This window comes from Chiloscyllium plagiosum, unplaced genomic scaffold, assembly GCF_037043375.1.
Source record: "Chiloscyllium plagiosum isolate Xiang-an unplaced genomic scaffold, Cpla_swu_hap1 HiC_scaffold_19, whole genome shotgun sequence".
Taxonomy (NCBI): Eukaryota; Metazoa; Chordata; class Chondrichthyes; order Orectolobiformes; family Hemiscylliidae; genus Chiloscyllium; species Chiloscyllium plagiosum.
The window spans coordinates 59,547,497-59,691,675 of record NW_028270157.1 but is presented as its reverse complement, the minus strand read 5'-3'; the positions used below and the strand labels follow the sequence as shown (position 1 = coordinate 59,691,675).

The 144,179-nt window shown below is 41.1% G+C and overlaps 3 protein-coding genes across 6 annotated transcripts in view; 2 read left to right on the top strand and 1 right to left on the bottom strand.

Annotated features, from left to right (window-relative positions):
* The window catches only part of LOC122559515 (lactosylceramide 4-alpha-galactosyltransferase-like), a 16,019-nt gene extending 2,991 nt beyond the window's left edge, over positions 1 to 13,028 (top strand). For all 4 annotated transcript variants that reach the window (XM_087997437.1, XM_087997436.1, XM_087997438.1 and 1 more), the window contains one exon: positions 9,081 to 13,028. In XM_087997437.1, coding sequence (XP_087853563.1) covers positions 9,117 to 10,238 — 1,122 coding nt within the window. In that variant the 5' untranslated portion in view covers positions 9,081 to 9,116 and the 3' untranslated portion in view covers positions 10,239 to 13,028. The remainder of the gene's footprint in view (positions 1 to 9,080) is intronic.
* A 20,340-nt stretch (positions 13,029 to 33,368) lies between these two features.
* cdpf1 (cysteine rich DPF motif domain containing 1) lies at positions 33,369 to 58,232 on the bottom strand. Its single transcript, XM_043709106.2, has 4 exons — positions 57,776 to 58,232; positions 42,578 to 42,690; positions 36,076 to 36,187; positions 33,369 to 34,348 (listed from the first exon to the last, which is right to left on the bottom strand). Exons 2-4 carry the CDS (start codon positions 42,688 to 42,690, stop codon positions 34,241 to 34,243), a joined length of 333 nt encoding a protein of 110 aa, XP_043565041.2. The 5' UTR covers positions 57,776 to 58,232; the 3' UTR covers positions 33,369 to 34,240.
* Positions 58,145 to 90,210, top strand: nampt1 (nicotinamide phosphoribosyltransferase 1). Its single transcript, XM_043709108.2, has 11 exons — positions 58,145 to 58,344; positions 64,076 to 64,232; positions 66,030 to 66,133; positions 74,356 to 74,484; positions 74,666 to 74,824; positions 75,312 to 75,448; positions 76,545 to 76,770; positions 82,594 to 82,713; positions 84,038 to 84,178; positions 85,262 to 85,396; positions 87,437 to 90,210. The coding sequence occupies exons 1-11, from the start codon at positions 58,291 to 58,293 to the stop codon at positions 87,545 to 87,547; spliced, it is 1,473 nt and encodes a 490-aa protein (XP_043565043.2). The 5' UTR covers positions 58,145 to 58,290; the 3' UTR covers positions 87,548 to 90,210.
* Positions 90,211 to 144,179: the final 53,969 nt, after the last annotated feature.

The following is a 144,179-nucleotide window of genomic DNA, read 5'->3' as shown; positions in this document are numbered from 1 at the left end:
GCCTTCCCTCCTCTTTCTCCCCCCCCCCCCCGTGGTCTCCCTGTCTGCCTTATTCCCATTGTCCAGCCCCTGTGATTTCCCCCCTTTCTCTTCCCCTTTGGAGAAAATGTAGCACCTTTATAGTTCTCGGGTTATTCTCTGCAAAGTGGATGATAAAAATTAGCAAGAACTTTATTCATTCTTGAAATGTTGGTATTGCTGGTAAGGACAGCATTTGTTGCCTATCTCTGATTGCACTTGTGACAGTGGTAGTGAACTGCTGGCCAGAACCACTGCTGACGATGGGCAGAGAGTAGCTTTTGGAGAGAGCACCAGGATTTTGACTGAGGAACAGCTATATAGCTACAAGTCAGGATGAGCATGACTTGGAGGGGAACTTGAAGGCTTCAGGCATTAGCTGCTTTTCTACCTGTAGATGGTAGAGATCATGGGTTTGGAAGATGCTGTTGAAGGACACTTGATGAATTGCTGCAGCACCTCCTACATATTGTACACATTGTCAAAATGTTGAGGGTACGAGGAATGAATGATTAAAGCTGGTCTATGGGCCAAGTGGGCTGTTTTGTCTTAGATGGTGTTGAACTCTTTGAGCAAAGAGGATATTTCTTCTTCCAGACAGGTGAAGGAGTTTTATTCAAGTGGAGTGAATTCCACCACTTGTGCCTCGTGGAGGGTAGATAGGCTTTTGGGAAGACGGGTTGTTAATTGCCACAGCATTCCTAGCCTCTGACCTGCTCTTGCAATTACATTATTTATATGCTGCTTTAGCCTCTGATCAATGGTAACACTGGGAAGGTATTTATGCTGAGCGATGGATGGCAAATGATTAGACTGTCCTGTTGTAGAGGATAATTTTAATGCCAGACAAGTGACAGAGAATAACTTGTCACTTAACCATCCAGTTGTGCTGCATGCAAGCACAGGATGCTTCATTATCAGTGGAGTTATGAATGTTGCTGATCCATTGTGCAATCATCAATGAAGATCCCCACTTCTGAACTTGAGAAGGAAGGAAGGTCATTGAATCTGAAGTTGGTTGAGCCTGGGCTTCTGCCCCCAAAGACTTCCTGTATGGCATCCTAGAGCTGAGATGATGGAACTCCCAACAACTGTCGTCATTTACCTTCATGGCAATGACTCCGTTAGATTTCCATTGACTTCAGCTTTGCTGGTGATCTCTGACACCGTACAGTCAATTGGTGCCTTGATATTGAGAGAAGTCATTGTCAGCCCATGGCAATGTTTTGTCCATGTTTAGATCAACATTGAAATGAGGCTTGGAGTTCAGTCACCTGGTGAAACTCGAACTGAGCAGGTTATTGCAGAGGTAAGCCCTGTCTGTTGGAGATAGTTGAGGAACTTTTGCATTACACCTCTTCCTTTTAAAGCATTTTCTTAAGTGCCTTGCCGTCCTTCGAGTTGTGAAATTTCATTACTTCTCTCAAGACTGTGTAATCTACAATAATATTTCTAGACAGTCACTGAGTTTCATTCAATCTTCTTGACTCCACTTTCAAGAAAGTCCCAGCTAGACAAAGGTGGTGACGAAGCATTTGGTACATTGCCTTTATTGGTCAATACATTGAAGATAGGAGTTGGAAGGTCATGCTGCAGTTGCATAGGACATTGGAGGTCACTTTTGGATTATAACATTTAATTCTGGTCTCCCTGCAATAGGAAAGCTGTCAATCAACTTGGAAGGGTTCAGAAAAGTTGCCAGGGTTGAAGGGTTTGAACTAAGAGGCTGAATAGGCTGGGCTATTTTCCCTGCAGCATTGGAGGCTAAGGGGTGACTTTGATTTATAAAATCTTGAAGAACATGGGAAAACTCCTTGTCTATTTACCTAGGCTAGGAGAATCCAGGCCCGAGGGCATATGTTAAGGTGGGGGGTGGGAAGTGGAGGGTGGAAAGATTTAAAAGGGAACAGAGGCAAGACTAGATTAATTTAGGATATCTGGCTGGCATGGAGTTGGTTTGAAGGGTGTGTTTCCATGCTCTTGATAGTATTTACTACCTTTTTAAAAATCATTTTAGTGGTAAAAGATGAAATATCTAAAGACTGGTAGCAGGTGCCTCCAATGATTTGGGTCTTCTGTTAAGCATTTCTGGTCGAAAATAATTGTAAATGCTTCACTATTGGTCTTTTGTACTAGGACTTAACGTCATAGTCCTACAGCACAGAAACATTTGGTCTAACCAATCCAGGCCAAACATAATTCCCAACTAAACGGTCCCACCAGCCTACTCCTGGCCCATATTTTTCTAAACCTTTCCCATTCATTTATCTAAGTGTCTTTTAAACTTTGATTATACCCACGTCCACCACTTCCTCAAAGTTCATTCCACACGTGAATCACCCTCTGTGTAAACAATTCGCCTCATTCATTTTTAAAAAAATAAATCTCTCTCTCCTCTTTTTTTAAAACAAAAAATTTCCCCCTAGCCTTAATCTCCCATCAAAGGGGAAAGACACCTACCGTTTACCCTATCTATATTCATGGTTTTATCAACCTTTCATAAGGTCACCTCTGAACCCCCTATACTCCAGTGGAAAAAAAAATCCCAGCTTTTTTAACTCAAATTTTCAATATCTGGCAGCAACATGGTAGATCTCTTCTGAACCCCCTCCAGCTTAATATTCTTCCTAGAACTGGGTGACCAAAACTGGACACAACAATCTAGAGGTCTCACTAATGACATGTACAATCTCAACATGACTTTTCAACTCCAGTTTCTGGATTAGTGGTGCTGGAAAAGCACAGCAGTTCAGGCAGCATCTGAGGAGCAGTAAAATCGACATTTCAGGCAAAAGCCCTTCATCAGGAATACAGCTTTTTACCTTTCTAATTCCTGTACTCCAAGAATTGAGCAATGAAGGCAAGCATGCTTAAAAAGAGCCAATTTAACCAGTCACATTCTTGAAATAACTTAAGGTTTTATAAAAAATTTGACACTTCACAAACTGCTGGTTTGGAAACAGAACAAGTTTGACCTTTTTAACCAGCCTATGTGACAGAAACTTCAAAGAATTATGTACCTGAAACCCTGGGTCCCTCTGCTCTCCAACACTACCCAAGGGCCTATCATTAATTATAAAAGTCCTGCCCTTGTACCAATGAGGGGGGTGGTGAGGAAGATCAAGATTCCCATTCTGTCAAACAGAATATTCCATTTATTCATCAATCTTGTTCAGACATCCTCTTTTTTTAATTTGCTATTTACTTGAACATGGATAATTGCTATGGGTGAAGCCCAGGAATAAAATTGCAAGCCTCCTTCCCCCATCTGTTTGGGATGTAAGGTCCAGCCTGGGATCAGGTTTGCACCTGGACTTGTGACTAGACCTTGTTACCATCTTAATACAGACAATGGAACACAGATGCATGAGCAAAGTATTGGGATGGAGAGTAATATTAAAAATAAGCCTAAATGTGTATAAGGAGAGCTATTCTTCCAATCATCAATGCACCATCAGCCCCGATCCAGTCAGTGGTATGGGTGGGGACTTTATTCCAAAGTAGTTAGTGTTTTTAAGTAATGCAATAATGTTAAATCTCATGTTGCACACTTTGAGGCAAACTCACAAAGATAGAGATTAGTACATGAATCATGTGTTGATTTTGTTTTCAAGCATTGCATTACCTGAAGAGATGATAGAGAAAAGAAAGCATACCTCTTTTTAACCTTCCTGTCAAAAACCGAGTGGTATAGGAATTAATGATCACACTTTCTTTCCAGGAAGAAGTGAGTAATCAATCTGTGGCAATACTTAATGGCCAAGCTGTGGCAATCTTTAATGTTTCTTTACAGTGTTTTAATTGAACAATTCCCTGAGTTCAGTAATGCAGTGGAGATTACGGTCAACTGGAAAAACATAAGTCAACGGAACTGAAAAACCTGCTGCATGCCAAATATGGTTTTCTTCACAAGTAACTTCTTCTGGCGACTGATTGTTCTGTCAAATAATAGTTGTTTGTATCTTTTTTTTTTCCTAAGTAAGCTTGTAAACTTTTATGTCCCACATCTAAAATATTGAATAAAACCTACTTAAATGTTTAAATCTTTATCACTTTTATGAGAAGATAATGGACAGCTCATTCTTGTGGCTGACATACAGCTGCTTGGGAAATATGGCTGGTTCTTTTGCATGGTTATGTACAAATTTTAGAACAACCAAATTCCTGAGATTTGGATGTCCCACTGTAACTTTACAACTTTGAAAGTGAAGAAACTATGTTTCTTAATTCCTGAGAGCATTCATATTTTGAGTACATTTATTTTTAACAACTTGATTTGTATCCAGGAATGAAAACCATAAACCATAAACATTAGGTGGGGTTCATGACCAATTCAACATTGCAAGTGCATATTAAAAGACTTCATTGCCAGTCATCCATCAACAGAGTATACACTGAAGATTGGTCAATAACAGGAACAGTGATAAATATCATACTATTCAACAAAGTAATGCAATCATATTCCAGCCAAATTCACAAATTTTAGTTTCAGTTGGAACACACACAATTGCTAAACTTCCAGATGAGATGGGATTAACTGAATCACTTTGTTCATCCAGGCCCTGGTCACAACATGCTTAATTTAAAACTGACCTCTTCTCTTGATGCCTGATCTGAATTAACTTCCTTTTAAAAAGAGCCAATTTAACCAGTCACATTCCTGAAATAACTTAAGGTTTTATAAAAAATGTGACACTTCTTAAACTGCTAGTTTGGAAACAGAACAAGTTTGACTCCAGATTAGAATACATACAGACTCTAACCACACACCTTTTAATGCACTGTCTGAGCTGACATGTTACTTTTTTTATAAAACTAGAAGTTATCTTGGGAATGTGACTTGAAAGTAGTTCTAGGATTTACATACTAATGATTTGAAACCTACAACCCATTCTAAAAGATGAAAGACTTAACAGCAATCTAGGTTTGTTCAATATATTGTATCAGTTGCATGGCACTGTGCTGTAAATTGTGTCATATGATCCTGCCAGACGAGCTACCTGATGAAGGGAGCAGTGCTCTGAAAGCTTGTACTTCCAAATAAACCTGTTGGACTATAGCCTGGTACTGCCTGATTTTTAACTTTGTCCATCTCAGTCCAACACCAGTACCTCCTAATCACAGTTTTTGAACCAATTAGTCGAGTATTAGGTTATGTAGGAACTTGTCTAAAAACAAAATCAGGCTATCAGTATGTCCTTACGATCGTAGAGTCAACCTGATGAGAATACTTTGTCCCAAGTGTAAAATATTGGTGTGAGTTAAATGTTTCGGAAATCCTAAGATTGAATTGGGGAAAGCAGGCTGAATATGTGCAAGGAGAAAGTGAGGGCTGCATATGCGGAGATCAGAGCTGAAAATGTGTTGCTGGAAAAACGCAGCAGGTCAGGCAGCATCCAAGGAACAGGAGAATCGACGTTTCGGGCAGAAGCCCTTCTTCAGGAATATGTGCAAGCCTTGTGATGTTTTATAATTCATATTTTGTGATATTTTTGAAATGGTGTGTTTTCTTAGGGTGAAGGAATGTAAATATCATAGTTTTTCATTTTTGCATATTTTTGATTGTAAACTGAAATGGGGAAAAAAAGACTTTCAAAAACCTTGGATTGTAGATGGCATTGCTGAACTTTTTAAAAGCATGTGACCAGCACTTGCAATAACTATTTTAAACTGGTGTTTATTCAACCAGTGGTTGAGGTTTAGTTACAAATGAACTGGCCTCAAGGGGGGAGTGTGTACAAAAAAATGAGATTTGGTCAGTACAGATGAGAAAGACCTTCTGCCTGCCACCAACCGTATAGTTGGCTTCCAGGTGGGAAGCAGCTTGTGGGTGTGAATGAGATGGTCTTAAGTTTTTCCTGACCTGTGGAAAGAAAGATGTTGTCTCTATCATTGCAGTAAAAAAGCATCCAAAGCCTGAAGAAAGCCAGTTAATGAGGGACTGACTGAATTGGGGCGTCAGTACATCGGAGTATCACTGAGACCTGGTCCAAAATTCACCATCATACTCTTCAATGACCGTTCTCGTGATGTAAGTGGCTGCATTAGACCAGCCCAACTGGCTGACCATTTCCATGAAGACCAGAAAATGTAGTTAATTCCACTGGAAATGGGGAAAGTCCTCCTTTCTTATGACAGCTTTTAAAGAAGATTAAACTTCCAGGATTAACCAATTGTTCTCAAATTGCCTTTAGGGTCTTGATCTGCTTTTGTTTTTGACCCAGATTAATATCTTTATGAAAGAAAACTTAATGGACAAGGTTATGTACAGGTTGGGACCAGAAGTTGTCAAAAGTGGTACGTTTACAAAGCATGGTATCTGCCATTGAATACTAACATTATTTGGTGGCACATATCTAACACTGAGCTTCTCTTGTAATGTTTTCACTGAACAAAGTGGTGTCCATGGCGCTCTCTAATTTGTAGCATTCTGTTGATATTATTCACTGTTCTTTCCATTTGAATATGATCTAAAGATCTTCAGGGGATGGGTCCAGAGCTGATATTTGCTTCAGAATCTTTTTCAAGGCAGTGAAGATTTTAGTAGGAAAATGTTGCACACTTTGTTACTAAACTTGATTCTTTCCCTTGCTCCTCCAGAATTGGTGAAAGCTGCAAGTATTTATCCAATAGATTTGAACTGTGAGGTGACAGCTTGATACACTGAATCATTGCATACGATGCATGCAGGTGGTACACGGATAAGCTTTGAATTGGGCTGAGTCTGGATAAAGTCCTACTTGGATATTAGCAGCTCCGCCTTTCTGTTAAAGCTGAAGGAAACTCAGTGATGGTTAGATGTTAAGGATGAGGATCTGACCATGAGAGTCACCAGTCTTCATTTCACTGAAGCTCTAAAGTGAGATCCCTTGATTAAGCCTTTATTCTCTGTCCACTTGTAATTAATCAGCTAATAACAGTTAGTAGAATTTGGGACTTTATTCCAAGTTGAGCAAGCTCCACTGGTAGGTAGTCTGCTCGGTTTCAGTGCATGGAACCAGGCTGCTCTTGGATTTGTCAAAATTCACACAAGACGTCTCCCAAGAATAGCAAAGAACTGAGAGTTCTGTGGCTGTCAATTCAACTTGCCATTGATACAAGTTTATAATTAAAGTATATAGACAGTCCGAAAAGATCCTGACAAGTTCCAGACCATTTTGGGTGTGAGGGATTTTTACATGTTTCATAAAATTTATGAAGTTTACCATGAATGATAATGAACAATGCAGTGGATTTAGTCAGTCAACAGCAAGGCACTAGCTGATGACTTGAAGCTCATTGGGCATTTCTTTTGGATTTGTGTGCCTGCTAAGTATTGCTGCTTATTAACCTTACTGTGCGCTTCAGCTGTGCTTGATCAGTGGCATCTCTGAAAGCTAGAGAGGGTTCAGAACAAATTCATCACTGGAGTGTAGAAGGTTGAGAGGTGACCTTGCAGAGGTTTATAAAATCACGAGGGGTATTGATAGGGTTAATGATAGGTGTCTTTTCCCAAGGACGGGGGATTTCAAGATTAGGGAGCATATTTTTAAGGTGAGAGAAAAGCAATTTTAAAAAAGACATGAGGGGTAATTTTTTTGGTACAGTGTAGCTCATATGTGGAGTGAACTTGCTGAGGAAGTTATGGATGTTGGCTAAGTTAGAACTATTTAAAAGACACTTGGATAAGTACATAATTAGGAAAGGTTTGGAGAGATATGGGCCAGGAGCAGGAAGATCTGGAATTATGTTCAGCATGGACTGGTTGGACTGAAGAGACTGTTTCTGTGTGGTATGACTTTATGAACAACAGCTGAGCAGTCTTGGATTTGCAAGGTGGTATATTTTTGGTTTAAGAATCCTGGTCATCTTACTGATATCCTTTCCTCTTTATCATCTAACTGGCTTCTGCGATGTCAGTCATTTGTATGAGCTTAGTTTATCAGTTAAGAAATGAGCTACAAAAATGAGTTTACTAAGATAATAGGATAGCACAAGCTGAACTTTTGTCTATTTATTTTTAATTGGTGCATTGAAGCATCTTAGAGTTCCAGAACCTAAATGTCGTAAAGAGCGATTATTAATGGCTATTTGTTACGATAGCCTTGTGTGAATCAGTTCAATGAATAACCACCATCGTAACCAACCTACAAAAATAAAACTCTTGATCAATCCTGCCACATTTCACTCGGGGTTGTCCAATATTGCTATCAACTGAGATCATAACAACTTGGCTAAATCTTCACCAAGACTTTGAAAATGAGATTCCACCCGTGCAATCTTCCATACAATGGCAGTCCTCTTTCCAGAATGTTCTGAACTCTGAGATTCTGAACTCTCAGAACTGACATTTCATATGGTTGAATTCTGGGCATTTGATCAGTTAGGAGTGAATCATTTGGGGATAGCTGTGCTAAACATATTCGACTGCTCAGGAATTCAACTCTCTGATTCAGCTGGCCTACTGCCTTCTCTCTTAAGCTCCTGTCTTGCCTTTTGCTTGTCAGAACATAGCTTTTATACTTGAACTTGCTTCCTGTTGATACTGCTTCCCTGATCCAGTGTTGCTGTAGTAAGTACACCAACCAGTATATCTTTTTCAAAAATGATGATTGATCCCTTCACAATTAAACACATTCAAAGTTACTTTCAGAAGCTTTAAAACACACATTCCTCAAACATCTTTACAGTAATCAACAATTTCTTTACTGTTACTGCTTCTGGGTCAAAAAATGTCATTAAAGTACTCCTAATCCCATTCACACTTCAATCTGATCCTATTTATAGGACCCCAAGTGATTCTCTGGTTAATGCCCACCAACTGTATCAAAGGAAATATAATCAGTATACAGTTAGCAATGTGTTCTTGTGATATTCTTTTAAATGTTGTTCTGTTTGAATATATAGGATGGATTATGTAATTTTAATTTCACTTTGTTTTCCCTCAATAGCATAATTGTCGGTTTGGGCAAATTCTCAATCATTGAATTTGCTTTTGTTGTTAATTTGATTTATTTTATTGATTAAAATATACGTGGTAATAACTTGGAAAAGCAAAGATAGTATTTGTCTTTTGTTTGCAGAAGAATCTAAGTTGAAAATTTGAATATCGCTTCGCAATGGTTAGAAAAATGAGCCATTTTCATTCAAAGTTGTCTGATGAAGAACAGCAGCAGCAGCAAAATTTCATTAAGAGGTATTTAGTACTGAAGAATAAAGCAAAGAATAATTTCTGGTGTAAATTATGGATATGTAGTTTGATATTACTAAAGTTGATATCATTGACATTAATGCTGTACTACAGAGGTGGTGCTCAAAGTCTAATTGTGAAATACAGGTTATCCAATAACATCAAATGTCCATCCATTGACTTCAATTATGATAGCGATGGTGACTCCCAAACTCATGATAATACAACTATTTTCTTTGTGGAGGTCTCTGACCGAACTAACCCCACATTTTTGTCCTTGTGTTCCGTGGAATCTGCAGCAAGATCTCATCCCCGGGCCAAGATTGTCTTTTACATGAAAGGTCTTTCAGCTACAAAAGTTAAAACCTTTGGGATTTCCTTGTTGAACTGTTTTCCTAATGTTGAGATCAGGCCATTAGATCTGAAAAATCTTTTTGTGGACACTCCATTGTCTTCATGGTATTCCAGCCTGCATCAATGGTGGCAACCTTATCTAATACCAACTATTGCCGATGCCTGCAGACTTGTCCTTCTGTGGAAATACGGTGGGATTTACTTAGACACTGACATTATTGTTCTCAAAAATCTGCTCAATCTCACCAACAGCCTTGGCAGAGAAGAACAGTATTTACTGAATACAGCCTTTTTGTCCTTTGATCGGGGCCATGATTTCATTGGAAACTGCTTAAAGGATTTTGTTGAACACTTCAATGGATGGATCTGGGGCCACCAAGGACCCCAGTTAGTAACCCGTGTTCTTAAAAAGTGGTGTCAAAAGAAGAGCATAGCCAAGATTCAACAGTGCAAAGGTGTGAGGATGTTACCTCCTGAAGCATTCTATCCAGTTCGTTGGCAAGACTGGAAAAAATACTTTGAGGTAATGAGCAAGTCTGAAGCTCAGAAGTTACTGAAGAATTCTTACGCCGTACACATATGGAATAAAATGAGTCATGGAACCTCATTTCCGATGGGGTCGAAAGTGATGATTGACCAACTGAGCTCAGTTTACTGTCCTATCTCGTATAAAATAATGAGCTGGCAGGAAACATAGACCACTGAAATTTCAAGCAATGATTACAACATGACTTTAAAGATGGCAATCATTAAACCAAATTGAAATCAAACCTTATCCGATGTAAAATTTGGCTTTAAAGAAATGCGGTTTAAAGTTGAGCCACACTTTACAATGACCGTTTGTGTTTGATAATAATGTTGAGGATGGTCAGCTGTTAGTATTAGGTAAATAATTGTAAAACTGTCATTTTGAAAAACAAATCAATATTGAGTCAACAGGAAAAGCTTTAAGACTTTATAAGTTTTGATGACAAATAGATGTTTCATATTTGTAATATATTTCCCAGGATTGAATGGACAACCTCCTCAGAAGGAGTGGGCCATTTAGTTGTTCGAGCCTGTTTCACCATTCACCTGAATTCCAGTTGAACTCATCCCAATGCCATTTTTCTCCATATTCTTTAGTATGTAAAAATCCTTTGATCTTGGCCTTCAGTCTTCTCACTGAGCATTCATAGTCCTCTGGGATCCAAGAACCTTGAAACGAGATTCTGTTTTTGAACACAGTAACTCTTAATCAGGAAGTGGTAACATTTTTTTATTGAGATTTTTTTTCTTTTATTTTGAGGAACATAACCCAGTCTCTCATCATAGCACAATACCTCCCTTCCAACAATCAGTCTAATGCACCCTTTTTTTTCCAAATATTTACTGACGGATGGGGATGGAGGTGGGTAAGCCAATACTATTGTCTGTCACTAAGTTCAGTCGAGCAGGCGGAGGTGAGCTGCCTCCTTAACATCCTGAACTCTATGGGAGTTCGGTATAGTCAGTGTTTTTCGGAGATACGCTCATTCCAAGATTACCAGATACCTTCTTTTGCTAAGGAAATCAAAATTGTACACAATTTTCCAAGTCTTGCGTAATTGTAGTAAGAATTCTTCACTCCAATTTTTTTTGGGGAATAAAAGGCCAATATAACATTTGCTTTCCTAATTGTTTGCTTTTTTTTATGTTCGCTGATTCATGGATGAAAGTAATCCAGTCCGTTTGAATAGTAATGGTTTATAGAGTCACAGACCACAGAAAGAGGCCCTTTTGGCCCATTGCATTTGCACTGGTCATCTATTATCCATATACTCTAGTCCCATTTTCCACCACTTGGCTTGTAGCCTTTAATGTTCTGCTGTTTCAAGTGTTCGCTGAAATGCTTTTTAAAGGGTTCTTGAGGGTTTCTGCCTCTGCCACCCTTTCGGGTAGAGAGTTTCAAATACCAACCACACTCTGGGTGGGGGAAAAGATCAATCCTCCTTTTAATCCACTCTTGACCTCCTGCCCCTTACCCGAAATCAATGCCCCCGGTTATTGAATCCCGCACTAAGGGGAATATTTTCTTCCTATCTATCCTAATAATGCCCTTCATAATTTTGCATACCTCGATCAAGTCCTCCCTCAGTCTTCTCTATTCCAGGAAACATCCTGAGCTGATCTAGTCTCGTGCTATCACTAAAACACTCCAGCCTGGGTAACATTGTGGCAAATCTTCTCTGCACTCCCTCTAATGCAATCACATCCTATAGTATAGCAACACAGTAATATAATGCACACAGTACTCCAGCTGTAACCTAACTGCCACCTTTATATGGCTCCATGATAACCTTCTCGCTCTCATATTCAATGCCTCTTAAAAGCAAGTGCCTCATATCTCCTCTTAATGTCCTTTTTTTCTATCTGCCTTGTTGCCTTCAAGGATCATTGTACATGCACACCAGGGTCCTTCTGATCCTCCATACTTTCTAGAGTCCTACCACTCATTGATGACTAGGAAAGGAGTCTACACATTCTTCAGCATACATTTGTTGGAGTTATTTATAGGTCACACAATAGTCATCTTAGTATGGGGCATGGTATTAATCAGGATGCAGGGTGCATTTTTGGAGTGTGTGAGGGATTTTCTTTGAGAGCAGTATATTGATCTAATTAGAGGATGTGCTATTTTAGGTCTCGTATTATGTAACAAATAAAGGCTAACTAATAATATATAAGCTTAAGTCAATTCTCAGGGGAAAAAAAAATTTAAAACTCTGGAGACTTGAACAATAAGTTCCATTAAAATAGATTGTAAATAACTGAGGCCCAAGCACTGCCACTTGCCAAACTAATACTGACCAAAATAGTTCCCAGCAGTTGCATTCATGATGTCATACTGCCATTGGTCTCAGGACAGGAAGATCTCTTGATCTGGGTTTTATTTTCTCTCTCTCTCTCTCTCTCTCTCTCTCTCTCTCTCTCTCTCTCTCTCTCTCACTCAACTGTGACTTCTTTTCTCCTCCGTGCTAGTTTAAAAGTTTGTTTTTCAAAATTACTGGGGCTGAACCAGTCCTTAACAGCTATTGCTCAACAAGCCATTAACTGTAACTGTGATGTCACTTTTTTCATATTCAATTGAGCAATTCTGGTTAATGCTCCCACACAGTTCTGAATCCTCTTATCTCAGAAGGAAAGTGATTTATTGGTGGAGGTGAATTGTTCAATTGGAGACACAGTCCCAGATTTTACTCAAAATTAACTTTTTATAATTTGGAGCTTTCTCTTCTCCTTTTTCCCAAACTCCACGTTTACTGTGTGGACCAGAGCAGACCCTCTCAAAATATACTAAGAAGATCGCCTAGGACTTAACTCTTCCTTATGTTAAAGGCAAGTGCATGGTGTTTCATTCCAGATCCAATTGGTCAAACTACTGGATTTAAAGCTAAACACACTTTTTATTCATCCACTATTGTTAACATACAACAAAAGAAAGAAGAAATTTGAATACTTCACACTATTGCAAAACCTAGCAGAATAATAGATTATTAACTAATGTTCCAGTATAGTAAAAAGCAAACTCAGAAAACAGATTCTCTTCCTGCTGTTGGAGTTGCATGTGAGACAACCACCAGCTTTTAGCTGAAACCTAGAGAGGGAAAAATGGCTTCCACTTCTTCAAGACCCCAGCAGCAAATTGCTGAAAGCTAAAACTAAACATTCCAGTTCAGTGGGAGCTTGACCACACCCATTCAGGCTGCTTCTATTATTATAACTTTCAAAAAGAACCCCAAGGCCCCTCAAACTGTTTAATTTTAGAGTTTTCAATAGACAGCTCCACACCTCTGCCTTAAAACCTCTCTTCAAAAAAAAAAGCAGGACTAAATATACCTCTTAAAGCCATAGTATCAACATATAACACTGCAGCAGCGTACTCCTTGACTGCCTGTCTAGGGTCCTCGCCTTATACAACCTTAAGTCTATCGCCATCTACTTTCTTTCCAAAGCATACATCTTGACACTTTCCTGTAAAATGTTACATATGCCATGCCTTGCCCACTCACTCAACCTCCTTTTGCATTTCCATGCACCTCTACACAGCTTATTTTGACACCTTGTATTGGCAGAAACCTTTTGCAATTACACCTGGTCTCTTCACACACTAAGATGGATTATAAGTAACTGAAGCCCAAGCTTGTACTACATCACTTACCTAACCAAAGCTGAACCATTTATTCCTACTCACTGTTTCAGATTTTATTGTCACATGTACTCATGTACAGGGTACAGGGGTAGAGTGAAAAGTATACAATATCACCAAACAATGTCATCTTAGGTACAAAATCTTAGTTACAGAAAAAGAGAAAGAAAGAAATGTTTAAAAGGTTCAGTGGCATGGTGGTTCAGTGGTTAGAACTGCTACCTCACAGCACTAGGGTCTAAGGTTCGATTCCAGCCTCTGATGACTGTCTGTGTGGAGTTTGCACATTCTCCCTGTGTCTGTGTGGATTTCCTCTGGGTGCTCTAGTTTCCTCCCACAGTCCCAAGGTGTGCAGGTCAGGTGAATTGGCCATGCTAAATTGCCCATATTGTTAGGTGCATTTGTCAGAGGGAAATGAGTCTGAGTGGGTTACTCTTCGGAGGGTTGGTGTGGACTTGTTGGGCTGAAGGGCCTGTTTCCACACTGTAGAGAATCTAATCTAATTGCAATCCCAGTTTGATTCAAGAGATCTAGTTTTCTGTCATAACTTTGAAGTATTTTTGAGAATCTAAGTATCATATCCACTAACTCCTAATAGATTTGTCAAACACAATTTCTCTTACTTAAATTCATTTTGACTTTGCCTAAGCAAATTATGATATTTTAAGTACTCTGTCACAGTACCATTAACAATAGATTTGAGCACTTTCCTAATATTGATGTGAGATAACTGGTCTGTTCTTCTATTTTCTCTCTTCCTCCATTAGAGTCATAGAGATGTACAGTATGGAAACAGACCCTTCAGTCCAACCCATCCATGCCGACCAGATATCCCAACCCAATCTAGTCCCAGCTGCCAGCACCCGGCCCATATCCCTCCAAACCCTTCCTATTCGTATACCCATCCAGATGCCTTTTAAATGTTGCAATTGTACCAGCCTCCACCACATCCTCTGGCAGCTCATTCTATACGTGTACCACCCTCTGTGTGAAAATGTTGCCCCTTAGGTCTCTCTTATATCTTTCCCCTCTCACCCTAAACCTATGCCCTCTAGTTCTGGACTCCCTAACCCCAGGGAAAAGACTTTGTCTATTTATCCTATCCATGCCCCTCATAATTTTGTAAACCTCTTTAAGGTCACCCCTCAACCTCCTCTCCAGGGAAAACAGCCCCAACCTGTTCAGCCTCTCCCTGTAGCTCAGATCCTCCAACCCTGGCAACATCCTTGTAAATCTTTTCTGAACCCTTTCAAGTTTCACAACATCTTTCCGATAGGAAGGAGACCAGAATTGCACGCAATATTCTAACAGTGGCCTAACCAATGTCCTGTACAGCCGCAACATGACCTCCCAACTCCTGTACTCAATACTCTGACCAATAAAGGAAAGCATACCAAACGGCGCCTTCACTATCCTATCTACCTGCGACTCCACTTTCAAGGAGCTATGAACCTGCACTCCAAGGTATCTTTGTTCAGCAACACTCCCTAGGACCTTACCATTAAGTGTATAAGTCCTGCTAAGATTTGCTTTCCCAAAATACAGCACCTCGCATTTATCTGAATTAAACTCCATCTGCCACTTCTCAGCCCATTGGCCCATCTGGTCAAGATTCTGTTGTAATCTGAGGTAACCGTCTTCACTGTCCACTACACTTCCAATTTTGGTGTCATCTGCAAGCTTACTAACTGTACCTCTTATGCTCGCATCCAAATCATTTATGTAAATGACAAAAAGTAGAGGGCCCAGCACTGATCCTTGTGGCATTCCACTGGTCACAGGCCTCCAGTCTGAAAAACAACCCTCCACCACCACCCTCTTTCTTCTACCTTTTGAGCCAGTTCTGTATCCAACAGGCTAGTTCTCCCTGTCTTCCATGAGATCTAACCTTGCTAATCAGTCTCCCATGGGGAACCTTGTCGAACACCTTACTGAAGTCCATAGAGATCACATCTACTGCTCTGCCCTCATCAATCTTCTTTGTTACTTCATCAAAAAACTCAATCGAGTTTGTGAGACATGATTTCCCATGCACAAAGCCATGTTGACTATCCCTAATGAGTCCTTGCCTTTCCAAATACATGTACATTCTGTCCCTCAGGATTCCCTCCAACAACTTGCCCACCACCGAGGTCAGGCTCACTGGTCTATAGTTCCCTGGCTTGTCCTTACCACCCTTCCTAAACAGTGGCACCACATTTGCCAACCTCCAGTCTTCCGGCCCCTCACCTGTGACTATCGATGATACAAATATCTCACGACCCTCCGAAGAGTAAGCCACTCAGACTCATGCACCTAACAATATGGGCAATTTAGCATGGCCAATTCACCTGACCTGCACATCTTTGGACTGTGGAAGGAAACCAGAGCACCCAGAGTAAACCCACACAGACACAGGGAGAACCTTAGACCTTGGTGCTGTGAGGTAGCAGTTCTAACCACTGTGCCACTGAACCTCTTAAACATTTCTTTCTCTATTTCTGTAACTAAGATTTTTGTACCTAGGTACATTGTATCTAAGATGACATTGTGTGGTGATATTCTTGAATTTGTCTGCATTCCAATCCATATGGACTGTTCCAGAAGGTAAGGAATTATGGGAAACCAAGGCATCCATTATATGCATCTTCTAAAGCCCTGGTTTTGAACTTAACTGATTCACAAGTAAATATATCATAGTGTTTTAACTATTTCCCTGCAGGTTCTTTTACTGTTATTGATTAACACACTCTCATTGCATGTTGCTGGGGGTAAAATATCTTATTGCTTACTTAGTTCCTCAACATGTTAACAAAGAAAACTACATTGAATATATTCAATGAACACCTTCCTCCATGCTATTACTACAAAATTGGTCATCCAAGACTTGGGAATACTGAATTGTGCAGTTTGCCACATTGGCTACTTCCATTCACCAAATTTGGAAAAAGTGGATTTCTTCTTCCATTTTGAAATAATATGTCTTTCTTCACTGCTGTTGTCTCTGTCTAAATCAGCCGAGCTTCATGAAATTATATTTTTGCATTGGCACTTTTTTAAAATATATTTTAATTGAAAAAATAATTGTTTTAATATTACTACAACTACAAATACAAAACAATACAATGCAAAACAGTACAAAAAAAGTTTTTTAAAAAAAACTCAACCCACCCTCATGTACAAATGTATAAACATATATAGAAAAATATAGAATTTAAAAAAAAACAAACTGGCCATTTAACTAAATAAATAAATAGCAACCAACAACAAACTAATAAATAGTAATAACTCAGCTCAGCCAAACAAGACACTCATACATTCACAGTTCCTCCTCTCTGGATAACGGACTCGTAAAATGCAAACGTTACAGCTATATAAAAGCACTTGTTAGTGTGGTAGATAAATCTGTGTCCAGGTGTTCCCATAAGGGCTGCCATTGTCTTATAAAAGTTCTCAGTTTTGTGGTGTACCATATTTGTGAGAAAATCCAAGGGGATGTGCTCCATAACAACTTTCCTCGAACCTGACAGGCCTGCCGGGGTTTTGGATACCCAACCTAGCAAGGTATTCTTTCTTATGCAGAAAGTGAGGATATTGAAAAGTTCTTTCTTACGCGCATCTGCAGGGAACACACTGGACAGGCCCAGAAGAAATCAGGTCCTTCTCCACCCTTGCACCCAAAAACCTCTCCATTGCATCTGCCACAGCACTCCAGTATATTTGGAGCCTACCACAAGACCAGAGACAATGGGTAAGAATGCCCGTACAGACCTTGCACTTGGGACATGTTGAAGATACCCCTGATTTAAATTTTGACAAATGGTCCAGAGCCAAGTAGATCTGTGGAGAATCTTCAACTGTAAAGCATGAGTCCTATTACAAATTGATATCTTTCTTGCATTTTCCCCAAATATCTTCCCATGCCTCTGAGAAAACTTCAACACCCAGCTCTCTCTCCCACACCCTGTGGAGTCGATCAAACTCATCTGATGTGGAAACACCCCAATTGATATAAAGTACTGACAGAAAGTGTATTCTTAGCACATTTCCCCACCCCCCCCCCCCCCCCCCCGCCCCATGTCAGATTTGTAGGGATCAGTCAAAAGTGTAGTCTTTTTATTGAATAAAATCCCTAACTTAAAAAAATGAAAGAGGTCCATATTAGATAGCTTGTATTTCCATGCTAACTGATTGAAGGACATCATTACGTCTCCCTCAAATAAATCGCCCATGCAAGACACACCCCTAGCTGCCCAAAGCTTAAAGCCGGATCTATCATCCTCAGTTGAAAACCTGGCATACCCACTAGAGGTATGAAAGATTTGCCAACATTGCCTTCCCTCTGCCGAATTGCCTTCCATGCTTTAACAGTATTGATGACTATTGGGTTACGGCAATATTCCCCAACCGTCCTCATTTTGTCCAGAAACAGCAAACTGGTAAGGGCGCACCTTGCCTGGGAGGTTTTGATATCTAACCATATTGAAAGAGGATCCCCACAAGCCCAATCACTCTGGAAGATCCACTCCCCCAAAGCTGTGAGGCAGTTGCAGTTTAGCTAATTTAATGAGGGGCTACTTACAATGCCAAATAAAGGCGCTAAGCCAGACATTCAGTCTTCTGAATATTTGCTTTTTGAAAATCTGGGGGAGCATCCATATATGGTATATATTCATCTTAATAAGCTCTATCCGACCCAGCCATGAAACTGGAAATGCCTCCCATCTTTGAAGGTCTTGTTTAATTTTGTCAAATAATTGATCCAGAACTGGAGTAATGAATGTGCCCAAATACACAAAACACACCTGTGACCACCTGAATGGGAATCGATGTTGGCCCTCAAGTCCTAGCTCCTTCATAAGACATCCATAAGTATAGCCTCTGATTTCGCAAAATTAATCTTGTTCCCTGAAAAAAATGCCAAACATGGAGCTGCATTGTATCAGGCGAGGCACTGAAATGGCTGGATTTGACAACAGAATTATGACATACAATGAAATCTTATGTAATTTTGATCCCACTTCTGGAGCTGAAAAATTGGGATCTGCCAATGGTCCAATGTAAAAAGCAGTGGTGAAAGGGGACAGCCCTCCTGGCTGCCCCTGAAAATGTTAAAATTGTTTGATCGTACCTCTTTGGTGATGACCGCCAAGAGAGGGCCACTATAAAGAACCTTTACCCATTTTATAAAAACTTCACCCAAACCAAACCGCTCCAGAGTATAGAAAAGGTACGGTTACTCAACTCGGTCAAATGCCTTCTCTGCATCTAGAGAAATCACCAATCCCTGTATTGACTGTTGTTGACATGCTTGAATTACATTAAGCAGCCTCCTAACATTATTGGAGGAACTGCGGCCATTTATGAAGCCTGTCTGATCCACTTTAACAATAGAAGGTAATACAGACTCCAGCCTTGCATTGGCCCTTTAAGTAGTCAAGGTGAGATTATATCCTATGGGTATGCATCATGCAACCGCTGTATGCGATGCCAGAAGGAAATGCTAATTAGGAAATTCATTTTGCTGTTGTGCATTGCTACCTGAAATTTTCTTCTGATTTCATGCAAGTGATACATCACTCCATCCTGCCCCATTCCAAATCTACTTTTACATTAAGATTAGAGCCTACATTTATAACATATTCCATCAAATGCTGGAATCCAATACAATTGCTGGTTTGGGTTTTGCTAATATATTCAGTTATGTATAATTTTACATTTCAGCTTTTTATAACTTTTGAGTTAGCTATTTTCAATCTCAATGGATTTTCAACAGGTTTCAACAGCAAATTATGTTACCTCTGAACTGGAAGCTGTATTTTTCCTTGTGTCTGCTGTTTTACACTGTTGGGTGCTGAGAATAAACCATTTCTAAAACTTATTGGATTTGTCTAAATTTTGTATCACAAATTGGTGAAATATTAAATATAAAAATTTTCTTTTACTGTCCAAATTAACTGAAAATATCTTAAAAAGATGCAAATGGACAATATAACTTGGCAAATGTTGTTAAATATGTATGTAGAATTGAAAATCTCCAATATGTTTTTAGTCATTATCCAGAACTTACATCATGTGCCATTGTGTGTTACTTTGGGTTTATTTGTTGATATTTAACATTGAAAATGTCTATTTAATCAACAATGTTTAGATGTTCTTATGTAAACGGTTGCTAGTGAAATTTAATTGACACAGTGACATCTCCTGCTGTATCCTACAACGTGCAAAAAAGTAACGCTCTGATTTTGAGAGAAGGTTGTGTAAAATTACTTTACGTTAACAAATTTGATCTCCAGCTTACTTTGGTATTTCTGTGGATTTGAAGAATTGATTTTCTATTTGGTTGGGTTGAAAATGTAGATTATGCAGTGCTGCTTTTGGAAAAAACTGGTCAGCCAGTCAAATATTCCATGTTTTGTGGAAGAGTCATATTGACTTGAAACATTAGGTCTATTTCTCTGTCCACAGAAGCTGCCAGATCAGTTGTGTTTCTCCAGCATTCTCCGTGTTTGTCTAATACTGAATGAGATGTCCATACCTGATATGATTTGAGCAGCCTGCTATCCTCCAGGGAAGATGACTGAAACAGGCACTAGGTCCACTGCTTACGCACATGAGAATTTTGATCCCAACTGAGTGCGACAGGCTACATGCATTATTTTTATATCTCCGTAAAATAATCCAAGGATTAGGTCTGGGACAGTTTGGTGATCTTAGTCCTCCAGTAGCAAACAATTTGTCGTTCTCAGGCCAGTTGACCATTCTTGTGAAACTAACTTCTATGCAGCAGCAACACAGAATTCAAATCATGTTCAAATTATGAATGCTGTTTGATTTCCCAACCTTTGTTTGTTTATCAGATAGGATGGCCTGAAGGGGAACTTTCACATGTGCCTGGACAAAAAGCCACTCTCCAACTCTGGACTGCAAGCTCTATACATCTTTAGGTTGAGTTAGCATGTTTTGTCATACCTGTAGAAGCCTATATTTTGGACCATTGGATGTAATATCATTGACTAAGAAGGGCCCAGATAGTAATCAAGGGGGTTGGGTGAGCACTTACCAGAACAGTTGTATATGAGGGAGCATTTTGATTCTTCTTTGGCTCGACTGAAGGAAATAAATTAAAAATTGTTTTTAATTGGAGACTGTGAATGCAATTGAGGGATCTAGATGGGACTCCATGTTTTAAAAATATAGTGTGACTTCTGAATTGCAGTAACACTTGATTGATTGGGGATGTGTTTCTTTCCGGGGAAATGCAACTGAAGAGGCCCATTAATGGCACGTGTTAAGTTAGTTTGCACATCCAAGATTGGAGAAATAATCTGGGTTGCTGCTACTCTAGGATCTCCATTTCTCACAGTCATAACTTCACCTGAAGGAGCAGCGCTCTGAAAACTTCCAATTTCAAATAAACCCGTTGGACTAAAACCTGGTGTCATCTGACTTCTGACCAAGAATTCTTTTACTCCAAGATGACAAATTCTGTGTTCTATTTAACCCATCTCTGAAATATTCTTCCTGGCAATATTATTTCTGATGTTCTATCTTCCTAATGTGATTAGTTATTTTCCATGCTTAAAAAGATCTTTGCAGATATAGCAGAGCTGCGGTACTAACAGGTTTCCCATATTTTGTGGCTAAAATGGAAGATTATGCCCTGCAGCTTCACTAGATGGCACCATTTTAAAAAATAAATTCTTTGCTCATCAAGGATTTTAATTCCATTTTGAAGCCTCCTGTTCCATTTATTCTCTGGCTGAAACATGACTCGAGACTGCTCCCACACTGTGCATTCTCTTTCTGTTTTGGAGTAATTAATTTTCCTTTAAGGCAGCTCTGAACTCTCCTCTCCTCTCCTGCCTCTTACCAGGTCTTTACCATTGCCCAAATTCCTTCCCAATCAAGCTTTGCCATGGAGATTTGTTCAGTAGAGTTCTTTAAGGTGCAGCTCTTTCCTGGTGTTGGTTCCAGGAGGAGGTGACTTAAAGCAAAGTCTGAAGATACTGGAAAATTTGTACACACCCACAGCTGTTAGTGTGTGGTATGAGGCAGCTAAATGGGAACTATACACTGCTCACCATGTTAAATAAAGCAAATCTGCACCTCACTATGTGATAGGTTTGCTGCCACCTTCCTCTTTTCTGCATAGAAATCTACAAAGTCTGTTTGGTAGCGGACACTATTTATTGGTCTCCCTGGAAGATGCTTTTATATTGAATAAGTAGTTTATTGCATGTTTGTAACTAGTTCCATGTTACATTGATATGATAGACATCATTACAGAGACCAAGGAGGACCTGAATTTTTCGGTCTCATTTTTCTGTGACTTTAAGATATTCTGCACTCAAGTAAAATGCCACTATCCTAATGGGTAGTGCTTAAAAGACTCCTCAGTATTAACTCTTTCAAACCTTTACACCCTTGTACCCAACCAACTGTATTGTGTTCTTGAGGCTGTTATACTGCTGCCAGTTATTTTGTACTGCAATGAGAGGCAAAGGGATAGGTGACATTACAATTGATATTACCACAATCCATATGAAAGGTGTGCATCATGAACTTGAGCACCGTAACATGGTTAATCTTTGCACACACACTGCCAGCTGTAGAATGTGTGTGAGTGGTCACTTGACATGTTGTTTCGAGTTAGTACTGCAAGTTCAAGATCTGAATAAATATTTCAAATGGCACTACTGTGGGATCACCCCTGACATTGGACAATCAACCTGATCACAAAGAAACAGTTTGCTTCAATACAGTTCTCCCACATTCTGTGGTTGCATTATTTGAATTCCTCCTTATCTATGTTTGTGCAAACATTATATTGCCCAGTGACATTGAACAGTATATTGTGAGTTTACCCATCACTATGGGATATGAATGGCTGAAATCCACTTGTTTCCAGGTCTTGCTTATAGCTAAATATTGAATTTCCTGTTTTCAGGGTCAAAAATCAGTCAACATTTTATGACATAATTGAAGTCTTTATCTGTTTTGTTTTAACAATAGCTTTTACTTCTCTTCTGCAGATATTTTCTCTTACCATAAGGAAACATTAGTTTGATCTGACTACATATTTCTTCCAGAACACATACAATATATTTCTGGCACAGAACAAATGGTCTCTATTTATCTGTGATTGAACACAGAACATTTGTCATTATGGCTAACAACTTCCCAGTCAAAGTCTGGGTAAGTGCAAATCTCCTGCAGTAATTGGTCACGAACTATGTAAAATAATGGTGATTCCCCAATTGGCAAATGTAGGTGTAGAAGTCGGCAATTTAACACCTCAGACTGGTCCCACCATTCACTGAGTTCAAGGTTAATCTGTGTACCAAATGTCTGTTACTATCTTTTGATTAACAAAAAAAACATTAATGTCCCATTTGAAGTTAACTATCCTTCTTATTTGACACCTTTACAAAATTTTGTAAAATATGTTTGATGACCACTCTACCAGATCTGAAAATGAAACTAACTTCTGTCCTTTTTTTCTGTAACATCTTGAAGATATTTGGAAGTTTTTAAACTTTCACCAAATTAGCAGTCAGCCTGAAGCTGTCACATTGGAAGCTGATCAAAAGGCTCTGGTAACAAATTGCCATATATGACAAGGACAAAAGGTCCATTTCAAATTGAGTTTCAGCACAGGAAATGCACCCATGATATTATAAAGTAGAAAAATAAATCTCCACCTGTACATAACTTTTTCTGCTGTGCAATAATTCTGGTAAATACTTCCATCGGTGCCAGTTTTGGTTGTATTTATCTCCTGGAATAAGGAACAAACAACAAGTACAATGGAACAGGATAAACAAGGGTTCTCTATTTGATTGAGGTTTCCTGTGTTCAGGTACATGCAGGACAGGTTAAGGCATGCTCAGAGGGTGAATTTATGTCATGGTATAAGGGCTTGACTGTGATCAAGAACTGACATGATTCTAACACACTTAATTTCTTGCTTGTTGTGGTATCAGTCTATTAAAACTGTTACCTAAATGAAACTTTCTGGTGAATATTTACCTAATATCAACAGAGCAAATTACCTAGGTTTGTCATATTGCTATTGGTAGGCAACTACTGTGTGCAAATCAACCACCATCTCTACTTCCTTTTCAACAATTGCAGTTCAAAAAGTACCTCATTAGCTTAAAGCACTTTGGGACAATATGGGATAATGAGGATGGTGTATAAATATAACCACTTCTAAGGGTACTGCTTGTCACTGGCCACTCAGGTGTTTTTTCTTACAAAAAAATAACTACTTTGATGTACAGGTTGCACTGCAGTGCACGGATTTACATTGATACTTAGAATTACCCTGATAATTATCAGGGATATTGGAACATTTAAGTTGTCGCAATTCTCAATCAAAATTTAGTCTTAGTCATGGATTCCATTGATTCTATTCTTCAGCAGAGTCAATGGCTTATCCAATATTCAAATTTTTAACATTTAAACTCTGATAAAATTATGAGAGATCAAAAGGATGTATGTTACAAATATACTTGGATCAGTTACTAATTATGAAAAGCAGTAGAAAAAAAGCTAGTTTACTTTATAATAATGCATTAAACTGTTTCCATTTCTTCAAGAATTCAAGGAAGCTGACCTTCATATTAGGTAAGTCAGTTTTCTTTATTCATTGAGTGCACTTGGACATTGCCAACTAGGCCAGCATTTATTCCCCATCCCTAATTGAACGAGTGGAAATGGTGGTGAACCCTGTTGTCAGTACACCCACAGATTCCCCTCTCCAGTGATAACCCCCAACCCTAACAGATCCTGCAGGTTTTTGCTGCCGGACCATTTTTCAATATCACTGTTGTTTTGTGCACTTATGCAGTGCACATATTGCACATGATGCAACAGCATGGGGTTGTCAGAACTGTGCTTGGTTCCAAAAAAGCACAAGGGCACTGTTGCCCTGCAGTTTCGTATTTGGAAAACAGTCTTATTTACTGAGTAATAGTTTCAAAAACACAGGTTGAATTTTGATCACGGAGACATAAAATAGAACCAAGTTTGGTCACAAAAGCCTTGCCTCTGTAGGCTCTGATTAAAGTTAAAACGTTCATAGGGTGTGTTCCTAATTGGGGTGGAGATGGGTTTCTTATCTACTTAAGAGGCAGATGGGTCAGATGAGATGCAGGACTCATTTTGATTCTTCACTGCAGTCATCCCTAAGGCTGCTGGTTGGCTGGAGGGAGAGAGCTATGGCTTGTGTCAAGGTCACCCACCACACCAGATCAAAGCACAGTGGCACATTCTCCTCGTGTCTGCGTGGGTTTCCTCCGGGTGCTCCGGTTTCCTCTCACAGTCCAAAAATGTGCAGGTTAGGTGAATTGGCCATGCTGAATTGCCTGTAGTGTTAGGTGAATGGGGTAAATGTAGGGGAATGGGTCTGGGTGGGTTGCGCTTCGGTGGGTTAGTGAGGACGTTGGGCCGAAAGGCCTGTTTCCACACTGTAAGTAATCTAATTGCAGGAGAACCAGCAGCTGGGCATGCGAGGCAGAACTGCTCGTTCATTGATGTTGACCTGCATCTAATGTCAGAAAATGTGTGTATATGTGAGTGAGTGTGGGTGAGCGAGAGAGAGAGAGATTCACCTCTGTGCTTCCAACTCCATGTCCTCTTACTTCATGGTCCTCCTACTCAGATCTTTCCGCACCTTTTCAGGATCAGATTGAAAATCTGAAGCAGTCTGGATGGCAGAGGGAGTTATAGCAGCTGGTAGGAAAGTGACATGTATGGAGAATACTCTTGCACATGGAGATTGCATGAGTATCAGTTCTTCCTGCTACTGGATCTCATTAGCCAGTTATTGTTGTGTTGATGGCACGTGTGTGCAATTGATAATGCCCAGTATGCAGGATGGCACAGTGGTTAGTACAGCTGCCTCACAGTAGCAGGGATCCAGGTTTGATTCCTTAGATGATTGTCTGAGTGGAGCTTGCACATTCTCCCATATCTGCTTGGGGTTTCTCTGGGTGGTCTGGCTTCCGTCACAGTTCAAAGATGTGCAGATTAGGTGCACCGGCTATGCTAAAAATTGCCCATAGTGTTGAGGGATGCGCAGGCTAGGTGGATTAGCCATGGTAAAACACAGGGTTACACAGATAGGGGATGGGTCTAGGTCAGATGTTGTTCAGAGGGCTAGTGTGGACTTAGTGGGCAAATGGCCTCCTTCCACCCTGTAGAAATTCTACGATTTCTACCTCAGAATCCAGTAATGGAGGTGATCCCCAATGGCTAGCGTCCCTGCAAAAGCTGTCTCTTCCATTAAATGAATCTACTGGACAGCTCTGGCAAAGAAGACAGCAGTGACCAGAATGCAGTGACATGCAGCCATTTGTAAGGTGACACTAATGTTCACATTTGATTTTTGAAAGGTGTCAAGTGAAAAGGTTCAAGGCCAAAGTGATTTTGACAGGATCCATACAGCATAGCAACCATCCTATAAGATGCAAGGTCTTTGGTAGTGAGTTAACAGATGTTCTGATAATTTGCTTGATGAGCTGCAAACTCCTGCATCACTGCTTCCTGTTCATTGACAGGAAGATCTATCTTTGGTGACTAATCTTGTATTGCATATGTGTCCTACTCTTCTCTCTGATGTCCTCCTGATGTTCTTCTTAGTTTCCTCTTAAATCCAAAATCTGTCAGTTGCGCCTTCATTGCAAGCTAAAGCTTTCCTTTTGAACATGTGGCTTTCTAGCCCCTCAAATGTATGCATCCAATAATGCTAGCAATATACTGACTTGGTTTGAAATGTGGGTTCTGAATGCCCATTTTACTTGCCACCTTTGCAGCACCAAGGAGATCTCCTTAGCAAAATGCTGAGTTCCTTCAGACTCTACTGGAATGTAGGTGATATCCTGAGGCAGCCATAATTGTCTTGCCATTGCGTAGCCACCTTCCCTCAGCTGCTCAAACTCTAAATTTTCTGAACTGGTGTGCTTTTTTAAAAATTCAATTTTATCCCTTCAATAAACTCTGAGGTAAGCTTTAATACCAGTTTTAGTAAGTTCATTGGAGATTACAGGATTCCTACCCTGCCCTTTTTTGATGATTACTGCCGGCCCAGGAAATTGCGCCTTGAATTGAAATGTCACTTTCACCAGCATTTTTGGAGAATCCCTCCACTCTGCTTCTATCTTCAAGTCTGTGACTTGTTATCAGAATGGAGGAAAGATAGAAAATAATAGGCAAGTAAAAGGTGGGGGGGGGGGGGGAATGGCATTACAGTGGAGTAAAGCAAAAGGTAAATCTATGATAGAGTGGAAGACAGGAGAGCATGAATAACAAAGGCTTTCATGGTAAGATAAAAGCCAAATGAAATAGCACAGGGTAAAGTAACCAAAAATTTGTCTAGATGAAGTGTGAAATGCTGGATAGCAGCTGTTAGTGTAGATTGAAAGAAATTAAAGCAACAAAAAGGAAAAAAAAACAACAAAATGGAGGTAGAAGTTATGATCTAAAATTGTTGAACTCAAATGGCAAAAGCTGTAGAATTCCAAGTCAAAAGAAGAAGTGCTATTTCTTTATCTTGTGTTGAACTTCACTGGAACACTGAGACAGACCAAGGACAGAAAACTCAGAACACGGGGCAAGGTGGAGAATAAAAATAATTAATAACAGAAGGTGCAGAGTCATGCTTGCAGACTGAACAAAGACGATCAGCAAAAAAGGTACCTGGTTTGCTTTTGGTCTTGAGTAAACACAAACAAGCAGATGTTTATTTTGTGCAATAATGTAAAAGGGGTGATAATAATTCCACCTTGTTTTACATTATGCCTGATTTATACTTCCACTGAAATCAAACTCAGGTGAACTGTATCATCAACTTTGACTCATGATATCTCCTTTTTCACTTTTGCACAGTCATGATCGACCTCAAACCTCTAGATCCTATGGCAACAGAAGAGGCATGTTAGTTTTGATTGATTATACAGGGAAGAAGTAGTGAATTTAATATTCAATAGCTAATCCTGCTATTATAGTTCTGACTTGTGTCACTGAATGGCAACTTGCAATGAATCGATGTGATTGATCACCTCGTTTGATGACAAAAATAATCCCCCCATAAGTGGAACTTGGTTCATTATTTAAAAGTTAAAGCATACTTTGTCTACTCAAAAGCAGAACTTTATTTTAGAATTTCTTTTAGTAATGTTGGAAAACTCACATTGAATAACTTTACGGGCATGTCATATTAGCAGATGGTTGGGAGTAAATAGTGAAAGATTTAGTGCTTAACAGAATTTGTAAAGTCCATTACATCTGTTAGATGACAGTGTTTAAAAACTGTATCATTGCTAAAACAGCATTTCAATAATACAGGTAGACTTACACATACCAGATTAGGTAAAGATGAGAAGCTGGCTAAAGCAGCAGATAAAAATTTATGTTTACAATGTACTAGTAGCCCAAGAGGAAGCACCAAAAGTAGCAAAACTGCTCAATGTTCAAAGGCCAAATAAAGAAAAGGGCCTTTTTGTCTTGTATTAATAGAGGAACAGTGTAAGTACTGGAAATGTATCAACCTCACACTGAAAGCAAACCAGTAAACAACCTTTCCTAACAGCATATAATCTTTCAAGGCACAAAACTATTACATTGCTGTTAAACAAAACCCTGCTAATTCTCTGGAACCTGATGAAGGGCTTATACCTGAAACGTCGATTCTCCTGCTCCTTGGATGCTGCTTGACCTGTTGTGCTTTTCCAGCACCACACTCTTGACTCGTACTCTGGAACATGTAAACTATGTCTTTGTCAATGAAAATTTCAACATTATTTGTTCATGCACTCTTTAAAGCTTCACTTTGGAATGTTATTAATTATAGTTAAAATTTTAATTGGAATATGATTCACTGATGCATTGTACTTTATCTTTGAGTTTTGGCTACAAGAAAGGAAATGCAATTTGTTAAGTCATATATAATCCCTGTACTGACTCATTTGGTTTGATAGCTATCAATATAGACTTGAGATATGCAAGATATTCCGAAGTGAAGTTATGTAACGCATCCTGGAGCCATTGAGTCATAGAGATGTACAGCACGGAAACAGACCCTTCAGTCCAACCCGTCCATGCCAATCAGATATCTCAACCCAATCTAGTCCCACCTGCCAGCACCCGGCCCGTATCCCTCCAAATCCTTCCTATTCATATACCCATCCAGATGCCTTTTAAATGTTGCAATTGTACCAGCCTCCACCACTTCCTCTGGAAGTTCATTCCATACACGTACCACCCTCTGCATGAAAATGTTGCCTCTTAGGTCTCTTTTATATCTTTCCCCTCTCACCCTAAACCTATGCCCTCTAGTTCTGGACTCCCTAACCCCAGGGAAAAGACCTCGTCTATTTCTCTTATCCATGCCCCGCATGATTTATAAACCTCCATAAGATCACCCCTCAGCCTCCAATGCTTCAGGGAAAACATTGTGGGTCTGAGTGGGATGCTGTTCGGAGGGTTGGTGTGGACTTAGTGGGCATAATGGCCTGCTTACACCCTGTAGAGATTCTATGATTTCTACCTCAGAATCCAGTAATGGCCCCAGCCTATTCAACCTCTCCCTATAGCTCAAATCCTCCAACCCTGGCAACATCCTTGTAAATCTTTTCTGAACCCTTTCAAATTTCACAACATCCTTCCAATACGAAGGAGACCAGAATTGCACGCAATATTCCAAAAGTGACCTAAACAATGTCCTGTATATTCGCAACATGACGTACCAACTCCCACACTCAATATTCTGACCAATAAAAACAAGCATACCAAACACCTTCTTCACTATCCTATCTGCCTGCGACTCTACTTTCAAAGAGCTATGAACCTGCACTCCAAGGTCCCTGCTCAGCAACACTCCCTGGGACCTTACCATTATGTGTGTAAGTCCTGCTAAGATTTGCTTTCCCAAAATGCAGCACCTCGCATTTATCTAAATGAAACTCCAAGTACCACTTCTCAGCCCATTGGCCCATCTGGTCAAGATCCCGTTGTAATCGGCGGTAACCTTCTTCGCTGTCCACTACATCTCCAATTTTGGTGTCATCTGTAAATTTACTAACTGCACCTCTTGTGCTCACATCCAAATCATTTATATAAATGATGAGAAGTTGTGGACCCAGAACCGATCCTTGTGGCACTCCACTGGTCACAGCCCTCCAGTCTGAAAATGCAACCCTCCACCACCATACTCTGTCTTCTACCTTTCAGCCAGTTATGTATCCAAATGGCTAGTTGTCCCTGTATTCCATGAGATCTAACCTTGCTAACCAGTCTCCCATGGAGAACCTTGTCGAACGCCTTACTGAAGTCCATATAGATCACATCTATGGCTCTTCCCTCATCAATCCTCTTTGTTACTTCTTCAAAAAACTCAGTCCAGTTTGTGAGACATGATTTCTCACACACAAAGCCATGTTGACAATCCATAATAGTCCTTGCCTTTCCAAATACATGTCCATCCAGTCCCTCAGAATTTCCTCCAACAATTTGCCCACCACCGAAGTCAGGCTCACTGGTCTATAGTTCCCTGGCTTGCCCTTAGCACCTTCCTTAAACAGGGACACCACATTAGCCAACCTCCAGTCTTCCGGCACCTCACCTGTGACTATCGATGATACAAGTATCTCAGCAAGGGCCCCAACAATCACTTCCCTAGTTTCCCACAGAGTTCTCGGGTACACCTGATCAGGTCCTGGGGATTTATCCACTTTTATGGGTTTCAAAACATCCAGCACTTCCTCCTCTGTAATATGGACATTTTTCAAGGAGTCATTATCTCTTTTCGCACATTCTATATCTTCCATTTCCTTCTCCATCGTAAACTGATGCAACATACTCATTTAATATCTCCCCCATCTCCTGTGGTTCCACGAGTGGGATGGCTTGCTGATCTTTGAGGGGCCCTATTCTCTCCCTCGTTACCCTTTTGTCCTTAATGTATTTGTAAAAACCCTTTGGATTCTCCTTAACTCTTATTTGCCAAAGCTATCTCAGGTCTCCTTTTTGCCCTCCTGATTTCCCTCTTGAGTATACTCCTACTGCTTTTACACTCTTCCAAGTACAGGTATTCACTCGATCTATCCTGTCTATACCTGGCATATGCCTCCTTCTTTTTCTTAACTAAACTCTGGATATCTTTAGTCATCTAGCATTCCCTACAACTACCAGCCTTTCCTTTCACCCTAACAGGAATATACTGTCTCTGGACTCTTATTATCTCATTTTTGAAGGCTTCCCATTTTCTGGCTGTCGCTTTACCTGCATGTTCTTCCATTTTTACCCTTGAGTGACCCAAATGAGACATTTTTACTGATAGCTCCATAATCATTTTCCTGCTGGACTTTTTCCAGGCCAAATTATTTCTAGTGGACCAAATTCTGTATCCTGGGAAGTCAGGGAAATAAAAAAAGAGCTGTTAAAAGCATTTTATCTGTGGACCCACAACCAGTCGTGGGAGCAGTGCATTTGTCAAAGAACATTTTCGAGGAATTCTAACCATTGGACTGAACGTTACACCAGTATTGAGAACATTGCACGTTATTAAGTGTGTTCCTGAGAAACGGAGGAGGAGGATTGAACTTACCAACGTGAACCAAACTTTGCAGAGACAGGAAATTTCTCAGGATTGAAGAGGTTGATGGAAGTCAACAATTATCAGATTGTTTCATTAAAATAACAGCTGGTATGGGGAGATTACTGGAGATCCCAGAAGGGAGGGCGTAGACGTTGAACAGAAGAAAATTACAAATGGAAAAGTTACAGCCCAATTCTCTGATTGTGCACATGGGGGGGGGGGGGGGCAAGATTTATCTGATACCTATACAGCTCAATTGGGATTCTGTATGCTAAATTTTAATTAAACTTATGGATTTATTATTTGATCAGTTTTATCCATTGGACATTCATGGTGCCCATGATATGGGTGCCATTCTTAAGCTACAATCATCCTTTAATACATATGGAATGAAAACAAAATGTTGGAGAAGCTCATTAGGTTTCTGTGAAGAGAGAAACAAAGTTAATGTTTCAAGTCTGAGATGGCTCTTCTCATATTATTAATTTCTGATGGCACTGAATTACAGAAGTTAGAGAAGAATGTGAAGAGGAGAGCACCCATTAACCCTTTTGTTCTTTTGAGGTATCATATTGACTATTCCACTTTCTTAACTAATTCCTTGGGATTGCTATAGGCTTTTGTAGTTCTCTTAGTAGACTTCTCGATTGATCAATAGTCCTTCCTTTAATTGCCTCTGGTATCACTGCTTCTCACTTGCTAATTATTAATTCTGGAAACCAATACTGGACTTTGCACCTGTCTTAGCTTCATTGAATAGATATATAGAACTTGCCTCACTTCCTGCATTCTACCAGTATTCTACCATATGAAGCAACTGATTGCTTCAATGTAGCACCAACTCAAGCCAATACAAATGGAAAGTAGCAAATCTGGACAATCAAACAACATTACCAAAGCCCAGTTCTGAACAGTCATAAAAATGAACCCTCTCCACAGATGCTGGCAGACCTGCAAAGTTTCTCTGTCACTCGGTTTTTGTTTCAAATTTTTGACAACGTTTTTCTTTTATTACCGGAGCTCCATTATAATTAGCTCCACTTATATCTTATGATTGACAGGAAATTTTAACTTGCTGAAATAAATAGCAGGATCTGAAATGTTTCAGCTAAGCCATGCTAAAAAGTAAATGTCTCGCTAATAGCAGATAGTTAACAAGCTGTTTGAAGAATTGTCAGTGAAAAAGGAATTGAACTATTTACAATTAAGACTTGAATCACAATCTCTGGAATAATGTAAACCAAAGAACGATGGTTTAAACTGAGTTGCTTTTGACCATACTTCAACTTGCAGCTATGAAACAATTCATATTAGTCGAACTATTACCTAAATAAAAAGCTATGTTAAACCTGAAGTTGTTCAATATCAAGCCGAAAATGCTCAGCAGAAGGTGCATTTCCTGAAATGTTAAAGCAATTACAAGTTACTGCTAAAGCAAAGTAATTTATGGAGCAGTTTAAATGCTGGATAAATCTGGCCATAAACAGAGGAATTTGTAAATATATAAAACTTCTGAACTGGCTAAACCTTTAAGAGGTTTGATTATTGCATCCATTCTTGTGTTAAATATATTTTCACTTCTAAAAGTGATGAATCTTCAAATGATGGAGGTGGGGAAGATATGGTGCAATGGGAGGTGTGGAAAGAAATAAAGAGTAGTGAATGCAGAATTCAAGAAAATGAAAACCAAGATTTAGAAATAAGTAAGTATTTTAGACAAGTTAACTCAAAAAGAAACCAAGCAAGAGGAAGTTAATTAATTATCAACAGAAAACTTGAAATTTTTCACAGCTTTAGTGTCTGACTTGAGGACATTAATCCATCCATCAGAATATTCGCCCATTTTCACCCTTGAAATATCAGAGCATCTTAAGGTGAAGAAAGGGGATGTGACTTCACTTAGGGCCTTGCTTCAAATAACCTCCCTAAACTCCTGTCCCTCTATCTCATGTTCCTCAAAACATTTTAAAACTCTTTATCCAAGCTGTTGTTACCTTATTTCCTATGTCAGTGAATAGTTCTGTGAAGTGAGTGCAAAGGAACTTCTACTACCTTAAATTTGTTTCACAAAATGCAAGTTGTTCTTGTTGTAGTATACCCTTTTATTTGAACCCCAAAAGGAGCTCAGAAACGATGGAGAGAATAAGACCTGTAAATAGCATGAGGTCAAGCACTGCTCATAGCTTCAAAGCTTCAGATACCACATTTTCAGATACCAACACCTGATTATTATCAAACAGATATATGATTTTCAGTGTTGCAAGCTTTATCAATTTTCCCACTAGCTCAGATGTTGCAAATATGCGATGTACTTATCTAAAGAGGCTTTGGTAATATCATTTCTCCAACATGCTTTTGCCATAGCATTGTCAATAGTACTCACAAAGACATTACTATACATAGAGTCCCTAATAAGAGCAGTGCAGTCAAGAAGATAAATAATAAAAGCAATGGGTATTCTGTCAAAATAAAGATGGAAATTAGTGAATGGGGTGTTTCTAATTCTCATCTGGTGATGAGTAGTGTAGGGAAGAGACAACGAGCAGAAGAGTTTTTGATATTGTGAAATATTTCAAAGATTGACAAAATTTTCCCATTCCTCTGATAAGGTGACTGAGGAACACAATCATCTTTTCTCCTCTTGTAGATCAATATGTCAGTCAGTAATCATTACAGGGCTATTAGCCCGCCAACTCAGACACGTAAAACATTATTTCTGCAGATGATGCCAATATATTGTTTCTTAAATGGAGTACGTTGCTGGGCTTTCTCCTGGTATAGCAAGTGTTTACAAAAGAAGTGGCAGACAGTTCAATTATGAATAAACTTCTGCTCTTCACTTATAGAAAGAAAACCTCTTTCAAGTGTCCAGGTTGCTGTGAATATTTAACCTCCATATTTTCTTCTTAAAGCTGCCTCTTTGCTGTGTTCACGTAAGGCTTGAGGTTTGTTACTGCTTTTTCTTCTGCAGGTCCAGCTGAATCTCTTCAGGAAACTCATCTATATGCTTCTTCACACAGGGAATGCAGAATCGCTTCGTATAAAAAAGACTGCATTCCTAAGATGATTATTAAACAAAAAAGGGAAGAAAAACATTAGTGAAAAGATGTTTTTGAAATGTATAGGTATGTTTGTCATCCGAAGCTCCACTCCAACACCGTTTCCATCAAAAGTCTATTTCCTTTCAAGGAATTTAGTTTTCTCTATATTACTCTGCAAATTTCCTCAACTATTGTTCCTTGATGCCATATGCCAACCATTCTTCTCAATGCTCCAAATTGCAACTCATACTTTACAATGTATCAGAAAGAATTAAAGGAGTTAAAGTTAAGATTTTGAGAACAAGAGGTATTTAAAAGGGTGCAGGGGTATGCTGATTCAATGTCAGGTCTCGAGGAGAAATGGACAAAGGAGGAGGGCTGCGAGTCCGAACCAAATCAAGGTAAGATGAGAGAGGGAAGGTCCAGTGTTGACAGCAACCAAAGAAAGATAATGGAGGGTAATAACAAGTAAGATCACAGAAATACAGAATAGAGTCAGCAATTAGGAGAAAAACGGTGAGCAATGCATCAACAAGAGATAGCATGGCAAAACTGTATAAGTGTAAAGGTGGGGGGGGGGGGGGGGGGGGGGGGGGGGGAAGAAAGCAGAACAGTGGCTCAGTGGTTAGCACTGCTGCCTCACAGCACCAGGGACCCGAGTTTGATTCCAGCCTCGTGTTAGGTTCCCTTCTTGAGATGCTTACATGCATGGTGCAATTGCAATATGCCAACATCTGTGAACGGCCACGATTTATTTCAGCAAGTACAAGTTTTTGGAGGATCACCTAACACACTCTATGATGCTTGCACAGCATGTCAAGCGAGGCTCTCTGAACAAAGGAACTATCCTCCCTTTATACAGGGTTTTATGTCATAGTCAGTCATGCATGCAAGACACAACCCCTTGCTTCTTCCACATAGTCACATGCCACCCAAAAAAAGTAAAGTGATTAGATTATTTCCAGAAACAATATGAGATTAGGTTATTCCTTAAAACAGTATTTACAGAGTATGATTAGGTTGTCACATCCTGCATACAAGACAGAAAAACACACCCCTAGGACATCCAATTTCTTACATGTCAGCAGAACAAATTAACCCTTTAACAACTCATTCGGGGTGACTGTGTGTACATTCTCTTCGTGTCTGTGTGGGTTTCCTCCAGGTGCCCTGGTCTCCTCCCACAATCCAAAGATATGCAGGTTAAGTGAATTGGCCATGCTAAATTGTCCATAGTGTTAGGGAAGTGGAGGTTAGGTGCATTAATTAGGGGTAAATGTAGAGTAATAGGTTTGGGGAATGAGTTTGGGTGGGTTACTCTTTACAGGATCGGAGTAGACCTGTTGGACCGTAGCGCCTGTTTCCACACTGTAGGGATTCTATCATGATTCTATGAAGTCTCAGTGCAAGGGTCTGGAAGGCAAAGTATGGCAAAGAATAAGTCAAAGCAAAGCGTGGGGGAGAGAGAGAGAGAGAGTCACAATGAACGCAACTTAGGGATTCTAAAGCAAAGTTATGGAGTGGCAGCAGGGCAAGTTGTGAGTGGCTCTTTGGCACACCTGAGCAAGGTTGTACAGAACAGGGAAAGGAGGAAATGGGAAGGAATGATTTCAGTTTGACCAGCCTTAGCATCAGAACCAAGAGTAAGTGAGATACAGGGCTAACTGTGGCCTACTTTGTTTGTGATCGAAGTTCTTTCTCCCCCAAAAGTACTGATATATGAACAATTATGTGGTACACATACCTGACCAACACACAAAACAGTGTTGCACAGACAACAGTGGGAGCCAAGAATCAGAAATGTGTCCCTTTGAGGGGTGAATGGATCATTCATGGTATAGCATTCTTCTAAGAGTCTGTGAAAAGAAAGTTTACTAAACAAATAGCATGGAATGGATAGGTAAACGCCAGCCTCCATTCTCACAAAGTCATAATTTCTTATTCATTTCAAAGTTGATCTCCAATAGCAGTTCTGCTTTTATATATTTAGCTAGTGCTAACACCAGACTCTTCATATTTGTTACATTCAATAGTTTGGAAATCATAACATTTAATTGGCTTAATCTGCTAACATTATCTTGAATAGAGGTAATTGCAACAATACTCTAAAAAGAAACAAAAAATTACAAACCGCGTGTTTGTATTTGATCCAGGTTGACATCGTATATATACGTTGTCCATGGACTAAGTGTCCCTTGCACAGAAACACTTTCCAGTTTCTTCAACAGTAATAATTTATTTTTAATTTAGCGGGCTCTAGGCTTTCAAGATAGGGAACATGATAATGAAGAGTGTATTTTCTATCAAGGGTGCAGGAATAGGGGTTTCAACCATTTTTGAGACCCTAATAAAATCAAAATGGAGCAGTGCAAGATTAGTTTTTCATGCAATGAATGCTGAGTTAACTGAATAAAATTGGAAGACTCAGGGCCATAGGAGTGTACAAAAGCAGCCTTGAAGTAAAACATCTGTCAATCAGATATAACTGAAGCATTGATGATAAAATTAAGTAAAGGCAAATATCTGAAGGACTATATCTGCCTAAAACTAACTAATATGTTGACTATCCTTCTGTAAAATCAATGAGATCACTTAGATCCCACATGTTAAGTACAAAGATACTTATAATCCTTGAAAGGACCTTTTCTTAAATGTGATAAGTCTGTCAGATTGCTTTTCCCCCCAAAAAAAGTGTTTTATCACTCCATATAAATTATCAACTTATTTATTTGCCATCATAACACACCAAGAAAGCAGGGCAAATTAAATATTCCGAGATTTCTGTCAATTCCATTACAGAGCCAACTAACTACTAGAAGTGGCATGAACTTTTCCTGGCAGTCTGATGTAATATCTTTGGATTGAGAGTGATCCAGGGAATTTTGTAGAAACATTATCAGAAATGGAACAATGTTCTTTTATCTCTACATTTATGATTCAATAGAGAAACAGTAGGCCATTTAGCCCTTTGAGCTTGGTTCATCATTCACTAAATTTACAGTGGATCGATAACCTAACTCAATTGCCTCATATGCCTCAATACCTTTGGCTAACAAAAATCTACCTACTGCAGATTAAAATTAACAATTGGTTTAGCATCAATTACTATTTGTGGAACAATGTTCAAACCTCTCTCAACTTTTCCATCTAAAAGTGTACACTTGATTCACTCCTAAAAAACCGTGACATTAATCTTTAATCTAGTCCAAGACTCCTAAAAACATAGGAAATATAGAGAAACTTGTCAGTTTCCCATATGTCATTAAAAAAAAAAGGTTGCTGGAAAAGCTCAGCAGGTCTACCAGCACCCACGAAGAGAGATCAAAGTTAACGTTTTGGGTCTGGTGACCCTTCCTCAAGAAATAGAGAAGGGTCACCGGACACAAAATGTTAACTTTGACTTCTCTTCACAGATGCTGCCAGACTTGCTGAGCTTTTCCAGCAACCTGTTTTCGTCCCTTAATATATTAAATGTTTTGATCATATTACCCCTATTTTCAAAATTGCAGGAAATATAATCCTTCCCCGTGAAATCTTTCTCTGTAATTTAATCCTTGGTGACTAGATATCATTCTAGTTTAAGGTCTGAAGCTTCCTCCTGAACTACAAACACCCAAGTCAGCCCTGAAAATGTACATAATTTCTCCCTCAGTTTTCCCCTGTTAAGATACACCAAATCATCCTGCCCAATATCATTAGAATAGTGTAGAATTTAAAATTAATATAAAGCTAATCCATTGAGGGGCTTCTGTGAAAAAAAATCAAGGTCACAATTAAAAGACCTGAAATTAACTTTGTTTATTGATTCACCTAAACGTGGTGAGACCCCACTGAACAAGTGCAGTTAAGATACTCCCATTTAAGAGTTGGGGATATGCCCAATTTGGTGGGTGAAGATTGTGATCAAACAGAGGGTTTGATGGATAGACATAAACGATCAAGACAACTCGGGGCTTATTCTAATTATATGGGTTACCTGCATACGCCCAAACTTTCATAAACTTTTAGACCACCAACTGAAATAACTCAAGAGAGTCTGTTATCCTATCACTCTTTATTTACCTGTAGAGAGTCCTTGACACTAAACAGAACCAGCTCTCAGAGTGAACAGAACCTCTGACACTTTTAAAAAATATATATTTTATTAACCAGTACAAAATACAAACAAAAATATAACATTAACAGCCGTATACAAGAAACAGCAATTTACAGGGGAAAGAGGCAGCAAACCAGACTCTAAACCCCACTGTACAATCAGTTCACAGGGAAAGAAGGACAAACCTCAAATCCCACCTTACATCAATCAAAAAGGAAATAGTAAACATAATCACATACAGATAGCCTGATAAACCGATATAATTTTCTAATCAATCTGTTCAGGAGATGTTATGATACGCATCTGGAGCAGGTGGGACTTGAACCCAGGCCTCCTGGCTTAGGGGTAGGGACACTACCACTGTACCACAAGTGGGCCCCAACAACACCTTTTCTTTTCTTTATTTTTTTTTGTGACTGTTCTGGTTTGCTGGAATTTCCATCGCTGTTCAGTGAGAGGTGATTTATTTTGGTGTAGTTCTTGCCATATATCCAGGGTGAACAGTCCCAGTCTCAGACCAGTGAGCTGTGTCCAGCCACCATGTTGTTAAACTGCCAGTGACCAAGTTTCTTTTTCTTTTCTTTCTCCCCCACACTACCACCTAACAGTGGTATCTATCAGCTGAGGCTCCCTGATTGGACTAGATTAACAACCCCAATCAGGGAACCCATTTTGTGTGAGGGTCCACCTGGCTGACCTTGTTACAATCACCACATCCCTTCCAAGAACATAGGATAGTTCTTTTCTCGCATCTCCTCTTGGTGTTTTATAACACCAGGTCAGGTTCCTCCAACTCTGCCTCTGATACAGATGGTGTGTAACGCACAGGAGCTTGCATCTTGCGACCAGAGCGTGTCAGAAGAAATTGTCTTTTTCAGGCGGCGAAGGCATTAAGGCAGCAACATCTGCTGTATACATTCCAGATTCCGAGGTATCTCCAACAGTTGATGGAAAGGCAGAACCCACAGAACAGTCAGAGAGGCTGTTGAGGAGACAGGCACATTTTCTCCCACACTGTTTGCAAGTTTGCAGCTTTCATATGGTCCACATGCAGGTTCAGAACTGTCACACCTACCTGAACTTCATAACTCACTGGACCTCACCTGGCATCAACCATGCCTCTTACCCATGCAGGGCTACTTCCATGGTTCTGGCACCAAGCTTCATTCCCTGAAGTAAACTGTCTCGCTCACTTAGAGGAGGCAAGTGTTCGGCGCTGGCATTCCTGATGACGTTTCACCCTCCCCTAAGTCTGGGAGGTCAGATTTAACCAGGTGCAGAGTATTCTCCCCATTAGCAACTCTGCTGGAGCTATCCCACTTACATGAGGGGTAATCCTATAATTAAATAGGAACTGGGACATCTGGTGAAGCTGTTTCTTTAAAACTGCCTTCAAAGTTTGAACTACTCTTTCTGTCAGACCACTGGATGATGGATGGTAGGAGGCGGTCCTTATCTGTCAAATACCATTCAACTCTAGGAAATACTCAAATTCCCTGCTGAAAACAATGACCCTTTATCTGTGACCAATGATCCTGAGAGTGTGTGTTGCAAAAGATGCACGCAGTTTTTCTATCATTGTCCCTCTATGCACATCCAGCCACTTTGAGTGGTGTGTGTGTGTGTGTGTGTGTGTCCACAATGCCTAAGAACATTGACCCCTGGATAGTTGATATGTAACAGAGACCAGAGTTTATCCAGCAATTGTCACAACTGTGGGAGAGCTGCCAGCAGTAATTTTTATTCTTATTTGCACTCTGGGCACTGCCCTACCAACACAGCTGCATCTAATCCTGGCCACTAGGCATAACTTCTAACATCTTCATTTTGGAAACCCCTGCATGAACCTGGTGGGGCGCAGCCAATGTCTGGCAGCAACCTTTACTCAGGACAATCACTCCTGCTCCCCTATATAATATGCCATCCTCTACTGTGATATGGACTCTCTGGATCCAAAATGATTTCAGTTCTGCTTGTGATAGCCCTTTGGTTACCCCATCACGGCCAACTGTTTTAGTTTTGCTACAACTAGATTTTTCTACCACTCAAGTCTAATATTGTCAGCGGACTGGATGCGTCCAGAAAATCTAAAACCGTTAGACTCTTCCAATGGCAGTACCACCGGTGATGTATCTGCCAGTAGGAGGCGCCTCAGTGCATCTGCATTTGCTACTTCGCCTCCTGGACAGTGTTCCAAGTTGTAATTTTATACACTTAGTATTAGAACCCATTGCTGAATTCAACTTGAAACTATGGGCTGCACATCCTTGTTGTCTTCAAGTAGATCTAGCAAGGGTTTGTGGTCCATTCATTATTACAAATTTATGCCTGTAAAGGTATCAGTGGAATTTCCTGACTTGAAATAGATTGGACCACCTCCAGCCCTGTGTCCACAAAGACCCAAAACCAACAGCTGCTGAAGCAAGAAGTATAGGAACAGCTACACACAGAGAATAAAATAGCTGGATGGGAAAAACCCCGACACTCCTGTCCCAAAGCGTAGAGGTGCCATCAGCGACCCGCTAACCTTCATTAGAAACTCCGTGGTGGCTTACAGCAGTCGGATCTGGGCGACAAAGTGTGTCCCAAACCTAAAAGCTCACAGAGTCCCTCACAGATGCTCGTGATCCACTCTGTTGAATGTCTTTTCCTGATCAAGGGAGAGAAAGGCGCTCAAGACCAGTACTCTGGCAATAATGGATCACGTCTTGGACTAGGTGAATATTGTTGTGGATCCAAATATATTGTTACAAACCAAATGCAGGTAGACTTTCCAAGATGTGCACTCTCCTGGATACCGGCCTTTGAGTTCTCTTACTCAATTTAGGTCTTATGGGACCCTTTTGCTGTCTTGAGTTCTGCTAGTGGGAGTAATGACACGGCTTGTTGGCCCAGATCCTGAAGAAAATTTTAAACATATGGCTAAGATTTGGCTTTGTTTTGGTGTTTTGCCGAGGGCTGACCAAGAGTCCCTCGGTTCAGAATGTATCCTGAGTGAGGTTATACAATTGCCATTACTCAAGTGGTGTTCCCCAAGCTCAGTCGGACTGGTGTGGGTGTCCACTTCCATCAGAATACTCTGTAACTCATATGCTCCACTTGCCACATTTTTCAATGATAAAGCCAGTTGTAGTGCCTGTTTGAAGACTAGTTGGGCTTCAGCCAGTAGTTGTTTTTGTATGGTTACATCAGTAATCCCACATACCAAACAGTCTCTCAGAAATTCATTAAGGGTTAAGTCAAAGTCACATGCCTCTGCCAGTCATCTTAACCTAGTCAGATATCCCAATATGGATTCCCCTGGTTCTCGAATTGTCGAGAAACTGATTGCTTCTCAAAATTAGAGTCTTGGGGTCACAATATTCCTTAACTAAATCTGTCAACTCTTGAAAAGTTTTAATATCTGGTGTCTCTGGGCAAGTTAGTTCCTAATAAATGAAAAAGCAGTCAGAAGAATTCTCATTGTTCCCCATCTGCCCCGATCATTTGCCTGGGAAAAATAACATTTTTTTTCCCACATACTGGACCCAGACTTCGATGGCAGGATCAAACAAGTCAAGCTTCCCAATTAACAGCATGATTCAAGAAATGTTTACCATCACCCCACCCCACCCCCTCAAAGACGACTGTTGTGAGATTCTTCAGGAGGGTGCTTTTCTCTGGTCGCCACTGAAATAACACTACAGAAACCAATATCTCAATCACCTTTTATTTACACGTGGAGAGCACTTGATACTGATCCAACTCCCTCAAAGCCAGCTCTTAGAGTTAACAGGATGGCTGACACTCTACTCTTTTATGCCAGCTAGGGCACCCTGATTGGACTAAATTAACAGTCCTAATTAGGGAACTCATATTCTAGGAGGTCAACCTGACTGACCTTGTTATAAACACTACATCTACGTAAATTGTAACCAGATTACAAGTACATCTGGGTGTAAATGCAGAGGAAATCTCAGACCATAAAGTTGAAATAGTCAGAATATACTTTAAATATAGACATTGGAATTAAGCGTGACTGCTCCTTTAAAAAGTGAGCAAATGAACCATGTGGTCACCAAGTTTCAGAGATTCTATAAATAGTACGGATTCCCAAGTACCTATCTGCTGATGGAAATCATGTTGTTACAAACATCAAAATTTTACTAACACAAGAGATCTTGCATTTGGTGGTTTCTGTCCATAGTAGCTGTATGGAGCTTTAAGCCTGCACAAACTGCATTCAAACATTCCTTTTGGCTCTGGATCTTCAACAGATTGCATCTGAAACAAAGGCATAAAAATAACTTCAACTTCAATGTAGTTGATATGTGACAAAAACAAGTTTCCTATTGTTGTGTACTCTCTACTACAAAAGGCTGTGGAGTCCAAATCATTGAATAGACTCAAGAAAGAGATTGATAATCTTTTTTAGATGTTAAAGGCATCAAGAAATGTGGGGAGAAAATAGGAGTATGGCATTGAGGAATAGCTATCATACAGCGCATCCCCGTATCATGAAATCATTTTCTTCAGTTTCAGTTACCCGTGGCCCAAACATATAAAAGGGAACGTTCCAGACCAGGGACCAGGGAAGGTACGTTTCCCATTTAAATGAATGGGTTCGCTCCTATCCGCGGTTTTGGCCTTCCATGGTTGGTCCTGGAACGTATCCCCCGCAGGTACGAGGGGACTACTGTATTGAATAGTGGAGTCGACTCAAAGGACCAAATGACCCACTCCTGCTCCTAGACAAATTGGCAAATTGGCTCAATGACCGTAACTGATGCAGAGGTAGAGAGTCAAGAATCGCCTATAGATTTGCACTGAGTATCTGTGGGGAAAATAATTGACCTTAGCAACCCCAACAATATCAGGGAGAATTGATCAGTGAGATCTCCTGTTTTCAATTATGAACCTGCTCAACACACATTTAAGTGAAAAGACAAGATTTGATTTGAGTTACGCTCAGTCATATAACACAGAAAGAGACCCTTTGGTCCAACCAGTCCTTGCCAAACATAATCCCAAACTAAACCCGTCCCACCTGCCAGATCCTCGCCCATATCCCTCAAAACCTTTCCTATTCATGTACTTATTCAAATGTCTTTTAAACATTGTAACCCATATCCACTGCTTCCTCAGCAAGTTCATTCCACTTGCAAACCACCCTCTGCGGAAAAAAATTGCCCCCATATCTTTTTTAAACCTCTCTACGCTCACCTTAGAATTGTGCCCCCTAGTCTTGAAATTCCCCAATTGAAGGGAAAAGACACCTACCATTAACCCCATCTATACCCCTCATGATTTTAAAACTGCTATGAGATCACCTGACAACCTCCTGAAGACTTCTCTCATGCTGATTCACTTTGCTGTGCTTGAGAGAATGTCAGCTTGGATTCTCCTGGCTTGTCACCTCAGTCCTGCTGCTGCCTCCTCTGCATTGAAAATTACTGCTCAGCTCCCCTGAACAGTTGCTTTTCTTTGAATAGTTTTCTGTGTTTTCTCTGGTGCTATCGTTCAATGTTTTGTAATTTGAGATTGTTGGTTCTGTTACATATAAAGAACTTTTAAAAGAAGAGTAAAAGATATAGGACCGGTATCAATAAATCCAGTGAGTTTAAACAATTTTTTTTAGTTGTTGAGTGTTACTATCAGGGGTTGCTTTGGAATGATGTACACAATTCTGTCAATATCACCATATCTGCCATATATGATAGCTTCCGAATCTCTACTTGCTGCTGCCCAAGACGACACAGAAACAAGAGTACATGCTGTCCACTGCATGTGATTTTCTATATCCTAATATAAACATCATTGCAAACTCCAATAAACCTGTCAGTGCTTACCACAACACTCAAGAGTAAACAAGTTGGTCTTGGCTGTTTTTTTTTAATGTCATGGGATGTGGATGAGACTTTGCCCATTCCAAATACCCCTGATCAGAGTGGACCACTTTAGAGACCAGTTTAGAGTTGTTATGCGATTGGTTCAGAACAAGTAAGATAACAGATTTTCTTTCCTAAAGGCCATTGGTGAACTAGATAGTCTTTCTACGATAAAATACAATAATTTCATTGTTTACTGAGACTAGCTTTCAAGTACAGATTTTATTAATGTCTACCACAGAAGTATGGGCCTCCAAATTATCAGTTAGTAGTATTATAACCATGACACTATCATCTTCCCATGTGTCTGACTGAAAGCCAATTACACTGACATAGCATCAAGTAAAACGGGCGATCAAAACAGAAAGTATTACCGAGTACTTTAACATTCACGGTGACAGATCTGAATCATTGAATGTTTGTGACATTTATGATGTTATTTGAAATTTTTGAGTCATTTAAGAATCCATCATTTCTGTATTTCTGCATTTATTCATCAGTTACAGACAATATCCACTTTTCTGTGACTGCTCACCACTTCTTCTTGGAAGGCACAGATGCTTGTCAGAGTGCAGCTCCAAACTTCCTATGCCAAGACTCATTTGCTTTTCTTTGCATGTGACTGCACACATGCATTCTAGCTAGTAGCACAGGTTGTAATAATATGCCCTCTATTTTTTTTTTCTGGTGCGTGTACCTCCAAGTAGAAGGAGCAGGAGGCCATTCAGCTCAAGTCTGCTCCACCATTCAATAAAATCACAACTAATCTGACTTATAATCCTCAACTTCATTTTCCTGCCTTTTCCACATAACTCTTAACGGCTTTACTGATGAAAAGTCTGTCTATCTCAGCCTTAACAACCCAACCTCATTAGCCTACTGTGGTAAAGAATTCCATAAATTCACTAACCTCTAAGAGAAAAAAAATTCCTTTAACCTCTGTTTTAAAAGGGTGATCCTGTTAAAGTACAGATTTGAGACGGCCCAGGGAATCCCTTATGGACTCAGGCCTGTAAGCCTCTCTCTCGGTTTGTCCCAGAGATGGTACTCTTTGGAAGTTTGGAATAAAAAACCTCTTACAGACAGATTAGCTTATTTTTAGTCATCCCCTTTATTTACCAATAGCATCACTGTTACAACATAACACTGATACATATAAGTCAAACTAACTAGGTTCTAATAACCTAGGAGAGTAGGGTACCAGCTCTTTAAGTGCCTCAGCAGGCTATTCTGATGTACTGATACAAAGTGGCTTCCTTTATACAAAAGTTTACAAAACATTGCATGTTCTTAATTAGACTGACAACAGTGAAAGACAATAATTCGTAAGGAAGAAAAGTTAATTGACAGGTCTGTGTAAGCTTGACTAATCACTCCTACATGCCCCCTAACCGTTCTTCAGGTGGGAAAAACATACCCGGCTGAGTTAGGCGCCTGCTAGCGAGATAAACTATCATAATGACTCACCAGCCTGAGCTAATAGGAGAGTTCATAAGGTAACCGTGCATAGCTCACATGTCAGACGCAATTGTTTTACAAAATGGCTTCAAGAAGGGTAAACTGTTGACCATGAAATGGCTTCCCAACACATTGTGCCAGAATCTCTTCAATGATAGGCCGAGAATAATTTCTAAGCTAGAAGGAGACTCCTACTTTTTCAACACTGAATCATTCTGTACCTGAGGCTGAGATGTTACTGTAAGGTTACATTTAATCTGATTCATTAGTCTTCGAACTAAACATGCTTTCTTTTCAGGGCTGTGATTCAAATTCAAATAAGACGTGAATCTAATTTGTTAAAATTGACAGTGGGACAGTCCGTCAGGTCTGTAGAGTGGTCTGCAAGAACAGCAAGTAAGTTAAAACTTCATCATATTATCTTTTACAGAATTTGTATTTAATACCCGGTAATGGCTACTCAGTATCATCATAAACTCTCAAAATGCAATTAAGTTCATAGTGCTTACCTGCTAAGAGTTAATTTTATACTGGCCTGCAGCCTCAGCACTATAGTGGTCTCTCTCTCTCTAATGTCCTTTTGAACTCTCAAGTCAGGGTCTTGTAACAGCAAAGATGTTTTTCTCTCTGTGTCTACCCTGCTTGCAAGGGGTAATAAGAATCCATTATAAATGACAGGATTTGACCGTCAATTACAAGGCTTTTGGTAGTACTGAGTTTCGTTTCAGGGTCAGAATCAAACACTGTCATTAATTTCACAAGGGATTGGACGTGAATGTTATCACTTAGTGTCCTGTTCACAGGGATTCGCTGATGCTAAGGACTTGTCTTTAAAATCCTTTAATCTTGAGATTATGCCTTTTGGATCTAGACTTTCACACAAGGGGAAACAACTTTCCTTCACATACCCTCTCAAGTCCCTTAAGAATCTTATATCCCTCAACAAGATTGCCATTATTCTTTGAAATTCCAATGAATAAAGGCCCAACCCATTCAATGTCTCCTCATAAGACAGTCCCTTAAAACCGAGGATCAGCCTAATGAACCTTCTCCGGACTGCCTCCAATATTAGTAAATCTTTCTTTACATAAGGGACCCAAACCTGTTTACCAGTATTCCAGCTGTGATCTGACTACAGCCTTGTGTAGTTTTAACAAGACTTCCTATTTTTATACTCCACGCCCTCTGAGATCAAGGCCAACATTCTATTTGCTTTCCCTTTTATCTAATTAAATAATAAAAATCTCATATACAAGTTATGCATGAGGAATCCCAAATCACTGTCCTGCAGCTTTCTGCAGTTTTTCTCCATTTAAGTTACATTCACTCCTCTGTTCTTCATTCCAAGTGCATATTTTCCCACATTATATTCCAACTGCCATGTTTTTGTTCATTTGTTTCAACTGTCTATATCCCTCTGCAGATGTTTTATGTCACCCTTACTCTGTACCTTCCCTAATATTTTGGTCTCATCTGTTAAACCTGGCTTTAACACCTTCAAATTTCCTCTTCCAAATCATTTATATTGTAAATAATTATGACCTAGCTTTGATCCTTGCAGTACTCGACCAGTTACAGGTTGCATCCTGAAAATTGCCCCTTATTTCAACTCTGTCATTTGTTAACCAGTTCTAGGTCCATATTCATATATTACCTCCAACATCATGGGATCTTATTTCATTAAGTCACCTTGGGACCCACCAACTACACGGGATCAATGTGGATTTCACCAGTTTCCTCATTCCCCCCCACCACCCCTCCATCTTATCCCAGATCCAACCTTCCAACGCGGCACCACACTCTTGAACTGTCCTACCTGTCCATCTTCCTTCCCCGCTATCCGTTCCACCTTCCTCTCCAACCTATCACTTTCACCCCCATCTTCATCTACCTATCACATTCCCAGCTATCTTCCCCCAAGCCCCACCTCCCTCCTATTTATCTCTCAGCCCCCTTGGGCTACCCCCTTATTCCTGATGAAGAGCTTAGGCTTGAAACATCGACTCTCCTGCTCAGATGCTGCCTGACCAGCTATGCTTTTCCAGCACCACACTTTTTGACTGCCATGTATTCCAGCAATTTCTGTTTTTATTTCACAACTTCAACTCCTCCTGAATGAATACCAAATTTTCAGGTCAATTTCCCAGTCCAGTTTGCAGAGCCAGGAATTGTCCTGACTATGCATTCCCAAAGTGAGAGCAAAGCTGCAGACCAACTATCATTTGGACTCTGTTCAAATCAGATCTTACCTTTAAATTATGCATTATGGATTCCCCACAATAGGGCACTTTTACATTTGATTTCCCAACTATGACATGAGGGTAATCATGCTTAGTCATTCAGTTGAGACAAATGGTCTTGCAGACTTTGAGGCACTGCAGGGTACAGAGGCAAAAACTGGTATCCATTATACCATGATTTAATGATACATAATTATGTCATTATACTCTGCATTGTCATTGTTTGTTTTGATTATAGAGACAGTCATAAATAAGTCAACTCCTAATGTGATTTACGAGATGATGACTGATCTGTGATCTTACTCCAAATACCGCACCTGTCCATTAACCTGTACCTCCTAGGAGAAAAATCTGTCTTGAAAATTCTGAAGGACAGGATTAATCAATTTTTGTAAAGGGAGGGATTAATCAGTGATGATCAGCATGGATTATTGGAGGGAGATCCTGGCTAAATTAATTGACTAAATACATTGATGCAGGTAGTGCAACTGATGTGGCTTACATGGTCTTTAGTAAAGCATCTGGCAAAGTACCACATGCAAGGCCAGTCCAAAAGGTAAGAGACTATGGAATCCAAGGCAAGTTGGCAAAATAGATCCAAACTTGGAGTACAATCAGGAGGCAAAAGGTGATGGTGAAGGGTTAGTTTTTCAATTGGAAGCCTGTGATCAGTGGTATACCACAAAGATCACTGTTGGGACCCTCGCTGTTTGTTATGCACATTAATGACATGAATATGAATGTAGAAGGTATAATTAGTATATTTGCAGATGACAGAAAAATTGTTGGTGTTGATGATCTTGAGGAGGATGGTCTCATGCTACAGTCTGGTATTCAACAGCTGGAAAACTGAGTAGAACAATGCACTAATAAGTGCATTTTGAATGGTATTGGACTTTTTAAAAAATAATTGCTCTGAATTTAGTGTTTGTCATTTTACCATTGGGTTTTGCTTCCACTTTATGGCAATGGCTTGTGTCCCTCTGAACTAAATCATTTATTACAAAATGTCAATATTTTTTAAATGATAGTTTGCTTTTTGTTAAGGCCAATATCTTTATGGTTCTATAATTCTGATTGTGGACTGAAATGGAAAAAAGGACTATTTTAAAAAGCAAGGACTGTGGAAGGAATTGTTGCACTGATTAAAAACAAGATACAAACACTTATTTTATGTGGTGTTTGTTTAGCTAGTGGAAGAAGGTTAGTCGCAGATGAATTGGCACCAGATGTGTATACAAAGGGAGGTACAAAGGAAGGATAAACACAATGAATAGTAGACACCAAGGGTGTACTGAGGAATGAAAGGGCTTTGTTGTACAAGGCCATAGGTCCCATAGGTGTCAGCATAGGAAGACAAGGTAATAAAGGCAGCTTACGGGACACTTCCCTTCATTCACCAAACGTAGAATATAGAAGCAAGGAAGTCTTGTTACAGCTTTATTAAACATTGGTTGGACCACAGATGCAATACTGTGTACAGTTCTGATCACCAAACTATCAGAAGGATGTACTTGCACTTGAAGATTCCCCAGGATGTTGCCTAGGATGAAAAGTCTCAGTTATGAAAAGAGTTTGGATAAGCTCGGTTTTCTTTTACTTTCGAGCTGAGGAAGGATCTGATTGAGATGCATAGTCAAGTTAGATTGTGAAAGTCTCTTCCCCATGGCAGACTTGTCTAAGAACTGGGGACTTAAATTTAAAGTGAAGAGTAAGTGGTTTAAGAGGAGATCCAAGAAACTTTTTTTTTCTCTCTAACCTGAGGACGGTAGAAATAGGGAAGGCACTGCCTGAGAGGGTGGTGGAAGCAAGTACACTTGCAACATTTAAGGAGTATCTGGGTGCCTATTTAAAATGCCAGGTCTGCAGGAAAGGTCACTAGACCTGAAATGTTGACCCTCCTTTCTCTGCACAGAAGCTGCCAGATCTGTTAAGATTCTTTAGAATTTTTTTGTTTTTGTTTCTGATTTCCAGCATCTGCAGATCTTTGTGTTTTTTTCCATGAAAACAGGTGGTTGCTCATTAGTGTAACTCATTAGAGTTATCAACCTGCCAAATGCCTCCCCCCTTCATCCCCGGTGTCATTCTTGTAAACCTCTTCTGGATCTCCTCCAATGCCAGGACATCTGTCCTTAGATACAGGGCCCAAAAATGCTCACAATATTCCAAGTGCTGTCTGATCAGCGCCTTATACAACCTCAGCAGCACATTCCTGATCTTGTATTTTAGCCTTTGAGTGTTAACATTGCATTTGCCTGCCTAACTGCCAAGTGAAACTGTTTTTTAACCTTAAGAGAATTCTGAACGAGAACTCCCAAAAAGTCCCTTTGTGCTCAAGACACCACCCACCACGTATGCAGCAGGTACTCATGTGACTCAGCCAATGTTGTCTATCTCATACGCTGCAGGCAAGGATGTCCCAAGGCATGGTATATTGGTGAGACCAAGCAGATGCTACGACAACAGGTGAATGGATATCGCGCAACAATCGCTAGAAAGGAATGTTCTCTCCCAGTTGAAGAACACTTCACAGCAGTCAGGAACATTCGGCCTCGGATCTTCGGGTGACCGTCCTCCAAGGCAGACTTTGGGGTACACAACAATAGAGTGGCTGAGCAGATGCTGATAGCTAAGTTCGATACGCGTGTGGATGGCCTTAACCGGGACGTTAGGTTCATGTCATACTACAGGTGATCTCACTACACTATCCACTAATACAATTTAAAATTCTGTTTTGCCAACGATCCCCAAGCAGCAGGAATCGTAGAAAGAGCTAATGGTACCTTAAAAGGTCAGCTAAGCAAGTTGGTAGAAGAAATGGCCTTAATTGGCTGCAAGTACTCCCAACTTCCCTTTTTAATACGAGAACAATGACATAGAAAAAGACAGGATTCTTGGCAGCTGAACTGATATATGGAAAGCCCCTGAGGACTCAGCGGTCTGCACCATTAACTACCCAACACCCTGTTAATGAGCACGTCATGGCAGAAGAAATGCACAGATACTAAGCTAAGCAAAGTCTTATCATTAACAGGTCAAAGAAGCCTATCGAATACGAGGGAAGGAAGAAGAGCGAGCTCCAACATTTAAAGACCCTGGTGACTACATACTATTGAAAGACTTTAAGTGTGGTCCTTTATCAAGTTCTTCTGACAACTGAAACTGCAGTAAAGGTAGAAGGACATTGCAAGCTTGTATCCCCTTCACAATCCTAGAGTTAGTACTGATGCAGGCATCCGACAAAAACCCAACCAAAGTACGTGCGCCCGGACATAACCAACCCAGTTGTGATATCTCAGACGAGCTAAAACTCCAATGTAACTGTATAAATGAAATCTTTATTAATACCATTGTAAGTTATGAATGCAGCTGCCCAGCTGAACCTCATTTAAGCTACTCACATTGTCTATCCAAACGTCGCTCTTAACTTTATTGTCACCCTTGCAACACTTCTATGCCAGTCATCATGAGATGGCACAATTCAATAACCTGATCCTCTCCGTCAACCGAAAGCTGTTACTTTGAAATGTTTGTCTGTTCCCCTCAAAACGAACTGTACAGATTGCAGTATTGAGCACATAGTACTGAAATGACCAAATCTTAAGGCACCTACTGGCATGAGACTGACCACCTATACCTTCATGATGGAATCCTCTCCTATCCGACTGACAGAAATACCTTTACACGTATCCTGTATTCAGTAGCTGCTGTAATTAACAAAACAATCTGGAAAGATGAAGACCAAAAATACTACGCACTTCCAATTCTCCTTCTGTTCCTAATGGGTTTCTTTATTCAAACTAAACCCCCTGATCCATGTGTTATCTGCTCACTCTTCCATCATTCTGATGTAGAGTGTATAAATAGGACTCACCCAGTTATGCAATCCCTCATTTGTGGTGGAAAAACCCATTTGGTAGAAGTAGCGCGTCACTGTGTGAAGTGCGCCAGCAAACTGGAAGGATTCAATGTTAACGTTGTTCCACTGTTAGAATGGTGCAGTGAAAGTACCCACGACATGTGCAAGTAAAGCAAAAACTGTGCAAAAATATTATCAAAGACACTGGTAGTACTCCTGCACTCCATCCATTAATACACTTGGACAACCAAACGTTTGATAGCACCCACTGTTTACAAGATTCAGCTCTCACTCTGAGTGGACTCGTCATTCACTCACAGAAGTGCACCCTTGGAACTCCTTTTAGCCTTCATTGGCTATGCGAAAACAAAGCCTACCCATATTTACCCAATAATGGTATGGATGTTGTGCCCTAGTACACACCTTACCACTTTTCACCCACCACCATGAAGTACCTGAAGTAGATGATGAATGGAACCCCACCAACATGTGAATCAGTACAAAACAAAAAGTAGAGGAAAAACAAAACGGCACTTCCACAACTTCTTCCATTAACAAACCTGGTGGTCCAGGTTGCTGGGAGGCCTTATTCCTGGCTGGGGTGTTGAGATGGCCTGAGATCAGATAGAAATTTAAAAGTCCCACAACATCACGGTATAGTCCAACAGGTTTATTTGGAAGCACTAGCTTTCAGAGCGCTGCTCCTTCATCAGGTGGTTGTGGGCTGATGAAGGAGCAGCGGTCCAAAAGATAGTGCTTCTAAATAAACCTGATGGACTATAACCTGATATGTGATTTTTATCTGTATACACCCCAGTCCAACACCGGCGTCTCCAAATCTAGATCAGATAAGTGACCTTGCGTATGACATCAAAAACTTGCCAACTCGACTGCCCATGCTTTGAAGCTGGAGACCCGGATGATGACGCTTCAGAAGCAGCTTGTGCTAGGTTTCCTCCTTGCTAAAGAAGGAGGCGCTTGTTCAATCATTGGCCTGCAGTGTTGCACCTACATTGATGATTTCTCAAAAGACATTTTGGACGACACAGATATTATCAACAAAACGGGTCAAGATGCAGGGAAGATACCTGCCCCACCGTCATCCAATTCATGTGGATGGAGTGTTACTTGCTGGCTATAGGCGCTGTGTGGATGGACTGTGTGGGACGTAGTGATAATCCTTGGTCTCATCCTAGAAATATACACTGTCGTTCGCTTAAGCTTAAAATGGACTTTTCACCTAAGCCAAAGAGGAATTCTAGTTAATTGACCCTTGTCTACCCCTGTACCCCCATGCCCGAACTACCATGCAGAAATCCAGTATCTTTCAGACTCTGCTCCTCCGGACAATGACTCGCCTGAGGAGGCACCTATTGAGATTACAAATCAACAGAATGGACTAATTATACTTATATAAGCTATGTAGTGGTCATGAAATGACAAAAGGAGGGAATGAGAAAGTCTATAGCCTTAAAACTTGTCCTTAAGCATTTAGACTAAAATGTGATGTCAGAAATGAGATAACAAGAATCCAGAGAAAGTATATTCCTGTCAAGGTGAAAGGGAAGGCTGGTAGGTATAGGGAATGCTGGATGACTAAAGAAATTGAGGGTTTAGTTAAGAAAAAGAAGGAAGCATATGTCAAGTATAGACAGGATAGATCGAGTGAATCCTTAGAAGAGTATAAAGGAAGTAGGAGTATACTTAAGAAGGAAATCAGGAGGGCAAAACGGGGTCATGAAATAGCGTTGGCAAATAGAATTAAGGAAATTTTCAAAGGGTTTTTACAAATATATTAAGGACAAAAAGGTAACTAGGGAGAGAATAGGACCCCTCAAAGATCAGCAAGGTGGCCTTTGTGTGGAGCCACAGAAAATGGGGGAGATACGCTGCACATCTCTATGACTCTATGACATTTTCTGCACACTAGAAAACAGACAGGCAGGGAGGGTCAGGCTACAAAAAAAAAGGGAACTCAAGTTATGCAGAAGGCAAAGACATCTGATCTCACCAAGTGATTAACAGGATGCTTTTAGACAATTAAGAACATTTGCCTTAACATCAGTGAATCTATGTAAACAGGACACAGAGTGATAAAATTCATGGCCATTCCCAGGCTCGAAGGGCAGAATGGCCTACTCCTACACCTACTGTCTATTGTCTAAACTAATGACAGTGTTTGATTCCGACCTCAAAACGAAACTCGGTATGATCAAAAGCCTTGTAATTGACAGTCAGGTCCTATCAATTATAATGGATTGTTAATACCCCATGCAAGCTAGGCAGATACAGAAAGAAAAACATTTTTTCTGTTACAAGTCTCTAACTTGAGAGTTCAAAAAGAACACAAGAGAGACAGAGAAAGAGAAACAGAGACCATTTTAGTGCTAAGACTGTCGAAGCCAGTAGAAAATTAACTTTGTGCTTACTTGCTATGGATTGAATTTAATTGCATTTTGAGATTTTATGATGATTTTGACTAGCCATTACTGGTTATGAAATGCAAACTCTATAAAAGGTAATATTGATGAAGCTTTAACTTTCTTGCTGTTTCTACAGACCTTACAGACTGCCCACTGTCAATTCTAACCAATCAGATCTTATGTCTTATTTGAATTTGGATCACAACCCTGCAAAGAAAGCATGTTTACTTTGAGACTAATGAATCAGTTTAAATGCAACCTTATGGTAACATTTCAGCCTCAGGTACAGAATGACTCTGTGCTTAAGATAAAAAGCAGGAGTCTGCTCCGAGTTTAAAATTATTCTAAACCTAACATCGAAGAGGATCTGACATAATCTGTCATTGTGAAAAAAGATCTGCCACCCTGCCAAACCATTATAGGCCCACAAAAGCAAAATTGGCTAAACTGTGCCAAAAACCACCCAGATTTCCTAAGCAGGCTCACAAGCCAAATCAGATAGCCCACGCAGACAAGGGAGTACACTTCATGCTCGCTAACAATGACAGAGTACCCCAGATAATTCAAAGCCCCAAGGGCAGTTTCACAACCTAGCAATACCAAATCCACACAAAGAGCAGGTCAGATAGAGAGGCACCAGCAAGGACATGCTCAGAGAACAAGAAAATGGAAGCATCTCACCACTTCAGAGAAGACATTAACACCTACCTGTGAAGAGGAAAGGAACCATCGATACTCTCAGTTAAAAATCACACAACACCAGGTTATAGTCCAACAGGTTTAATTGGAAGCACACTAGCTTTCAGAGCGACGCTCCTTCATCAGGTGATAATTTCAGTTACATCACACTGCAAAGTTTTGCTATAAATTCTGTATTATGATCGAGCTCTCCACAATCACCTGATGAAGGAGCGTCGCTCGAAAGCTAGTGTGCTTCCAATTAAACCTGTTGGACTATAACCTGGTGTTGTGTGATTTTTAACTTTGTACACCCCAGTCCAACACCGGCATCTCCGAATCATCGATACTCTCAGGATGTTGCAATGTGTGAAGGAACAGGACATTCATCCGATAACTGTTTTCCAATTAGCATCCTTCTAACTAGATTACTCCATTTCCAGATACACTGTAGTTACCCCATTTCTTAATCAACCTTATTGTGCAGCAGTATAATAAAACTGGTCTCATCCTCAGCTCTGGGAAGAGAAATTCTGATCTACCTGTACAGATTGGCAGTTCTGTGTCAGTCTAGTGAGTTTCTCTTCCAGCAATATCGCTTGCAATAAACTGTTTGTCAATTTCACTTCAAGCTGTGCTTTGTGATCTCTTACCTACCTGGGCAAATTTCTCAGATAGTCGGGAAGCCATTTTATGGTTAAAAGTTTGCCCTCCTTGCTAATAAACCATTTCGTAAAACAATGGTATCAGACATGCGAGCTGTGCAAAGTTACCTTATGACATCTCCCACTTAATTTAGACTGTATTTCTTTATAGGAACTTATCTCACCAGCAGATGCCTAACTTGGTGGATTTGGTTTTCCCACCTGATGGGTAGCTCAAGGCTCGTAGGAGTGATCAGTCAAGCCCATACAGATCTGTCAATTAACTTCTCTTCCTTACGAATTATTGTTTTTCACTGTTATCTGTTTAATTAAGAACATGCAGTGTTTTTTGTAATCATTTTGTATAGAGGAAGCCTGTTTGTGACAGTAAGACAGAGTAGCCCGTGAGGGCTCTTAACGAAAGAGCGATATCCTACTCTCCTGGGTTTTTAGAACCTAGTTAGTTTAGCTTATAGGTATTAGTGTTATGTTGTAACAGGAATGCTATTGGTAAATAAAGGGGATGACTAAAATTAAACTAAAAATCACACAACACCAGGTTATAGTCCAACAGGTTTAATTGGAAGCACACTAGCTTTTGGAGCGATGCTCCTTCATCAGGTGATTGTGGAGGGCTCGATCATAACACAGAATTTATAGCAAAAATTTGCAGTGTGATGTAATTGAAATTATACATTGAAGAATTGATTGTCTGTTAAGCCTTTCATCTGTTAGAATACAGTGATAGTTTCACTTCTTTCATGTGTAAATCACAAAACCCTTTTTTTAAAAGTTGCATTCTCGGGTTAGCTGTTAACAATGGTGATAGCTAGACAATATGTTGAAGTGTGAAGGTGTTAGCCCCCTGTGTTCTCTGTCTCTGACCTGATGTTTAGATTGATTCCAATCTAAAAAGTGAAATAACAGAGTTTTACATAAATTCATGCAGTTTTTGAGCTCAGAGTTCGACATGAATCGATGTGGTTTTTGAGCAAAGTGCAATGTAACTCTGAAAATACCAAAAAAATTCACCACACACAATATATATGTGTGCATGTGGGTCTTTGTCTGTCTATGTGTGTGTCTGTCTGGGGTGGGGGTTGAGAGTGTGAGAAAGTGTGTGTGTGTGTGTAGTGAGTGCAGAGTGTCTTAAGTCTGTGAGGGGGTGCAAACTTAAACTAAGCTGTCTGCTAGAGGTCTTTTATTCCAGATTACCAAAGAGTACGATCTCCGATACGAACCAAGAGAGTCTTACAGGTTGAGTCCACAAGGGATTCCCTGGGCCATCTCAAATCTGTATTTTAACACCATTACACCATACACACATACTCAGACACAAGTACACATACACACACACTCACGCAGATCCTCTCAAAGGCATATACTCCGTCACATTCATGCACACACTCTATTGTGCACATACACACTCTCCCTGCCTCACATGCATGCATAGACACAAGTCTATGGGAAGAATTGCATTTGTTCAAAAAGCACACAATTTGTTGGCAGTCAATTCATGTCACATTTTATAAATTCCTACTTTGGAAACTGAACCAGTCTGACTCAAGACTGGAACACAGAGACTCCAACCTCACACCTTTAATGCTGAGCTGAGACGTCACATTTTTAAAATAACGCCTTAAGTTATCTCGGGAAGAAGTTCTGGGTTTACATACTAATGATTTGAAACCTGCAACCCATTCTAAAAGATGAAAGTCTTAACAGTAATCTAGGTTTGTTCAATATGTCACATCAGTTGTGTGACATGATGAGCTTGTGCTACACATTCTGTATCCTACGATCCTGCCCCACTAGCTACCTGCCAAAGGAGCAGCACTCCAAAAGCTAGTGCTTCCAAATAAACCTGTTGGAGTAGAACATTTACAGCGCAGTACAGGCTCTCAGTGTTGCACCGACCTGTGAAACCAATCTGAAGCCCATCCAACCTACACTGTTCCAGTACCATCCATATGTTTATCCAATGACCATTTAAACGCCCTTTAAGTCGGCGAGTCTAGTGTTGTGATTTTTAACTTTGTCCACCCCAATCCAACATCAGCACCTCCACGACGCCTTTAGATAATAGTCTTCGCCTCCATTCTTCCTACCTCATTCTGTATTTCATCTGCTACTACTTTGCCCTCTCTTCTGGCAAATGGGGAGTAAATTTCGGAAGTACCTGAAAGATGCCGGCGCTGAGACAGTCGTTATTTGCATTCGCAACCAGATGCAAGGCTTTGCTGCCTCTCTACGGTCACATTCGCATTAACAGTGCTGCGGCGCAGTGGTAATATCACGACCGCTAGATCAGGAGGACAGGGTTCCAGTCCCACTCCAGAAATTCGACGGCCGCCGCCACAAAAAGCCCCAAAGAAACGAAATCCTGCTCCACGCGCGGGGCACCTCCACATCACGTGATCCTACGGCGCGTCATCACGGCTCCAGTGTGACGGGTGCCGGGGGTCGCGCGGACGCTAACCCCGCCTCCCTTGTCTCGCGAGACTTACTCGTGCTGCCGCGCTGCCCCGGGCGCCAGGGAAAAAGGGGCACGCGCGCCGCTAGTGGGCCATTCGGCAGCAGCGGCGGTGGGAGGCTGCGACGACGAGGTGGAGTCGGATCGCTGTTCGGGCTCCTGGTGAACCGCGCCCGCCCGACCGACCACCTCGGGAAAGAGGGAATCGTTAGTGACATACGATGGACAGTCGCAACGGCGATTTCAATATCCTGCTGGGCACTGATTCTTACAAGGTAAGGCGGCCGCTATCCCCCACCCTCCCCGCCGCCGTCACCGTCAACTCCCGGTGATCGCCTCCACAGCGCGGTGCTCATTCAACTCTCGCCGTAGGCCGCGGTCCTGGTAAAGGTTAAACGGCCACCAGGCGCTATTTATACACGGGTGCAGGCCAGACTGCCCCGCCCCCCGGCAGAGGCGCTGGGCTCCCCCCGCACCCCCTGCACTGCTGGCCCCCACAGCCCGGGTGAGTGAGTGAGTGAGTCCTCACGCCTGAGCTTCTCAGTGATATAGACCAGAGAGGGAGCGGTGAGGGGGATGTGGGAGGGCCGCTGTCCGAGGTGGTGGTGGAGGAAATCCCGGCTCTTGTCATTCCGTTCTCACCGACCCTTTCAGCGATTCCTATTTTGGACATGGCAGTGAGTGGAGGCAATGTATTCCCCCCCCCCCCCCCCAGCAGAGCCTGAGAGTCAGTTTTTCCACCTGTAAAACGCACCTGTAATCACCGTCTCCCTCTTTCCCCCCCACCCCTCCGTTTTCCGTCTACCCTCCCCCAGAGAGTTGTCCATCCCGAGGTTTAACCATTTCGCTTCAGCTCAGACGAAATCGAAAGCATTTCTACTGTACAGCCTTTTCGATTCCCCTCGCTTTTTGGTCAAGGAGTGGAAATGAAACTGAAGCCTAGGAGGGTGGTTGATGGGGATTTTCTCTGGATACTTTTCAATGATGCGGCTCCAGTTTCTCACCACTTGCACACTTGACGTTTCTTTTGAAAGATTTTTTTTCAGAAAAAAAGAGAGGTCTTTTTGTTCCAAATGTCAAGGCTGCATAATATTTGAAAATGAATGTGATGTTATTTGGGTTAGTTTGAATAGGCGTATGAGTATTTTCTGCTCTGACTTTCTAATGACACAGCGTGACTTCTGGTTATCTTTGGCTGCTGCTATTCATAATTGGGCAACTTTCCATTTCTACACCTATCGAAGCTCACGGCTTATTAAACCTAAGTCCGGGTTAGATGCAATTGGCGAATTGAAATGTAATAACTCGATAGTGTTCTTTATTTTTTCCCGGTGACTGGATTTTCCTCTCGTTTTATCAACCTGTTTTGAGTGCTAGCTAGCATTGCTCGGGTTTTAAATTCTTTCTGTTTCAGTTCTAACCGAAATTCCGTCTCATTCAACCGACAGGAGGCAGTGTCTGACTGGGAATGCCTCATATTTCATCCACAGAGGAAATTGATTGACACTCCATCCGTTATAATAAGACAGGGCGAGGTGAAGCAGTCAGACAAAAAAAGTGCAAATTATATTTACTGAAGTTTTGTATTATGTTTAACGAAATCAGAAATGACTGGAAAAACCCTGCAGGTCTGGGAGCATCTAGCTGATATTGAAATTCCTTGCTTTTATCCTTTACTTGCACCCAAAACTGGAGGAAAAAAAAACATTTAAATTACTCACCAATTATGTGTCCAAGATTCCCTGTAACCAGAACTGTTTTATCATTCACAGAACTTATGGGATTGACTTTCATTTTGTCATGAGCGCCTTAACTGTTTGTCTATTCAAATAACAACTAACCTAAATAAAATTGTTCTTTTAAAATTAATGCAACCTTAACATCTGTGTGGTTAAAAGAGAACTGAACGACTTTTATACCTGTTCCTAATTTTCACTCTGTTTCTTAGAATGAGGTCATGCATGTCACTTCAAACACAAGATCGGTTGAATCTGATCGCCATGTTCTTCAAGTTAGCCACTTCAAAAGTATATAAATAGTTTCTAGCAGAGCAAGAGGGGGGTAACTGCAGAGAATTCAGCATCTGTTGATAGAGTAAGGGAGTTGGAGTTCTCAGGTTATCAATGAGTTTTGAGTAGAGAACATGAGAAATTTGTCCAAAACCAAAGCTTTATTCCTGGAGGTTTCATTAAAGGCTAAAATCCTTGAGCATCAGTAGAGAATATGACTTCTCCCTGAGATATTAGACATACACTTTCCTGGGAGTGTTAACTTTGAGACAAAAGCAAATACTGCTGCAAAATTGAAACTGAAACGAAGAAATTGGGAACATCCATTAGACCTGGTAGCCTGATTCATGGAGACAGAAACAGCTGTCATTTCAGGGTTATTTTTGTCAAATATTTGCTCAGGGACCTTTGAAATGATCCCTGTATTTTTCTTTCCACAGATGCTGCCAGATTTGCTGAGTATTTCCAACAGTTTCATTTCTACTGTCTGTTTGAAATCCTTGTCAGGTATTTTATAAATACTGTGGTGGCAACATTTCAATTTCAGCCTTCAGGTTGATTTGACAAATGGATATGGATTCTTGCTAATGGACATTAGGTACCAGGACTCCTTTGATTGGCATGGTGAGCAGCACACCAGAATTATGGAAAATCATTGTCCTGTATTTGGATTCTTCAAATTTGTTGTAATTTCCACAGTTTGTGTGAAACTTGCAGTTTATGTTGTTCTTCCCACTTGAGAAATAAATCCACCTTTTTGAGAACAGACTTATAACTTATCTTCTGATAATACTTTTCATCGGTTCTCCCGAATTGCCTTCCCACCACCATTGGATAGATGTATGCATTTACAAATGCTGGAATTGAGAATCTTCTGTTAGTCACCTTGGTATTCTAGGTGTCTGATTCCAAAGTCTGGAATCAAACCCGTGTGATACTGACTGTTTAGGCTAGCTCTCCAGTTGGAAATTTTGGCAAAGAAAACTGCCTGATAAGATTGTCGCTCTGTCCAAAGGACATAGTTCCAGCTTAAGACAAACTGTCACTGCTTTTTATCTTCAAATGTGATCCTCATTTCTCTTTTGTCACTTATGCATCTTGTAGGATTATCCCTGCGAATGGATTCGGCTAGACAGAGTCAAATATTTGTATCTGTGAACTTTATTCAAGGAGGAAAATCATTTTGACAAGTGAACGCATAATAATTTTAACTGTTATTAATATAAATTCTTGCTAGTTTTTCTTAGATATTCTAAAAGGATTGCACAAACCAAGTTGCCATTTGCCAGGAGCACTGTTTTAGTCCCATTTGAATCAAAAGTTGGGGCACACTTGATTGTATCTTGCAATTAATAACTTATGAGAACTTGATTGTTGGTTTGCTACAAATTTTCACAAAAACCTTTTGAGATCTTCTCTTGTGCAGAAGTTTTGCATTTACATAGTGCTTTAAATGCTATTTTAAAATCCCAGGTGCCTCTCAGAAGGTTTAGTACCAAATATTGTTAAGAGATAGGCAAGTAGTCAGCACTTAATTTTTTTTAATGTAAGGCCTGTGTTGAATGAGGTTGGAGATGCTGGACCTTGGTGAGTAAAGGTGCACGCATTGGTGCAGTTGTTTTCATTTCTTGCTGGTGCAAAATAGTGAGTAAAACAAAGAAGCTTGCATGTTTGTTTGACATTCCCTTCACCACAATCTACAATCACTTTGTTCTTTGGACAGAGTGTCAGTCTTAGTAATTGCAGCAACCTTCCAAGGCTCTTTCAGCCATATCTTGTAAACCTGTGACCTTTACTAATAATAATTGTAATGGCAGCAAATACATGGGGATCACTGTCAGCAAGTTCTCCTCCAAGTCTCACAGCATACTGACTTAGAACTATTTTGGTTTTCCATCACTGTTGCTAGTCCAAAGTCATGAAACCCCCTACCTAATAGTACTCTGCAGTTTATTTGGTATAAATAACTATACCCAATATTTCAAGAAGAACCAACTTGCGAACTATTGGAGATGAGCAATGAATGCTGGCTTAGCCATTAAAGCCCCATATCATGTAGGGGGAGAAAATGTAATGGTGCACCTCTTTTAAAATGTAACACTGCAATTCTTTTTCAAGATGTCAGATGTGACCACTGAAGTCAGTATTAGTTAGCAGGGTCAATGTTTGTCTCTGTCTGTCGATAGATTTAGTGAGACCACCACTGAATGTGTGATCATATAAATTAGGAGCACACATCTGCCTTGCTCCATCACTTGCTCTGATCATAGCTGAATAGATTGTGGCCTCCACTGTCCACTTTTCTGCTAAACTCTCCTCCCTCCCCAAGTATTCTGAGATTCTTGATGAACAAGGAGTCAGTGTACTTTAAAAGTCTTCAATAATCTTGTCTATAGCACTCTCTGGGAAAGAGGCACACAGATTCAGTTTTTTCTTGGTACGAAAGATGTCAAAGATTTACCTTGCATTCCCACATATCTAGCTTCTTCATGAGCTGCTAGGTCAAAAGACTGAAAATTAGTGAAGCACTTTTTTAAAAAAAAATGTTTAATCTTAAGCTTGGAACTCTGCAATCTTGTATAAAATCAGAAACTGTACTAAGTGTTTGTTATAAGTGAAAAATGCTCTGCTTTTTATAATTACTTGTACCTCAAGCATCCAATGCTAGGTTAAAACATGATTTTATTGGTTGTTTTCTGTCCTGCTGGAAGAAAGTATTGTTTGTATAAACCGAATCCCCTATTCACTGTTTTTCCCAACATCATGATTCTCTTTCTCAACCTGCTCACAATTAGCTTTTTGGACTTTGTAGGATGACAGATATGTATAACCTTCACAAGAGTCTGTTAAATTGCTTTTTTAATCTTTGGAACTGAGATCATCCATTTATCTCGCCCTACGTACATAATGCCTATTGGATTTGGTGATAACTATCTGTAGCCCCTTTATCAAAATTGTTTGTGAGGTTACTTCTTAGTAATGTGTATTAGCCCAAAAGGACTCTTACAACTGTTGATAAATTGGTCAAAGGAAAAGTTCATCGTAACCAAGATGTGACTATATCAAAAAATGTGCTTGATTTATTGCTATTGATTTGTGAAATCTCATACTTTTAAAATTGTATTTTATCAAATGGATGCTCTTAAAGTGCAGCAAATAGTGGAAGTTCTTGATGTCCCAAGCATATTAAAAAAAATGCAAAGAGCATGGTTATCAGTATGTGCCAACCATGTTTAAATATTTTGTTTTGCTATGGTTTGAGCTCAGCAGGTGATGGTCCCCATGTAGACACTCGTTTCTTATGACAGTTTCTATTCAGAACTAAATATTTCAATCATAACCCTGCTGTTATTCACTATCCCAGTTTTAAGTTACTGTTTCACAAGCCATGTGTTGTTAAATAAAGACAACTCTTTAAAAATAAGTCCTTAATCTGGTAATGGTACATGGTTATTTTACCTCGAAGCCAGGTAGCTCATTGAGCTGGGTAGCTGGCTTGTGGTGCAGAGTGATGCCAAAAATTCCCACACTGGCTAAGGTTACTGTAAAGGACTGTCCTCGGCCTTGCCCCTTAAACAAGGTCTGGTGGCCATCAGGTTAAATTCTGCACCAGTTAACTCAGAGCAGCCCAATAGTCCTTCAGGTCTATAGCAACATTACCTTTGCATACAATTTTGATCTGATTAATACTCTCCTCAAGACTGGTGATTTCAGACTTGTTTTTGTCCTTTTTATGAAACCTCAGTGATGCTTGCAGAGTGGGAAATTGCTTACTGAGTTTTGTGTCCTCTGTCTGGAGGATGTACGTTGTATTGAACTGAAATACTGTTTTCTGCCAGCAATTTTTGATGTTTTATTGACCTGACTGGACCGAAGGGTCTGTTTCCATGCTGTTCATCTCTGACTGCATTTAATTGTGTACCTCAATGTATTTTAAAATTGATTTTCAATTAATCCTTTTACTGTATTTACTGTTGCACTTTCTCTATTTACGAAGGTAACTCACTACCTGCAGTATCCACCTAATACAAGCAAGGTATATTCTTATTTTGAATGTCGTGAGAAGAGGAAAGAAGATATCAAATCCAGGAAGGTGCAATATGATGAGACTGTGTTCTATGGTTTACAGTACATACTCAAGAAATATTTAGCAGGTGACTTTTTGAACATTTTCTGGTGTGCATATGAATCAAATTTTAAAAGCTGGTGTTTGGATCACTCATTATATCTCTACTGCAAAATATATTTAAGATTTTTTAATGCTCATTCTAAGGTGTAATCTAGCTCATTCTTTTTTTATTAGTGTGAACTATAGTATGTAGATGTATATAGTAATGTGGGTTCATTCAGACATTAAAGAACATTTATATAAATGTTTTCAATGCAAATTTCAACTGTATATCCAGTATCAGAGGATTTTGTTTCTTGGACATTTAGGAAAGATATGTGTATGAAGCAGCTTGTATTAATTAATACAATAACTTTTTTTTCATGCAATTTGCCCCAGAATTTGTTGTCAGTATCAAAGAAATAGTGGTTGCTGCATATCCTTCTGGCAGCTTTCCAATCAAAAATTACAGTAGTAACTTGCTCTAGTTGGGTGTGACGCAGCCCTGATGGGGCATCTATATACCTGATGAGAGAGAAATTTTCCTGGCACCCCTGTAGACTAATGCTGAGTACATACCACAAATCTCTCAATTGCATTGATTTCAATGGCACGTTGGTCAGTGATAACTTACAATGCATCCCATAGAGCAGGGTGTTTTTGACAACATCAATGTAATTTATGCTTTTTAGTGATGCATTTTTGGATGTTGGGAGCAGTTATCTGTTTTACTCTGTTACAATAATGAACAGTAATAGCCTCTCCATTGTGCTCAGTGAAAATAGGTGTCACTGTTCTTGTCATTCTCTTATTGACATCCATCATAAATTTTATGTTTTAAATTATATACTTGATAAATGAAAGTTCTGCTTTGGTTTTTCTATCCCGTTAAAAATTTGAGGATAAATAGCTTGTCCAGTACCTGTTGCCTCTGACACTGGAATGCAACTAAGTTGACGACTCTGTATCACGTCAATTGCCCAAATGTTCCATGAATATTACATTGGCCAGAATTATACAGTGTGTGAACTCATTTGATTGAACTTTACTATAAATTCTTTCTTGCCCTTAGAATACAAATGCTTCCTGTTAGTCTGGAACACCGTCACTTGGTTGATCATTGTTAAATGTTCAGGTCCAATGTGCGGTCTTTCACATCTTGGCTACTACCTCTGAATCTTCTAGCTTAATGTCATCTGGAAACGTTCATCTCACTACCCAAGCAGTGATATTAGATTGAATTTAAATGTTGTTTTGTTCTGACCTGGACAAATTATTGTCTTCATTTGGATGAAGAGAATTATTTGGTTACCTCTTCATTTCCAGAAGTTTGGGGATCTGATGATCATGATATGCCTCTAAAGTGGAAAATTGGTATGATAAAATTCCTTGACAATTAGAAATGGTAGAGAGAAAGTGAGGGCTGCAGATGCTGGAGATCAGAGCTGAAAATGTGTTGCTGGAAAAGCGCAGCAGGTCAGGCAGCATCCAAGGAACAGGAGAATCGACGTTTCGGGCATAAGCCCTTCTTCCTCATTCCTGAAGAAGGGCTTATGCCTGAAACGTCGATTCTCCTGTTCCTTGGATGCTGCCTGACCTGCTGCGCTTTTCCAGCAACACATTTTCAGCTCAATTAGAAATGGTAAACTAGGTTCTGAATAAGCTTTTACAAAATAGTCTTTTAGGAAGTAAGTGCAATTGCTATTCTTCTTTTGTATAAATAACAATATTTATAATGGTTAGCTCTGAATAGATTTGCCACAAGAACTTGATGGAAAAACGCAAACTTGGATTAATTGTTTAATCTCTGAATGAAAATTGCTTCCTCTTAAATTTTAAACAGGCAAAGTTGTAACAAAGGAGAAAATTCAAGAGGCCAAAGAGGTCTACAGAGAACATTTTCAACATGATGTATTTAATGAGAGTGGTTGGAATTATATTCTTGAGGTAGGAAATTTAAGATTTTGCCTTCTCCAGGATTTGGAAGTATCAATTTTATTCCCCTGAACTAGCCATTTTGGCTTTACTTCCCAAGCCTCCGACATAGTATGTAATTACTCCTAGGATATGGTTTCAGTTGTCTTAATGTATGAGCCTTGATGCATGTAGTGGGCTTTTTGACCACGATATTTCACATTCCAACAAATTAGTTTTTCCTATTGTACTTGTATTTCTGAATATGGTTTCTGGGTAGCTGGGTTCTGGCTAATTTTCTTTTTTGATGCCACATCTTCATACCTCCATGTCCCTTTTAAGCAATTTGTTGTACAGTGATAAGGTTTATAAGCTTGCCTTCCCATAATTGTATTGTTGAGTGCAAAAACAAAATGCATTTTGGTCGATTCTTTAACCAAATGTAATGAACATTGTGCACATCGAAATGTTTTATGTTCACAAGATGATTGGCATTCCCCCAGTTGAACACCAGTCAGTCAGAGAATATATGGGAGACTTGGGAATTTAAATGAAATATTTGAATTAATGTGCCCATTCAGAATATAATTTACAGTGGCAAATAATTTATCTTTTTTAAAAATATCTGAGGGGGAAAACCTGAGCAGTTGTTCGGTTTATGTGTGAGAAATTGATTAATAGCACCTCATTCACCATTTTGGGACAAGTTAGATTTCTTTGTTGTCATAATAACTATAGCCATGTTGTGGTTGATGGAAACTCAAATCCACTGAGTCTTGAGTTCAGGAGTATTGTCAGCTCAACTGCCAAGTTCAAGCACACATGTTTCTCTGCTCAGCTAACTTATTTTACCTCCGAGTTGGTGCAGGCATTTAGTAAAATTCAGTTGCTAAAGTAGAGTTGCTGTGTATTTATTATGAGTTTAGCACAAAATGCCCATATGAAAAGAATTTGAACAATGAACTTATGTATATTGCTTAATACAAAGACATCTTGCATATATGTCATGCCTTTTAAGATTTGAAAATATTCAAATCAGCCAGGTATTTAAAAAGATGTTGAATCAAAAGAGACATTTGGAAAGATAATCATAAGATTTGGTTAAAGAGGTAACTTTTAAGGAGAGTCTTGAAGGTGCAGCAATATTTTAAGGACAATTAGAAATGGAGCTTGAAAATGGTGCAGCAATTTGTAAATATTGAAGGGCTGGAAATGTTCATTTTCTGAAGGGGAGCTGAATTTAGTAGTTGTGGAGATTTGAATGATACATGTCAGTTTCTGCAGGGGCTGAGAAGGGAACTTGATTTGTTAGAATGGATTGACAAGCATATCCCATGTATTGGTTAAGTCTAAAAGGACGTCAGATGGGAGAGAAACAAGAGATGGAAGTTCAGAGCAGAATGGAGGTAGTTTTTGTTTGTGAAAGGGTAAGATGAAGAGCTGAATGGATGCTCCCTAACTTGGTGACAGAAATCCATGAATTCTTTACGTTTGTTAAAAAGGCAGAGAGAGTGAAAGGGACTTAAAGATACAAGTGATGGAGGAAAAACGCTGGCTTATCTTTGCTCTCTGGGAATATTAACATTTGACAATTTTAGAATTGGGCCCAGTAGAGCGCTTTGAATACAGTCAGACTTGATGGATGGCTAAGTTGGTTACAGTTTACTAACAATTATTCAAGTTAATTTGTTCGGAAAGACTGAACTTTAAGGTATTGGTGACTGAAGTTCAAACAAAAATAATTACAACATTGAAAGCACTTTGAATGCTTTGGACATTCAGATGAAGTAACAGCATAAATTAAAATAGTTTTTTGATCCAATCACCACGTATGGATGTGGCTACATTTGTAATGAGGGATACATAGCATTGTGAAAAGACAGGTGAGTGGAAAAGGAGGAGAGTGGTCCATGTTAAAGGACAACACGGACATTAGTGAGAAAGGATCTTGGCTCAGGAAATCAAACAGGTAGGGGGGGATTAGTGAAAAGGTCAGAAAACATTGGAAATTGTTTTTGGGCCCTTAAGCAACCGTCACCCCATTGGACAAAGCCTTCAGCAAAAGTAATCCAAGTTTCTAACAGAAGTAATGCAGTTATTGTTGGGGGAGGAGGCTGGCAGAGGGCTATAATCTTTAGTCTGGACAAAGATTTGGCAAGGATAGTTTGGAGGTTGAGTCTGAAATGCTTTTACAATATTTTCTAGAATTATGCATTATGATTCAACTTGGGATAAAGCTGTTTTAGACCTAGTATTGTACAATGAAGCAGGGTTGATCAGTAATCTAATATGACCAACTTTTCCATTGATCTGCTGTCTTGAACAAGAATCTCCAACTCAAAGCCGGTTGTATAGGTATGAGGATGGAGCTGGTTGAAGTTGGTTGGGTAAATTGATTAAAAGGGATGGAGGTAAATGAGCAGTGGAAAATATTTAAAGAAACTATTCTGGACTTCAACCACATGATCTTGAACATCTATGGGAGGAGACACTCACTAGGCACTGACTTTCTGGATTTAGTCAGAAAAACTCTGAATTATTCTTAATCATTTTTTTTCCAGTTTTATAAGAGTGTCTCTGTGTATGAATAATGCTAGAGCTAGTTTGTTGTGAGTCATTGGATAATTGACTTTCAACGAGGATTTAGGGCAATACATGACAGCCTGTTTCAAAATGGAAAAGAAACAAGAAAAAATACTCTTACAGACAGAACAAGAGACAAATAAAGTGGTTCAATTTACCTCCCTGCCTCCTATCTGTAACACAACTTGGGGTCTTGAGTTTAGGATTAATCCACTAAAATAAGTCAAATTTGACCAGAGTCCAAGTTTAAAAAAGAACCTAAATCTGGTACGTAAACATTGGAAGCCAAGAAGGAAAATCGGTGGCTGAAATTTTTAAAGTGAACAAATGAAATTCTTAATCACTATTAGAATTTAAATATGTGCAAGGATGTGTGTAGGAAAGGAAAACTTCATTGCTGAAACACTGGCCTTTCTGAATATTGGACTGTTATGATTTTAGCTAAGAGAATACAGATGGAAGTACCAAGTGAGGCAAAAAAATGAAATGCTTCTCATTAGAAGAGATATTGGCCAAGTTTTGGAATAGCTAAAAGTGAGGACCTAAAAGTTATTGGGGGACTCATCCCCTCACACTAAACAAAACACTGATTAAGCTGGAAAAGAGGACTGTATGGCTAAACTTTCAAGGAAGAGTAAGCTCTACAACAAAAGATGCAGGACAGATTTAACTGTTTTTCTGGGAAATGGTTTGGTAAGCCTCAGTCACTACTCAGCTGCAGAAGGAGACTGCAAAAACAGAGGGGATCCTGAAAGGTGTCATGACATACAGGCTTCAGAACCGAAAGAATGAGTGAGAAATCAAACGGCAGATATTGCTGAATTTAGGACTAGCTCAATTTAAGTGTAGATCAACTGGTGAGAAAAGCCTCACACTGTCCGTGACATGGCAAGACAGTAGAAGCTGGCCTGTTCAGTGTGATCCAAGCTATCCCAAAGGCCCATGAGATAAAATGGGGATCAGTCCACCCCCCCCCCCCCCCAGTAGTTGAATTGGGAAAATCATTATCCTGTAAGTAAGACAGCACTTGCAACCACCCAAAAGCAGTCAAGTGCTGGCCATAACTCCCAGACATGCCAAATTACATGCAGTAATTATTTGTGGGGCCAGATGGAAGCAAAGTGCCAAAATGAGTAGCAGAAATAGAAAGAGCTGCTTCCTCCTTCCTAGGAATAGATAGCAGCACAGAAAAGGTGCCCAGGCAGACTGGGAAATGAGAAAGAAAGGGAGCCTGCTAACTAAGCAGGGTATCTGGTTAACTGAAACATTCTTTTCAGTCTTAGGAGCAGACAAAGGAAGTTCTGAAATGATAGTTATTTAGAAAAATAACTGTCCCAGACTTAAAGAAAAAGGAACTTGTACCTGCGCTAGATGAGCAGGAGGTCTGGCTATCTAACGCCCACTTTCCTGCTTTCGGAAATGGGAGAACGAGAAAATTCCAATTTAGACATGGTGATGCTGAGCTAACAGGGCAGAGAAGAGTGGCAGGGCAGTACAGCAAGAGCTGGTCAGTGATCTGAGGGCAATAATATCCTTGGAGGGGGCAAGTTGGAGACCGAACTGTTTGCAATGTAACAGAACAAGGAAGTTTAGTAACCCTGAAATTATGAAGCAGTTTTTGTGACTGCTGCGTGGGGTTCAGATGCAGATAAAATAAAATGAAGTACAACACTGTCAACGAGTAAAATGCTTTCCAGAGGGTGGACACCTGAGGGTAGCCAGGAGGAATCGACTGCTAAAGAGTATGTGAAGGTTTCCTCAGATTAACCCAGGACTGACAGAATCTGGAATTTTGGACATGAATGCCCATTTAGCACTCTGGCCAAAGGACATGTGACCATCCTGCTCATGATGTAAATGTGGGAGAATCGTCACCAGTAAATCAAAGCTGGACCACAAAATAGTTGAGCCTAGCCACAGCAGCTGGAGCACCCATTGCATTGACTCTAAGCTGGACAGATCAAAACATCTCCCCAATACTACTGGCATGGAAGTGTAGTGACCAGGAAGGACTCTGATGCAGTCTCTCTCACAGGATTATTTAGACTAGTGGGGCAGTCAGGTGTTCTTGGATGATTAATAGTTTGCCTAATTATGAAGAAATCACCGCTGATATGGACAGATAGGGTACAAAATTATAAGGCATTCTGCTATGCAGATGTCAACCTTTAGAAGTTCTGAGAAAATTGCACAGCAACAATTCCAGATTGTCATGCTTGAGTTTGCCTCTACAGCCTTTAAATCTCTCGAAAATATTGCACTCATTGCAGGAAAGAACAACATCCTCACCATTGCCTTGACTCAAGTACAGCAAGGATCTGATACTAGTGTGGTTGATTTTCAAGAGTGAATGAGTGGAGACCTCTTTTTGTCTCTTACTTGGAAAAAATGTAGAGGATTCTTTTTATTTCTGCATGACAGAGGAATCCTATCTTCACAAGGTGTGAAGGATCATAACTTGTTTTAAAACTATACTTGTTTAAATTTAAAACTAACTTTGGACCAAAACATGGTTGGTACCAATTGTATCTTTCAAATTGTCCACAATTCCTATAAGGATTCTAATCATCACTTACCAGGACAGAACTCATCCGCCTGGAACGCTTAGACCTTCCAGTCCACAAAAACAAAATGATTAGCAGATGAGATGCATCGCCTAATTAGTTCTGAACAAAGGGGAGGTAATGAAACTCGTTAACAAGAGGTGGTACTAATGGCTCACCATTGATCTCCTAAAAACAAATAATGTTCTTGACCAGAAGAGCAATCAGTTATTGCATAGAAAGTACCTTATTGACTTGAATGATGCAACTAGGAATCCTGTTATATGACCAAAATGATTCGGAGATGCCGATGTTGGACTGGAGTATACAAAGTTAAAAATCACACAACACCAGGTTATAGTCCAACAGGTTTAATTGGAAGCACACTAGCTTTCAGAGCGACGCTCCTTCATCAGGTGATTGTCACCTGATGTAGGAGCGTCGCTCCGAAAGCTAGTGTGCTTCCAATTTAACCTGTTGGACTATAACCTGGTGTTGTGATTTTTAACTTTGTATGACCAAAATGTTAGCCTTTTTACAATAGACCCGAACCCTACTGCAACTTCTGAACCACCCTGCTCCAGTCTGATAAGAAACAAACTGCTGTTAACATGGAGTCAATCTACTAAGAAACTAACTAGTGACATCGTAGCAGACCAGAATTCTTTTTTGGTAAGCTTGCCTGTAAGCAAAATTCCTTTCTAACTATATTTTTCTTCTTCCTTACAAACTTGAGTGTCTGTATATATGGCAAGAATTACCCCTGCGGTTTGAATACATGAATAAACTATTTTTCTGTTTATTGTGGCTCATCCAAAAATTGGACTTCACTAACAAAGGATATGAGGGAAATGCACCACAGCTTATTTTAAAAGGAACAAGGAATAAGAAAAAAGGAAAAGAACCATCTTTATGAATAGAAGAGGAGAAAAATTTTAAAAATTAGATTTCTCCCTGGCCCTTGACTGTAGCGCTTGGGACAAATATTTTGTCTTCATAATGAAAGAGAAGAAATTAAATATAGAAATCCAGAAATATAGGTTTACCAACGGCTAAAAAGACTTAGGAACTTGAGATAATAAAAAGAGTGATAACAGCAGCAAAACGTTATTCGAGGAACTTGAGGGACTCTAACTAAAATCCCACCGATTCCTAGGGCCTGATAGCCTACGTCCAAGGACTTGGTAAAATGGTAACTTGGCAAATATGATAGCTAGTCAAGCTCTGAACTACAGGGCAGATATCAGGTAATTATTGGAATCTTAAAATCTTAACACTGTACTTAGAACATCATTCTAAGGTCAATCAAAGTTAATATCGTTTTCTGTTTTGCAATTTATAAAAATGTCTTTGAGGACATGTTTCGTAGGGCAAGATCAAGGTAAGCAGGTAAATGTAGTATTCTTGGATATTCAAAAGGCATTTGATGAAGTGCTACCCAAAAGGCAGGCATGCAAAATGGAGTTTGTGAAGTTGTGTAATAGATTAACATGAATAAGGAATTTAGGAGTGTGGTGCTAGCAAGATCCCAGTGTTGATCTTATCTATATCAATCATGTAGACATATTACTATCTATCTGTCTGTGTTTACTTACCAATGCTGACTTGTAAGCTATAAGGAGGTCAGCCTGATGCTTGAGAGAGATGGAGTTAGGTTAAGTGAATAGTTAACAAAGGTGCCTGTTGGAGCCTACTGTTGGGGAAATGTAATGTTATTCAATTTGATAGGGTTAGAAAAGCATCTTTTAAATGATGTAATACTTTTGGATGTTGAGAGACTTAAGTGTACTTGTACAAGGAACACAACTTGAGCATAAAGGTATAGCGTACAACAGGGGAAGAAAATGCATGCACTCCAATCCCCTTGCAATAAAGGACCAGATAAAGAAAGGCATGATTGTATTGTACAAAGTTTTGGTAAGACCACATTTGGAGGTTTGGTTTCCATATTTAAGGAAGAGTGTAACCATATTGTTGGTGGTACAACAACAGTTCCTTCGCTTTGGGCTCTAGATTGACAAGGTTGCCTTATTAAGGAAGGCTGAGTAAATTGGACAGCTATTCATTGGAGTTTAGAATGAGAGGAAATCTAATTGAAATATACAAGGTTGTGAAGGCGCGGTAAAGTGTAGGCTGCGAATCTAGAACACCTGGCCACAGACTAAGAGGTCAATCATTTTAAGAGTTGTATTGATCAGTAAATGCTCCAAAGTTAACTGCATCTATCAGCTCCCCTTGAGATGAGTTTGTGAAAAGTTCAAAGAAAATATACCCATGAAGAAAGTGTACAAAACCTTTTTTCTGATATTTAAAAAAAGTAGAACTTTTTTTATGTTGCAATCTTGTTTTTCAATATAAAATTCCACAGAGACCTACCATAAAGTGAAGTGGGCAGCTATCATTCGAAAACCACTTTCTAAACCCACCAACCCCTCCCATCTCCACCTCCACCCGAGCTTGGTTACCTTGCATTCCTTTCCCTTTCAAAGAGATGCTGAAGATTAATGTGCTCTTTTTAAATAGCAAGGTTGTAATATTCATAATTTGAAAATGCCATATCTGACAAAGATTGGGCCAGCTTCTTTTGGGACTCTGGCCAAAATAACAATGGTGAGATCCAGCCAAAAAAAACATTATTTTATTGTGCACATGTTTGATGTGAATATCCTCTTGTCTTAGAATCTTTGCCTTCTGCACAGTGTGATATTTTGCATAATGTTAATACTTAAATAAAATGATTTTGCTTTGCTTTCTTTCTACTCTCCTGCTCCTTTTTAAAAATACACAGATGTCTTGATGATATAGGCCAGTTAATTTTTTTTTACATTGCTGCAAGATCTATTAATATCATTTCTTCTGACTAGGACTGAAGGCTTGTATCAGAAGTTTTTTTTTACCCTGTCCTTTGAATGTTGTGAAATTTTGAATATTTAACTATAAAGATTTGTTACTTGCCTTCCCTAGATCAGCAAATGGGTTGGAGGCCTTGATATAGTAAAGCAGATGTGGATAGTGGGAGAATTTGGATAGTTTCTATTTTTCATATGAAAAACTCAAATATGTTAATGTCCTGTTTCTTAAGTCAGCATTTTTTAATTACAATTTTTGAACTTTGATTCTCCACTCTAGCAACATGATGGTCACCTTCCAATAGAAATAAAGGCTGTTCCTGAAGGAAGTGTCATTCCTCGGGGAAATGTTCTCTTTACAGTTGAAAATACAGATCCAGAGTGCTATTGGCTAACCAACTGGGTTGAGGTATGTGTATACTTTTGTCTGTATGGAGTGTAGGTAAATATTTGCAGAATATTCTAGCTCATCACATTTTATGCAATCTCCCCAAACACATCCTGCGCTTTTGACATATGCATGTTGTAGTAATGTGGGGTGGAAACAATCACACTGGAATTACTTTTTTTTTTCTTATATTGCTTTCCAGACCAGCCTTGTTCAGACTTGGTATCCAATCTCTGTGGCCACAAATTCCAGAGAGCAAAAGAAAATTTTAGCTAAGTACCTGATGGAGACTGCTGGTAATTTAAATGGTCTGGAATACAAGCTTCATGACTTTGGTTACAGAGGGGTCTCATCGCAAGAGGTAAGGACTGTGTGCAGTTACAATCATGTGTTTTTACCAGTTGACGTTTAACTGGAGAAAACACAATGACTTGGCTAAGTTGTAAGCCATATTAGCAAATAGAGGTATTAAGTTCAAGAAAATTTATTTCTTGTCTCCAAGAAAGTGGATTGGTGAAGTGGACGCAGTCTTGTTTGCACATTGCTTTCAATCCCAGATTATGTCTGGTATATTGGCATAAGAAGGTGCATGGTTGAGATCAAAAGTCTTTTCCCGGAAGAAATTATAATTTCCTACCTTACTACTGTTGGAAAGATTGCATGACCAAGACGTGCACTTTGGGGATAAGGGTTAACTTTACTGAATTAAGTATAATAATTAGGTTCCTATAATATGTTAAACTATGATGCAATAATCTATTTTTGTAAATAGATAAATATAACAAAACTGACAATTTTATTCAGCTCAATTTAATCAACTGCATGTCATAATTTAAGATCTCCTTTAGACGGCAGGAATAGGGGCATCTTCCCATCTAGTAAACTTCAAAGGAACAGACACAGTTGCAGGAATCACAGTCATCAAGAAATATTATGGAACGAAGGATCCTGTGCCAGGATTTTCAGTACCAGCAGCAGAACACAGGTAAATGCTTTCCTAGTTTAACTTCAGAGTTTTGAAATGTAGGTTCCTAATTGTAAAGCTGCAAAGTTCAGCCAAATGGTCTGAGGAACATCCTAAAGTAAGAGGAATGCTAAGATATTGCCCTCCACTTAATTTGATGCATAAATCAAGTATTGTGATCACTTGTGGACACCTTACCTTATCAATTGAATCTTTAAATGTCACTCACCTATTAAGTCTCCTTTTTACTTAATGTTTATTTTTAGTTTAAAGAGTGGTTTAAAGATTAAAGACTCCTGTTCTTGGTTCTCATTTTACATTCTGATAGAAAAAGGTTTGTTTTACTTCTCTGCAAAATAAAATATGATTTTAACTCTGCCTTTTGTTTTGGAACGCATGTTTCTGAGGATATTGAACATTGGCATTGTAGCACTTTGTGCATTTCTCACAATCTAGTCAATGCATTCGCTGCTCACAATGTCATCTCTACAATTGGCAATCTGCTCTGCTTCTGGACTCAATATTAAATTCAATAATTTTAGGGCCTGAACTCCTCCATGTCATAATCCCTGACCCCACACTCTCACCAGACCTTGTTACCTGACAGTCTGCCCTTACACCTTACCTATTGTTAGCCGCTAACAGTCTCCATTAACAGCTAGTTGTTCTCCCCCTCCCCCAGCCACATTGTTATCGACTACTTTGCCTGTCCAACTGTTCTTCTCTCTGTTTGTTTGGGCTCTATCCTCACCTATCATTTATTCCTTACCCCCCTCCTCCACCCTACCCTCCTAAACCAACATTTTCCTAGCTATTATCATCTCTGAGGAAGGGTCTCCAGATCCAAAATGTTTAATTTATTTCTCTTCACAGATGCTGCCAGACCTGCTGAGCTTTTCCAACAACTTATATTTTTCTTTCTGATTTACAGCATCTGCTGTTCTTTTGGTTCTTATTTTGTTTTCCTTATAGTTTTGACAAGCTTTGTTGACTTAATTCTGGTAGTTTTGAACTTAGAACGTTTGTACAATTATAGCAGTTTGCAATTTTATTTTGACTTGTCATTTGAATTACTACTTGAATAGTTTCTTAATTTCATCATTTTTTTTTTGAGCAGTACAATTACAGCTTGGGGAAAAGACTGTGAAAAAGATGCCTTTGAACACATTATGAAGAAGTTTTCCACTGTGCCGGTATCAATCGTCAGTGATAGTTACGACATTTATAATGCTTGTGAAAAAATCTGGGGTGAGGACTTGAGACATTTGATAGAGTTACGGAGTCCTGAAGCTCCACTTATTATACGACCAGATTCAGGAAATCCACTTGATACAGTTTTACAGGTAAACTGTTTGTTCTTTAAAAGTATAGAGCACCATTTATCGTCTCCCCTGACAACAGAGCTGTTGTGCATTTCCAAGTTTAATACATTTGGACTGGTGAAAGAAAGTGTTATGTATACTTAATTCTAATTCATAGCTTATATTTGGTGCTTACTGTCAAAGAATTAAATCAAGTTTTCAGTAGCTCAGATGACCTGATCCTTCCAACTGTGTAGTTAGTTCCAATTGCAACTGATTTTGAAAGCTAAACGTTCTAAACTAAATACCTCCCACTGAAGTCAGGCTGATAGTCTACTAGTTATCTTCCATGCTTGTCCTGATCTTGCCTACATAGTGAAACGTAATAACATTATTTGCAAAGCTTTACTAGACTAACTTAGAAGGACACATTTACGAACTCCATGTGAGGTTTGAATGGAAAATATCAAAAAGATAGGAAAGGAGGAGGAGTGGTGACTGTCATTAAGGAGAACATTGCAGTGCTGGAGAAAGAGGATGATTGTTGAGTTCAAGGACAGAATCAATTTTGGATCAAGTTTGCAGACAAGAATGCAGTTACTTTGCTTTGCATGTACCACGTACCACCAACTCTTAGCAAGTGTTCAGAAGCAAACCTGCAAAATAATTGAAGGGGGGGGGGGGGGGGTGCGTGGAGAGAGAGAGAGAGGGAAGAAAAAATCTCTAAAATAGAGGAATTCCGGAGTTTTCTGTCGGCAGGTAAAGTGAACCGGTGGTTAAAAGGAAAAGTTGGGATCAGAGTTTTACTGAAGAATGTAGAAGGCACGGCTAAGGTAAGATCATGAGAAATAGGAATAGAAGTAGGCCATTTGACTCTCAAGCTTGTTGTCCCATTCAATGGGATCCTGGCTGATTGGACATTCCTCGCATCCACGCTCCTGCATTTCCCATAACCTTGATTCCCCTACTGATCAAGAATCAATCTATCTCCATATACACAAGGACTCTGCTTCTGCAGCTCTGATGCAGAGTGCTCCAAAGAAAGACTACTCTCTGAGAGAAGAAATGTATTCCTATCTCCATCTTAAATTGGTGGTTTTTAATTCTGAGACTATGCCCGAGAGTCTGCAATGAGAGGAAACATCCTCTGAAAAATTTATCCTATGTTTCAATGAGACCACCTATCATTCTTCTAAATTCACAACCTGTTTAACCTTTGCTCATCAGACAATCCCTCCTTACTGGCGGATATCCCAGTAAACCACCTCTCGGCTAAATGAGTATCTTGTATCTGTCTTTACCAAAAATGCAGATTTTACCAAGGCTATGGGACAGTAGAAAACAAAGTACTCAGTTCAAAATTCATGAGAAAGTATTGGATAAGCTATTGCTGGTTAGAGTTTATTGAAGAAAGTAAGATTGGAAATTGCAGAGATACTGGCAATGATCCTCGTCTTCCTGAGACATGGGGCTGGTGTCAGAGAGGTGCAGAATTGCAAACATTGCATTCTTTTTAAAGACAAGCCCAGTAATTAATGTGGAACCCTGCAAAGGTTCTAAAAATAGTAATTTGGGATAAAAGTAATGGCCATTTGGATAAATTTTGAAATAATTGAGAAGAGACTGCTTTGGTTTTTAATGAGAGTAAATCATGTGTAACTAATATGTTGAAGTTCTTTTGAGCAAACTTAAAAAGATGTAGGTGGGGTGGCACAGTGGCACTGCTGTCTCACAGCATCAGGGACTCCGGTTTGATTCCAGCCTTGGGCAACTGTCTGTGGAATCTGAGTCAGTGGAGACTGTATGGGCTGAATGAGGGATTCTGAACAGTGGTTTGCTGAAGGTGATTATTCAAAGTTTGTGAGAAGATTTGTAGCTCGGGTGCTCGTTGTTGTTGAGGTTCTGTTCGCCGAGCTGGGAATTTGTGTTGCAGATGTTTTGTTCCCTGTCTAGGTGACATCCTCGGTGCTACAGGAAAACCACACACACACAGACCAAGTCCTGAACTATGAAAGCAACCACCCCAACACACACACAAGAAGTTGCATCAAGACACTGTTCAAAAGGGCCACAACACACTGCAGCACACCAGAACTGCAAAAAGAGGAAGAAGAACACCTCTACAATGTATTCGCCAAAAACGGATACCCCGCAAATTCATCAACAGATGCCTAAGGGAAAGACAACGGAATGAGGAGATGTCACAACCCAAAGGACTAGCCACGTTACCATACGTCAAGAACATTTCTGAACTGACAGCCAGACTACTACGACCACTAGCACTCCTAACAGCACACAAACCAACAGCCACTCTCAGACAACATCTCACCAGGGCGAAGGACCCGATACCCAGCATGAGCAAAACCAACGTGGTATACCAAATCCCATGCAAGGACTGCACAAAACATTACATAGGACAAACAGGAAGACAGCTAATGATCTGTATCCATGAACACCAACTCACCACGAAACGACACAACCAGCTATCCTTAGTAGCCACGCATGCGGATGACAAGCAACATGAGTTCGACTGGGACAACACTACTAATATAGGATAAATCGAACAGAACAGCCAGGGAATTCCTAGAGGCATGGCACTCATCCACAGATTCTATCAACAAACAAATCGACCTGGACCCAATATACCAGCCACTGCAGCAGACAGCTGGAACTGACAACCGAAAGCGGCAGAGATGAACCACTATAAATGCTGAAGGAAACATCACACCGAAGCGCTTCACGGGAGGCTCCCAAGCACTGAGGATGTCACCTAGACAGTGGATGAAACGTCTGCAACACACTCCCAGCTCGGCGAACAAAACCACAACAATGAAGGTAATTATAGCTTAGCTTAGAATAGAAGGGGCAGTAACACAAAATTGAATGGTAGTCTCAAATGTAATGGTTCATGAATCTTCACCTGGCTGAAGGCTTGTGCTGGAGATTTGCAGAAGCCAGTTGGTAGCTTTGTTTTTATTTTATTCACTTGTGGGATGTGAGTGTCACTGGCTCTCCAGCAGTTGTTGCCTATCTCTAAGATCTTTGCAGAAATTCACCAATGCACCTTGTAACCTTTGTAGATAGTAGCAGCAGTGTGTACTGAGTATTGTTGGTGGAGGAAGTGGATGTTTCTAGATGGTGACATGATGTCCCCCCCCCGAACTTTGTCAGTGCACAATTAAAAGTTGAGGGCCTGTGCTTAAATCATCTATTATGGGTGAAGGTCATAGCCTAGTGGTGCAAATGTTATTGGCCACTTGTCAGCCCAAGCCTGGATATTATCCAAATCTTGTTGCATTTGAACATGGACTGTTTCAGTGTCTGAGGAGTCAGGAATGGTATTGAACGTTGTGCAATCATTGGCAAGCATCCCCACTTCTGACTTTATGGCAGGAAGGTCATTGAAGTAGCTGAGGATGGTTGGGCCTTAGACGCTAACCGGAGGAACTCCTGCAGAGATGTCTTGGAGCTGAGATGACTGACCTCCATCATCTTATGTGCCAAATATGACTCCAACCAGTGGACAACATTCCAGCAATATTCCTGACTATTTGTTTCAAAGATTGCCATTTGCCTCAAATATGAATTTGTTCCGGTTTTGCTTGGGCTCCATCAAATGCAGCCTTGATGTTGAGGGCTGTCACTTTCTCCTTGTCTCTGGAATTCATCTTTTTGTCTATGGTTGAACGAAGGCTGTAAGGAGATAAGTGGCTCTGGCAGAATCAAACTGATTACCAATGAGCAGGTTAATAATGAGTGGTGCTGTTTGACAGCACTTATGACGTCTTCCAACACTTTACTGACTGACGAGCTGGTAATTGGATTTGACCTGCTCTGTGTACAGAACATACCAGTCCAATTTTTCATGTGGGTAGATGCCAGTATTATAACTGTACTGGAACCGCAAGCTCAAACAAATTGTCAGTAGTGTTGCCAGAAGGTTGTCAGGGCTCATAGTTGCACATAATACTGCAAAGGCTAACCACTACTTGATATCACATGGAGTGAATCAAATTTTCTGGAGACTGATATCTGTGATACTGGGAGCCATTGGAGGAGGCCAAGATGAATACTTCAGCTTTAACTTCTGCTGTTCTCACATCTTGACCACTTAATGTAAACTGCTAACATCATTTCACCATCAGCTCCCTACACCCCCCACTCCCCCCAAAATAAAACTTCATTTTATCTCTGATGAAGAGTCATCTAGATTCTGTTATCTTGCTGTCTCTCCATGGATGCTGCTTGACCTCCTGTGATCTCCAACATTTGTTGTTTTCAGTTAAAGTTTGCACTGATGTGTTGAACTCCCCCATCATTGAAGATGCAGATATTTGTGTAGCTGCTTCCTCCTGCTGTTCACTAGGAGATATGGCAGGACTGCAGAACTTGAATTTGATCCATTAGCTGTGAGATCACTTAGTTCAGTTTATCAGTTGCTGCTTATGTTGTTTGCCTTAGGTTAGTCTGTATGGTAGCTTTGCCAAGTTGACACCTCATTTTTAGGTGTGCTTGGTGATGCTCCTGCATGCCATTCTACACTCTCCATTAAACCAGGGTTGATGCCCTGGCTTGATGGTAATGATTGAGTGGGAGATGTGCCAAGCATTGTGGTTGCAGGTTGTGTTGGAGTATCATTCTGTTGATGGCACACAGTCTTGAGTTGCTAGATCTGTTTGAAACCTTGTCCCATTTAGCATGGTGATAGTACCACGCAACACTATAAAGAATATATTCTCAATGTGAAGGTGGGGCTAGGAAACTTTTTTCAAACTGTAAGAAGGACAGTGGAGTTCAAAATTACTTGGCAAGTTGATAGACTGGGCAGGTAGATGGCAAGTGAAGTTCTTTGTGAAGAAGTGACATGATACATGAACAGTCAATACAACATAAAGGGTAGGATTCTTCAAGAGATGCTGGAGCAGAGTAATCTGGGTATATATGTGCATATGCACATAAAAGTGGCTGGATAGATGGAGAGAGCAGGCAACAAACCATGCAGTATTCTGGACTTTCTCAACTCCTGTATTCTATGCTATGATAAGTTTTGCTGAACTTGTATGAGACACTAGTGGACCTCCGCTGGAGTGTCATGCACAATTAGTCATGCAGCCCAGAAACAGAACATTCCAATCAACTCATTCATGCCGACCCGCTTCCCTACATCTGGCCCATATCCCTCTAAACCTTTTTTTGTGAATGCATTGGGGAGAGTGCAGAAGCAATATACAAGAATGGTTCCAGGAATGAGACACTTCAGTTCTGACTCAATTCTAGCCGAGGAAAAAGCTGAGTGTAGACTTGATAGAGCTGCTCAAAACCATGTGGAGTAACGTTAAACTAGATCGGGAGGACAAAATTAGAAGTGAACAAGTGATTCAGGTCTGGAATCTACTGCCTAGAAATGAGTCAAGAGGGCTTTCAATTATAAATTGACATCATTTGCAGTATTACAGGGAAAGCATGAGAGAATGGCCCTAATGCATGATGCTCATTTGGAGAGTTCATGTAGACATGATCAGCCAAATGGTCTCCTTTTCGCACTGTGATTTTTCAAAAACAATTCTGCCACAGGATATGTACCCTTCATGAGAATTGTTTATGCTGAGACTAGGGATGAATGTTGTCAGGTGCTGGCGTCATGGTAGCTAGCTTGCCAACTCTGATCTGGATTGAGGTGTGTCAGACAGTGTAAGCAGACTAGGAGAGCTTTTTGAATGTCATTATTCTTTGCTGGATTCTATCTCGGATGCAAATTTTCTCTCTGATCTGTTTGCACACTGCCTTGTTCAAGCTGGATTGGGGAGAAGTAAGCCTTGACTTTGTGTTGCAGAATTATTAAAATGTCCATGCTCTGATGAACAGGTTCTTGAAATCCTGGGAAAGAAATTTCCACCAACGGAGAACCCGAAAGGTTATAAGGTGCTTCCTCCTTTCTTGAGAATTATTCAGGGAGATGGTGTGGATATAAACACTCTGCAAGAGGTAAGAGTCCATAGTCTAGCAAAATAATTGCTAGCACTAGATTTTTTTTTTTCTCAAAACGCCTTGATAACTGACTGTTCTGAGCTAAACTGCTTGAAGATCACCATTTAAAGCTAAGTGAACTACAACAGCATGTCTTTTTCACAAATCAATGTTAGAAGGGATGACCAAAAAGCTGGAATGGTTTTAAGGAGAACCTTGAGACGAAACTGGAGAGAATTTATGGCTAGCATTGTGGAAGGCATCTGAGTTAGTAGAACAGAATTTGTTGCAGTTAAGTTCAGGTAGTTATAATAACACTTGAGTGAAACCATTGAACAACTTTAAACACTCCTCTTAAACCGGAGGGTAGGAGCCAGTATAAGCTGGCAAGTAATGATCGGTGCATTGAACTTTGTGGATGTTTTTAAACTCCTTTTCAACACCTTATTGTATTTATCTATCAATTTAGGCATTCTCTGTCACAGGAATTGGTTGAGACCAAGGTATTGATTGGGTTTTCATGAGTGGATTAGATACAGTTGTTGGGACCAAAGGAGTCGAATAGTATTGGGAGAAAAGCGGGAGCAAGGTACTGAGTTGGATGATCAGCCATGATCCTATTGAATGGCAGGCCAGGCTCAAAAGCTGACGGACCCACCCCTGCTCTATTTCTGTTCAATTTCTGTGTTCTATCCACTATTTTTGTACAATTTAAATAAAATTATTTCCTGGACAAGAAAATTGTGACATGCCAGTGGCTGTACATATTCAAAGCAGAGACTCTAAATCAAAATAAACATAGATTAAACTATGCAGGGAATTGGTCTGGATATGCCTTGAATACCATGCCCAGTTTTGGTGGTTGTAGTGGGTAGATATTAAAGTGCTGGCATTGTGGCTGTTATAGATATGAATTGCATATAGTACTGAAATAATAGTAAATCCAGAGTTAAACCATAGAAATGAGATACTCTGACACGAGTTCAAACGGTAAAGGTATTTTGAAGAATGTCTGTCTTAAATCGGAGTGTTTTTGATTAAATTGGAAAGGAAGTCTGCTTAGTTGTAAAAAAAAAACAGATGCATCCAGATATCTGTAATCAACCTGTTCAGATATTATGGCATAAATCTGGAGTAGGTGGGATTTCAATTTGTGCCTCTTGGCCCAGAGGTAGGAACACTACCACTGCAACACAGATTCAGTCAAGGACAGAGATTTTATCTATGGAGTCAGTAGAGGATTGTTACTGAAAAATGAACTAAGACATGCAGATTTCATCAGTAGCTATATTTATGGGGCTATCCGTGAGCAATTCAAGAAGTAGTGTATGTTGTTTTTCAGATCGTACAGGGAATGAAAGCACATAAGTGGAGCATTGAGAACATTACCTTTGGATCTGGTGGTGCTTTGTTGCAGAAAATGACCAGAGATCTCCTGAACTGTTCGTTCAAATGTAGTTATGTCGTAACCAATGGACTTGGGGTATGTAATGCTTTTGTTGAATTGTACATGAAATCATTCTAGATTTGGGTAGAGAAATGATTTTAGGTTTGATATTGAATGTTATGTCTCAGTATCCAATATGTAAATGATTAACTAAGGGCATGAATGTATAAACTTGTTTGAGCTGAATTCCAGAATAATTTTAAGTAGGCCAATACGTTTAATGCTCATTTTGGCCTCCAAATCCTTTTGAGTTCTCAGCTCAGATCACATACTTCAATCCTGTACAGGTAGACAACCCTTTATCCGAAATCCAAAAAGCTCAAGTACGAAGGTTTTTGTGAAGTTTTTCTTTCTCATTAACAAGGTTGTTTGGCATGTAAACAATTAACCCAGTCACACCCACTCGGTGCGTGTCACTTGGATACGACGTGAGGGGCATGGCCCAGCACCGGCAGGCCTTGATGCTGTTTCGAGGCCCTGTTTTACTCAGTAACTCTAACTCTAATCCTTAAGATTTTTTTTTAAAAATTTCACAATCAAACTCACTTATTTGGAAATTCGAAAAATTCTGAATTCTGAAAACCAGTTGGTCCCAAGCCTTTCTGATAAAGGATTGTGCATCTGTAGTATGAAACTTTAGACTTTACACACTTCTTTTGACAAGCAACAGTATAACTAGATACGTCTTGTGTAACCATACATAGTCATTTCTGCCAGTTTTATCTTATCTGTGACTCCTAATATAAGCTAACCGTTCCCCACTTTACAAGTCCTTTTTAATATTCCCCTTTTGAAGTAACTTTCTAATTCTTTTTATGGATTCACTGCTGTACTCCACAGCTAATGCTTGCATATTATGATTAAAATGGCATCAGTACATTGCCTTTCTTCAATATGAGAACAGATACTGAGTGCTGGCAAACTGTTATTCATCAATGCGCTTTCCACTGGTAATCACCGGTTAGCAGTTATGAACCTGGAACCTTGCTAATCCTAGTGTGACTTGACATCATGAATTTATCTCTATTTGTGTGGGTGCTTTCATAATAACAGATGCTTTTTCGTTCATGTTAAGAATTGTAATTTGTACATATATAGATTGACCTTTCTCATTTTCAGGTAAATGTTTTCAAAGATCCAGTCATGGATCCAAACAAGCGATCCAAGAAAGGACGTCTATCTTTGCATTGTACTCCTGCAGGGCATTATGTCACACTTGAAGAGGGTAAAGGAGAACTGGAAGAAAATGGTCCTGTAAGTAAACTTTGAATTTAATTTTTCTATTATCACAAAAACATGGAAAGTTGAACATAATAGTGCTGAGGTAAATTCATTTGATTAGAACAAAGTGTTAACATTTGTGGAATTTTACTCTTTCTCCCCAGTTCAGTATTATAACGAAAGTTTTAATCCACAAGAAAAGCAATCCAGTACTGTACCCTGGGTTCTTGTTTTAAAGCATATGTCTGAACCTTGAACTGTATCAAAGTTCTTCTATCAAACAGCATAGACTTTCCTCCAGCAGAATATGTCAACAAAATAGTATAAATAAAAATAATATTTCTCGAGCACTGTGCACGTAAAGGTTATGTTACGTGCATACAAGTGTGAATATGCAGTCAGCATTGTGAGGAACATATGACTTGTTACAAATGATGCAGCAGAGAATGTGGTTAGAAAAAACAGGGAGTGATGCAAAGAGCAGGTTTAAAAGAACATGTGATATTTACATTGGCTGTGTTACTTTGTTAACTTTCAGTATAGGCACAGGGTTGGCTTTACAGGCATTTGCTGGCATTATTAAGTGGGCGGGGGGATGGAGGTGGAAAAAGGCAGAAATAGCTAGCTCTTGCTGTACTAAGGATCTATATTATTTAACAGATTCCCAAATAGTAAAGGGGAACAATGTCTCAGTCAGCTTGCAAAAAAGCAGCAAGAGGGGCTTTGTGAATTGCTGTGCTAATGCTTTTTTTCAGGGAAAAGATGAGGAAAGTGTGAAATAAGAAGGTTGAACTGTATTGGGGTAGGGGAGAGACGGATATTGAGCAGATAGGCAGAGCTGGGGGGGTGTTGGGGAGAGAGAGCGCGCAAGCAACAATTGGAGTCTGCTGGGAAGAAAGAAAAGCTGTTAATGGGAACCTTAAGTAGATGAAAATGTTTACTTAAACTATTTGCAGTCCCCACTAATTTAGTTTTTTTTTCTTTTTTGGCAGACTATCATCCATCCCTTTTCTCACCCTAACTGTCGTATTCTCTCTCTGTCTTTGCCTCTGCTTTTGTCCAACTATAATATGAAATATTCCGTATTTAAATAAGATCTTTTTAAATATGCAATTACTGACAACCTCAAGCTTTTAGTTGTAACTGAGAACACACATCAGAGGCAAAAGTTAAAATACAACCTACCTCTAATGTGATTTGAGTCAAGCCACATTATTGAAAAGCAGGACTGAGTGAGTGAATCTGCTGTCTATCTAGACTGGCTGTTCTAATCATTAATGCTTTTCTTTTTTTTAAAAAAATCAGTGTTATGCTATCCATTTGATATGAAAGCCTTGTACTTTATGCAATCTAGTTCCTGTTCTCTTGCTATCTTTTTGCTAACGTCTGTTTTGAGTTACTGTACTCTAATGAAGGAAAAGGGACTGATTGGAAGTGCCAGAGCATTTTCAGGCAATAAAATGCTTTAAAGTGCAATCTCTGTTACAGTATAAGAAATGTAGCAGCCAGCAGGAGCAATGAAGGTTCCCACATTCGGATTTTTAAAAAATTAATTTGTAGGATATGAATGTTGCTGGCTGGCCAGCATTTATTGTCCATTCTTAGTTGCCCTTGAAGGTGGTGGTGAGCTGCCACCTTGAACCCCTACAGTCCACCTGCCCTTAAGGAGGAATTCTAGGATTTTTACCCAGGAACTGATATATTTCCAAGTCAGTGTGTGGTTTGGAGGTGAACTTGTAGGTGGTGGTGTCCCATGTATCTGGTCCCCTTCTGCTTCTAGATGGAAGTGATCGTGGATTTGGAAGGTGCTGTCTGAGGATCTTTGAATTTTTGCAGTGCGTCTTGTTGATGTACAATAACTAGATGATTTGTCTTCCAGATGTTATTTGAGGGATAAGAATTGGCTGGAGTTGCTCTTTGAAATACCGTTGTCATGCGATCTTTTCCGTTCACCTGAGAAGGAAGGCAGGGTGCAGTTCATTGTCTTGTCCAATAAATGGCGCCATGTCAGCTTTTTGTCTTGACATTAAATCTGTTGCAGTTGTATTTAAATTTTACATTTTTTTTTTACAGGATCTTCTGCATACAGTTTTCAAGAATGGCAAAGTTATAAAGGCTTATACTTTTGATGAAGTGAGGGAAAATGCTCAGCTGAAGATGAGTAAATGTGGAGAACTTCAATAAATTCAAATTCATGTCAAATATATATATATGTACACAATGGAGTCAAGTCTGTCGCGGGTTCAATGCACAGATGTATATATCATGATTTTAAAATTTGCCTATGAAGTTGAAAAAATTTATAATGGTCACATATAAAACAGCAAATGAAGTCCACCCATACCCTGATCATCCAAGTGCAGTTTGCATTTTTAACTGACGCCTGCTGTACACAAATTTTAACATTGTGTTGCTTTGAACAGCTGCTGCTTGTGTTGTAATATGTAAATTGTGGGGTATAATAGTGGTAACAAGAAATTATGAAGACGTGCAAATGTTGGTCATGTGTTTGAACTGGATAATCTACTTCACAGAGAAAATTGTTGGCCAATGTTGGAACTAATTTAAATATATATTTTTAGTGTACATATTCCAAACTCCTTTTCAATCTTCCTATTAAGTTTTTTTTTCTTTTAATGAATGGGGTTTCAATTTTATAGTTCCAGACTTTGTTCTGGCTTGGAAGTAGGGACAGTTTTGCTGAATAGGAATGAACAGTAATGGCAGTAGTACAACCATTTGGTATTATGATGAACAAAGCCTTCTCTGCACACGAGTGTGTTTAGAATTTGGGGGGGGTGGAGGCGAGGTAGTTAATAGTGCACTTTTTTATAGAACTAGTTGTGTGCTGAAAGATGTCGGCTTTTATAGAACATTAAACACTGAGGAAAGAGGTGTCTAATCGCACAACTAACTTTGAGGTTTAATGGAACAATCAAAAATGAACTTATTCTTAAGACTGTGGTTTGTCAAGAATATTAATTAATTTTGATGCACTTATAGAGCTAAGCCTTCTATTTCACATTTCCAAATTTGATAAGAATATTTTCCTTGAGATACCAAGTTTATTCTACCTTTTTCTTTAGCATGATTTTAAATTTGAGAAAGTTTTTCCAAAAGAAAATGTTTCCACGCCAATGTAACGGTGAAATTTGGAAATTGGAAATGGAAGGGAAAATTAGACACATTGTTATCCCAGTAGAATGAAATGAACCTAACATCTCTTCCTATGAGGGGAGAAGGTTATAAAAGTATAAATTTTATAATAGAAGAAAGATTAGGCCTTTAAATTCTATATTACACCATGTTGTAGTTTTCAGTAGAAAATTAATTTCCTGGGACTGCTGTTTACAACAGATGAAATGTATGTTTCCTGTGCTCTATCATTGTTTCATGTCCCCAAATTTCAATGACACTGTGTTTCTTGATACTCCTCACTACAGCAATATACCTAAACAGTAAAACAGATTGTTAGACTATGCAATAGGAATTTTTTTTTTTTTTGAACATGAAAAGTGAACATATTGGTTCATATACCTATGCTGAAATGGCTTGAAGACTTTTTTTAAGGACAAGGTTATGAAAATAAGCCATTTCCAGATATCATGAATTTTGTTTTTGTCCCACTGTGGGAAGTGTGAAACAGGAAGAACATTAATGTTACTATGATATAAATTACAGACATAATGATTTAATTTTAAATGCTTTGTTAAATTTGAATGTGTTAATATTTTCTCTTTGAAATATCAACAAAGTAAGTCTGGGATCATCATTTAATCAGGGGGCGGACTTCCCAGATGTTCGAGAGCAGTGGGGGCAGGGAGCATTAAATGTTGGAGAAAGCAAAATGACAGGTATTCAGTGGAACAGTTTTTTAAAAAAAAAAAAGTAAGTTTGTTTAATACTCAACCTACTATTTAATGTTTTCATGACTTATGTGGCCAGTTTCTGTTTCCAAACTGGGCTGCTTTTCATTTCTAAGACACAAGCATGGAATACACCAAATTGAAAGAAATTCTTTTGCTCTCTAGATACAAATAATTAATGTATAAATTAACATGTGAAGTGAATTTTTAGAGTCGATACTTGAAGATAAATTATTGCCATTAAGTAACTTTGAAGAATGACTTCAATGTGCCAATAATTTCAAAGTTATATCATGGATTTTAGAAAGTTGTGCAAATATTCATGATTCAACTAAATCCAAGAACTGAATAACTATTGGGCGAAGCTGTCTAGGAATTGAAGTGAATGTCAGTTATAGTCATGAATAAAACATCCAGCATAGCAGCCAAATATTTAATTAATGTCTCATTTCAGACACTTCCGTGGGCCCAACATGCCTCAAGAGTTGTAGCACTATTAATACAAGCCTTGTTATCTTTAATTGCATTAACTAGCAGATGCTGATCACAATTTGAGTTAGTTAACAAAGTAACATACTATCACCTGACTGAGGAACATCTCTCACTGGGAGTGGTTTACGTTGGTAGTTTAGTATTGGTTGAATGAACCTTTCAAAGCTTTCAAATGGAATGTTACAAAATACTTCCTTGCTTATCCTTCAGCAATTCTTGTAGGCTTCTGTGAACACCTGTTTTCCATAGTTTTAAATTTTGGTTGGGATATTGGTTGCAACATTAGAATCCTGTTGAGCATTTCCCCTTCCACTAGTGTATAACAACTGCTGTACAATTCCATAGTGTCTTACTCCATACCTATATTTGGAGTTGTCAATTTGTCCTGTATAGCTCCTTTTGAAAGAGAGCTCTTTGATTTCCTACGATTTCCATGGTGTATATTATGTCTGAGGAATTTCAAATAAATTTCTACGGTTTTGTGTAAAAGCCATGTATGCTCTCTGCTTTTAGATAAGAAAACAATGTTACTACGTCTGTAATTTGTCTGCAGTTGTGTATTGCTGAAGAACCTGAAGATTTTTTGATGAAGCTTATAAATTTTGTTTGTCCCTTTAAAGTCTATCTAGACAATCTTATTGTTTAAAAACGCTGACTTTTTGCTGTTAGTACCACCCCAACTTGCATTTGATTTGGTGTGGGCAGTATGTTCTGTAAATATCTGAAATCATCCATCTTAATTCAGGTAAAATTTAATAGAAAAAATATATTTTTGATAGCAGAAACATTAAATGTATTTTAATCAAGCTTAATGATTTGGATTGTCCAGGTTGCACTTGCCGTTCACAACACTTGCAAACTTTACAGGCTGTTGTGGTTCTGTTCGCCGAGCTGGGAATTTGTGTTGCAGACGTTTCGTCCCCTGTCTAGGTGACATCCTCAGTGCTTGGGAGCCTCCTGTGAAGCGCTTCTGTGATCTTTCCTCCGAAACGTCTGCAACACAAATTCCCAGCTCAGCGAACAGAACCACAACAACGAGCACCCGAGCTACAAATCTTCTCACAAACTTTGAACTTTACAAGCTGTTATTTGGCATCTCATTCAATGGAGCTTGACTTAGAGGATGTGGTATATGATCAAGGTAAGCATTGACATGTCTTAACAGAATATTCAACATATAATGTATTCATGGAAAGTAAGATCAACTGGAGAAATGAGACCAAAAATAAAATTGAAGCAATTTCCAATCATTGTTATAAAGTCATTGAGATGTACAACATGGAAACAGACCCTTCAGTCCAATTTGTCCATGTTGACCAGATATTCCAATTTAATCTAGTCCCACTTGCCAACACCCAGCCTATATCCCTCCAAACCCTTCCTCTTAATTTACCTATCCAGATGCCTTTTAAATGTAGCAATTGTACTAGAGTCCAGCACTTCCTCTGGCAGCTCATTCCATACACATACGACCCTTTCCGTTGCCCGTTGGGTCCCTTTTCTATCTCCCCCCTCCCTGTGCTAAACCTATGCCTTCTAGTTCTGGCCTCCCTCCACCCCAGAAAAAAGACCTTGTCTGTTTTCTCCATCCATGCCCTTCATGATTTTATAAACCTCAGCCTCCGCTCCAGGGAAAACAGTCCCAGCCTGTTCAACCTCTCCCTATAACTCAAATCCTCCAACCCAGGCAACATGCGTGTAAATCTCTGCTGAGCCCTTTCAAGTTTCGCAACATTTTTCTGATAGGAAGGACACAGTTGCGCGCAATATTCCAAAAGTGACCTTACCAATGTCCCGTACATCTGCAACATGGCCAACTCCTGCACTCAATACTCTAACCAAAAAAGCGAAGCATACAAAATGCTGCTTTCACTATCCTGTCGACCTGCGACTCTACTTTCAAGGAGTTATGAACCTGCACTCCAAGGTCTTTGTTCAGCAACACTCCCAGGACCTTACCATTAAGTATATAAGTCCCTGCTAAGATTTGCTTTCCAACGATGCAGCACCTCACATTTATTTAAATTAAACTCCATCTGCCAGTCCTCAGCCCATTGGCCAATGTGATCAAGATCCCGTTGTAATCTGAGGTAACGTTCTTTGCTGTCCACTACACCTCAAATTTTGGTGTCACCTGCAAACTTACTAACTATACACCTCTTTTATGCTCCCATCCAAATCATTTATATAAATGATGAAAAGTAGTGGACCCAGCACCGATCCTTGTGGCACTCCACTGATCACAGGCCTCCTGTCTGAAAAGCAACCCTACACCATTGCCCCCGGTCTTCTACCTTCGAGCCAGTTCTGTATCCAAATGGCTCGTTCTCCCCGTGTTCCATGAGATCTAACCTTGCTAACCAGTCTCCCATGTGGAATCTTGTCGGATGCCTTACTGAAGTCCATATAAGTTAATGCCCGCTGCTCTGCCCTCATCAATCCTTATTGTTACTTCAAGAACTCAATTTTGTGAGGCACGATTTCCCCTGCACAAAGCCATGTTGACTATCCCTGATCAGTCTTTGCCTTTCCTCGTACATGTAAATCCTGTCCCTCCAACAACTTGCCCATCACTAACATCAAGCTCATGGGTCTATATTTCCCTGGCTTGTCCTTACCACCCTTCCTAAGTAGTGGTACCATGTTAGCCAATCTCCAGTCTTCCAGCACCTCACCTGTGACTATAGATGATACAAATAACTCAGCAAGAGGCCCAGCAATCATTTCCCTAGCTTCTCAGATTTCTAGTATACACCTGATTAGGTCCTGATCTGAATATGTAGTACAGAGGAACCTCAATTATCCGAAGGACACTGGCAAAGAGTATTTTGTTCAGAAAATCGAATGCTGAATAACACTGTTTAGCCAAGCATCGCAATCTTGTTCGGGTAATCTGAAATTTGCATAATTGAATGCCGGGTCATTGAGATTTCTCTGTCTTTCGCACTTGTAAAATTAAATTTTTCAATAGCAGAGATTTGGGCAGTAAGTAATGCACCAGCAACCAACTTTTTCTAGTGTTAAATGGATAGACATCAAGTACTTGCCTCATTGCTAACAGAATCAGCAATGAAATCCAATGCAAGTGTGGCAAAGCCTAAGACCATAAGATTTAGTTGCAGAAGCAGGCCATTTAGCTTATTGAGTCTGCTCTGCCATTCAGCAAGATCATGGCTGATCTAATAATCCTCAACTCAACTTTCATTCCCTTTTCCCCATGTCCTGATTTGACAACTGGTTGTCTTGAATATATCTCATGACCCAGCCTTGATCGACCTTGGTCATGAGGAATGCACAGACTAACAGCAGTCTAAGAAAATGGATAAACCCTTACTGAGTTTATGTCCTCTGAATCTAGACTCTTTCAATGGGGAAATAACTTCTCTGCAACCACCCTGTAAAACCTCCTATAAATCTTGCTTCAGTAAGAATGCCTTACTCATTTGAATTTACAAGAATGCAAGATCAGCCTACTCAACCTCTTCTCATAAAATCCCTACATAACTGGGATCAACCCAGTGAACCTCTCTGGACTGTCTCTAATGTCAATAAATCTTGATCTTTAGATAAGGGGATCAAAACTGTTCACAGCTGAAATACCATGGTATCACTAGTGCCTTTATAGTTTTGGCAAGATTTCCCTATTTTTATGTTCCATTGCCTTTGAAATGAATTAAATTTTATTGTCTTCCCTTTATGATTCATGCATGAGGATCCCAAAATCCTTTGTACTGTATTTTTCTGCAATATTTCCCCTGCTCTTTTATTTTACTTACAATATGCATAATTTCCCACAATATATTCCATCTACCAAGTTGTTTGCCCACTTATTTAACCTATCTCCCTCAGGGGAAACTCCCTACTTATCTGTTTTTTTTTGTCCTCTCACAATATTAATGATTTGAGTAATTGTGGCTGCAGCACTCATACCTGTGGCACACCGCTTGTGACAGATTATCATTCTGAAAATGCTTTCCCATAACTCCATTCTCTAATAGTTAGCTGATTCTCTGTCCATACTAACATTACCCCCCAATATTATTAACTCATATGTTAAATTTTCTTATTCAACACTGTCACACATTTAGAAATCCAATTATGTTATCCAGTTGTTCCCCTTTATCCTACTTATTATCCCTTTCAAAGAACTGTAACAAATTTTGTCAGGTCTGATTTCCCCCCCCCCCCCCCTTTCTGATACTGTGCTGACTGCTAGGTTGTATTATCTATCTGTAAATTCTCTGGTATTGCATTCTTTTAAATAGGCCCTTCTCTTTTCCCAAATACATGTTTAGCTAAAAGGTCTAAAAAGTTACCCTTATTAAATAAAATAAGTATGACATTGGCATTTTTCTAGAATCTTAAGATTTCTTAGTTATATCAGTGCATCTACTATCTCTAGCTACTTTCTTTAAAATCCTAGAATGTAACCCATCAGGACCAGGGTTTATTGACCTTTAGCCATATAAATTTCCTTAGTACCTTTTTTCTCCGGTGTGTTTATTTACTCCCCTGCCTCCCCAATCTAATTTTGCCCCTTGTTAGTCTTCCTGTGAACAAGGATGAGCGTCTTTGACAACTGTAACATCAGTCCTGTTACCAAGATCCTTGAGGGTAAGGCTGTATCCTTCTGACTCTTTTAAATGCCATCAATGTTCTCCACATTAGGTGTGCTAACGCCAGTGTCCTTGAAGTGGCTAATCGTACCAGCATTGGGGCTGCAATCATCCAAAGTCAACTTTGCTGGATCAGCCACGTGCTTAGGCTGCCAAAGAAAATCATCATCGCCCAGCTCAAGGAACACACTCAATTGGCAGAAGGACAAAGGAAGCTTTTCAAAGACTCCCTGAAGGCTTCTGTCAAGAAAAGCAATGTATATGTCAATGCATGGGCGACCCTCATTCAGAACAAATCAGCTTTGAAGAAACTCCTGTGTGAAAGGATATAATTAGTTGAGAACATCCATCAGTAAGAATAAGTATAGAAAAGGAACTGGAGAAAACTGAGGACCAATTCCACCTCCTGGAAATTCTTGCCACATGCGTGGTTAGAGATTTGGCTCATATCACACAAGGACCACAGAACACATGACCAATCTGACTTACTAATAGCTGATTGGCGATTTGATGACAATAATCCTTAAATTCCTCAGTTAACTGTAGTTATGCTAGTATCCTCCTTCTTCACTTACTGTCAGTCATGAGCTATTTTCTTAAGCCCCTTTTTGTTTCTCATTTTTTCTGCTAAAACTCCTTTTCCAATCCATATGACAACTCTGCCCTCATCCCTATGTAATTGCCTTTACTTAAATTTAGCACAGTTGTTTCTGACCCATGTTGCTCAGTCTCAAACTGAATGCTAAATACTACCATGTTGTGGCCACTGTTGCCCTGGGAGTCTTGTATTCTGAGAACATTTATTAAATCTGCCTCCCGTATGCAATACCAGATTCAAATAACCTGATCCCTCCCCATTTGGAGACACCAGTGTTGGACTGGGGTATACAAAGTTTTAAAAAATCACACAACACCAGGTTATAGTCCAACAAGTTTAATTGGAAGCACTGGCTTTTGGAGCACTGCTCCTTCATGTGGTTTTCGACCAGTGCTCCGAAAGCTAGTACTTCCAAATAAACCTGTGTTGTGTGATTTTTAACTTTGATCCCTCACTATTAAGCATATCATTACAGGAAACTGTCCCAAATGCACTCTTCCTTATGGATATCTACTAATTTGATTTACCCAACCTATATGAAGATTAAAGTCACCTGTGATTAATGTATTTTTGATATCCCCTTGCTATCTTCTAGTTTATTCTCAGAAAAGCTCCTGTTATGGATCTATAGACTACCCCCATTAGTTTTGTTGTCTTGTTATTTCTTACCTCTGTCCATATGATTCTACATCTTCCAATCCAAATTATTTCTTGTTATTACACTTTTATTTTCTTGTACTAACAAAGCTACTCCACATCCCTGTCTGTCTGCTGTCCTTTACTCCTGAACATTTTAATTCCCAGCTTTGATGATCTCCCTGTAACCATGTCTCCATAATGGCTATAGGGTCATACCCATTAATACATTTACCATGTTCCAAATGTTTAGCATATTTAAGTAAAGAGCTTTAATTCCCCCACCCACCCACCATTCCTTCGACTCGATGCTGCTGTTTGTAAGTGCTATTCCTTCCTGTTCCACTCTGGCTATCATTATCAAATTGTTGCTGCAATGTCACCATATCCTTTTGCTTTGTAAGTTTATGTATCACCCTCAAAATTTCCTCTCCCTCTTCCTGAGAACTCTATCTTTAAACCCCTTTGGGCAACTTGGTAATATAACCTTCTAAATTTAACTGTATATGCGCGTGGTCTCGAAGTTGCTGCCATAACGCCAGTGCTATGTAATCCTCAGTTATTAACGTGAATACTGAGCCAATGCATCATAAAACATCTGACTATCATTTTCTTAAAGTTGTTCACACTTGAAATACAATCAGTTTTCTCAACTGTTATGATCTAGCTAGGAATTCAAATGTAAGATTCAGAAAAGTTGGAGAATGAAGTCCCAAGATAACATGGTTTTGAAAAAGCAATAACCTTTAATGTACATTAGACCATAATATATGTACAATTATTCTAACAACCTGAATTACATGTGGTTCATGTGGGGAACAGACTGATCAGTACCACACTCACTAATATAATTAAGACATCCTCCAACAATTTCTGACATGATGGGTCAACAAACCTGCAAGGTATCACAATTCCTTATTACTTGTTATGCTTTGATCAGTGGCTGCACCTTTTCTTTTCTGGGGCTAAATTCCCCTGGATTCTGAAACAGCACTTTGATACACAAGGATAACGTCAGCTGTTCATTGATTAGCAAACTTCACTGACCGTCTTTTCTGCCTGGGTTTTCTCCAACTCCAAACTTATTTGCGTCATGGAAATGTTGATTGAGTTTTAAGCCAATTCTGGTGGTCAGATAGTGAAATAAATTGTTAATGATGGTATTAAATGATTTTAACTTTCTGGTTGCTGTGCGTAATTCAAAGTGATTCACATTGTACCTACTTACTGAGATGACTACTGCTGCTGTGTAGTACTTTTCTCAAGAGTAACATCTAATTATAAGTCAGTAATTGAATAATCATTTTTATAAAAGTAGAATTGCAAATGCCAGAAGACAGATAATTTAGAATCACAACAGGACAAGAGGTCCTTCGGCCCATCAACACAAGTCTTGCTTTCCAATGCTAGGCCTGTAGACTTGAGTGTGATGACATTAAGTACTCTCAGGTACCTTTTATTTTTGTAAATACTTTTTTTCTCAATAATTGTCTGTGTGCAGTTTGTATGTTCTCCTCGTGTCTACGTGGGTTTCCTCCAGTTTCCTCCCACAGTCCAAAAATGTGCAGGTTTGGTGAATTGGCCATGTTAATTGCCCATAGTATTAGGTGAAGGGGCAAATGTAGGCGTATTATTCAAGGGTGAAGGTAGGGGAATGGGTCTGGATGGGTTGCTCTTCGGAGGGTCGGTGTGGACTTGTTGGGTCGACAGGCCTGTTTCCATACTGTAGGGAATCTAATCAACTTTATAATATAATGACAATAACAGAAAACAAACTACTATTCTACTCCTCCAACCACTGAGGAAAATAACCTACAATTCAATAAATAACTAAGAAAAAAATATTAAACCAAGGTAACAAGTCATATTCACATAAGTTACTACACTCCCTGCCACGGGGAGTATTAGTAAGCAAACCCGTATTTGTTCAGGATTCTTTCCCTACTGGAGCACTAGACATAACCCTCATGTCTACACAAAGGCCCTGACCAATATAGCTGATAATTCTTCATCTATATAATTCAGAAAGGGCTGCCATGTTCTATAAAACAGTTCCGTTTTTCTGGTGCACCATACTTGTAAGGAAGTGCAAGCGGATGTGCTCCATTACTAATCTGTGCCAATCCGAACATTCCAGGGGATTCTCCAATACCCAGCTCGTTAGAATGTTCTTCTTCATTCAGAATGAAAGAATATTAAACAATTTCTTCCCATGCAAGTCCAAAGAGGGGAGATTTGGAAGACCCAAGAGGAGGGACACCGAATCCAACTTAACCTCAGTTCCCAAAATCTCTTCCAAAACATTTGCTATGGCACCCCAATACCCATGAAGCTTGTGGCATGACCACAAGCAATGAGTAAGAGTACCAACATCTGTTTTACATTGGGGACACTCCTGTCTTAAACTTTGCAAGCTACTCTGGTGCTAGATGAGCCCTGTGGAGTATCTTCAGTTGCATAGCCTGCGTCCTGTTACAGATCAAAATCTTCCTTATTCTCTCCCAAATATCCTCCCATACCTCTGACAAGATGTCCACCTCCAATTCTGGAGTCTAGGTTCTCCATAGCCGATCATTGATCTTCAAAACATTATTTCTTAACAAGTGAAAAAGGGTATGACCGGGAGAGACCCTGTAGACTGGAGTACTCTCCATATCCAACTTATAGGGACTAATCAACAATGTAGTCTCTCTTCTTATAAAGTCCCTAACCTGAAAATAAAGAAAGAGGTCCTTCCTAGATAGCTCATATTTCTGGTTCAGATGCTTAAAAGACATCATGACCTCCCCGTCAAATAATTTTCCCAGATAGGAGATTCCTTTAGACTCCCAGAGCTTAAAGCCAGAGTCCATCAACCCCGGCCAGAATCATAACATTCCCACTATGGGTGTGAAAGGGGAAATTTTTTGTAAGTTGCCCTCACCTTGCTGCATCATTCTCCATGCTTAAACTGTGTTAAGGACAATCAGGTTTCTGCAATGGTCCATAACAGTCCTCATCTTGTCCATAAACAACAAATTGATGAGGGGGCATTTTGCCTGGGAGGCCTCAATGTCCAACCAAGTTGATCACAGGTTCTGGCAGGCCCAGTCAGCCACACAGGATAGTAAGGAACTCAATTGATACTTTTTAAAGTCCGGGAAATCCAAGCCTCCCATCCCCTGCGGAAGGTGCAATTTGACAAGCTTAATAAGAGGCCGCCTATGATGCCAGATAAAAGATCCGAGTCAACTGTAAAGCCTCCATAGTTTTTGCCTTGGCAGCATCAAAGGGAGCGTTCACATGGGATATAATAAGCGAGGAAGAACATTCATTTTAACCAGAGCTATTCTACCCAACCAGGATATTGGAAGATCCTCCCAGCGCCGAAGGTCCTGCCTTATTTTCTGTAGCAACTGTACAAAATTAGCCTTATATAATTGATCAAAGGCCGGGGTGATTAAAATGCCTAAATACAAGAAACCTCTCTGTGAGCACCTGAAAGGGAAACGGGTTCCATGTCCAAAATCGAATATTCTAGTAAGGCCCCCCCACAGGCATGGCCTTATAATTTTCATAAAGTTAATTTTATACCCTGAGAACAAACTAAATAAATTAATCACTTGTATGAAATGGGGCAGAGATGTCATTGGATCAGTTAAAAAGGACATAAAAGAGGTATGGCCACTCCACCCAGTCAAACGCTTTCTCTGCATCTAGGGAGACCACCAAGCCCAAAATCAACCCTTGCTGGCATACCTGGACCATATTTAATACTCTTCTAATATTATTGGTAGACCTACGACCCTTGATAAAACCTGTCTGGTCCTCCTTTAAAATGAAAGGTAGAACCCTCTCCAAACTTAACACCAGCATTTTCGACAAAATTTTAAAATCCATGTTCAGTAACGATATGGGTCTGTACCAAGTGCAATCCTCTGGGGATTTCCTTTCTGAAGAATAGGAGAAATATTTGCTTCTCTCAAAGAGGATGGGAGGCAGTCCTGACTATAGTTGTACGTATCCAACATTGGCCCGGCCAGCATGTCTATAAACTCCTTACAAAACTCACTTCGAAATCTGTCTGGGCCGGGCGCTTTACTTCTCTGGACCTGCCTCACCACCTCCTGTATTTCTTGGATTGTCAGGGAGGCATTCAGAAAGGACGCCTGCTCTGAAGTGAGACCCAGAAGATCTAGGGTCTTAAAAAAGGATTCCATCTTCGTCAGTCTGTTATCATAGCCCTCCAACCGATACAGCTCAGAGTAAAACTTCCTAAATGCAGCATTCATCTCTTTGGCATTGCAAGTAAGAGTACCAGCACTCTCTCTGATGGATGTGATAGACTGGGGGGGGGGCGTTCTTCTTTCTGGCCAGGTACGCTAGATATCTACCAGGTTTATCACCATACTCAAATAACCTCTGTTTCGCAAAATACATTTCCCCTTTGCTGTCTGGGTGAGTGCAGCATTCACAGTAGCCTGAGGGCTGCAATTCGCTGCAATTTTACAGACGATCTGTCAAAGTATGTTGACTCAGCTGCATTAGGGCGAACCTTGAGCAAACACTGCTGCTGTCCCCTCTGCCACTTTCAGGTCGCAGAGTAAGACGTCATCAAGCCCCGTGCATAGGCCTTGGCAGTCTCCCAGAGCACCGATGGATTACTGGCTGTACCCAAATTAATGTCCCAAAAGCTTTTAAATTCCTGCGAAAAATACTCTACAAACGTGCTGTCTTTCAAGGCGAAAGGGTCTATGAGCCAGTACAGAGAATCTATCCCATCATCACCCGCCTTGACCTCCATGTACACTGCCGCATGATCAGAAATGGCTATATTCCCTATTCTGCAGGATAGCACCAAATTCAAAAAGGTCGATGGGACAAAAAAAATGTCAATTCTGGTATAGCACTTATGTAGCACAAAGCAAAAGGTGAACTCTCTATCTTCGGGGTGAAGATATCTCCACGCGTCCACCAATCGCAGCTCTTTATTCAGGTCTCCAACTGCCTGGATTGCGGGGACATCCCCACAAGGCCCCTAGGCATCCTGTCCACTTCATGGCCAATAAGACGATGAAAGTCTCCCCCTATAATTGTATGATGTGCCACAAGGGCCATCAGCCCAGAAAGCACATCCATTAAAAATTTAAGGGGGTGTGCTGGCAGGTAATATACATTCAAAATCCCATACTCCTCTCCATGTATTAAAGCTTTAAGAATTATAGATCACCCATATTCACCCTTCATTTGATCTAACATTTGAAATGGAAGATTTTTCCGGATGAGTATAGCAACTCCTCGGCTTTTCGAATTAAAGGATGAGAAAAACACCTGTCCGAACCCTCCCTGCTGCAAATTCAAATGCTCCTTATTGGTTAAATGTGTTTCTTGCAGCAAGGCTACATCAAACCTCTCTTTTCTAAGGCTTGACAGTATCTTTTTTCTCTTAATTGGTGAATGACTTCCCTGCACATTCCAGGTACACCATTTAAATGAATGGCTAACCATAACCATCTGAAATCGTCCGTGACCCCCCCGGGACGAAGAACCCCACTCATAGCGCACCAAGTGAAAACAATAAACAGTTCATATAAGTTTAAAAATACCACTTCCAAAACTACCAAATCAAAACTTCTAACAGCTACTTCTACAACATGTCAACATATAACACAAATGAAAGGAGACTTTCCCTCTTTCCCACAGGGGGCACTCATACTACCCACTAACCCCTCCATGACTCCTTCTAGCTGAAGCCATGCTCCCGCCCCAGACAACACAAAGTGAGAAAAAATACACACATAACAAGAAAGTTAAACGTGGGTATTCAACCCATCCCCTCCATACTGTAACCCTAGGCACTCCAGGTAGAACAGGAATATATAACCTCTCCCCGCCTCCCCCAACCGCTCCCCCTAACCCATACCACAGAAGAAGAACAAAAGGAAATGATAAGAAAAAAAAGGAACAAAGGATGTTGGGAGGGTAGAGAGAAAGGAGAAGAGAGAGAGGGAAAAAAAAGAAAATTATGACCCAGAGGTATATTTTAAAAAAACCACCCCCAACAACTAGGTAAACCAGGCAAATTACAGAGAAAAACAAAATAAACATTATTGTCCATATTATTCAAGCCAGCCAGTCTATTTTAAAGCATACAGGAAGTCCTTTGCCTTTTCCGGTGAGTCAAAGTTGAACACGGAACCTCCGTGACTGAAATGTAATATTGCCGGATATTTAACGGAATACTGGATATTCAAGTCCCTCAGCCTCCTTTTTACCTCATCAAAGGCCTTCCTCTTACGAATCACGACTGGAGAAAAGCCTTAGAAAAGCATAATTTGTGATCCTTTGTATATCAGAGCCTGGGGATCCTTCCCCAGTGCTCTAGAGGCTTCTAGCATCATTTGCTTGTCTCTATATTGCTGGAGGTGCACTAGGACCTGGAGGAGGCATTGGTCTGATCTGGGCCTGTGCACTGCGACCCAGTGGGCCCGCTCGACCCGCACCCGGCCTACCTCGACTTCCAGCCTCAGAACATTTGGGAGCCATTGCTCCAAGAAGCTGACAAGCTGGTCTTCTTCCTCCCGTTCTGGAAGCCCCACCAGATAGATGGTCCTTCCAATGATCTCAAAAACTGAGATCATCGACCCGCTGTTCCAAGGTCCGTACCCGATGTTCCAAGGCCTGGACCAGACTCGCTGAGGATTCCACGCGGTTTCAGAGGTCGTAGCCCGTTGCTCCACCTCCCCAACATGCTGCCCGAGGCACTGGATCTCCTGGTCATGCTTCTGTAGCATGAACGAGATCGGTTCAAGCCTGGCCTGGGTCTCCTCCATCGCTGAATCGACCTTCTCTCGGAATTTCCCAAACTCTGAGATCAGGCTCTGCTCTCCTGGGGTGATCGCGGAGGCCGACGCTGCGATGTGTACGTTGTTGCGGAGGGTGGTCCCTTTAGCCATTTTCCTAAGTATATAAACTAGCACTGAACAACTCTAGGGGTCAAAAAATAGCTATTTCTATCACATTGGGTAATAAAGGGAGGGTGGGTGCACCACTTTGTCTGGGTTCTGGTGCAGAGCTCAGAAGGGCAGACTTACTGGGTCGCCACCAGCTTGAATCCCTCTCAGGTACCTCTTAAAGGTTATGAGGTCGCCTGCCCCAGCCAAATTCCCAGATAGTGCGTTCCAGATTCCCACCAATCTCTGGGTGAAAATTCTTATTCCCTGTAAACCTCCTGCCAAGCCCCCTCGCACCTCACATCTCTGCCCTAGATTTACCCTCAAGTAGCTGCTTCCACTCCACATCTTGCCTTGTTTTTAATAAAATCTGTTTTGCCCCAAACACACATATTTTAGCAGACAGACTATCTCTCTCTCTCAAACAGTTCCCAGTTGTCAGGCATGTTACTCTTCTTTCAACTTTACAGGACTTCTCATTGGAAATATTTAATTTGGAAAGCTTTCTTTTGCAAGACATGGTTTAGCCATCCCTTCCTGTTGCATTCTTTCACCGGAAAGAAATATATAACTCATAATGCACACATTTGTTCCTTAAATATTAGCCTTTGACAATCCATTTTAGTGCCTTTTAATAAAGTTACCAGTCTTATCACTGCCAACACCAACCCTCCATCCACACACTCAACTAGTCTGTTCTCCTTATTCCTGAACTAGCTAACATGTGGCACTGGGAATAATCCAGAGTTCATTACCCTTGAGGGCCTGGCTTTTAATTGATTCTCCAGCTGTCCAGCCGGAGCTCCTCTGCTCGCCAGCAACTTTTCCTTTCTTTATTTTCCTCTTGCTGCAGTTTCTATTCTCTCTTCTTCTTTCAGCACTACCACAAACTTTTGACTTCTTAAAGTACCTTACCTGGAGGGAATGGAACACAGATGCTGAGACCCAGTGGAGCTGGAACAGAGCAGTCATGGGCCGAGTCTCAGAAGTGAGTTGTGGCTAGAGCTTGGAGTGGCAGCACAGTGAGAATGGCTGGAGCCTGGTGCAGGGAGCAGAGCGAATGTGGGCCAAGCTGAAGTTAAAGCAGAGTGAGGCCAGGTTGGCCAGGAGGATGAGTCTTGGATGGAGGCCAGTGCATGGAGGCAGCAGGGGCTCGTGTTCTGAAGCCCGGTGGGCATGGAATCAGTGAAAAAGGACTATAACTTGAGTACTTTAACGACACTTTATTATTTCAATTCTGTAGCAGCACTTAAAGCCTAGATATTCTGTATCTAAGATGGCACCAAGAGGCAACATTATAAAATTTTCATTGCACTCATTTGAGTGCATGTGACAATAAACTCTATTCAAGGAGCAAGTGAGGACTGCAGATGCTGGAGATCAGAGTCGAGTCTGTGGTGCTGGAAAAGCACAGTAGGTCAGGCAGCATCTGAGGAGCAAGACGTTTCAGGCAAAAGCACTTAATCAGGAATGAGGCTTGTGTGCCAAGGGGGTGGAAGATAAATGGGAGGGGCTGCGATTGGGGTGAAGCTAGCTGAGAGCGTGATAGGTGGATGGAGGTGGGGGTAATGCTGATTGGTCGGACAGGAGGGTGAAGCAGACAGGTAGGAAGGAAGATGGACAGGTAGGACAAGTCATGAGGGCGGTGCTGAGCTGGAAGATTGGACCTGGGATAAGGTGGGGGAAGGGGAAATGAGAAAACTGGTGAAATCCACATTGATCCCATGTGGTTGGAGGGTCCCAAGCCAGAAGGTGAGGCGTTCTTCCTCCAGGCATTGGGTGGTTAGGGTTTGGCAATGGAGGCGGCCCAGGACCTGCATGTCCTTGGTGGAGTGGGAGGGGAAGTTGAAGTGTTCAGCCACGGGGCAGTGGGGTTGATTGGTGCGGGTGTCCCGGAGATGTTCTCTGAAGCACTCTGCGAGTAGGTATCCTGTCTCCCCAGGAGACTGCATGGGGAGCAACAGATACAGTAAATGACAGGTGTGGAAGTGCAGGTAAAACTGTGATGGATGTGGAAGGCTGTTTTGGAGCCTTGGACAGAGGTGAGGGAGAGGTGTGGGCGCATGAATGTATCGACATCACTTCATGCTCCTATGAGGAGGTTGAACAGTTCATCACCTTAATCAACACATTCTACCCCGACTTCAAGTTCACCTGAATTGTGTACTGCTCCTCCCCTCCCCATCACGTACCCTTTCTTATTTATACTACTGTGTTTCAGTTTGATCTCCTAACAACCATATAAAAAAAAAGCAGAGATACCAGTTACAGTCTGTTCCTCTATAACGCAATGGTTGCGTTCTCGTGTGACCTCGCATTATAGAAAGTTGCGCAATAGCAATAATGGCCCATGAGAAAAACAGAGTTGGGGTGGATCACCAAAAATATAAGTAAAAATTGAAACAAAAATTGTAGTTAGCCAAACACAAATGATAGCATAGTCTAAGTAAATGCTAAAATCATATACAGGGTGTTCTGCTATAACATACATTTTGTTAACACAAGTTTGCTATAATGCAATTGCCTCACCAATAATCCCAGTGCAGTTTCTAAAGCACAATTTTTCTATAACGCGGGGTTGCACAAGAATGCAAGCATCGCGTTATAGAACTATCCATACTTTACTGAAATAATACAATAAATTTAATACTTTACCCTGAAAAACTGGAAGATATCTTGAAGATGTTTCTGAGGTTGCTGAGTTACAGTACTATATTAAGACAGAGGCCGAGGGTCATCGTCAACATCATCATCACTTTCAGGCGCAGTTCTGGCTGCAGGGTTATGAAGAAAGAAAATATTTAGTCCTGAAGTGGATGGCTATGGTTCATTGTCCTCAGGACTATATCTTGAGGATTGGCTTAAAAAGGCAGCTAGTTTTTGCTGCTTTGCCACCTTTCTTCTTTCATGAAGAAACTGTTGATAGTGTGCCAGATAAGGCTTTATGCCATAAACTGCTGTCCTGCTGCAGTCAGCATTGTAGTCATTATCTTCTCAGAGCTGCAACTGCTTCTCAATTTCCCTCAGGATAGAGACAAAAGAGAAGTGGAAAGCTCTTGGGGTGCTGCATCCTGGAGTTCGTCGTCTTCATTTCAAGCTTTAATTCCTCCCACAGCAACATGCTGTTGTAGATCAGCTGTGGAGAGGTCTTCACAATGGGACTCAAGCAGCTCCTCAAAATCCTCAGTCTCCACTTCTTCAAATCCAATTTCCTTTGCAAGAGCAACCCAATGCTCTTTGATTGCTGAAAGCTCTTTTGATGGTTCAACACCTTTCAAACCATGGAGAAAATCTGGGAGAAGCTTCCGCCAAACTGCGTGCAAGCAGTCCTTACTGACATCACCCCAGTCCTCCACAATGATGCCAATAACATTCTTAATGTTAAAGCTCTTCCAAAATTGAACACTGTCCTCACTATCCCTTGCAGTAGCTGCAATCAGTTTCTTGAATGTGTGTCTCAAATAATAAGCTTGCTATTGCACTCCAGCTCATGGGTTGAATGATGCATTTTACTCCCTAGTTTCTTCCTATGAGAATGATTCCATGCGATTGTTGTTCGGAGGCAGAAATAGCACTTTGATGATTTCAGAAAGCTCACCAATGGTGGGAGGATGGCTTGGTGCATTGTCCAGAATGAGGAGAATCTTGAAATCCAAATCTTTTCCCCTGCAATAATTTCCAAAAACATCCTTGGAAACATCAACAATAAGGTTGAAAGGAAATTGCCCCATCATCCAACCTCTTTTGCTTGATCTGAAGGAAACACCTAGATAGGGGTTTAAGTTAACTTTTCAAAACTCCCAGGTTGGCAGAGTGGTACACCACCACAGACTTAAACTTTAAGTCTCCACTACCATTGGTCACCATCCACAATTCTTTCACTTGGAGGCTTCCTGTTGACATTCTTTGTCCTTCCATGTTCATGGAAAACACGGTACAAAATACAGGACCGAAAATGACTAAGCACAGCTCAGTACCTTTCAGGAAGCACTTCACCACAAAGCACACAAGCTGACTGATCATGTGATGTTGACGTGTATCCAGTCCTCAGCGCACTGTGACACTTAATGCCAGGGCTGGAGTTGCATAATAGCCAATGGGAGTACTTGTTTTAAAAAAAATCATTCCCTATTTCACCAATCATGTTACAGCCAAGTTGTGTTGACGAAATGCCATTTTAGGAGAATGACCTGTATTTTAAGTAAAATACTAAATTTCAGGAAAACAGCCATTAATTCATACAAGATTAACAATTAAAATTTCAAACTCTGATCTCACCTCTCACCATTTCTACACTATGCGAGTTCATCACTCTTGGTAATCATGGATATACCAGGCTTTGATTTTAATGTTACCTTATTGAGGATTAAACTCTCTTCATGTATTTATGTATTCTCCTAGAATCTCTCTCATTCTAAATTGTTCTATCTCTGAGCTACCTGTGCTAATTATTGCAAGGTCGCTGCAGGACCCTGAACCCTTTACACAAAACCTTTTTCACTGTCCCCTTGGTAATGAAGTGTAACTGGATTTTTAATGGAATACCAAACCTTAACTACTGCTAAACGTCTTCTCTGCCCCTAGAAATGTAATTTGTAGTTTGTTTGGCATCAGGTTTTTCCATTATACTTTGATCATCTTTTAATATTTTAGCTTCTGATGTGTATGCACAAATTTTAATTTTGCATTCAGTTTTAAAAACTAGAAGATAATTGATGCATTTTACTCCCTCGTTTCTTCCTATAAGAATGATTCCATGTGATTGGCTGCGTACCTGCTTGTTGGCATCAATCTGTTAGACAGCTAGCGATCCCTTTCACCTGGCACCAGTTGTGATTCAACATCTTGGTGCCTGGTGAAGTTTCCACCACAGAGGTTTGCCAAGTTTTTATGGGCAGCCATCTTCACGATTGGAGGTGAGCTCTGTCACTTCACTGCTGACTGCAGACCCAACCTATTAAGTACAGGAATAATAGTTACTGGAATCAACACTCAAAAGGGATCCCTGTAGACAGTGTGAAACTGCTTCCACTGGCAGGAAAATTGATAAACAGATGACATGGATTTAACATATATGCCAAAAGAATTCAAGGTAGGCATGGGGTGCATTCAGCTGCTGAAGAGGGTGAGATGCAATTTTTTTAATGCCGTGAGTTATAACTTAAAGTGTACTATTTGAATGAGTGGTTGAAGTAGATTAAAAGGAATCTTTCAAAAGAGAGTTGATCACATGCTAAAAAAATGGCGAGTGACTAATTGGAATTTCCAGAACTGGTACATAAACAGTGGGCCACTGTGCTGAACAATTTAACCCTGCAGAAATATAATGATGCATATTTTTTAAAAAGTGCTTCCTTGAAAATGAATTTGTCCTCCTGTTTAAGTTGGTTTCAAAGCAAAGCATTTCTACCTCAGAAGGGGTCCATTTGACCCATCATACTTACTGACCCTCTGACAGATCGCTGCTCAGTTCTCCTTCCCAATGGCTTTCATTTCTCTTTCAAATCCAATACTGTTTCCGATTGTTAAATCTTTATAACATTGTCACACATGAACAGCATTAGCAGTTACAGGTTTTGCAATTAGTTGGAGGAACAAGTCACAGATGCCCAAACATGAGGTAATAGATATTGTAGATTGAATGATGTTTCTTGTCACTCATGGAATAGAATAACTGAGACCATTTAGCCCATTGAGTCTGCACTGACTCTCTGAAAAAGCATCCCACTCAGACCCAAGCCACGACCCCCACCCCATCTCTTAATCCCACATTTTACCAGGGCTAAACCACTTAACCTGCACATCCCTGGTCAGCACAGGTCAATTTAACACAGCCAATTCATCTAACTGCCCATCTTTGGACTGTGGGTGGAAACTGGAGCAAACCGATGCAGACACAGGGTGCACATAGATAGCTACCCAAGGCTGGAATCAAACCCAGGTTCCTGGTGCTGTGAGGCTCCAGTACTAACCACTGAGCCGCTGTGCTGCCCACATCCATAGGGAATTTTGGACATTGGGCAGCCTCTCGACATGGTAAATTTTAATTGACACATGCTGATAGGTGACTGTAAGATATACCAGTGCCATTTCAATGATGGAAGGCTTTCATATTTCACTATGATCTCATGAACATTGAACACACAATTCATCCAGGTGTTATTTGTTGGTATTTTCATAAGCATTATTATGTTGTTTGCATATTATGGAATTATAGAACACCTACAGTGTAGAAGCAGGCCATTCAGCCCATTGAGTCCACAGCAAACCTTCCACCTAAATATATTTCCCATAGCTAATTCCCATAGCGAATCCACCTAGCCTGCACACAATGAGCAATTAAACAGGGAAAACCCACCTAACCTGCACATCTTTGGACTGTGGGATGAAGCTGGAGCACCCGCAGGAAACCCAAAGACACACAGGCAGTACGTGAAAACTCCGCACAGACAGTCGCCCAAGGGTGGAATCAAACCAAGGTCCCTGTTGCTGAGTGGCAGCAGTGCTGATCATTGAGCCACCATACTGCCTATATTTAAGAGGGTTCACCTTGAAGGACATGCAAGTGCTGTGGGTATACATTGCTGTGACACTGCCTGGCAATTTGTCTGCTGTGGGTCTGCAGGCCATACAAAGCATAAACTCATTTGTTTGCTGCAAGTTGTGACATCGAATGTGCTTTACCATTGTAAATAAAATAATTCACCAGGGAGCTAATCAGTCCCTGAAGAGCAATTGATTATTCGACCATCAACATCTGTTTTAACTGTCAAACTGGTTTTAACCATTGTAAAGGTGTGCAGGTTAGTTGGATTGGCCGTGCTAAATTGCCCCTGGTGTCCAGAGGTGTGCAGGCTATGTGGATTAGCCATGGGAAATACAAGGTTACAGGGCAAGGGTAAAGGGGTGAGTCTGGTTGGGATGCTCTTCTAAGGGTCAATGTAGACTCGATGGGTTGAATGGCCTGCTTCCACACTGTAGGGATTCTAGGAAGTCAAAGGGGAAGGAAAAAACATCAGTTTGGTAATGTTGCTTTATTTCCTGTTGCTGTATTAATTTTCTATGATTCTCTTTATGCCATGGTATCATCCAAGGTTGGCTAATCTTGGCTTGTCCCATGACATCATTGTGGGTCAAGAAAACAGGCAGACCTGAACAGCTACCTCAGTTGGAACAGGGAATAAATCCTTATCGCTGGTGTTGTTAAGCACCATGTATTAGCCACCTCACCAATTTGAGTAAATTTTGACTTCCTAAGTTGCTTCCTCAAAGATGTGTTTCCCAATTTGAGAACTGCCGAAATTTCAAGATATTTTGAAATAAGCACACTGAGCTTAGTAAAACATCTCCCCAGAGGTCCCCTTCAAGGGACTTGCATGGAATTAGTTTCAAACCTTCTGTTGCAAAAGTATTTCCCATAATTTAATTTTGTCGCTAAAAGGCAAGATGTTAAGACATTGAGCTAAATCTTCAATATTCTTTGCCACTGATTGGACTTAATTGGAGGACTTTGCACCATCACAGGAACCTCAACTGGAGAAGGAAACAAGAAACTTAGAGCATTTAAAAGTCTGTAATAATTGATTATTTGACTGTAGCTGGTGAATTATACAGGTTGCTGGATGTTATTTTCCAAATGTTTTTAGATCTTAGTCATTAACTAAATATTGAACTTTATCTGATCCAGTGGATTCCACAAGGGTTCTGGCACTGAAGTCCAGTTTGCTTAGTCCTGTTGGAAGCGAAGAATTATTGAGTCTTATAAACGATTTCTTCTTCCTGTCTCTTTCTAATATTATGAAGTAAAGTAATAAAAGTTTCATTCCACCTGTTCATAGTTAGAATGTGTCGTGAGAAGAGTTCTCACCATAGCTTACCAAATAGCAATTTATACAGTTTGCTCTGTCTTGTGTGAAAAAGGAAAACCACTTGGTAGCCCAATGAAAAAGAGTTGTCTTTTATTTATTCAATGGTGGGGCATGGGTATCACAGCATTTATTGCCTATCCCTAGTTGCCCTTGAGAAGTTGGTGGTGAACTGCTGCAGTTAATGTTCTGTAGATAAACACACAGTGCTGTTAGAGGAGGAATTCCAGGATTTTGACCCAGCGACAGTGAAGCAATAGCAATATATTTCCAAGTCAATAAGGAGAGTCTCTTAGAGTCATAGAGTCATAGAGATGTACAGCACGGAAACAGACCCTTTGGTCCAACTTGTTCATGCTGACCAGATATCTCAACCCAATCTAGTTTCATTTGCCAGCACCCAGCCCATATCCCTCTAAACCCTTCCTATTCATATACCCATCCAGATGCCCTTTAAATGTTGCAATTTTACCAGCCTCCGGCACTTCCTCTGGCAGCTCATTTCACACACATACCATCCTCTGCGTGAAACATTTGCCCCTTAGGTCTCTTATATCTTTCCCCTCTCACCCTAAACCTATGCCGTCTAGTTCTAGACTCCCCGACCCCAGGGAAAAGACTTTGTCTATTTATCCTATCCATTCCCCTCATGATTTTATAAACCTCTATAAGGTCACCCCTCAGCCTCCGACAGTCCAGGAAAAATAGCCCCAGCCTTTTCAGCCTCTCCCTATAGCTCAGATCCTCCAACCCTGGCAACATCCTTGTAAATCTTTTCTGAACCCTTACAAGTTCCACAACATCCTCCATTTGGAAGGAGACTGGAATTCCAAATTTGGATAAACCAATGTCCTGTACAGCCGCAACATGAACTCCCAACTCCTATACTCAGTGCTCTGTACCAATAAAGGAAAGCATACCAAATGCCTACTTCACTATCCTATCTACCCGCGACTTTACTTTCAAGGAGCTATGAACCTGCACTCCAAGGTCACTTTGTTCAGCAACACTCCCTAGGATCTTACCATTAGGTGTACAAGTCCTGCTAAGATTTGCTTTTCCAAAATGCAGCACCTCACATTTATCTAAATTAAACTCAATCTGCCACTCCTTAGCCCGCTGGCCCATCTGATCAAGATCCCGTTGTAATCTGAGGTAACCCTCTTCGCTGACCACTACACCTCTTTACTAACTGTACCTCTTTTGTTCAAATCCAAATCATTTATATAAATGACAAAAAGTAGAGGGCCCAGCACCGATTCTTGTGGCACTCCACTGGTCACAGGCCTTCAGTCTGAAAAACAACCCTCCACCACCACTCTCTGTCTTCTACCTTTGAGCCAGTTCTGTATCCAAATGGCTAGTTCTCCCTGTATTCCATGAGATCTAACCTTGCTAATCAGTCTCCTGTGGGGAACATTGTCAAAGGTCTTACTGAAGTCCATATAGATTACATCTACCGCTCTGCCCTCATCAATCCTCTTTATTACTTTTTCAAAAACTCAATCAAGTTTGTGAGACATGATTTCCCCCGTACAAAGCTGCGTTGACTATCCCTAATCAGTCCTTGCCTTTCCAAATACATGTACATCCTGTCCCTCAGGATTCCCTCCAACAACTTGCCCACCACCGAGGTCAGGCTCACTGGTCTATCGTTCCCTGGCTTCTGTTTACCACCCTCCTTAAACTGTGGCACCAGTCTTCTGGCACCTCTCCTGTGACTATGATGAGACAAATATCTCAGCAAGAGGCCCAGTAATTGCTTCCCTAGCTTCCCGCAGAGTTCTCGGGTACACCTGATCAGGTCCTGGGGATTTATCCTCCTTTATGCGTTTCAAGACATCCATCCTCCTCTGTAATATGGACATTTTGCAAGATGTCACCATCTATTTCCCTATATTCTATATCTTCCATGTCCTTTTCCACAGTAAATACTGACGCAAAATACTCATTTAGTATCTGTCCTATCTCCTGCGGTTCCACACAAAAGCCGCCTTGCTGATCTTTGAGGGGCCCTATTCACTCCCTATTTACTCTTTTGTCCTTAATGTATTTGTAAAAACCCTTTGGATTCTCCTTAATCCTATTTGCCAAAGCTATCTCATGTTCCCTTTTTGCCCTCCTGATTTCCCTCTTAAGTGTACTCCTACTGCCTTTATACTCTTCTAAGGATTCACTCAATCTCTCCTGTCTATACCTGAAATATGCTTCCTCCTTTTTCTTAAGCAAACCCTCAATTTCTCTAGTCATCCAGCATTCCCTATACCTACCAACCTTTCCTTTCACCCTGACAGGAGTATACTGTCGCCTCTTGTTATTTCATTTCTGAATGCTTCCCATTTTCCACCCAGCCCTTTATCTGCGAACATCTGCCCCCAATCAGATTTTGAAAGTTCTTGCCTAATACTGTCAAAATTAGCCTTCCTCCAATTTGAAACTTCAACTGTTAGATCTGGTCTATCCTTTTCTATCACTATTTAAAACTAATAAAATTATGGTCGCTGGCCCCAAATTGCTCCCCCACTGACACATCAGTCACCCGCCCTGCCTTATTTCCCACAGTAGGTCAAGTTTTGCACTTTCTCTAGTAGGTACATCCACATACTGACGCAGAAAATTTTCTTGTACACTCTTAATAAATTCGTCTCCATCTAAACCCTTAACACTATGGCAGTCCTAGTCTATGTTTGGAAAGTTAAAAATCTCCACCCAGTCCCCACAACCCCATAACCACCCTGTTATCCTTACAGTTAACTGAAATCTCCTTACAAATTCATTTTTCAATTTCTCGTTGATTATTACGGGGTCTAGAAACAATCCCAATAAGGTGATCATCCCTTTCTTATTTCTCAATTCCACCCAAATAACTTCCCTGGATGTATTTCCGGGAATATCCTCCCTCAGTACAGCTGTAATGGTAAACCTTATCAAAAATACTCCTCTCTTGCCTCCCTTTCTATCCTTCCTGTAGCATTTGTATCCTGGAACATTAAGTTGCCAGTCCTGTCTGTCCATGAGCCATGTCTCTGTAATTGCTATGATATCCCAGTCCCATGTTCCTAACCATGTCTGAGCTCATCTGTCTTCCCTGTTAGGCCTCTTGCATTGAAATAAATGCAATTTAATTTATCAGTCCTACATTGTTCTCTGCTTTGTTCCTGCTAGCCCTAAATGTTTGACTTGCTTCTTTTCTCAACTGTACCAGTCTCACATTGATCTCTTTCCTCACTATTTCCCTGGGACCACCAACTATCCCCACCTTACTAGTTTAAATCCTCCTGAGCAGCTCTAGGAAATCTCCCTGCCAGTATGTTAGTCCCCTTCCAATTCAAGTGCAATCCATCCTTTTTGTACAGGTCACTTCTACCCCAGAAGAGATTCCAATGATCCAAAAATGTGAATCCTTCTCCCATACACCAGCTCCTCAGCCATGCATTCACCTGGTGTACCCTCCTATTCCCACCCTCATTATCTCATAGCACCGGGAGTAATCCAGATATTACTATCCTTGAGGAGCTTCTTTTTAAATTCCTGCCTAACTTTCTATATTCTCCCTTCAGAATCTCATCTTTTCCCTTCCTATGTTGTTGCTACCAATATGTACAATGAACTCTTGTTAGTCCCTCTCCCTTTTGAGAACATTCTGCACCCTCTCTCTGAGACATCCTTGATCCTGGCACCAGGGAAGCAACACACCATTCTGATTTTTCGCTGCTGGACGCAGAAATGTCTGTCTGTGCCCCTGACTAGAGAGTCCCCAAACACAATCGGTCACTTGGAACCTAATGTACCGCTCATTACATTAGAGCCAGTGTTGATACCAGAAACTTGTCTACTCGTGCTACATTCCCCTGAAAGTCCATCACCACCTACATTTTCTAAAACAGCATACTTGTTTGAAATGGGGATATCCACAGAAGACTTCTGTACTACCCGCCACCTCTCCTACCTTTCTTGGAGTTAACCCATCTACCTGACTCTATCTACAACTTTTCTCCCTTCCTATAACTGCCATCCATCACACCCCCTTGTTCTTGTAAATTCCGCATTGCCTTTAACTGTCACTCCAACCGATCCATTCGATCTGACAAGATTCGCAACTAACGGCATTTATTGCAGATATAATCCTCTGTAACACGTAAACTCTCTCTAAACTCCAAGATCTGGCAGGAAAAGCATATCACTCTACTAAAGGTCATTTTGCTCCTTGCAATCTACAGACACAGAAAATATTGCTTGACAAAACACTGCTCGAGGGTAACTTAATACTTATGGCTTATATTTTTAAAATTTAATCAAGAGAAGATCTCAATAAAAACATATAATCAAGAAAGAACCCACTCTACTCAATATTGTAGATTTACAGTAAAGCTATACTTAAAACTATTTACTTATCTATTTCTGTGCTGTGACCATTGTCCTTCTAGATGGAACTGGTCATGGGTTTGGAAAGATCTTTGGTGAATTTCTGCATTGCATCTTGTGGATAGTATACACTATTGCTACTGAGTGTTGGTGGTGGAGGGATTGGATGTTTGTGGGTGTGCCAATTAAATGGGCTGTTTTGTCCTGGTGTCAAGCTTCTTGAGTGTTGTTGGAGCTGAATCCATCCAGGCAAGTGGGGAGTATTCCATCACACTCCTGCTTGTCCCTTGTAGATGGTGGGCTGGAGATGAGTTATTTGCTGCAGCTGAATACGGTTTTGCCTCGGATAATAATCAATAATGTCCCTGCCAATTCCATTTTGATTTCGCCCCCCTCCCCTATTCTTACCTCTCCCTCACCTTTGCTGGATTGGATTGCTCTAAATGGGCTTTGCACGTAAATTATTCAATTGGAAACATGGGTGATTTCTGGTGGTGGTTAAGATTAGATTAGATTAGATTAGATTAGATTAGATTAGATTACTTACAGTGTGGAAACAGGCCCTTCGGCCCAACAAGTCTACACCGACCCGCCGGAGCGCAACCCATCCAGACCCATTCCCCTACATTTACCCCTTCACCTAACACTACGGGCAATTTAGTATGGCCAATTGACCCAATAAAATGTTGCCTGTGCCATAATATGGCTGTCATCAGTGGTCAGATCAGAGTAGGTGAGCTGCTCTTAAATATCTACATGAAGAAAGGCAGGAAAGAGTGAGGCACCTCTTTCAGGGACATCCTTACTGCATCAGAGAAATGAAGCCAACTCACCCTGCCCTCCACCTGCCCAACAGAACCCAGCCCCCAGCACTTTCCCTGGGCTCCAGCATCACTCGAGCTCTAAAAATCCCAGAATCTACCATCTTAGAGCCGGTGGGATCCCATTCTGACCTCTTTCTGCAGTCCCAACTGTGCCCACCCCGAGATCTGATGGTACAGACGGTGATGGAGTTGATGACCAATCTCATTGGCCGCAAGCACCAAATGGCTGGAGTCCCTCCTGAGCGAGGGGGCGAACTCATGCAATCAGGCAACTTACCCCACTCTCAGTGCATGGGCCAGGCAGCTCATGAGTGAGTCTGCTTCCTCACATCTTTACTTTGGAGCGGGGCTGGTACACCCATCCTCTTTAAATTTCTTCTCTATGAGTTCAACATTAAGTCTTACAGCTTCCAGATCTAAAGTTGTTCTTCTGCCTGAGTTGTTCTAACATCATCATAACAGTGGCACGATGGTTCAGTGGTTAACACTGCTTTCTCACAGTACTAGGGACCCAGGTTTGATTCCAGACTCAGGCAACTACCTGTGTGGAGTTTGCACATTCTCCCTGTGTCTGTGTGGGCTTCCTCCGGGTGCTCCTGTTTCCTCTCACAATCCAAAGATGTGCAAGTTAGGTGGATTGGCCATGGGAAATGTGGGGTAGAGGGGTGGGACTGAGTGGGATGCTTTTCAGAGGGTCAGTGTGGACTCAATGGGCTAAATTCAGTGCTGCAGGGATTTTATAGTTGCTGGTGTTTAGTGTAATCCTCAGTGTCTGCCTTTATTCAATAGGATGCTGTATTTTGAAATCAGATACTGTCTAGCATGGATCGTCAAATAAGGTTTGCCAAAGGAGAAGTTCCCAACTCTTAGCCTAATGGTTCCTTATTTTTCAAGGTGAGAAGATTACTGCAGAGCAAACTTGTACCAGTGGCTCATTGTCTGAGTGCCAGTGTTAAACTAGGCCTAGATCTACTATAAATCAAGCTAGTTATGTAATGTCATACTTTTGGTCAGAGGAAGTGATGGGAGGAACACTTGAAGATATTCACATAATAAAATGAGTGGAAATACAAATACTTTCACAGTGACGTGGAATGCTTTGTGCATCAATAACCAATTGTACTTTGTACTGTGACTCCAACCTGGAAAACCAGAATGCAAGAGCTGCCAGTTCCATGGTTGAGAAATGCCCACTCCTGCTCATACAAATAACCTAATCTGCAAATAACCACTAGTGTGTTAGGATCACCAAACGGCTTAGTCATTGCATTGAGGGCTTCTAAAGTAATACAACCAAAAACAATTGGATCCACACAACTATTGCTCTGCAGATGAATCTTAATACATGTAATATCTCAAAAGTTATAATATTATGGCTTTATGGGGTACATTTCAACTTATCTTTCCAAAGAAAGGTTGGAACAGAGGTGATGAGCAGAATACTCAAAGCTAACAAAGTAAACAGCTTGTGAGGTCTTGGTGTTTTTTTTTAAAGTTGGAACAATAGAAGCAGCCTAAATGGGTGTGGTCAAGCTCCCCCAGAACCAAGATTTTTAGTTTTAACTTTCAGCAGTTGCTGGGGTCTTGAAGTCGGATGTGGACGTTTTTATTTCCTCTCTCTGCTACAGCTAAAAGTTGGGTTGTCTTCCTGCTGCTGGAATTGCATGTGAGACAATCTATTCTATTGAACTTGCCTTTGCTAAGGGTGTGTTTATAGAATGTTACTATATTGAAAAAGTTAATTCGTAATAGTTAATATATATATTATTTTGTTAGGCAGTTTTATAGAGTTACAGTTAAGCAAATTATTTTTACCTTTTATTTTGTCTGCATTTTAACTGTTGTGTAAAAACAAAATGTGTTTTGGTTAAGGTTGAGTAGTTTGGTCAATCGAACTGCATCTGGAATGCAATTTCTCACATTTACCTTTAAAAGATGAGGAAGTTAGGGTCTAGGCTTTCTTCTTAATATATTTTGAGGGCATTTGGTGTGTGTGTGTGTGTGTCATTGTTGAATGTTTCTCTCTGTGTGGGATTTACCTGATTTTCAGTGTCTCTCTCTGTGTTGATTTTACCTTTTGCTGGGTTTTTCTCTCTCTCAGTGGAGATCACCTTTTTCTCTTTCTATGTGGAGTCAATCTGTTGCTGCATGCGTCTTCCTGTATGTGACATTTACCTATTGCTCAGTGCAACTCTTCCTGCATGGGATTGATCATTTGTTGAGTGTTTATTTTTCTGTGTGGAGTTTACCTGTTGTTGAGTGTTCCTCTCTGTGCTTATGTGGAGTTTATTTGTTGTCAACTGTTTCTCCCTGTGTGTGTGGAGTTTACTTATTGCTGAGTGTTCCTCTCTGTGCTTGTGTGGAGTTTACCTGTTGCTGACTGTTTCTCCCTGCGTGAGTGGAGTTTACCTGTTGCTGAGTTTTTATTCCTCTGTGTGGAATTTACCAGTTGCAAAGTGTTTCACTCTGTGTGTGAAGCTTTATTTGTTTCTGGGTGTTTCTCTGTATTCATGGAGTTCAGCTGTTGCTCAATGTTTCTCCCTCTGTTGAGTTTACCTTTTCTTTTTTGTTTCTTTCAGTGGAGTTTTACCTTTGCTCAATATTTCCCCCTGTGTATGTACTCTACCTGTTGTTGACCATTTCCCTGTGTGTAGAGCTTAGTTATTGCTGAGTGCTTCTCATTGCGTGCATGGAGTTCTATATGTTGCTTATTGATTCTCCTGGTGGGTATAGAGTTTACCTGTTCCTAGGTGTTCCTAACTATATGTGGAGTTTACCTGTTGTTTAGTTTATCCGTGTGTGTGTCAATGTGGAGTTTACTTGCTGCTTAGTTTATCCTCATGTGTGTGAGTCTGTGTGGAGTTTACCTGTTGCTTAGTTTATCCTCATGTGTGTGTGTCTGTGTTGAGTTTACCTGTTGCTTAGTTTATCCTCCTGTGTGTGTGTCTGTGTGGAGTTTACCTGTTGTTTAATTTATCCCCGTGTGTGTGTGTGTCTATGTGGAATTTACCTGTTGCTTAGTTTATCCTCATGTGTGTGTGTGTCTGTGTGGAGTTTACCTGTTGCTTAGTTTATCCTCATGTGTGTGTGTCTGTGTGGAGTTTACCTGTTGTTTAATTTATCCCCATGTGTGTGTGTGTCTATGTGGAGTTTACCTGTTGCTTAGTTTATCCTCATGTGTGTGTGTCTGTGTGGAGTTTACCTGTTGCTTAGTTTATCCTCATGTGTGTGTGTCTGTGTGAAGTTTACCTGATGCTTAGTTTATCCTCATGCGTGTGTGCCTGTGTGGAGTTTACCTGTTGTTTAGTTTATCCCCGTGTGTGTCTGTGTGGAGATTACCTGTTGCTTAGTTTATCCTCATGTGTGTGTGTCTGTGTAGAGTTTACTGTTGCTTTGTTTACCCTCGTGTGTGTGTCTGTGTGGAGTTTACCTGTTGTTTAGTTTATCCCCGTGTGTGTGTGTCTATGTGAAGTTTACCTGTTGTTTAGTTTATCCCCGTGTGTGTGTCTGTGTGAAGTTTACCTGTTGTTTAGTTTATCCCCGTGTGTGTGTGTGTCTATGTGAAGTTTACCTGTTGTTTAGTTTATCCCCGTGTGTGTGTCGGTGTGAAGTTTACCTGTTGTTTAGTTTATCCCCGTGTGTGTGTGTGTGTATGTGAAGTTTACCTGTTGCTTAGTTTATCCCCATGTGTGTGTGTCTGTGTGGAGTTTACCTTTTGTTTAGTTTATCCCCGTGTGTGTGTCTGTGTGGAGTTTACCTGTTGTTTAGTTTGTCCCCGTGTGTGTGTGTCTGTGTGGAGTTTACCTGTTGTTTAGTTTTTCCCCGTGTGTGTGTCTGTGTGGAGTTTACCTGTTGTTTAGTTTATCCTCATGTGTGTGTGTCTGTGTAGAGTTTACCTGTTGCTTAGTTTATCCTCATGTGTGTGTGTCTGTGTGGAGTTTACCTGTTGCTTAGTTTATCCTCATGTGTGTGTGTCTGTGTGGAATTTACCTGTTGCTTAGTTTATCCTCATGTGTGTGTGTCTGTGTGGAGTTTACCTGTTGTTTAATTTATCCCCGTGTGTGTGTGTGTGTGTGTGTGTGTGTGTCTATGTGGAATTTACCTGTTGCTTAGATTATCCTCATATGTGTGTGTCTGTGTGGAGTTTACCTGTTGCTTAGTTTACCCTCATGTGTGTGTGTCTGTGTGGAGTTTACCTGTTGCTTAGTTTATCCTCATGTGTGTGTGTCTGTGTGGAGTTTACCTGTAGTTTAATTTATCCTAATGTGTGTGTGTCTGTGTGGAGTTTACCTGTTGCTTAGTTTATCCTCATGTGTGTGTGTCTGTGTGGAGTTTACCTGTTGCTTAGTTTATCCTCATGTGTGTGTGTCTGTGTGGAGTTTACCTGTTGCTTAGTTTATCCTCATGTGTGTGTGTCTATGTGGAGTTTACCTGTTATTTAGTTTATCCTCATGTGTGTGTGTCTGTGTGGAGTTTACCTGTTGTTTAGTTTATCCCCGTGTGTGTGTGTCTATGTGAAGTTTACCTGTTGTTTAGTTTATCCCCGTGTGTGTGTCTGTGTGAAGTTTACCTGTTGTTTAGTTTATCCCCGTGTGTGTGTGTGTGTATGTGAAGTTTACCTGTTGCTTAGTTTATCCCCATGTGTGTGTGTCTGTGTGGAGTTTACCTTTTGTTTAGTTTATCCCCGTGTGTGTGTCTGTGTGGAGTTTACCTGTTGTTTAGTTTGTCCCCGTGTGTGTGTGTCTGTGTGGAGTTTACCTGTTGTTTAGTTTTTCCCCGTGTGTGTGTCTGTGTGGAGTTTACCTGTTGTTTAGTTTATCCTCATGTGTGTGTGTCTGTGTAGAGTTTACCTGTTGCTTAGTTTATCCTCATGTGTGTGTGTCTGTGTGGAGTTTACCTGTTGCTTAGTTTATCCTCATGTGTGTGTGTCTGTGTGGAATTTACCTGTTGCTTAGTTTATCCTCATGTGTGTGTGTCTGTGTGGAGTTTACCTGTTGTTTAATTTATCCCCGTGTGTGTGTGTGTGTGTGTGTGTGTGTGTCTATGTGGAATTTACCTGTTGCTTAGATTATCCTCATATGTGTGTGTCTGTGTGGAGTTTACCTGTTGCTTAGTTTATCCTCATGTGTGTGTGTCTGTGTGGAGTTTACCTGTTGCTTAGTTTATCCTCATGTGTGTGTGTCTGTGTGAAGTTTACCTGTAGTTTAATTTATCCTAATGTGTGTGTGTCTGTGTGGAGTTTACCTGTTGCTTAGTTTATCCTCATGTGTGTGTGTCTGTGTGGAGTTTACCTGTTGCTTAGTTTATCCTCATGTGTGTGTGTCTGTGTGGAGTTTACCTGTTGCTTAGTTTATCATCATGTGTGTGTGTCTATGTGGAGTTTACCTGTTATTTAGTTTATCCTCATGTGTGTGTGTCTGTGTGGAGTTTACCTGTTGTTTAGTTTATCCCCGTGTGTGTGTGTCTATGTGAAGTTTACCTGTTGTTTAGTTTATCCCCGTGTGTGTGTCTGTGTGAAGTTTACCTGTTGTTTAGTTTATCCCCGTGTGTGTGTGTGTCTATGTGAAGTTTACCTGTTGTTTAGTTTATCCCCGTGTGTGTGTCGGTGTGGAGTTTACCTGTTGTTTAGTTTATCCCCGTGTGTGTGTCTGTGTGAAGTTTACCTGTTGTTTAGTTTATCCCCGTGTGTGTGTGTGTCTATGTGGAATTTACCTGTTGCTTAGTTTATCCTCATGTGTGTGTGTGTCTGTGTGGAGTTTACCTGTTGCTTAGTTTATCCTCATGTGTGTGTGTCTGTGTGGAGTTTACCTGTTGTTTAATTTATCCCCATGTGTGTGTGTGTCTATGTGGAGTTTACCTGTTGCTTAGTTTGTCCTCATGTGTGTGTGTCTGTGTGGAGTTTACCTGTTGCTTAGTTTATCCTCATGTGTGTGTGTCTGTGTGAAGTTTACCTGATGCTTAGTTTATCCTCATGCGTGTGTGCCTGTGTGGAGTTTACCTGTTGTTTAGTTTATCCCCGTGTGTGTCTGTGTGGAGATTACCTGTTGCTTAGTTTATCCTCATGTGTGTGTGTCTGTGTGGAGTTTACTGTTGCTTTGTTTACCCTCGTGTGTGTGTCTGTGTGGAGTTTACCTGTTGTTTAGTTTATCCCCGTGTGTGTGTGTCTATGTGAAGTTTACCTGTTGTTTAGTTTATCCCCGTGTGTGTGTCTGTGTGAAGTTTACCTGTTGTTTAGTTTATCCCCGTGTGTGTGTGTGTCTATGTGAAGTTTACCTGTTGTTTAGTTTATCCCCGTGTGTGTGTCGGTGTGGAGTTTACCTGTTGTTTAGTTTATCCCCGTGTGTGTGTCTGTGTGAAGTTTACCTGTTGTTTAGTTTATCCCCGTGTGTGTGTGTGTCTATGTGAAGTTTACCTGTTGCTTAGTTTATCCCCATGTGTGTGTGTCTGTGTGGAGTTTACCTTTTGTTTAGTTTATCCCCGTGTGTGTGTCTGTGTGGAGTTTACCTGTTGTTTAGTTTATCCCCGTGTGTGTGTGTCTGTGTGGAGTTTACCTGTTGTTTAGTTTTTCCCCGTGTGTGTGTCTGTGTGGAGTTTACCTGTTGTTTAGTTTATCCTCATGTGTGTGTGTCTGTGTAGAGTTTACCTGTTGCTTAGTTTATCCTCATGTGTGTGTGTCTGTGTGGAGTTTACCTGTTGCTTAGTTTATCCTCATGTGTGTGTGTCTGTGTGGAATTTACCTGTTGCTTAGTTTATCCTCATGTGTGTGTGTCTGTGTGGAGTTTACCTGTTGTTTAATTTATCCCCGTGTGTGTGTGTGTCTATGTGGAATTTACCTGTTGCTTAGATTATCCTCATATGTGTGTGTCTGTGTGGAGTTTACCTGTTGCTTAGTTTATCCTCATGTGTGTGTGTCTGTGTGGAGTTTACCTGTTGCTTAGTTTATCCTCATGTGTGTGTGTCTGTGTGGAGTTTACCTGTAGTTTAATTTATCCTCATGTGTGTGTGTCTGTGTGGAGTTTACCTGTTGCTTAGTTTATCCTCATGTGTGTGTGTCTGTGTGGAGTTTACCTGTTGCTTAGTTTATCCTCATGTGTGTGTGTCTGTGTGGAGTTTACTTGTTGCTTAGTTTATCCTCATGTGTGTGTGTCTGTGTGGAGTTTACCTGTTGTTTAATTTATCCCCATCTGTGTGTGTGTCTATGTAGAGTTTACCTGTTGCTTAGTTTATCCTCATGTGTGTGTGTGTGTGTGGAGTTTACCTGTTGCTTAGTTTATCCTCATGTGTGTGTGTCTGTGTGGAGTTTACCTGTTGCTTAGTTTATCCTCATGTGTGTGTGTCTGTGTAGAGTTTACCTGTTGCTTTGTTTACCCTCGTGTGTGTGTCTGTGTGGAGTTTACCTGTTGCTTAGTTTATCCTCATGTGTGTGTGTCTGTGTGGAGTTTACCAGTTGTTTAGTTTATCCTCATGTGTGTGTCTGTGTGGAGTTTACCTGTTGCTTAGTTTATCCTCATGTGTGTGTGTCTGTGTGGAGTTTACCTGTTGTTTAATTTATCCCCATCTGTGTGTGTGTCTATGTAGAGTTTACCTGATGCTTAGTTTATCCTCATGTGTGTGTGTCTGTGTGGAGTTTACCTGTTGCTTAGTTTATCCTCATGTGTGTATGTCTGTGTGGAGTTTACCTGTTGCTTAGTTTATCCTCATGTGTGTGTGTCTGTGTGAAGTTTACCTGTTGCTTAGTTTATCCTCATGTGTGTGTGTCTGTGTGAAGTTTACCTGCTGCTTAGTTTATCCTCATGCGTGTGTGCCTGTGTGGAGTTTACCTGTTGTTTAGTTTATCCTCATGTGTGTGTGTCTGTGTGGAGTTTACCTGTTGCTTAGTTTATCCTCATGTGTGTGTGTCTGTGTTGAGTTTACCTGTTGTTTAGTTTATCCTCGTGTGTGCGTGTCTATGTGAAGTTTACCTGTTGTTTAGTTTATCCCAGTGTGTGTGTCTGTGTGAAGTTTACCTGTTGTTTAGTTTATCTCCGTGTGTGTGTGTGTGTGTGTGTGTCTGTGTTGAATTTATCTGTTGTTTAGTTTATCCCCGTGTGTGTGTGTGTCTATGTGAAGTTTACCTGTCGTTAGTTTATCCCCGTGTGTGTGTCGGTGTGGAGTTTACCTGTTGTTTAGTTTATCCCCGTGTGTGTGTGTCTATGTGGAGTTTACCTGTTATTTAGTTTATCCTCATGTGTGTGTGTCAGTGTTGAGTTTTTCTGTTGTTTAGTTTATCCCCGTGTGTGTGTGTCTGTGTGGAGTTTACCTTTTGTTTAGTTTATCCCCGTGTGTGTGTCTGTGTGGAGTTTACCTGTTGTTTAGTTTATCCCTGTGTGTGTGTGTCTGTGTGGAGTTTACCTGTTATTTAGTTTATCCTCATGTGTGTGTGTCTGTGTGAAGTTTACCTGCTGCTTAGTTTATCCTCATGCGTGTGTGCCTGTGTGGAGTTTACCTGTTGTTTAGTTTATCCTCATGTGTGTGTGTCTGTGTGGAGTTTACCTGTTGCTTAGTTTATCCTCATGTGTGTGTGTCTGTGTGGAGTTTACCTGTTGCTTTGTTTACCCTCGTGTGTGTGTCTGTGTGGAGTTTGCCTGTTGTTTAGTTTATCCCCGTGTGTGTGTGTCTATGTGAAGTTTACCTGTTGTTTAGTTTATCCCCGTGTGTGTGCCTGTGTGAAGTTTACCTGTTGTTTAGTTTATCCCCGTGTGTGTGTGTGTGTGTGTCTGTGTTGAGTTTATCTGTTGTTTAGTTTATCCCCGTGTGTGTGTGTGTCTATGTGAAGTTTACCTGTCGTTTAGTTTATCCCCGTGTGTGTGTCGGTGTGGAGTTTACCTGTTGTTTAGTTTATCCCCGTGTGTGTGTGTCTATGTGGAGTTTACCTGTTATTTAGTTTATCCTCATGTGTGTGTGTCAGTGTTGAGTTTATCTGTTGTTTAGTTTATCCCTGTGTGTGTGTGTCTGTGTGGAGTTTACCTTTTGTTTAGTTTATCCCCGTGTGTGTGTCTGTGTGGAGTTTACCTGTTGTTTAGTTTATCCCTGTGTGTGTGTGTCTGTGTGGAGTTTACCTGTTATTTAGTTTATCCTCATGTGTGTGTGTCTGTGTGGAGTTTACCTGTTGCTTAGTTTATCCTCATGTGTGTGTCTGTGTGGAGTTTACCTGTAGTTTAATTTATCCTCATGTGTGTGTGTCTGTGTGGAGTTTACCTGTTGCTTAGTTTATCCTCATGTGTGTGTGTCTGTGTGGAGTTTACCTGTTGCTTAGTTTATCCTCATGTGTGTGTGTCTGTGTGGAGTTTACCTGTTGCTTAGTTTATCCTCATGTGTGTGTGTCTGTGTGGAGTTTACCTGTTGTTTAATTTATCCCCGTGTGTGTGTGTGTGTCTATGTGGAATTTACCTGTTGCTTAGATTATCCTCATGTGTGTGTGTCTGTGTGTGGAGTTTACCTGTTGCTTAGTTTATCCTCATGTGTGTGTGTCTGTGTGGAGTTTACCTGTAGTTTAATTTATCCTCATGTGTGTGTGTCTGTGTGGAGTTTACCTGTTGCTTAGTTTATCCTCATGTGTGGGTGTCTGTGTGGAGTTTACCAGTTGTTTAGTTTATCCTCATGTGTGTGAGTCTGTGTGGAGTTTACCTGTTGCTTAGTTTATCCTCATGTGTGTGTGTCTGTGTGGAGTTTACCTGTTGTTTAATTTATCACCATCTGTGTGTGTGTCTATGTAGAGTTTACCTGTTGCTTAGTTTATCCTCATGTGTGTGTGTCTGTGTGAAGTTTACCTGTTGCTTAGTTTAACCTCATGTGTGTGAGTCTGTGTGGAGTTTACCTGTTGCTTAGTTTATCCTCATGTGTGTGTGTCTGTGTGGAGTTTACCTGTTGTTTAATTTATCCCCATGTGTGTGTGTGTCTATGTGAAGTTTACCTGTTGCTTAGTTTATCCTCATGTGTGTGTGTCTGTGTGGAGTTTACCTGTTGCTTAGTTTATCCTCATGTGTGTGTGTCTGTGTAGAGTTTACCTGTTGCTTTGTTTATCCTCATGTGTGCGTGTCTGTGTGAAGTTTACCTGCTGCTTAGTTTATCCTCATGCGTGTGTGTGTGTCTGTGTGGAGTTTACCTGTTGCTTAGTTTATCCTCATGTGTGTGTGTCTCTGTGTAGAGTTTACCTGTTGCTTTGTTTACCCTCGTGTGTGGGTGTCTATGTGAAGTTTACCTGTTGTTTAGTTTATCCCCTTGTGTGTGTGTGTGTGTGTGTGTGTCTGTGTTGAGTTTATCTGTTGTTTAGTTTATCCCCGTGTGTGTGTGTGTGTTTATGTGAAGTTTACCTGTTGTTTAGTTTATCCCCGTGTGTGTGTCGGTGTGGAGTTTACCTGTTGTTTAGTTTATCCCCGTGTGTGTGTGTCTGTGTGGAGTTTACCTGTTATTTAGTTTATCCTCATGTGTGTGTGTCTGTGTGGAGTTTACCTGTTGCTTAGTTTATCCTCATGTGTGTGTGTCTGTGTGGACTTTACCTGTAGTTTAATTTATCCTCATGTGTGTGTGTCTGTGTGGAGTTTACCTGTTGCTTAGTTTATCCTCATGTGTGTGTGTCTGTGTGGAGTTTACCTGTTGCTTAGTTTATCCTCATGTGTGTGTGTCTGTGTGGAGTTTACCTGTTGCTTAGTTTATCCTCATGTGTGTGTGTCTGTGTGGAGTTTACCTGTTGTTTAATTTATCCCCGTGTGTGTGTGTGTGTCTGTGTGGAATTTACCTGTTGCTTAGATTATCCTCATGTGTGTGTGTCTGTGTGTGGAGTTTACCTGTTGCTTAGTTTATCCTCATGTGTGTGTGTCTGTGTGGAGTTTACCTGTAGTTTAATTTATCCTCATGTGTGTGTGTCTGTGTGGAGTTTACCTGTTGCTTAGTTTATCCTCATGTGTGGGTGTCTGTGTGGAGTTTACCAGTTGTTTAGTTTATCCTCATGTGTGTGAGTCTGTGTGGAGTTTACCTGTTCCTTAGTTTATCCTCATGTGTGTGTGTCTGTGTGGAGTTTACCTGTTGTTTAATTTATCCCCATCTGTGTGTGTGTCTATGTAGAGTTTACCTGTTGCTTAGTTTATCCTCATGTGTGTGTGTCTGTGTGAAGTTTACCTGTTGCTTAGTTTAACCTCATGTGTGTGAGTCTGTGTGGAGTTTACCTGTTGCTTAGTTTATCCTCATGTGTGTGTGTCTGTGTGGAGTTTACCTGTTGTTTAATTTATCCCCATGTGTGTGTGTGTCTATGTGGAGTTTACCTGTTGCTTAGTTTATCCTCATGTGTGTGTGCCTGTGTGGAGTTTACCTGTTGCTTAGTTTATCCTCATGTGTGTGTGTCTGTGTAGAGTTTACCTGTTGCTTTGTTTATCCTCATGTGTGTGTCTGTGTGGAGTTTACCTGTTGTTTAGTTTATCCCCGTGTGTGTGTGTGTCTGTGTGGAGTTTACCTGTTGTTTAGTTTATCCCCGTGTGTGTGTGTCTATGTGAAGTTTACCTGTTGTTTAGTTTATCCCCGTGTGTGTGTGTGTGTGTGTGTGTGTCTGTGTTGAGTTTATCTGTTGTTTAGTTTATCCCCGTGTGTGTGTGTGTTTATGTGAAGTTTACCTGTTGTTTAGTTTATCCCCGTGTGTGTGTCGGTGTGGAGTTTACCTGTTGTTTAGTTTATCCCCGTGTGTGTGTGTCTGTGTGGAGTTTACCTGTTGTTTAGTTTTTCCCCGTGTGTGTGTCTGTGTGGAGTTTACCTGTTGTTTAGTTTATCCCCGTGTGTGTGTGTGTCTATGTGAAGTTTACCTGTTGCTGAATGTTATTCCCTGATGGGTGTGTGTAATGATTTACCGACTCCTGAGTGTTTCTCTTTCTGTGTGGAGTCGACTTGTTGCTGAATGTTTCTTCCTGTTAGTGGAGTTTACCTGTTGCTGAATCCTTCTCTGTATATGTGTGGAGTTTACCTGTTTTTGAGTGGTTGTCCCTTGCCTGTTTACTTTTTGCTGTACTTCTCCCTCTCTGTGGTGTCTGCCTGTTGCTGAGTGTTGCTGTGTGGGGGGAGTTTGCCTGTATGTCTGGTGTTTCTCCCTGTGAGTGTAGAGTATAACTATTGCTGAATATTTTTCTGTGTGTGTGGATTTGGCCTGTAGCAGGAGGTTTCCTCTGTGGATGTGGATCTTACTTGTTGCTGAATGTTTCTATCTCTCTGTGTATGAACTTAACCCATTACTGAGTATTTCTCCCTGGATTTTATTGGATTTTCTGTGGATTTTATTGTTGCTAAGCCTTGTCCTGTGTGAGAAGTATACTTGCTGCTGTGTATTTCTTCCTGTGTGTGGAGTTCACCTGTTGGTTAGTATTTCTCGTTCTGTCAAGCTTACCTTTTGTTTTGTAGTTCTCCCCCTCTGTGGAGTTTACCTGTTGCCAAGATATTTCTCCGTGTGTGCAATTTATTTGTACCCAAGTGTTTCTCCCTCTGTGCAGTTTACCAATTGCTGAGCATTTTTCCCTCTCTGTGGAGTTTTACTGTTGCTCCCTGAGGTGGAGTGTCCCTGTTGCTGAATGCTTCCTCCTGCATGTGTGGAGTTTATTTGTTGCTGAATGATTGACCCTGGTGTGTGATTTTTACCTGTTGATGAGTGTTTCTACCTGTGTGGTTCACATGTTGTTCAGTTTTTTTCATTTCTGTTGAAGAATGTATCTCATTATGTGTGGAGTTTACCTGTTGCTGATCATTTCTCTGAACGTGTGTTCACTTGTGGAGTATTTCTGTCAGATTTGTGAGGTTTATCGGTTGCTGAGTGTTTCTTCATGTGTGTGGATTTAACTTATTGATGAGTGTTTCTCCTTGTGTGAAGTAAACCTGTTTCTGGGTCTTCCTTGCTGTTTGTGGAGTTTACCTACTGCTCAATGTTTCTTCCTTCATGGGGTTTATCTGTTGCTGAGTGTTTCTCTCTGTGCATGTACTTTGCCTGTACAAGACAATTTCAACCTGTGTGTTTTGTTCACCAGTTGCTGAATGTTTATTCTTCTGTGCATAGTTTACCTGTTGTTCATGTTTCTTTCTGTGTGAATAGTTTACCTGTTGCTGAGTATTTCCTGCCATATGTATATACTTACCTGTTGATGAGGGTTTCCCCTGTATGTGCAGTTTACCTGCTGTTGATTGCTTCTTCTTGTGTGTATGTGTAGTTTAACTGTTGCTGAGAGTTTCTCCCTGTGCATGCAGTTTACCTGTTGCTGACTGTTTTTCCCGTAAGTAGTTTACCTGTTGCTGACTGTTTCTCCCTGTGTATATGTATAGTTTACCTGTTGCTGTTACTTCCTGCCAGTCTGTGTGTACCTTTCTTGTTACTGACTGTTTCTCCCTGTCTGTGTGGAGTTTACCTGATGCTGACTGTTCTGCTCTTTGTATATGGTTTCCTGTTGCTGATTGTTTTTTCCTTTGTGTGTTGTTTACCTGTTGCTGACTGTTCCTTTCTGTGTGTATGTGTGTGCAGTTTACTGATTACTGACTGTTTCTACCTGTGTGTAGCCTACCTGCTGCTACCTGTTTCTCCCTGACTGTCGATGTGTAGCTTATCTGTTACTGACTGTTCCTCATGCCTGTGTTTTAGTTTACCTGTTGCTGTTTCTCCCTGTGTATAGTTTACCTGATGCTGACTGTTTCTCCCTCTGTGTATAGTTTACCCATTAATAACTTTTTCTCCCTGTGCGTGTAGTTTATCTGTTACTGATAGTTCCTCATGTCCGTATTTGTGTGTGTAGTTTACCTGTTGATGACTGTGTCTCCCTTTGTGTAGTTTATCTGTTGCCAGCTGTTTCTCCCTATCTGTTGATGTGTAGTTTACCTGGTACTGACTGCTCCACATGTCTATGTGTGTAGTTTACCTGTTGCTACTGGTTTCTCTCTGTGTGTAGTTTACCTGTTGCTGACTGTTTTTCCTTATGCGTAGTTTACCTTTTACTGAATGTTCCTTATGTCTGTGTAGTTTACCTGTTGCTGACTGTTTCTCCCTGTAGTTTACCTGTTACTGGCTTATCCGTGTGTGTGTGTGTGTGTGTGTGTGTGGCTTATCTGTTGCTGTTTCTCCATGTGTGTATGTAGTTTACCTGTTACTGACTATTCCTTATGTCTCTGTGTGTGTAGTTTGCCTGTTGCTGGCTATTTCTCCCTGTGTGTAGTTTACCTGTTACTGGCTGATCCGTGTGTGTGTGTGTGTAGTTTATCTGTTGCTGTTTCTCCATGTGTGTGTAGTTTACCTGTTACTGGCTGTTCCTTGTGTGTGTGCGCAGTTAACCAGTTGCTGACAGTTTCTCCCTGTGTGTGGTTTACCTGTTGCTGACTTTTTCTCCATGTGTGCAGCTTATCTGTTGCTGACAGTTTCTCCCTGTGTGTAGTTAACCTGTTGCTGATGGTCTTGTGTGTGTGTAGTTAATCTGTTGATGACTGTTTCTCCCTGTGTGTAGTTTACCTGTTGCTGACTGTTTCTCCCTGTGTGTGTAGTTTACCTGTTGCTGACTGTTTGTCCACATGTGTGTAGTTTACCTGTTGCTGACTGTTTCGCCCTGTGTAGCTTACCTGTTGCTATTTCTCCCTCTGTGTGTGTAGATTACCTGTTGCTGACTGTTTCTGTGTGTGTTTTACTTGTTGCTGATTGTTTCTTTCTGTGTGTAGTTTACTTGTTGCTGGTTCTCCCTGTGTGTAGTTTACCTGTTACTGGCAGTTCCCTGTGTGTGTGTGTAGTTTACCTGTTGCTGACTGTTTCTCAATGTGTGTAGTTTACCTGTTTCTGACTGTTTCTCCCTGTGTGCAGTTTACCTTTTGCTAAATGCTTCTCCATGTGTATAGTTTACCTGTTGCTGACTGTTTTTCCATGTGTGTGTAGTTTATCTGTTGCTGACTATTTCTCCCTTTGTGTGTAGTTTACCTATTGTGGACTGTTTCTCCCTGATCGTGCATAGTTTATCTGTTGCTGACTGTTTCTCCCTGTGTGTATGTGTACTTTATCTGTTGCTGTTTGTATGTGTGTGTAGTTTACCTGTTACTGGCTGTTCCTTGTGTGTGTGTGTGTAGCTTACCTATTGCTGACTGTTTCTCTCTGTGTGTAGTTTACATGCTGCTTGTTCTCCCTGTGTGTAGTTTACCTGTTACTGGCTGTTCCCTGTGTGTAGTTTATCTGTTGTTGACTGTTTCTCCCTGTGTGTAATTTGCCTGTTGCTGACTGTTTCTCCCTGTGTGCAGTTTACCTTTTGCTGACTGTTTGTCTGTGTGGGTAGTTTATCTGTTGCTGACTATTTCTCCCTCTGTGTGTAGTTTACCTGTTGTGGACTGTTTCTCCATCATTGTGCATAGTTTATCTGTTGCTGACTGTTTCTTGCTGTGTAGATAACCTATCGCCGACAGTTTCTGCCACTATGTGTAGTTTACCTGTTGCTGACTGCCTCTCCCTGTGTGTGTGCAATTTACCTGTTGCTGACTGTCTTTCCCTGTGTGTGTAGTTTACCTGATGCTGACTGTTTCTCCCTGTGTGCAGTTTACCTTTTGCTGATTGCGTCTCCATGTGTGTAGTTTACCTGTTGCATCCTGTTTGTCCACGTGTGTGTAGTTTATCTGTTGCTGACTATTTCTCCCTCTGTGTGTAGTTTACCTGTTGCGGACTGTTTCTCCCTCTGTGTGTGTGTAGTTTGCCTGTTGATGACAGTCTCTCCCACTGCGTGCGTAGTTTGTCTGTTGCTGATTGTCGCTCCCTCTGTGTGTGTAGTTTGCCTGTTGCTGATGGTCTCTCTTTTTATGTGTGCGAAGTTTTGCCTGTTGCTGACTGTCTGTGTGTGTGTTAGTTTGCCTGTTGCTGACTGTCTCTCCCTGTGGGTGTGCAGTTTTCCTGTGGATGACTGTCTCTCCCTCTATGTGTGTGTGTAGGTTGTCTGCTATCGACTGTCTCTCATTCTATGTGTGTGTAATTTTGCCTGTTGCTGATTGTCCATCCCTCTCTCTGTGTGTAGTTTGCCTGTTGATGACTGTCTCTCCCTCTATGTGTGTGTAGATTTGCCTGTTGCTGACTGTCTCTTCCTGTGTGTGTGTAGCTTGCCTGTTGATGATTGTCTCTTCCTCTGTGTGTGTAGATTGCCTGTCTCTCCCCCTGTGTGTAGTTTTGCCTGTTGCTGACTGTCTCTCCCTGTGTATGTGCAGTTTTGCCTGTTGCTGATTGTCTCTCCGTGTGTGTGCATGTAGTTTTGCCTGTTGCTGACTGTCTCTCCCTGTGTGTGTAGTTTGCCTGTTGATGACTGTCTCTTCCTCTCTGTGTGTAGATTTCCTGTTGATGACTGTCTCTTCCTCTGTGTGTAGTGTGCCTGTTAAAGACTGTCTCTCCCTCTATGTGTGTGTGTGTGTAGTTTGCCTGTTGACGACGGTCTCTCTCTCTCCCCCTGTGTGTAGTTTTGCCTGTTGCTGACTGTCTCTCCCTGTGTGTGTGTAGTTTTGCCTGTTGCTGATTGTCTCTCCGTGTGTGTGCATGTAGTTTTGCCTGTTGCTGACTGTCTCTCCCTCTGTGTGTGTAGTTTTGCCTGATGCTGACTGTTCCTCCCTGTGTGCAGTTCACCTTTTGCTGATTGCGTCTCCGTGTGTGTAGTTTACCTGTTGCTGACTGTTTGTCCACGTGTGTGTAGTTTTGCCTGTTGCTGACTGTCTCTCCCTGTGTGTAGTTTTGCCTGTTGCTGACTGTCTCTCCCTGTGTGTGTGTAGTTTTGCCTGTTGCTGATTGTCTCTCCATGTGTGCGCATGTAGTTTTGCCTGTTGCTGACTGTCTCTCCCTCTGTGTGTAGTTTTGCCTGTTGCTGACTGTCTCTCCCTCTGCATTTGTAGTTTGCCTGTTGCTGATGGTCGATCCCTCTGTGTGTGTAGTTTGCCTGTTGCTGACTGCCTCTCCCTCTGCGTGTGTAGTTTGCCTGTTGACGACTGTCTCTCCCTCTATGTGTGTGTGTAGGTTGCCTGTTAACGACTGTCTCTCGCTCTATGTGTGTGTAATTTTGCCTGTTGCTGACTGTATCTCCCTCTCTCTGTGTGTAGTTTGCCTGTTGATGATGGTCTCTCCCTCTGTGTGTGTGTAGTTTGCCTGTTGTTGACGGTCTCTCCCTCTGTTTGTGTAGTTTGCCTGTTGATGGCTGTCCACCTCTGTGTGTGTAGTTTGCCTGTTGATGACTGTCTCTCCCTCTATGTGTGTGTAGATTTGCCTGTTGCTGACTGTCTCTTCCTGTGTGTGTGTGTAGTTTGCCTGTTGATGACTGTCTCTTCCTCTGTGTGTGTAGATTGCCTGTTGATGACTGTCTCTTCCTCTGTGTGTAGTGTGCCTGTTAAAGACTGTCTCTCCCTTTATGTGTGTGTGTGTGGGCTGCCTGTTAACGGCTGTCTCTCGCTCTATGTGTGTGTAATTTTGCCTGTTGCTGACTTCTCTCCCTCTGTGTGTGTAGTTTGCCTGTTGATGACTGTCTCTCCCTCTGCGTGTGTAGTTTGCCTGTTGCTGATGGTCTCTACCACTGTGTGTGTAGTTTGCCTGTTGATGACTGTCCCTCCCTCTATGTGTGTGTGTAGGTTGCCTGTTAAAGACGGTCTCTCGCTCTATGTGTGTGTAATTTTGCCTGTTGCTGACTGTCTCTCCCTCTCTCTGTGTGTAGTTAGCCTGTTGATGATTGTCTCTCCCTCTGTGTGTGTAGTTTGCCTGTTGCTGACTGTCTCTCTCTCTTTTTTTAAGTGCGCGAAGTTTTGCCTGTTGCTGACTGTCTGTGTGTGTGTGTTAGTTTGCCTGTTGCTGACTGTCTCTCCCTGTGTGTGCAGTTTTCCTGGGGATGACTGTCTCTCCCACTGTGTGTGTAGTTTGCCGGTTGCTGATGGTCTCTCCCTCTGTTTGTGTAATTTGCCTATGGATGACTGTCCACCTATGTGTGTGTAGTTTGCCTGTTGATGACTGTCTCTCCCTCTATGTGTGTGTAGATTTGCCTGTTGATGACTGTCTCTTCCTCTGTGTGTAGTGTGCCTGTTAAAGACTGTCTCTCCCTCTATGTGTGTGTGTGTGGGCTGCCTGTTAACGGCTGTCTCTCGCTCTATGTGTGTGTAATTTTGCCTGTTGCTGACTTCTCTCCCTCTGTGTGTGTAGTTTGCCTGTTGCTGACTGTCTCTCCCTCTGCGTGTGTAGTTTGCCTGTTGCTGATGGTCTCTACCACTGTGTGTGTAGTTTGCCTGTTGACGACTGTCTCTCCCTCTATGTGTGTGTGTAGGTTGCCTGTTAAAGACGGTCTCTCGCTCTATGTGTGTGTAATTTTGCCTGTTGCTGACTGTCTCTCCCTCTCTCTGTGTGTAGTTTGCCTGTTGATGACTGTCTCTCCCTCTGTGTGTATAGTTTGCCTGTTGCTGACTGTCTCTCTCTCTTTTTTTATGTGTGAGAAGTTTTGCCTGTTGCTGACTGTCTGTGTGTGTGTTAGTTTGCCTGTTGCTGACTGTCTCTCCCTGTGTGTGTGCAGTTTTCCTGGGGATGACTGTCTCTCCCACTGTGCGTGTAGTTTGCCGGTTGCTGATGGTCTCTCCCTCTGTTTGTGTAGTTTGCCTATGGATGACTGTCCCTCTATGTGTGTGTAGATTTGCCTGTTGCTGACTGTCTCTTCCTGTGTGTGTGTAGTTTGCCTGTTGATGACTGTCTCTTCCTCTGTGTGTGTAGATTGCCTGTTGATGACTGTCTCTTCCTCTGTGTGTAGCGTGCCTGTTAAAGACTGTCTCTCTCTCTATGTGTGTGTGTGTGGGTTGCCTGTTGCTGACTGTCTCTCGCTCTATGTGTGTGTAATTTTGCCTGTTGCTGACTGTCTCTTCCTGTGTGTAGTTTGCCTGTTGATGACTGTCTCTCCCTCTGTGTGTGTAGTTTGCCAGTTGATGATGGTCTCTTTCTCTCTTTTTATGTGTGCAAAGTTTTGCCTGTTGCTGATGGTCTGTGCATGTGTGTTAGTTTGCCTGTTGCTGACTGTCTCTTCCTGTGTGTGTGTAGTTTGCCTGTTGATGACTGTCTCTTCCTCTGTGTGTGTAGATTGCCTGTTGATGACTGTCTCTCCCTCTATGTGTGTGTAGATTTGCCTGTTGCTGACTGTCTCTTCCTGTGTGTGTGTAGTTTGCCTGTTGATGACTGTCTCTTCCTCTGTGTGTAGATTGCCTGTTGATGACTGTCTCTTCCTCTGTGTGTAGCGTGCCTGTTAAAGACTGTCTCTCCCTCTATGTGTGTGTGTGTGTGGGTTGCCTGTTAACGACTGTCTCTCGCTCTATGTGTGTGTAATTTTGCCTGTTGCTGACTGTCTCTCCCTCTGTGCGTAGTTTGCCTGTTGATGACTGTCTCTCCCTCTGTGTGTGTAGTTTGCCTGTTGATGATGGTCTCTTTCTCTCTTTTTATGTGTGCGAAGTTTTGCCTGTTGCTGATGGTCTGTGCATGTGTGTTAGTTTGCCTGTTGCTGACTGTCTCTTCCTGTGTGTGTAGTTTGCCTGTTGATGACTGTCTCTTCCTCTGTGTGTAGTGTGCCTGTTAAAGACTGTCTCTCCCTCTATGTGTGTGTGTGTGTAGTTTGCCTGTTGACGACGGTCTCTCTCTCTCCTTGTGTGTGTAGTTTTGCCTGTTGCTGACTGTCTCTCCCTGTGTGTGTGTAGTTTTGCCTGTTGCTGATTGTCTCTCCGTGTGTGTGCATGTAGTTTTGCCTGTTGCTGACTGTCTCTCCCTCTGTGTGTAGTTTTGCCTGTTGCTGACTGTTTTTCACTGTGTGCAGTTTACCTTTTGCTGATTGCGTCTCCGTGTGTGCAGTTTACCTGTTGCTGACTGTTTGTCCACGTGTGTGTAGTTTTGCCTGTTGCTGACTGTCTCTCCCTGTGTGTGTAGTTTTGCCTGTTGCTGACTGTCTCTTCCTGTGTGTGTAGTTTGCCTGTTGATGACTGTCTCTTCCTCTGTGTGTAGTGTGCCTGTTAAAGACTGTCTCTCTCTCTATGTGTGTGTGTGTGTAGTTTGCCTGTTGACGACGGTCTCTCTCTCTCCTTGTGTGTGTAGTTTTGCCTGTTGCTGACTGTCTCTCCGTGTGTGCATGTAGTTTTGCCTGTTGCTGACTGTCTCTCCCTCTGTGTGTAGTTTTGCCTGTTGCTGACTGTCTCTCCCTCTGCGTGTGTAGTTTGCCTGTTGCTGATGGTCTCTACCACTGTGTGTGTAGTTTGCCTGTTGACGACTGTCTCTCCCTCTGTGTGTGTGTAGGTTGCCTGTTAACGATTGTCTCTCGCTCTATGTGTGTGTAATTTTGCCTGTTGATGATTGTCTCTCCCTCTCTCTGTGTGTAGTTTTGCCTGTTGCTGACTGTCTCTCCCTGTGTGTGTGTAGTTTGCCTGCTGATGATGGTCTCTCTCTCTTTTTTTATGTGCGTGAAGTTTTGCCTGTTGCTGACTGTCTGTGTGTGTGTGTGTTAGTTTGCCTGTTGCTGACTGTCTCTCCCTGTGTGTGTGCAGTTTTCCTGGGGATGACTGTCTCTCCCTCTGTGTGTGTGTAGTTTGCCTATTGCTGATGGTCTCTCCCTCTGTTTGTGTAGTTTGCCTGTTGATGACTGTCCACCTCTGTGTGTGTAGTTTGCCTGTTGATGACTGTCTCTCCCTCTATGTGTGTGTAGATTTGCCTGTTGCTGACTGTCTCTTCCTGTGTGTGTGTCTGTAGTTTGCCTGTTGATGACTGTCTCTTCCTCTGTGTGTGTAGATTGCCTGTTGATGACTGTCTCTTCCTCTGTGTAGTGTGCCTGTTAAAGACTGTTTCTCCCTCTATGTGTGTGTGTAGGTTGCCTGTTAACGACTGTCTCTCGCTCTATGTGTGTGTAATTTTGCCTGTTGCTGACTGTCTCTCCCTCTGTGCATAGTTTGCCTGTTGGTGACTGTCTCTCCCTCTGTGTGTGTAGTTTGCCTGTTGATGATGGTCTCTTTCTCTCTTTTTATGTGTGCGAAGTTTTGCCTGTTGCTGATGGTCTGTGCATGTGTGTTAGTTTGCCTATTGCTGACTGTCTGACTGTGTGTGTGTGTAGTTTGCCTGTTGATGACTGTCTCTTCCTCTGTGTGTGTAGATTGCCTGTTGATGACTGTCTCTTCCTCTGTGTGTAGTGTGCCTGTTAAAGACTGTCTCTCTCTCTATGTGTGTGTGTGTGTAGTTTGCCTGTTGACGACGGTCTCTCTCTCTCCTTGTGTGTGTAGTTTTGCCTGTTGCTGACTGTCTCTCCCTGTGTGTGTGTAGTTTTGCCTGTTTCTGATTGTCTCTCCGTGTGTGCATGTAGTTTTGCCTGTTGCTGACTGTCTCTCCCTCTGTGTGTAGTTTTGCCTGTTGCTGACTGTTTTTCCCTGTGTGCAGTTTACCTTTTGCTGATTGCGTCTCCGTGTGTGCAGTTTACCTGTTGCTGACTGTTTGTCCACGTGTGTGTAGTTTTGCCTGTTGCTGACTGTCTCTCCCTGTGTGTGTAGTTTTGCCTGTTGCTGACTGTCTCTCTCTTTTTTTATGTGCGTGAAGTTTTGCCTGTTGCTGACAGTCTTTCCCTGTGTGTGTGTGTAGTTTTGCCTGTTGCTGACTGTCTCTCCCTGTGTGTGTAGTTTTGCCTGTTGCTGACTGTCTCTCCCTCTGTGTGTGTAGTTTTGCCCGTTGCTGATTGTTTCTCCGTGTGTGTGTGTGTAGTTTTGCCTGTTGCTGACTGTCTCTCTCTTTTTTTATGTGCGTGAAGTTTTGCCTGTTGCTGACAGTCTTTCCCTGTGTGTGTGTGTAGTTTTGCCTGTTGCTGACTGTCTCTCCCTGTGTGTGTAGTTTTGCCTGTTGCTGACTGTCTCTCCCTCTGTGTGTGTAGTTTTGCCCGTTGCTGATTGTTTCTCCGTGTGTGTGTGTGTAGTTTTGCCTGTTGCTGACTGTCTCTCCCTCTGCGTGTGTAGTTTGCCTGTTGCTGATGGTCGATCCCTCTGTGTGTGTAGTTTGCCTGTTGCTGACTGTCTCTCCCTCTGTGTGTAGTTTTGCCTGATGCTGACTGTTTTTCCCTGTGTGCAGTTTACCTTTTGCTGATTGCGTCTCCGTGTGTGCAGTTTACCTGTTGCTGACTGTTTGTCCATGTGTGTGTAGTTTTGCCTGTTGCTGACTGTCTCTCCCTGTGTGTGTAGTTTTGCCTGTTGCTGACTGTCTCTCCCTCTGCGTGTGTAGTTTGCCTGTTGCTGATGGTCGATCCCTCTGTGTGTGTAGTTTGCCTGTTGCTGACTGCCTCTCCCTCTGCGTGTGTAGTTTGCCTGTTGCTGATGGTCTCTACCACTGTGTGTGTAGTTTGCCTGTTGACGACTGTCTCTCCCTCTGTGTGTGTGTAGGTTGCCTGTTAACGATTGTCTCTCGCTCTATGTGTGTGTAATTTTGCCTGTTGCTGACTGTATCTCCCTCTATGTGTGTGGAGTTTACCTGTTGATGATTGTCTCTCCCTCTCTGTGTGTGTAGTTTTGCCTGTTGCTGACTGTCTCTCCCTGTGTGTGTGTAGTTTGCCTGCTGATGATGGTCTCTCTCTCTTTTTTTTATGTGCGCGAAGTTTTGCCTGTTGCTGACTGTCTGTGTGTGTGTTAGTTTGCCTGTTGCTGACTGTCTCTCCCTGTGTGTGTGCAGTTTTCCTGGGGATGACTGTCTCTCCCTCTGTGTGTGTGTAGTTTGCCTGTTGCTGATGGTCTCTCCCTCTGTTTGTGTAGTTTGCCTGTTGATGACTGTCCACCTCTGTGTGTGTAGTTTGCCTGTTGATGACTTTCTCTCCCTCTATGTGTGTGTAGATTTGCCTGTTGCTGACTGTCTCTTCCTGTGTGTGTGTGTGTGTGTAGTTTGCCTGTTGATGACTGTCTCTTCCTCTGTGTGTGTAGATTGCCTGTTGATGACTGTCTCTTCCTCTGTGTAGTGTGCCTGTTAAAGACTGTTTCTCCCTCTATGTGTGTGTGTAGGTTGCCTGTTAACGACTGTCTCTCGCTCTATGTGTGTGTAATTTTGCCTGTTGCTGACTGTCTCTCCCTCAGTGCATAGTTTGCCTGTTGGTGACTGTCTCTCCCTCTGTGTGTGTAGTTTGCCTGTTGATGATGGTCTCTTTCTCTCTTTTTATGTGTGCGAAGTTTTGCCTGTTGCTGATGGTCTGTGCATGTGTGTTAGTTTGCCTGTTGCTGACTGTCTCTTCCTGTGTGTGTGTGTAGTTTGCCTGTTCATGACTGTCTCTTCCTCTGTGTGTGTAGATTGCCTGTTGATGACTGTCTCTTCCTCTGTGTGTAGTGTGCCTGTTAAAGACTGTCTCTCCCTCTATGTGTGTGTGTGTGCAGGTTGCCTGTTAACGACTGTCTCTCGCTCTATGTGTGTGTAATTTTGCCTATTGCTGACTGTCTCTCCCTCTGTGCGTAGTTTGCCTGTTGATGACTGTCTCTCCATCTGTGTGTGTAGTTTGCCTGTTGATGATGGTCTCTTTCTCTCTTTTTATGTGTGCAAAGTTTTGCCTGTTGCTGGTGGTCTGTGCGTGTGTGTTAGTTTGCCTGTTGTTGACTGTCTCTTCCTCTGTGTGTGTGTGTGTGTGTAGTTTGCCTGTTGATGACTGTCTCTTCCTCTGTGTGTGTAGATTGCCTGTTGATGACTGTCTCTTCCTCTGTGTGTAGTGTGCCTGTTAAAGACTGTCTCTCCCTCTATGTGTGTGTGTGTAGTTTGCCTGTTGACGACGGTCTCTCTCTCTCCTTGTGTGTGTAGTTTTGCCTGTTGCTGACTGTCTCTCCCTGTGTGTGTGTAGTTTTGCCTGTTGCTGATTGTCTCTCCGTGTGTGTGCATGTAGTTTTGCCTGTTGCTGACTGTCTCTCCCTCTGTGTGTAGTTTTGCCTGATGCTGACTGTTTTTCCCTGTGTGCAGTTTACCTTTTGCTGATTGCGTCTCCGTGTGTGCAGTTTACCTGTTGCTGACTGTTTGTCCACGTGTGTGTAGTTTTGCCTGTTGCTGACTGTCTCTCCCTGTGTGTGCAGTTTTGCCTGTTGCTGACTGTCTCTCCCTCTGCGTGTGTAGTTTGCCTGTTGCTGATGGTCGATCCCACTGTGTGTGTAGTTTGCCTGTTGCTGACTGCCTCTCCCTCTGCGTGTGTAGTTTGCCTGTTGCTGATGGTCTCTACCACTGTGTGTGTAGTTTGCCTGTTGACGACTGTCTCTCCCTCTGTGTGTGTGTAGGTTGCCTGTTAACGATTGTCTCTCGCTCTATGTGTGTGTAATTCTGCCTGTTGCTGACTGTATCTCCCTCTCTCTGTGTGGAGTTTGCCTGTTGATGATTGTCTCTCCCTCTCTCTGTGTGTAGTTTTGCCTGTTGCTGACTGTCTCTCCCTGTGTGTGTGTAGTTTACCTGTTACTGGCTGTTCCTTGTGTGTGTGTGTGTAGCTTACCTATTGCTGACTGTTTCTCTCTGTGTGTAGTTTACATGCTGCTTGTTCTCCCTGTGTGTAGTTTACCTGTTACTGGCTGTTCCCTGTGTGTAGTTTATCTGTTGTTGACTGTTTCTCCCTGTGTGTAATTTGCCTGTTGCTGACTGTTTCTCCCTGTGTGCAGTTTACCTTTTGCTGACTGTTTGCCTGTGTGGGTAGTTTATCTGTTGCTGACTATTTCTCCCTCTGTGTGTAGTTTACCTGTTGTGGACTGTTTCTCCATCATTGTGCATAGTTTATCTGTTGCTGACTGTTTCTTGCTGTGTAGATAACCTATCGCCGACAGTTTCTGCCACTATGTGTAGTTTACCTGTTGCTGACTGCCTCTCCCTGTGTGTGTGCAATTTACCTGTTGCTGACTGTCTTTCCCTGTGTGTGTAGTTTAACTGATGCTGACTGTTTCTCCCTGTGTGCAGTTTACCTTTTGCTGATTGCGTCTCCATGTGTGTAGTTTACCTGTTGCATCCTGTTTGTCCACGTGTGTGTAGTTTATCTGTTGCTGACTATTTCTCCCTCTGTGTGTAGTTTACCTGTTGCGGACTGTTTCTCCCTCTGTGTGTGTGTAGTTTGCCTGTTGATGACAGTCTCTCCCACTGCGTGCGTAGTTTGTCTGTTGCTGATTGTCGCTCCCTCTGTGTGTGTAGTTTGCCTGTTGCTGATGGTCTCTCTTTTTATGTGTGCGAAGTTTTGCCTGTTGCTGACTGTCTGTGTGTGTGTTAGTTTGCCTGTTGCTGACTGTCTCTCCCTGTGGGTGTGCAGTTTTCCTGTGGATGACTGTCTCTCCCTCTATGTGTGTGTGTAGGTTGTCTGCTATCGACTGTCTCTCACTCTATGTGTGTGTAATTTTGCCTGTTGCTGATTGTCCATCCCTCTCTCTGTGTGTAGTTTGCCTGTTGATGACTGTTTCTCCCTGTGTGCAGTTTACCTTTTGCTGATTGCGTCTCCATGTGTGTAGTTTACCTGTTGCATCCTGTTTGTCCACGTGTGTGTAGTTTATCTGTTGCTGACTATTTCTCCCTCTGTGTGTAGTTTACCTGTTGCGGACTGTTTCTCCCTCTGTGTGTGTGTAGTTTGCCTGTTGATGACAGTCTCTCCCACTGCGTGTGTAGTTTGTCTGTTGCTGATTGTCGCTCCCTCTGTGTGTGTAGTTTGCCTGTTGCTGATGGTCTCTCTTTTTATGTGTGCGAAGTTTTGCCTGTTGCTGACTGTCTGTGTGTGTGTTAGTTTGCCTGTTGCTGACTGTCTCTCCCTGTGTGTGTGCAGTTTTCCTGTGGATGACTGTCTCTCCCTCTATGTGTGTGTGTAGGTTGTCTGCTATCGACTGTCTCTCACTCTATGTGTGTGTAATTTTGCCTGTTGCTGATTGTCCATCCCTCTCTCTCTGTGTAGTTTGCCTGTTGATGACTGTCTCTCCCTCTATGTGTGTGTAGATTTGCCTGTTGCTGACTGTCTCTTCCTGTGTGTGTGTGTAGCTTGCCTGTTGATGACTGTCTCTTCCTCTGTGTGTGTAGATTGCCTGTCTCTCCCCTGTGTGTAGTTTTGCCTGTTGCTGACTGTCTCTCCCTGTGTATGTGCAGTTTTGCCTGTTGCTGATTGTCTCTCCGTGTGTGTGCATGTAGTTTTGCCTGTTGCTGACTGTCTCTCCCTGTGTGTGTAGTTTGCCTGTTGATGACTGTCTCTTCCTCTCTGTGTGTAGATTGCCTGTTGATGACTGTCTCTTCCTTCTTTGTGTAGTGTGCCTGTTAAAGACTGTCTCTCCCTCTATGTGTGTGTGTGTCTAGTTTGCCTGTTGACGACGGTCTCTCTCTCTCCCCCTGTGTGTAGTTTTGCCTGTTGCTGACTGTCTCTCCCTGTGTGTGTGTGTAGTTTTGCCTGTTGCTGATTGTCTCTCCGTGTGTGTGCATGTAGTTTTGCCTGTTGCTGACTGTCTCTCCCTCTGTGTGTGTAGTTTTGCCTGATGCTGACTGTTCCTCCCTGTGTGCAGTTCACCTTTTGCTGATTGCGTCTCCGTGTGTGTAGTTTACCTGTTGCTGACTGTTTGTCCACGTGTGTGTAGTTTTGCCTGTTGCTGACTGTCTCTCCCTGTGTGTAGTTTTGCCTGTTGCTGACTGTCTCTCCCTGTGTGTGTGTAGTTTTGCCTGTTGCTGATTGTCTCTCCGTGTGTGTGCATGTAGTTTTGCCTGTTGCTGACTGTCTCTCCCTCTGTGTGTAGTTTGCCTGTTGCTGACTGCCTCTCCCTCTGCGTGTGTAGTTTGCCTGTTGACGACTGTCTCTCCCTCTATGTGTGTGTGTAGGTTGCCTGTTAACGAATGTCTCTCGCTCTATGTGTGTGTAATTTTGCCTGTTGCTGACTGTATCTCCCTCTCTCTGTGTGTAGTTTGCCTATTGATGATGGTCTCTCCCTCTGTGTGTGTGTAGTTTGCCTGTTGTTGATGGTCTCTCCCTCTGTTTGTGTAGTTTGCCTGTTGATGACTGTCCACCTCTGTCTGTGTAGTTTGCCTGTTGATGACTGTCTCTCCCTCTATGTGTGTGTAGATTTGCCTGTTGCTGACTGTCTCTTCCTGTGTGTGTGTGTAGTTTGCCTGTTGATGACTGTCTCTTCCTCTGTGTGTAGATTGCCTGTTGATGACTGTCTCTTCCTCTGTGTGTAGTGTGCCTGTTAAAGACTGTCTCTCCCTTTATGTGTGTGTGTGTGGGCTGCCTGTTAACGGCTGTCTCTCGCTCTATGTGTGTGTAATTTTGCCTGTTGCTGACTTCTCTCCCTCTGTGTGTGTAGTTTGCCTGTTGATGACTGTCTCTCCCTCTGCGTGTGTAGTTTGCCTGTTGCTGATGGTCTCTACCACTGTGTGTGTAGTTTGCCTGTTGATGACTGTCCCTCCCTCTATGTGTGTGTGTAGGTTGCCTGTTAAAGACGGTCTCTCGCTCTATGTGTGTGTAATTTTGCCTGTTGCTGACTGTCTCTCCCTCTCTCTGTGTGTAGTTTGCCTGTTGATGATTGTCTCTCCCTCTGTGTGTGTAGTTTGCCTGTTGCTGACTGTCTCTCTCTCTTTTTTTATGTGCGCGAAGTTTTGCCTGTTGCTGACTGTCTGTGTGTGTGTTAGTTTGCCTGTTGCTGACTGTCTCTCCCTGTGTGTGCAGTTTTCCTGGGGATGACTGTCTCTCCCACTGTGTGTGTAGTTTGCCGGTTTCTGATTGTCTCTCCCTCTGTTTGTGTAGTTTGCCTATGGATGACTGTCCACCTATGTGTGTGTAGTTTGCCTGTTGATGACTGTCTCTCCCTCTATGTGTGTGTAGATTTGCCTGTTGATGACTGTCTCTTCCTCTGTGTGTAGTGTGCCTGTTAAAGACTGTCTCTCCCTCTATGTGTGTGTGTGTGGGCTGCCTGTTAACGGCTGTCTCTCGCTCTATGTGTGTGTAATTTTGCCTGTTGCTGACTTCTCTCCCTCTGTGTGTGTAGTTTGCCTGTTGCTGACTGTCTCTCCCTCTGCGTGTGTAGTTTGCCTGTTGCTGATGGTCTCTACCACTGTGTGTGTAGTTTGCCTGTTGACGACTGTCTCTCCCTCTATGTGTGTGTGTAGGTTGCCTGTTAAAGACGGACTCTCGCTCTATGTGTGTGTAATTTTGCCTGTTGCTGACTGTCTCTCCCTCTCTCTGTGTGTAGTTTGCCTGTTGATGACTGTCTCTCCCTCTGTGTGTATAGTTTGCCTGTTGCTGACTGTCTCTCTCTCTTTTTTTATGTGTGCGAAGTTTTGCCTGTTGCTGACTGTCTGTGTGTGTGTTAGTTTGCCTGTTGCTGACTGTCTCTCCCTGTGTGTGTGCAGTTTTCCTGGGGATGACTGTCTCTCCCACTGTGTGTGTAGTTTGCCGGTTGCTGATGGTCTCTCCCTCTGTTTGTGTAGTTTGCCTATGGATGACTGTCCTTCTATGTGTGTGTAGATTTGCCTGTTGCTGACTGTCTCTTCCTGTGTGTGTGTAGTTTGCCTGTTGATGACTGTCTCTTCCTCTGTGTGTGTAGATTGCCTGTTGATGACTGTCTCTTCCTCTGTGTGTAGCGTGCCTGTCAAAGACTGTCTCTCCCTCTATGTGTGTGTGTGTGGGTTGCCTGTTGCTGAC

What these genes read in the sequence shown, in the direction of transcription:
- cdpf1 (XM_043709106.2), bottom strand. Translation starts at nt 42,690, where the DNA reads ATGCAATCTGTTGAAGATCCAGAGCCAAAAGGAATGTTTGAATGCAGT. An exon ending in CCAAATGCAAGATCTCTTGT is followed by an intron (nt 36,188 to 42,577) that starts GTTAGTAAAATT and finishes TTCTTTTCACAG; the next exon opens with ACTCTTAGAAGAATGCTATA. An exon ending in CTGTTTTGTGTGTTGGTCAG is followed by an intron (nt 34,349 to 36,075) that starts GTATGTGTACCA and finishes TAATCATCTTAG; the next exon opens with GAATGCAGTCTTTTTTATAC.
- nampt1 (XM_043709108.2), top strand. Translation starts at nt 58,291, where the DNA reads ATGGACAGTCGCAACGGCGATTTCAATATCCTGCTGGGCACTGATTCT. An exon ending in GGCTAACCAACTGGGTTGAG is followed by an intron (nt 74,485 to 74,665) that starts GTATGTGTATAC and finishes ATTGCTTTCCAG; the next exon opens with ACCAGCCTTGTTCAGACTTG. An exon ending in GAGGGGTCTCATCGCAAGAG is followed by an intron (nt 74,825 to 75,311) that starts GTAAGGACTGTG and finishes GATCTCCTTTAG; the next exon opens with ACGGCAGGAATAGGGGCATC.